Source organism: Lytechinus pictus, chromosome 3, assembly GCF_037042905.1.
Source record: "Lytechinus pictus isolate F3 Inbred chromosome 3, Lp3.0, whole genome shotgun sequence".
Taxonomy (NCBI): domain Eukaryota; kingdom Metazoa; phylum Echinodermata; class Echinoidea; order Temnopleuroida; family Toxopneustidae; genus Lytechinus; species Lytechinus pictus.
Window position 1 is genome coordinate 51,214,270 of NC_087247.1, and position 144,179 is coordinate 51,358,448.

General features: G+C 36.2%; 5 protein-coding genes across 5 annotated transcripts in view; 1 reads left to right on the forward strand and 4 right to left on the reverse strand.

The window, feature by feature from the left end:
* Positions 1-5,035: 5,035 nt before the first annotated feature.
* Positions 5,036-18,073, reverse strand: LOC135153627 (protein UXT homolog). Its single transcript, XM_064097331.1, has 6 exons — positions 17,846-18,073; positions 12,910-12,991; positions 11,614-11,687; positions 10,579-10,686; positions 8,748-8,811; positions 5,036-7,249 (listed from the first exon to the last, which is right to left on the reverse strand). The coding sequence occupies exons 1-6, from the start codon at positions 18,013-18,015 to the stop codon at positions 7,184-7,186; spliced, it is 564 nt and encodes a 187-aa protein (XP_063953401.1). The 5' UTR covers positions 18,016-18,073; the 3' UTR covers positions 5,036-7,183.
* An 11,050-nt stretch (positions 18,074-29,123) lies between these two features.
* Positions 29,124-38,824, forward strand: LOC129257060 (ER membrane protein complex subunit 3-like). Its single transcript, XM_054895291.2, has 6 exons — positions 29,124-29,178; positions 30,712-30,805; positions 31,387-31,491; positions 32,937-33,098; positions 34,383-34,462; positions 37,321-38,824. The coding sequence occupies exons 1-6, from the start codon at positions 29,131-29,133 to the stop codon at positions 37,438-37,440; spliced, it is 609 nt and encodes a 202-aa protein (XP_054751266.1). The 5' UTR covers positions 29,124-29,130; the 3' UTR covers positions 37,441-38,824.
* A 963-nt stretch (positions 38,825-39,787) lies between these two features.
* On the reverse strand, positions 39,788-119,778 carry LOC129257059 (stabilin-2-like). The gene is made up of 48 exons (XM_064097332.1): positions 119,153-119,778; positions 118,332-118,469; positions 109,241-109,440; positions 107,654-107,842; positions 106,511-106,672; positions 105,728-105,886; positions 96,053-96,202; positions 94,114-94,176; positions 93,247-93,381; positions 90,738-90,779; positions 89,937-90,017; positions 88,541-88,690; positions 88,141-88,212; positions 86,187-86,298; positions 85,505-85,685; positions 84,976-85,072; positions 80,700-80,858; positions 80,182-80,274; positions 74,838-74,933; positions 74,249-74,296; positions 73,248-73,387; positions 72,630-72,717; positions 72,075-72,158; positions 71,406-71,522; positions 70,773-70,859; positions 70,459-70,581; positions 69,711-69,884; positions 68,913-69,104; positions 67,831-67,881; positions 65,999-66,091; positions 64,971-65,126; positions 64,514-64,642; positions 63,188-63,931; positions 62,490-62,579; positions 61,639-61,782; positions 60,666-60,722; positions 59,512-59,641; positions 58,876-59,025; positions 51,308-51,511; positions 50,495-50,691; positions 48,129-48,261; positions 46,939-47,048; positions 45,952-46,068; positions 44,964-45,113; positions 44,392-44,532; positions 43,712-43,894; positions 42,064-42,168; positions 39,788-41,772 (listed from the first exon to the last, which is right to left on the reverse strand). The coding sequence occupies exons 1-48, from the start codon at positions 119,619-119,621 to the stop codon at positions 41,707-41,709; spliced, it is 6,951 nt and encodes a 2,316-aa protein (XP_063953402.1). The 5' UTR covers positions 119,622-119,778; the 3' UTR covers positions 39,788-41,706.
* A 22,163-nt stretch (positions 119,779-141,941) lies between these two features.
* On the reverse strand, positions 141,942-142,997 carry LOC135153441 (uncharacterized protein K02A2.6-like). Its single transcript, XM_064096010.1, has one exon. It carries the CDS (start codon positions 142,995-142,997, stop codon positions 141,942-141,944), a length of 1,056 nt encoding a protein of 351 aa, XP_063952080.1.
* A 137-nt stretch (positions 142,998-143,134) lies between these two features.
* The window catches only part of LOC129273976 (uncharacterized protein K02A2.6-like), a 2,346-nt gene continuing 1,301 nt past the window's right edge, over positions 143,135-144,179 (reverse strand). Inside the window, exon 1 of the mRNA XM_054910842.2 lies at positions 143,135-144,179. This exon is cut by the window's right edge and continues 1,301 nt beyond it. Within this exon, the coding sequence (XP_054766817.2) occupies positions 143,135-144,179 (1,045 nt within the window).

Consider the following 144,179-nt stretch of genomic DNA (forward strand, 5'->3'; position numbering starts at 1 on the left):
AAGAGTAAAGGAGAAGTCCACGCAATCAAAAATTCATTTGAATTTAAAGAAAAATAACAAGATATTGCAGGAAATTTCATAAAAACTTTGATTCAAATTTATATAATTACTATTTTAACAGTTCCGTAAATATAACCTATTGTGATCAGATGAAGAGTTTCCTATCGTCAAATCTGCAAAGAATAAAAAACAAAATGCCACAAAAAATAGAAACGAATGTGATGTGAGTGACAACTCTAATTTGCATATCATTGTTTTGTGTATATGACTGTTTTGAGTAAAAACAACAAGGGAAATCACTCTATTCAAATAATTTTTAGTTGATGTGGACTTGACTTTTAACTCTACCCCTCCCATCCCAAATAAGAGTAGAAATAATCTAATCAAGAACTTGAAAATCAAAAGCAGCAATTAAGAAGCAAGATTTGATAAATACAGGTCTGAATAGAATTTCACAAGAAAATAAAAAGAGAAAAAAAAGATGGGTAGGGACGGGGAAGGAATAAAAAAAAAATACCCAGAAAAAAAAAATCCGAGTTTCGAACCAGGGTCCTCGCACATGACAAAACAATGGCCAACGCATTTGGCCACAGACCATCGCCCTAACAGGTCGGCATTTTTAAGATATATGAAAGAAAGTCCGCTCGCCGCTGTTTCCTAATAATGCTTCGGCAATTCAACTGCAATTTCAGTCATTTCGCGATGGATATTGCCGTGTTTTTTTTGTGATTCCTGACTTTGCTACTTAATGAAATTTCATAATTTTTGTTCAGTCATAAAGAAGAATGTCTATGCTTTATATTGACTATAACATTAATGTGACGCAAGTGTGATTTCTACGTGAAAATATGCTTTGTTTATTCACCTATATTTCTTGAAAAAAAAAAAAAAATTCTAAGCTAAATATCGGTCACCAAAATACGTTAAATGTGCACTTTTTTTCACTGTTCAGTAAATTCAAACTTTTATCTATATAACAAGACCAATCTTAAGAGGAATAAACAATTCTAAGAGCAAAAAACGCTGATTGGAAAGATCGTCTCCAATGGGCTGCTGTCAGCTCAGCTGCTCACTGCTCATTGTGTGACGTCACTCAGCTGGAGCTCGCAAGAGGACCGGTGGAAGGCAGAAATATGGCATGAAAATAAATCATTTTTGAGAGCTGATTTCTGCAATCTCTGATCACTATTTTGAAAAGTGAAGTTATATATCTGATTAGTAATACTTCCCCTTTACAATGATGACCACATAAAGTCATTATAAAATACTTTTGATTCTTTGGATGTATACTTTAAATGAAAGTCATATACCCATGGTATATATGTCTACATGGTAACATGAAGACGAGATAATAAAGCACAGTCCTTGTAGGCCTATATAGCGCATATCACATTGTGTTGGACTTGGATATAATATTCCGGCTTTGGCTTTACAATGCACAAGCATTTCAAGGAATAAATTCCTGACAGGTACCTCACCTGGGTTGAGTGCAGTATGATTTGGATCAATAATCATTACAGAAGGAAATTACGCCATGTCTAAGATTTTAAAATCTCTCTGTTCCAAAATCAGGAGGCTGGGCCACAACGCTCCAAAATATTTTTTTCAAATTAGGTGAACATTATACAAAAGGAAGTATTAAAGACTGATTTGCTGAATTAACACTAACATTGTGTTCTTTGAAATGTCAAAACTATTTGTGCTCCCGTGCTTTGACGCCCTTCTTCCTATAAACCATTAATGTTTTATGCGTTCTGAAGTTCAAACTAGTTTCTCTTGGTGCCCCCCCCCCCGCATTTGTTGTTGTCTTTGATCGAACGATATAGTGAATCGATTTCAAGACAAAGAAATAAATCTTTAATAAACCAGCAATGTTAATATGGATGTTTCTTCTACCCCCTTCCTGTTTCCAAGGTCTTTAATCTACAAACCGATTCTAACATAATTTAACTGAAATACCTTGCAATGTATCCCCTTCTTTATTCTTCGTCTATGTAAAGTCAATTATTGATTGCATAAATATACATTTGATTGATCTATTTCGACGTATATATTTGTATTAATGCAGTATATAATTTTGCCTTTATTTCCGTCAACATTTTCGGCCCAAATTTTCACTGTCCTTTGGAAAATTCTTAAACGTGACCATTACTGTGATCCGGCGGCTTATATATCTTATAACTTTGTTGGTCTGTCAGCAACATCTCGTTTTGAAATAATGTATTTTTGCAATCTTTATTTACCCATGAGAATGTAATTAATTTTCTCCTTTTTTAAACTTATTTCAATACCTTACTTTCAGTAATATGGATTTGTTATTTCAGCTATTTCATGTAAAATCTTGCCAAATTAACATTATTGAATTTCATGATATATCCCTACCATCAACGGGTTATATCATTTATATCATTTTGTTTGATTTGTTATGTGTTTACCTGTTTACTTGACTAATGGAAGAACAGTATTGTGTTGTAAAATTGATAAAAAGAATGGGTTATCCATTCCTTTGTGTATGTTTGTTGTTTTCTTTACGGAAAATAAAGTTGTTTTCAGGACACAAGAGTATTTCTATAATCAGATCAGAATGGGTATTTTATCCGACTTATTCGACCGATCATAATTTTAATGCAACTACATGAACATAATTGCATGTCTGTTGCGTCTAGAAATGTCTATTCTCACCCGTATAATGGATCACTAAGTAGGATATAAGTTCCTTTTAATAAATCCTTAATTGACGATTATACCATATCTATGCCCAGATAGCAATTACTGTCAAGGTTAATAACACGTAAGGAATATATATCAAGTAAAACATGAAGGTTAATTCGGATTTGCTCACTGGGCAAGAGCTAGGCCGACTCCATTCGTCTCTTCGTCATTAATGATGTCATTTTTAACACTTTAAATGGAATTCATATCGATGACTCACGCAAAATACTAGTAGTTAAATTTGGTTAAAGATCATACCCTCGATATTTGATATATATTATTATCGGTCCATTGAAACAATATGTCTGCTTGTGCATGGTTTTCATTTAATAGCGGTCGTTTTGTAAGCGAATCCATTTGATACGAGTCAATGTATATATGCCCATTTTCTCATGAGTTTTAAAAATGAATAGATTGCGTATAATTACGAAAATCACAAAGAATCTATATGCTGCAAGCAAGAACGTTTCCTCATTAGGTTTTCAGTCAAGTATCTGTTCTTTGGGTTCAGTTCGTTTACAGCGGTAATTTATTCTCCATTTGAGAGTAATTTCCATTTAATTTCAAGATTGAATTTAAAGGTAAGATCGCATTTAATGATGATGGTCCGTCGGGTTTTGATATCCAAAGAAAAACTTTGTAAACTTTTAACTATTTTCCCAACCCATTATCATGATTGGCATGTTTATGTGAGGCTTGTCATTACTTTCCTACCTTGGTGCATCATAAATCAAACTAAACAACCAACCATTACCGAATAATGTTATTAAGGATTTGCTCTATTCATAAATTATGGAACTATCTTCATAATTATGGACAAATTACCATCTCCTGATGGGGGGGGGGGGTAATAAAGCTATATAGATTGCAAGACACATTTCAAGTGCTCACGAGTTTGAACCGTAATATTACCAAAACAGAAAGTGGAAGATTAATTTGAACCTATATGAATGAATTATAAATAACATATGAATTTTAATAACACTTCATCACATAGTGCCAGCCCTGTATAACAATTTATTTTAGGCCTATAGCTATATAAGCAAATCGCTTGGTATATGTTTTCTGGATTTCTAAAAAAGGCACAACAAATATGTCATTTTCTATACAGGTTGCATCTGCTGAGGAAAAGATCAATGCTACTTTAAACTTCTGTTCCATTTCCCCTCGTCACAAGTGGACGATGAGGGCGAGATAGATTATAAAAGAAGGTCGTCCTCGCTCTGAGCTGAAGAGCGTTCGTTATGCGTTAACTCATCTCAAGTGGATGAGCGAGGGATAATAGGGCATTTATCACCTATGCCAGTCAAGTGCATGTCATTCTGGTCCTATGAAGAAATCTTAATTTTGTTGGACGACACAGTGGATACTTTCACCATTCATAAATTTTACTGTAAAATTGTAAAGCGATTGTAAAAAAAAATATAAATGATGCAACAAATATGTTCAAATTAGATTTTGACCATCATAGACATGTATTTTAACATGTCCCTACCACATTGATCAGGTCCATGATTTTAGTAACAAGGGGCCTGTTGCATTTTAAAAGAAAAATTCTGGCAATTTTTTACAAATTTTTTCAATGTGTTACTTGTAAATGGCATAATTTTGCTTGCCATAGTTTTTGTTTATTTGCCAGAGTTTTTTATGGCAAAAATTCTTTGCACTGAATGGGCTCCTTGTAATGATTGTAATTTGAATATTATCTGTAGAGAGTTAGTGATAGAAATACCCAGCTATAAGATTATATAATGGGCATGGGTACGCCTACATATAACTCTCTTCTGGATTATCATTTTACAATGACGCGGTTTATTCTGTAAGATTTAAATTTTTTGATGAAATAGTGGATTTTTAATAGTTAGCTACCTCGGCAAGTAATAGTGATGTAATATTCCTTATTCAACAGATCATGACCCCATCTGTTTCATCACTTTGAAGGGTGACATTTGATCCGGTCTTGAAATCTCAGAGGTCATAAGGTTAGAGTTAGGATTGTAATTGAGGTTCTTGTTCAGAATATTGTAAAGATTATGATTAGGGTTTATTTAGTTTTGGAGGATGGGTTTTATGTTTGACTTAAAGTGCAGATTTTATTTTCTATTAGAGCAACCGTCGACGGCGCAAATGTCATGCAACCCTTTCAAGAGCCTTATACAACTCACAGACGTTAAAGTAGAAGAGCGCCAACACTTGTTTCAAACACCACAGGCTTGTTCCTTATAGCTGACAATATCCAGCATTTCGTGATCTGCCTATTTGCGTTTTACATGTAGGACTACGTGTAATTCTTCTTCATTTTTCCCCCACTAGTTTTTTTATTGAAGACGAATCTATGGGGCACTATAAAAAAAAAAATGCCTCTCAGAACTTTTTTTCAGAACACTAAAATGTACTCATTCACTTTTATTTGTATTTTACCATAGACTTCTACCCATTAAGTCTGCATATTTCACCTCTTTTTTTTTTCTCCATCACTCCCTCCCCATTTATCTGTCGGATTTCTTTCTCATTTAACTTTTCCTCTCTATTAATCACCTTTATCTATAATTCTTTAGTCATCATATGATACATGATGTAAGCATTTTCTTTTTGTAATTTCATTGTCGTTCCCCTCCCCCAAGGGCGGATCTAGGATTTTCCAAAAGGGGGGGGGGGCAAATTTTTCGGAGGAAAATTTTGACAAGCCCCCCAAGAAAAGGTTTTCAACCACAAATTAAGGATATTTCGTACCCGAAAAAAAATTGACAAGCAAAAAAAAGGTCTTCAATTTCGAAAAGGGGCACATCTCGGTTTCAATGGCATTTTTACATTACAAAAATTAGTGCCCCCCAGGATCAGCGCCTGCCCTCCCCATCCCCCCTCTCCCTCTGATAACCTGCTTACACCCCACATGTATTCAGATCAAATGACTGCCAAAAAATACAAATACATATTTTAGTTTGTTTATAAACCTTTTTTTACATAAATAGTAGATGTTGTACACAATTAGTCACAAAGACTACAAAGGTTTTCTCCCTAATCTAATAATTTGGTATACAAAGCCTTTGTATGTTATAGAATGTCATTATTTTCAATACATATAATGTAACTTCAATCTATCCATCTCAAGGTATCTGTCAAATGCTACCAAAAAAAAACCTGTTATGTAAACAGTACATAATAGGAACTTGGTGCACAAAGAGTTGCATATAAAACTAAATCTGTAAAATTCATTCTATGAAAGTTACTGTCACCACTGACAAGATGTCATTAACTGACAGATACCATAGTAACAGTTAGACATATAGCTACACTTAAAAAAAACAGGCAAGTTTTCAGATCTGACAATTTGTCAGACGAAAAATATTGATCATATGCTTCGAGTGTGAAAACTGACACTTCAAGTTATCAATCAGGTTGCACTCAAATTTTGGATTGTGTTTAACTGGCAAATTTTGAGCAAAGTATCCCATGTGGCATTTAACAGTGTGCCAGGATCCAGAGTGATGAACCTTTTAAAACCGGGACTCTCTGAATTTAACGTCCATAAATAAAAACAAAAATATGTATTTTTAAAGTAGAGCTTGAAGAGTGTTCACCTTGTGAACCTTGTTTTTTTATCAATTTGAATTTGAATAAGAAGAAACCATGAAAACACAACTCACGTACTTCTCATAAATAAGACACCCTTCATGATAGACCACAAATGTATTACCGGTACTTTGTCTTTGTAACATACATTTCCAAAGTTGGGATATTTTTAAACATGTCTGTCTGTTACAAAGTGATCACACTCTTCATACCTAGTATCATCCAAACAATTAAATCAGCCCTCAAAGCAATCTCCTTGACTGCCCTAGGTTAACGCAAGCCCTAAAACAATCAATGTAACTTGAAAAGGTGATGTTCTGTTAAAAACACTTTACTGTGTACAAAATGAACAGGCTATTTATCATATAAGTCAGAGACTGATTTGACTATAGTCACATGCAGTATCTGACACTGCGTCTTTTGCCTTCTAATCCTTAAATTTCTGTAAAAGCTCATGCAAAATCACATGGCCAGTGAAGAAAATGAAAATGGAAAGGAGGTAACAATAGACTACCATGTACAAGTGGGTCTGCTTTAGATATCTTTGGACTAAAGATATATGTTCAATGTAAGCAAAATTTGACTTGGAAGACATAAACAATGCATGCCTTGCATGCTCTGTTCCAGAAAAAAAAAGCTTCCACTTAGCCAAATGTATGACTTTTAGAAAATCAACTTAGGCAGCCGCTTTTGTGTCATGTTTAATGAAGTTCACACTTTGTAGATGGATGTCCAATGGGTAGACCTTTAATCTTGTTAGCCATCACATTTTCTCAATAGAATATCCATCTCAGTGATTTGACAGGACAGTCCTCAACATTGTCTATTCTGCAGTTATAACAGAGTGCATGACAAGTGAAGATTATAAGGTTTGACAGCATTGCCAATTTGAAGCCTGTCATGTCCATAGGGATCTTTGTTCTTTGGGAAGCTCTTGGTTCAGGTTCTGAATTTCTCTTAAACCCTGAAAAAGAGACAAATTGAAAGACAAAAATATGAAACATGATACTGATAAGATTTTATATTTTATTAACTAAATCAAACCCAATAAATTTGTTGATCACTGGGTTGATTGCAATAGAGTACCAAAGTGTGACGTCACGATGTCATGACAACAAACTGGCTGATTCTAAACTGAGTCACAGCTGCACGATCGTCTATACACATTTGTATTTGCCAAAATGGTGATGAGTTTTGCCCCTGGTTGTTACCATCATTCTGAGAGTCATAACAGGGCGCCGTCTCATACAGCTGTTGTAAGTTAAGAGCGACATTAAGAACGACTGGTGATCCTTTCTTGTGGTAAATGGAATAATAAATTGGCAATGGTTTAGCGCGTAAGAAAGGATCACTAGTTGTTCTTAAAGTAGCTCCTAACTTATGAACAGCTTTATGAAACGGGCAACAGATTCATTATTTTGTTTAGAACCAGGCTGCCATGACAACCTGGCAACTAACGTCATCGCTTTGGTACTCTGTAAGCAAAACATAATGGCCCGAATTCACAAAGGTGGTTTTGAAAACCCACACTTGAATCCGTGGTTTATGCTGATTTCCTGTATAAATTACGCTTAATGTAGCGCGTATCGGGCGCATGTATAAAAAATGCCCAATGCTGATGCGCGCTTTTGTCACAGTGCGCCAAATTGACGCCTGTTACCATGGTCAGATACCCTATTTTATTTATATGAGTCCACTGTTTGAAGAGTGGACTCATGAATAAAAACTGTGGACTCATGAATAAAATAGCTTGGATAACCACGGCAACAGGCGTCAATTTGGCGCACTGTGACAAAAGCGCGCATCAGCATTGGACATTTTTTAATATACGCGGTAAAATAAGCGTAATTTATACAGGAAATCTGCATAAACCATGGACTCAAACCGTGGGTTTTCAAAACCAACTTTGTGAATTTGGGCCAATAAATTGTTTGCAATAAGCATAATATGTATATGACTAGAGACCTTTTCTTGTGCTAAATAATACCACAAATTTCCATGTTTTAATCTCATGGGAGGGAATTTCCTGTAAAAAATAATAGAACTTTCAGATGCTTATTAAAATTAGAATTTTAATCTACAAAATCAGATTACAAATGCAGGTGATATGAATGATTGAATCCAATATAGAACCCAATAAAGGGCATCCAGTTATAAATTAAATCATGAGGAACTAACGAATTGCTTAAAACATCATCAGGAACTTAGAAGTTGGGTGTAGTGTCAAAAGCATCATTTTCACCTCATCAACTTGCTATTTCTTTTTTGAAAATTCAGCACATATATTAAACTTTAAAAAAAATGAAATGAAAAGCATTCTCCATTACTTCAGAAATGGGAAGAATACTATAATACAACTACAATACAATGCTATATAATTATAACACATCAGCAAATAATGTGTTGCTAAATGAAGTAAAATGAAGAAATGAAATAAAAGAAAATGAATAAAATCTTCTCACCTCATACACAAGCTTGATGTGGGCTTTTATCTTAGCAGAATCTTGGGTAAGTTTTTCACTGTACCTGAAAGAATAACACATACAGCAAATAGGATGAATTGTGGTCTAACAGTCATGACTTCCAAAGCCTGCTTTAGTGATTGATTAGTTTTTCACATATAGGGGAGGGTTTTTTGCTGCTAGAATCATCTAAAATAAGCAAAATTAATCATAATTTCCATGTTTTGGGGAATTATACTGTCTTTCAGTCAAGGAATGAAGAAAATTCAATATTCTGCTTTTAACCCTAAAAGGCCTGGGGGCGAAATCCGCCCCTCAACATTTTTCATGATGAATCCGCCGCACAAAATTTTTCAACCGCGCCACTTGCTGACATGTTACTTTCAAATCTCGCACAACTTTTGAGACCAAATTTGCGATGCCCAGGTACGAGGTTACAAAATTACACAACATTATGTAAGTGCATGTCAGACCCAAAACTGCTCAAAAACGTGAATTCGTGTACAAATCCAATGCAAATTGTGTATTTACCCAAAATTCATAAATTATGTATCATTATTTTTAATTTTACTGATTAAACTTAATTAATTTTGTCTTGTTTCTGATTAGAATTAAGTCTTTCCATCGAAAAAACAATAAAAAATTTTGAGTAACAAACAAATAAGAAATTAAAAAAACAATAAAATATTAAATACATTAAAAAAAATGGTAATACCAAGTTTCTTTGAAGTAAATTTGATCAGGATCATACAAAGAGTCTGTGAATAAAAAATTAGCAGTTTTGGGGCCGTATGATAGTTGATTAGAGCAAATGTTTTACTTCATGCATAAATTAGCACAATTAATTCATCAAATAAAAAATCTATTTATTTAAAAATAAATTAACCATACAACCTTGTAGATTTTATCGCACACTACCACCGTGCAAATTTTTGCGGCGCTCGCGCGATCGAAGGCTGAGATCTCGAATCCACCCCCCCCCCCCCCGGCTGTTAGAGGGGTCCAGATAACCCAGCTCTTTTAGGGTTAAGTTGAACAGCAATTCATGGTCTGCTCAATCATGACATGCAGTCATATGTCATGTTTAATATGGTACCGATTGTAGTTTGCTCTTCAGGTATGAATCTTCCATTAGCCCAGAATACAGTCATTTTTGGGTAACAGGGCTTTCCTGACTGCTGAACCATGTCTATGAACCAACGTCCTGCTCAGATCCATACATGTAGAATCTCTTTTCTCCTTTAATTCATCAAAAAAAACCTTACGATTCTTAATGCATAAAGTTAGTGAATGTAATGATAACTCTGTAATAATAATAATAATATCATATTTCACCCAGGGTAGCCACTTTAGTTCCAAAAACTGTTCTCCCAGCGGGCCTTGCTAAACGTGATAATGTTATTATCTGTCCCTCCTCTCTTCAGGGGTCTCGGAATAGTTAGACTAGGGGAGCATTTCGTGACTTTCATCAACATTTTCGTCCAACAAGTTTTCAGATCTAACAACTTTCAATGATTTTGCAATAGCTGAGAAGCACTGTTGCTATGGTAACTGTTGGATAAAATGGGATCAGAACAAACATCTGACAAGTCCTTTCATGAAACACTCCCCAGATAGATGGTGAAAAATAAGTGCACTTTAAAGATTATTATTTTTATATATTATTATTATTAGTGACTGATTTCAGGAAAAATGTATAATTCAAAGTATTTGGAAAGCCAAGTTAACATAATTTGTAAAATAAACTGTGGAATGTAAAATGATCAAAAAAAAATTACAGACATATGACTCAGGTGGCCAACGTTGTGTTATAAATAGTTTTAATACTTACTGAGTAAGATGCTTTGTTTTCTTGTCAATAAACTTGAGAGCTTCTTTCAGAGTGAATTCCACAAAGAATCCAAAGCCAACATGAACAAAGATCATAGATGGATCTTGGCTGTGATTTGAAATGATAAACCAATGAGAAGTCGGCATGACTTGATGATAACACATGAAACGTCATCATACTGGTCAGATCTAAACATCAATCAAAATTTTTAAATTGCTATATTTGAGTTTTGTTTGCAGTGGCTTTCAAACAACATGTTCAGTTAAAGTTATCTTGATCGGCCAATGCTTTAAATAATGATTGATTTTAAACCTTCCTTTTACGAGATCTTTGAGGTGTTCCTTCACTGGGGGACCTATTTCTGTTTTCTGTTTAATGGTAACTCCCGTAGGAACTCGGCAGGACAGCATTTTTGCTGGTAAACGCCAAGCTGGTATATAACCAATTACCTAGGAAACATTTTACGTCTAGGTTAATCAGTCATAGTGGCTGACCTAGATATCAAAGTCCTATGGACCTCCTTGAAAGAAATATGATCCATGGTCCAAGACTACTTCCTTACTGATTTTTCTTATCTGATTAATAGTCATCAGCTTTAGAAAATGATATGAACCTTCTGAAAATGTATCTAATTAAGATTATGAAGGACCAAGAGGTCAATTTATTTTCATTGACCTTTTGAAAAGCAACAAGGTGGATGGCTAATACCATTAAGAGCAGATATCTTCTATGTGACATTTGCACATTATGAATTTAGCATTTTTATATCTTTCTTACCGTATATGTCAATAAGAATGAAAAAAAGAATGACAAGATCAATATGGTCATTCATGATAAGGTCAATGTAACAATAACACAAAGGCAAAGCATTTGGTCTTGGTCATAAAGCTAATTTATTACATTCCATTAATCATTTATGTGCAATCAAGTGTACATTTCAACATTGTGTTACACTTACAGGCCCCTGTATATAATAGGAAAGAAACAAAAATATAGAAAAGCTGAAACCAAATACATGTAAAGGGGTCTACTTACACTTTTGCTTGTGCATAGAAGTTACAACCAAGATCTATTTGGGTTTTAAGCTCTTCAGTTTCATATCCTGTCTCCTAGAAGAAAAAAAATCATAATAAAAGAAAATCTTAAAACAGTTCCACTCTCTTTTTAATACACAGGATGACAGAGTGTGCATCATAACAATAGTGATAAAATTAAATAATATTAAGGTTATATCAATTTCAGTGTAGTATGGATGAAGGATCCTTTCTTCCTTTATGTCCAGCTCCTGGTGGAATTAAGGGGCATCTCAAGAGTGGCACAGTCCAGGGAACGGACCATCAGGAGGGATCTTAAATTGCAATCAATGCACAATGAGTTAAATTATACTACTGATTAGGACAAAATTTTCATATATTTTTATTGCTGAATACAAACAATAATTTGGAATTATTTTTAATTGTAACTCTTGTGAGTCTTTCAAAGTTAGTAACTATCTAGGAACAGAATCTTTTAAGGTATATGTAACAGAAATAAACCTACACTTAAATTTTCTGTTGGTTCTGTTTGTGTCTTTCTCTCAGTCCTACATGTACAGGACAAAAAAGCCAACATACACAATTAATATATATGGGCCTTGAACAATAACTTTGATGATGCATGTTGCAACATTGTCATGTGCAATTCAAACAGAATATAAGTCATTCTCAATATAACTGGAAATCAACTGTAGACAGAAAAAAGCAACAAACTCGTTTAAGAGTCAAATGTTTTATTCATAAGTTATAGCTCCTCTCATTGGCTCCAGAATTTTCTCTTTTGTTGAGTGTGTCAATCTACATTTTTATGCATTTTGTCATAAACACCCACAGCCACAAGACCCAACTTGTAGTTCCATAGAAAGCTTTCATCTGTGAAAGAGGGGGGAGACTGAATCTAACAGAACAGGCAGAACATTCAAATTTTCACAGAAATAACAATTTTTTATTTTAGAAAATGTTGGCATTTGTCTACCAACAGCCGAACAACCAATAGTACATTGACTGAAGATTTTGGTGTAACTTAAACTTAGATACCGGTAATTATCATCTTATCATCATGATTATATACATTTCAATTTGAAATAACTATAGTGACAGAGAATGATTAGGCCTAGGCATAGACCAATATTTTCTGTCTAGACTATGTTCCGTTGGTTTCAATCTGGGTAGCTGTCTCAAAAGGAAGTCTTCCCAGATCATGATTCAACAGACCAGAGACAAAAAATTAGTCCAACCTATGGTATGACCTTGCTTAAATACATCAAAGTATTCAGTATAGATTCATTCTACTCACCTGAATCTTCTCAATGGTTGTTCTAAGCTGGAGGTACTCTGCAATTTGTGCAAATATCTCATCTCTTGATGCAAGAACTTTCCTGTAATATAAAAATGACAAGAAAACGGTAAAGTCTAGATCTAGACCTCGAAGATCCACCTAACAATTTACCGAACAATATTTCATTAGATCTATTGTTTACAAGTTACTTGTCATGGCCATTATTTAGGGGACAAAATTATTTGCACCCATAAGTCAATTGGGCATAAGTGACCATTAACTTTACCAAACTTATCTCACATTGCCATTCATTATTGACAGCCCCTCCCCGACCCCACCTCCCTATCCTGAGTCAGGGGGCCAGGAGAGGGAACATGGATGGATGGAGGTGGCAGCACCCATAATAGGCCACTCATTCAATGAACAAGGTTATGAAATAACCTTATATCATAACCTTGTTCATTGAATGAGTGGATATAACCTTGTTCTCTGTTAGTACTCCATGGGTGGCAAAATAAGGTTGGCAATGTTTGGCTTATTTTCTCTTTTTCTTTGGAACAAATGCTTGATTGTTTGACACTGTCAGATTCCATTACAGCTATTACATCATCATCTAACTTGACTCTTAAGTAGATTTGAATCTTTAGTACTTTTTTACATTAAAAATAGAGATTGAAAAATGAAATTTTCTTGCCATATTACTTTCCACCAATAGAAGTCGTGCACAAAAATATGCCCAAAATTCAAGTCTTTGCGCGCTCTGCTCTGGTGAATACGAAAATTATGCAACTGTATGGAAATAATTAATTTTGGTCACAAAAGTGTTATTTTAATGATTTTTTTAAGTGTGTGTTGTGTACTGCATTGGCATACCATAGTCCTACCTGTATAGGGCACATGAGAGTAATTCAACCGCGCGCAAAGCATGCCGGACAGGCGTAAGTAAAGATCACATGACTTTATTGACGAAGATTCTGCTAGGATCGAAAGCTTAGGCCCCTTATGACTTTCGACTTTATTGATTGAAATAATTCATTAAAAATAGACAAAATGTTTGAATATCAAAATATAAATGATAGAAACAATGTCATGTTCATACTCTTTCATAATTAAGGCTTTTGGGGAGGCTAGACTGCATTTTTGTATTTCATTTTAATTATTATTATCCACAATGCAGTTTGGGTTTTCTGGCAATGAACTGACCGAAATTATTGTTAGTCTTATTTCAGGCCATTTAACTTTTGATTGAGCTGGGCAAGTACCCGATTAACAATAACATCTAGTTTTAATGTACTGTTATAAATTGTGACTATAAATGTCAGTGAATTAAAACAAAATCTATCGAGGGATTGATATTTGATGATTTTTTGATGAGCTACGATTTAACCCGTGAGTGAATGGGGGTCTGTAATACTCATGTGAGCCCGAGATTCTCCACAGGCAGGATGGTTGCGGTGAGCAGCCTAAGTCAGTGCGTCTATGTCGCGCTGTAGAATATGGGGGAGGGAGGGCAATGCTGGGATAGAGTCAATGAGAAGTGTTAGTAGAGTTAGTTAGCAAGCACTTTTGACTGTGTGCAAATAATTTAGTCCCTTTAAAACCCATGATTACCTTGACAGACATGCCCCACAGACATGATGTGATAACTGATATTATATTACTTTTAAACATTTTATGGTAGTGTGACTTTAATTCGCGTGTTACCTAATTTTGCGCACGGGCGAATACCTCAATATCTAATTAATATTTTGAACAAGTGGAATGCCTCTGGCCGTCTCACCTGCATCACGCGATTCAATATAGCAGCAGTGCTGATTTTGAAAACTACTATAACTCGCACAAGATGTTCAGTGATACTTGGTTACTCTTATCATTACGTCAAACCCCCGTTTGGAGAAAGACCGCAGTTCAGATTGCAAACTGCGGTTCTATACCCCATTTTGCGTTTGTAAATCCCAAAATCATTTCCAAGCCCAGGGGGCCGTTTCATAAAGCTGCTCGTAAGTTAAGAGCGACTTTAAGAACGACTGGTGATCCTTTCTCGCGCGCTAGATCTTCGCCAATGGTGTGTACCATTTACCGCAAGACAGGATCACCAGTCGCTCTTTATTTACGAACAGCTTTATGAAACACCCGCCTGATCAATCCCGCTAGGCCAGGTAATCCCCGCTGTCTCAATTTTACCTCCACAGGCTAGATTATGAGCGTTGAGCCAAGGACGAAATGATAAACAACAGCTGTGCTATTACGTAAGACTTCTCTGCCTGTAGTAGGACCTTCGGAATGAAATTATTGTATTCGATATTTAATCACGTTTTCAAATGCATATTGTATTCAGAAATCCAATGTTAGTCCATTTTCAAGTTCGAACGAAGAAAATCGACCTCGAAATAAGGAAAGTAAGTGAATTAAAATGACGGCATGCTTTGCTCGGGCTGTTGCGTTATCTTCGGACCGAGGTCAAGAAACAGGTGTTTTGATACTTAAAGTGCTTGCTTGGGGCAGTTATGGTTTGTCGTACTTGGAGAAGAGAATTGATTGAGGGAAACTGGGGTATAGTGTTTTCAAATGAAAGGTTTTCGTCATGTTTCCACGTTTTATGAACTAGACCAATACACTTATAGAGATATGATGGCAATTCAACAAATACCCCCAACGTGGCCAAAGTTCTTTGACCTTACATGACCTTTGACCTTGATCATGTGACCTGAAACTCGCACAGGATGTTCAGTGATACTTGATTACTATTATGTCCAAGTTTTATGAACTAGACCAACACACTTTCAAATTTATGGCTGTAATTCAACAAATACCCCAATTTGGCCAAAGTTCATTGACCCTAAATGACCTTTGACCTTGATCATGTGACCTGAAACTTGCACAGGATGTTCAGTAATACTTGATTACTATTATGTCCAAGTTTCATGAATCAGATCCATAAACTTTCAAAGTTATGATGGTAATTCAACAGATACCCCCAATTCGGCCAAAGTTCATTGACCCTAAATGACCTTTGACCTTGGTCATGTGATGTGAAACTCATGCAGGATGTTCAGTGATACTTGATTAACCTTATGTATAAGTTTCATGAACTAGGTCCATATATTTTCTAAGTTATGATGACATTTCAAAAACTTAACCTTAGGTTAAGATTTTGATGTTGATTCCCCCAACATGGTCTAAGTTCATTGACCCTAAATGACCTTTGACCTTGGTCATGTGACATGAAACTCAGGCAGGATGTTCAGTAATACTTGATTAACCTTATGGCCAAGTTTCATGAACTAGGTCCATATACTTTCTAAGTTATGCTGTCATTTCAAAAACTTAACCTCAGGTTAAGATTTGGTGTTGACGCCGCCGCCGTCGCCGTCACCGTCGGAAAAGCGGCGCCTATAGTCTCACTCTGCTATGCAGGTGAGACAAAAAACTGATATCACCAACAGAAAGAGCGACTTAAAATTACCCAATATAGTAATTTTCTTGAAGGTAAGGTCTATTAATGAAAATATTGGTAAAACATCGGCAAATATTGTTACCTTTTGCGTCTGCTCTGAGAAAATCTGACCTTCTCGACAAGCATCAAGAATTCACCAGTTTGCAAGCGGAAGTCTCCAAATAAGTAAGTAAAATGTGATACCAACCAAAATTATGGCATTTTAACCTCCAGCTCCATCTGATACAATTTTATTATGTTACCTTTGTCTGCTTGATTTCTTTTCTAACGCCTCGTAAAACGATCGTGCGCAAATTAAGGTCACACTTTTTTTATGACACTTTTTTCAGCAGAGCGCGCACTAGTCGATCGCCATGGAACTTTGAGACCGCGATACGAGCGAAACCCTTCATGACGAAAAACCTCCATTTGAGAACACTATACCCCAGTTTCCCTCAATCAATTCTCTTATCCAAGTACGACAAACCATAACTGCCCCAAGCAAGCAATTTAAGTATCAAAACACCCGTTTCTTGACCTCGGTCCGAAGATAACACAACAGCCCTGCAAAGCATGCCGTCATTTTAATTCACTTTCTTTCCTTATTTCGAGGTCGATTTTCTTTGTTCGAAATTGAAAATGGGCTAACATTGGATTTCTAAATACAATATGCCTTTGAAAACGTGATTAAATATCGAATACAATAATTTCATTCCGAAGGTCCTACGACAGGCAGAGAAGTCTTGCGTAATAGCACAGCTGTTGTTTATCATTTCGTCCTTGGCTCAACCAATAGCTCCATGGCTCAACGCTCATAATCTGGCCTGTGGAGGTAAAATTGAGACAGCGGGGATTACCTGGCCTAGCGGGGTTGATCAGGCGGGTGTTTCATAAAGCTGTTCGTAAATAAAGAGCGACTGGTGATCCTGTCTTGCCGTAAATGGTACACACCATTGGCGATGATTTAGCGCGCGAGAAAGGATCACCAGTCGTTCTTAAAGTCGCTCTTAACTTACGAACAGCTTTATGAAACAGCCCCCTGGGCTTGGAAATGATTTTGGGATTTACGAATGCAAAATGGGGTATAGTACCGCAGTTTGCAATCTGAACTGCGGTCTTTCTCCAAACGGTGGTCTGACGTAATGTTGACCTACTTTATAATTCCGTCAAGCGAATTTGACTGATCTTGCCTTCCGTTTGGTATTCATGATCATGATTTTGATTAATTTTGTGTGAGCTGTTAGTGTTAGAAATTTTTGATTGAAAATCAACTTCATGATGATTTTTAAAATGTGTGCAAATTATAATGGTCACCCCATTATACTTATAGACTGATCGTGTCTCATTTTAATTTTATTTAATTCCTTTTTATTATTTTGTGTGAATTTTGAAGTTAAAAAGTCTACATGGTCTAGGGCCTAACTAACTTGTATTTTTTGTAACTTGTTAACGTTATTTCATTTCATTTTCAATCATGATAAAATTTTTAAAAATGAAAGGTTAACTTAAACAACTTACTCTAAATCTTTCCTAAGCACTTCATTGACGAATCTTTCATATTCAATCACCTTTTCTGGTATATCTTCAGACATTTTGAACTTGAAGAAGGAGTTTGATGCTGATCCAGTGGCAGTGGTCAGTGGTCTACAGCACACAGGCCTGATACAGGCATCTCTGACCAGGTGCATCCCTGTCTGCTGTTACTAATTTTAGATCTAATGTACCGGTTTGGGGTCTGTGGACTGAGACTAAAACTGTAAATGTTGTTTAAAAGTGCTTTATAATTTAATTATTTCTGAGTTTTTTTAATCTTATTAATTTTATTCATGTATAAAAATATAAATTAAATAAATTTTTAATATTTTCAAAATAAAAACTGCACGAATTAAAAAAAAAACAGAGTTTAAAAACATAAATAAAAATAATTTTCATTGAGCTGATGATAGACTATAGAGATGGCCGAATTACTCTTGGATCCCAATATCAGAATTTGGGTGGTATTACCCATAGTTTTTATTACCTTTTTCGTTGGTATTATAAGACATTATGTTAGTTTATTGCTTGCCAGTCAGAAAAAAGTTGATTTGCAGAAAGTTGGTGATAGGTAAGTCCATAGATTTTATATTTTACTTTTTTTTAATTTCCTTAGTACAGTCCCATATACTGTAAAACGTGTAAGTTCTATTGCAAGAAGCTCCCCTCGCACACGCCACGGGCACTCCTAGTATACCCAGTTGTTGTGTGTCCGGACAGGTTGTGTGTCCGGACGATCAATTTTAGAAAGTCATTTGGAAAAATTTACAAGCGAAGTTTCATCAATTTTTCGTACAAAATGTAAGGAAATATTATGGAGAACAAAATGGAAGATGATTACAACTATTGAATTCATATTTTTAGTGTAATCCAAAGACAAATAAAGAAGGCTTCAACAATATAAAGTGTCCGGACACCCGATCCCCCATCCTACCAATGAGGTCCAACATTACATGTATGGACCTCATAGGCGACATCAGTAGTATTTTTGGTTAGAAATCTCTGAGAACAGGATATTTATATATTATATCACAAGTACAAGCTATATTCCTTTCTCTTATTTAAATTATAATTTTATAGTGTAAATGCATCGTTAGCAACAACAAAAAAATGAAAGAAATGAAGGGGAACTTACATTTTCACGGCTTTTTCCTGATTTTCTGGGCAGCTGCTCTTCTCTTCTGACTCGCGATCGAAGCTGATATGAAGATCACGTGATTCGCGTTCTCGTCAGCTGATCGGTTGGTTATTCTTTTCGTCAGACGTTAATAATATATATTTTATAATAATGCTAGCATTCATCGCTAATTTAGGTGAAAGAGATTGAAGTTAAACAGCGCCAGGTCGGAATCATAATTATTTTGGAAGAGTGTATTTATACACTCGATCTATTCAACAAATGCACAATCTTCAATATAAAAAATAAAACAGAAAGAACGCCTTGAACACAGGCCAAAATGCCTAACGATTTCTCCGCGGCATTAACAACTATCGTAAAGGGCGCTCCATTTATCAATAAAGATGGATGCTAAGCTGTCTATGGCGACAAAATTTGCCGCAAATATTTACGAAGAATTGTGAGAAATGGTCTGAAAATGCAACAAAAGAACCGGTGAGTACCGATTAAACATTATCAATTTATTTAATAGAACATATTTAATGACTACAATGTAACAATTTCTAGATAATATTGCTTAGTTCTAAGCTAGGGCGGCCCAAATGCGCTTGAGTGGAGTCCCAGTTTATTAGCACGGGTAAGTATTGGGGTGTCGCCTAGAGTGGCCACGGGTAGCCTAGCCAGGCGGCTTCTAGAGAGTAAAAATCATTTACTAACGTAAGGTCACTCTCATGAAGCCAGGGCTTCCGTCATATACTTTTGTGTGTACCACCAAAAAACCTGAAACTTTCGCCCCCGAGATTTCTACTTTCTTTCTAAAAGATCTAGCCCTAAATCATGTAGGCTAGGCCTACATGTCATGGGATAAAACTTCATTTCCGACATTTCTACGCTCTCGTTGTTATTTTTGAACAAGAATTCATCAAAAAAAATGAGAGAAATATTGTGTAAAGACGGAAGAGACTTGCCCGATGTTTACGCCGCCATCTTGTTTTCTATTGTTCTTCCCCAACGTTACCCGACGCACGCGTCTGTAACGTTGGCGAAGAACAATAGGAAACAAGATGCATGGATGAAAGAAGCCACTTTCTTGGGACCTGCCGTCTGACTGAAAGGGCTAATTTTTCATGAGGAATCTCCTTATCACATTTTTATTTGCCGCCAAGGTAATTCTTTTGCAGCAAATGTAAACAAAGGAAATTGGTCTCCAAAACTGAAAATGGATACCCAAATTCTTTACAAAAGTCTCTGATATTGGAGATAATCTCCCACATTGGAGACAGTCTCCAATATTGGCCGTGTGCCTCTACTGAATAGCGCCCCTATTGTCCGGATGCGACCATGCGAACGCAAGCAGCCGACAATAAAGTGTACGATTTCCAGGCTTATTAGGCTTAGTGTATCAAAACTCGAGCGACGCCCGCAGCCAAAATTTTGCTAACTTCCAGTAAACGCCTCGTCATATTTGTTCCGTAGTCTAACATCACTTTTCTTCTTAATTAAAAATATGGGTGGCAGAGATAGATGTGCTAGCTATAGTTGCAAGAATTACCACATATTTTATGAAAACAAGTGCAATTTTGTTTCATCTTCGCGCACTGTCTGTGCGTATTCTGAGCTGTACAACTGAGACCAGGCTGTGGCTGTGCAAAGTGTGCTTGTATGCATGCCGTTTGCACGGACTGTGGGCACTCTCGGCCCAGGGACAGAGTACGTCGGCGAGGCAGTGGAGGAAACTGGTCCCGGAATTCCCAAGGAATTAATAAAATGATGCATGATCAATAATAAACTCTGCAGTAGATTTGATTACTTTATCCTAGTTATATATTTTAGTAATATATCAATCGATTGTCAAGAATACATGTTTCATAAATAATTATCTCAATCATGACTCTATTCAGATATTAACCGAGCTGTGTTTTCTTTTCTCTCCACAGATACATAATTGCATGTAATTCAGGATCATGGCCGGACATTCTGAAGTTTTATTAAAATAATTAATTAAATATAAAAAAAATAATGGATGAGAATAGATGAAAGTATAATGAGAGAAAATAAGTTTTAAAAATAATGAAATTAAGGTACATTATCTGTGAGAGAAGTAATTAGTGACTGAATGTGATGAAATTAATTTAAAATGCAAATTTTTAAAATAATATTAAAGTAATGGAATATATATAATTTATATGAATTAAATATCCATCAGCTGCTTAATTTTCAGACAATGAAATTACAGAGAGGTTAGACTGAGGGAGACCATGGAGAATACTATAGTGCCTGTATATGGCTTATTATATTCACTCGCGTTCGTAATCACTCGCGTCGCGTTGGTATTATTATTTACAAGTAATGAAGTATTACTTGGAATTATATATAAATTATTAGAAATGTTATTTTATATAATAGTAATTATTTACAAATAGAATGTAAATTATATATAAATAATAGTTATTATTTAATGAATAATGATTATATAACAAATAATTGTTCTATATAATATTGGTACAATCGGCGCCTCATATATAACGTGGGATCTAACTCAGCTCGACTCACGTTAGCTTGCTCCATGCTACCGATGCACGTCGTGTCCGACCGCGGCCGGGTCCGGCCGCCTTGGGGCCATTGCATGTAGGCATGTCCGCATATGGGAATGATACGATGTAATATCGATGTGGCAGATATGGCAAGTTCCGACTCGGAGTCCTCGTATAAGACACAGTAGAAGTCCGGATCTATTCTAAGTTAGTTGAGCCACATGGCTGATTTGCTTGTTTGTTATGTTAAAACAGAAGTCGAGTACATCTTATTTAAGGCACTTGCCGGCTTAAAACGAAACTCGAATTTCAATTTCATTTTATTTTCCCAGCGTGTTTGTCCCATTGAAGACACCGTTAGAAAAAAAATCGCACCGAAATGAAAAAAAAAATCGCAAAAAATTCATAACGCGAGTGATTACGAACCCGCACGCGACGCGAGTGATTATAAACTGCCCTGTATATGGCATCATAAAATGTTTTATTTCAGGGATTTATTTAATCTTTATTCTGCATGTCATAGACCTATTTATATGTATTTATTGATATGTATATACACACTAGCTTATTTTAATATACTTTATATTTGGTCTAGAGCTCCGGCCGCTCGATCCTCTAGTCTCACCCCCCCCCCCCTCTATTAGATCCCGGCATTAGATCTTGTAATGATCAAACCCCAAAACTCATTTGCAAAGGACTATATCCCCCCAAAATAACAAAAACTAGCTAAATTCACTAGTTATGGAGATAAAATATATATCATGGTCTACATTATAATTCTCATCAATATTCTTTAATGGAAAAATAGCCTCAGGCTCTCTTCTGATCGCCGACGTGCTCTTTTCTACAGTCGATCGGCACATGCCCGCAATCACCATGTTCACTTTTCCCACAAAATCTTCCCAAATTTAGCCCCAGAAATCTTGGAAAATACGGTGAGCATTGAGTTCATACTTTCACTGTGCAATCATGATGCAAAGATTGTTCTATAAATCTACATTCAAATATCCAAAATAATTTCAATATGAAAAAATCAGACTCTTAAAAAAGCCTGGATTTTGAGTGACACTACACAAAACATGGCGTTGTATGGCTTCCCGAAAACCGATTCCGCGTTTGCTCCCTTTTTATTCCCGTGAGCCTTTGCGGTGAAAAACGCCCTCACGCGACGAATGCTATTTGCGATAAGGTGTATTGCGGTGCGGCAAATGCACATGCTATTAATGCGCTCATTTAGTCTCAAGACTAGCATGACCATGATGACTAGATCTAGGCTCTAGATCTGAGTCTACATTGTAGTTTCCCTCTTCTTCTATGTTGTTCTACATACATGATGTAGATTACTCTTGATGATGCCGAAGAAGGTTGAATCTAGCCTTGAGGTCTCCGTGATGATATTTTAAATATTTTTACATATATACTTTTTCATCACGGAGCCTTGAAACCCTTCCCATATACAGGCATAAGCGAGACCTATACACCCTGATGGGTTTCCCTAGGAAATCCATATTTATTTTAGCGGGTGAAATCGGTTTGTATCTATTTATTTATCTATGAACACACTTTTTACACCTTCATACGCAGTAGGCGTATGAAGGTGTAAAAAGTGTGTTAGTTTAACTAAGTATAAAAAATTAGAGGTTTCTTACCAGACCAATCTGGGGCCCATTTCATAAAGGACTTGCAACTGTTGTAACTTTGCCATTATGGCAACTACCATGGTAACCTTGATTCTGATTGGCTGATGAGCCCTGTTACCATGGTAGTTACCATTATGGCAAAGTTACAACAGTTGCAAGTCCTTTATGAAACGGGCCCCTGGTGTAGATCCCTCGATCCATTTGTAAACAACGCATATAGACTTGACCCTTGAACCGCTTTGTTATGACGTACCTTCGATAAGCGATGTTACAAAATGCCGTTTTGAAGAACAATTTAGAGATGAAAATTATTATTTAACAAATAATAAAAATTAATATGTGATTATAAATTATTATTACTATAATCAGATATTCTTGCGTTAGATTAAACATGTGCGATCTTGGCGGTGATACTTCCAGCCAAAATCACTTCCGGTTCCCCCTTACAACATTTTTTTCTAGTCATTGATCTTTTGGAGTCCATAATTAGCAAGGGTCATGAGGATCTTTGGAAGTCAAAATCATGGATTTTTACTCCTGGATTTAACCACTGAAATATTTTTTTTTGAGCAGCAACCTGGATCTATGTACTGTGTGTGCATTTCAATAGCAGGCATGTTCATGTATCACATGCATGCAATTCCCACCAGTGCGAGTCCCTATAGTTGTAGGTAGGGATATGAAGTAATTTTCATCCAATATTTAGAACCGTCCAATAGAGTTTTTACTCTAAATCTGTTTAGAAGATTCTAAAGTTGGATCTCTAGATCTCTGTTCATACTTCGCCTATCCTTAAAGGACTCTGATGATGTTTTTAATAATTTGTCTTTGTCTTTTCATCACAGAGCCTAGACATGGACCCTATCCGTGTAGAAGCCTGTAAACAATGATGGATTTCCCTAGAAAATACACATCTAAATTACAAATTTTATTGGCGAAAAGCACTGAATTTATCAAATTTTCATATGATGGTGGCCCAATGTCGATCATCTGCACACTTAAAAATTTGAATTACTTAAGACTAAACCTGTTTTTTTTTATTCTTAAGAAAATTTCAGTTGATAATGTTCCTTAGTTATATTTTTATGAGTAAGTGTGCCAAAAATCTGGGAGAAATAAAACATTTTCATAAAAAAACCTTGGCCAATCATTTTCCGATTGAACAAAAAGGTGGTGCCCCATGTCTGGGCATCCATTCACTTTACACATGATTCTGGGATTTTGATGAGAAATGCTGCATTTGTCACATGAAATGCCAGAAATTCAGTGTTTTTCCGTCATTTTGAGTCAGATGTTTTAATGAATACATGTTAGGGCTGTTATCGATAATGTCTTTATCGATAGTCCTGTCGATAATCACTTGTTTTTGCCACTTAGCGAAATAGATAACCTTTCTCTCTTTATCGATAATATCCGCTATTATGTAGGGAAACAGTGATTTTCTACAATTTCACGTAAACGGCCCTTTGAAAGTGGCTTTTCAAACGGAAAATCACGGAAAACATACTTTTCATCAAACTGCACAGAATAGCAACAGAAATTACTCAAACAAAATACTAGCCACAAAACATGATCTCATCTAAGCCTGAGTCATATCGATTATTTTGAAAACCGGTGTTCGACAGCTTTAATTTGATCGAACATCGATGCATCAAATTTTGAAGGCGAGGAAAATCGAGTCAATTTTTTTTTGCTCCGGCTGCGCGGTCACGTCGATGCGCTATGCACGTACTGCACTAGCACTGACGGTATGCGCTGGCCGGGTGAGCGTTGCACAAGCAGATGACAGAACAAAACAAAGTTTGTTTGTTTGTTTCCACCAACAAAACACAAAAAAGGCCGGGGACCAATGCAGAATTCTTCCCAAAATATCTTCAACAATGATGACAGCATATAAGTTTAAAATGAAACAATATTAAAGATATGAATCACGCAGAGTCGATCCAAATGATTTTCGATCAAATAGCATTCGAAGTCCAGACTCGCACACACCTAGCCCCGACTGCAGCCCCGTACACTCACTCTCCCGAAACGACAGGCGTGCTTGCCAGCAAACAAGTGCAACCAGCGGAGAGCACTGTAACTTGAGATAGTGTAGTTGGATCCAAAATGAGCTCCAAATTGATGGGAATAAATTTTATAATATGTAATTTTCTCTGGATGGTCATTTGAATTGGTATTCAATTCTGATATAATGATTGTGGAATATGAGTTATGATGATGTTCGAGAATTAATCCTGATATGATACATGTAATCCATTGTTTATTTTATACACAAGAGCATGCGATCGAAATAAATACGAATGTCTCGGATCGAGCTCTAAATTCATATATATTATTATTGGATGTTAAATAATTAAGATTTAATAAGATTTTATGGCCATACTAAAAATATTGACGATGTCAGAAAATTATGTTATGTTCATATGGAAGTATTCATACTGGCATTATTTTTATTTTTATTCCATCTAGACATCTCCGAGAAAAAAAGAATTGGCCGGCCGACGTATTTTTTTTTCTTTTTTTCGAAGCACCGGCGCTCGATGACATCGATCGATCACCGATTTTAAAATCGATTCGACTCAGGCTTAATCTCATCCCCACTTTGCTATTATACAGTGCGTATCAAAAAAAAGTTTACACTTTGAAAAAATCCTGTAAAATTATACATTTGTAATATCCTGAAGATTTTTCCACATTTTAACATTGGTACAGATCCATTAAAGCAAATGACGATATAATTGTCGAAAAATATTTCCGCTTGAGTGAGCACCACTTACTTTTGAAAATTTAGTGAAAAGTGATTTGCGCAGAACTTTGAAATAGTTATGCAAATAAAAGTAGACCTTAATCATGAAGAAAACGTGGAATTTAGCTAGTAAAATTGATTTGAAGATATCTTTTAGCTTTTCAAACTTGCTTCCTTGCCCAAAACACTTTGAAGAGTGCATTGCGCCCCACCCCACTCCCCCACACACCGAGGCCATCGAGACGATATTTGCTTTACACTGAGCTGTGATTTACATGAAATAACTTAGGCTTGATTTTCATTTTGTTAATCATTGTCAAGCTTGGGGAAAGTGTGGAGAAACAAGTATTAAATGAAAAATGAAATGTAAACCCACTTTAAATGTTAAAAACTCAGTGAAAAATGCTGGAGATGTCTGATATAAACTTTTGTTCAGATTGAGTTATGTCCTCAGATCCAGCTGGCACAAAAAGGGAAAATGTTGTGTTTACTAAATGTTGAAATTTCAATTTGGGTGGCAAAATTGTTACAAAATGCTTGAATGTATCCATTTTATTTCATTTGACTAAAAGTGCAAGGGAAATGTATGAGAAATGTTTCACAGGGTAAGTTTGATTTCGCCCTTTCCCCTTGACACAGCGTGAAAACAAGCATTTCTGCGCAAACAGATTTCTGCGAGCTTTACAAAAATGGACAGTGCTCACTCAAGTGTAATATTCTGTCAAAACTTTTACTTTCATTGGACAGATGAGACCCAAACCCAAGATTATATGTTAAAAAATAACCCACATGTTGTTTATTTTTGAATTTCCAGGGCTTTTTTAAAGTGTAAACTTTTTTTTTATACGCACTGTATAGCGAAGTGGGGGTGAGACCATGACAATCCAAACATTGTGACTGCACTTGACTCCATTCGATCGAATCGAAAACATCACAAGGGCAAGCTCAATTTTAGCAAAGTACCAACTAACGTAGAAGGTAGCTATCACACAGCCTAGCCGTGTGTCGCTGCCCTCTACAAGTGCGTTCGAAGATGTACAGCATGATATCAAAATGGAGATAGGCAAAAGATGTTGACTGCTCAGAACAATGCCCAAAAAGCCCCAAAATTATCAATAAAACTTCATCCAACCCTAAAATAATGTTAATAACGTGAAAGGTGAGGATGTATTTATGCTAAATATGTATGTTAAAAGATGCTATGTACATGTAGTCATTTAAATCCGATGAATGCGGATTTTAAAGCGTTCTTGGTACAATGGCAGATACAAATTTTGACCAACGCGAGTACATGTATGTTTCATCACTGTAATGCATAAAAAATGTTTTTTTTCTTTTTCAAACATGTGCACACCTACTTACCAATAATGCATATAGCATTTCCATTTATTTGAAAGCAGGATTAAGAGCATTGTAGATTAAATGCCTTGCTCACGGGCATAGGTGCCGCTGCCGGGGATTGAACCCCAGACTTTCCATGTATAGCCAGGCGCCTTAGACCACTCAGCCACGGCATCTCCACTGATTATGTTCTTTTGTCAATAGTTATTGATATCGTTAAGATATTTTTAGCATGATATCGATAGAGAATTTTCTCAACGATAACAGCCCTATGGCATTGCAAGTGTAAATTTTGTGGTCGATACGTATCTTTTACCAGAATCACGCAGATACACATGTGCGCAGACTTGGGGGACCTTACCATACCTTTAAGATTATATAATATGTATTAAAGTATGAAACTGTAAATAAGAAAAATGAGAAGTTTCTTACCAAACAGATGACGGAAAATTCTTCCCACGCTGCGTAATACAATGGGCTCAACCCTTGACTCACTTCACAATGACGTATCGGAGCTGAGCTACATGTACGTTATGAGGCGCCATTTGTAGAACAATTTAGAGAAGATTATTATTTAACAAATAATAGTTATATATATAAAATTTACATTTTAGTTCTGAATAATTACAATTATTATTGTTATATTATATAATTGTTTATTTATTTATTACAGCAAGAGTATCTATAGTGGCTGAAAAGTCAAATAGCATAACCCTTTACAAGAATTTACATAAAAATACACGCAACATCACATCAAAAATCTCAATTTACACGAATTCTACATCATATGAAACAGCAAAACAGATAGAAATGTTGTTTATCGTTTTAGGGTTGCATTAAATTATGACATGCATCCACATCATGATAAACCAAAATTGAAAATACATGCGGCCAAATAACATAAAAGCAACGAGTCCTGACTAACCAGAAAACACAGAAGGGAGAGGGAAAAAAGAAATCTGAGACTGAGAAAGTGAAAAAAGGAGAGGAAGAGAGCAGGAGGAGGATTTTTAGTGGTATTTTTCTGGGTTTTTCGTGGTATTTTGAAACTATTTTTGTTCATTTTTGTTAACAAATCACCTGCAACCATTGGTAAGCACAATTGCATACAATGATGTCTGTTTGTGAAGGAGTGAGAGTCTTGATAATAACTCGGGGGGGGGGGGGGGGGTCACTTCCATTGATGAGTAGATACCATGCGTGACCAAGTAAACAAGTATTTTCCATATTCTGAAAATGCACCCCTTAACAAGTACATGTATTGTCGTGTGAAACCCTACCCTTAACAAGTATTGTAAACAAAACAATACTCTTGGCAAGTATTCTCTGAATTGAACCCTTAACAAGTACAGCAATATTTTAATTGTTATATGTCACGGCCGTCGGTTTTACCTTTACCTACTTCATTGGGTTAAGTACGGCCATACCTCCCACAATTACATAGTGTTGACTGTTGGGGCAAAAAGTACATCCTTTATAAAACATTTCAATTTTTTTTACCCTCGCAAATTTGACCCTTAATATGTAGCTTTCCTAGCGAAATAGATATCTATTTTCATTATTTTAGTGTTTTTTACACCTTTATTACGTTATGTACGTAACTTGCCCTATCTTGAAAAAGGCATCCTTTTTACATGTTTTTGTGGTCACGCATGGTATCCACTCGTCAATACGGTCAATGTAAGTGCCCCCCCCCCCCCCCCCGGGATAATAACATACAGACAGAAAATTTCTGTCTAGTTTTGATACGATTGTATTTGTATGCACAATATTGTGGTGGAAATCAACTCTCAATGTCATTATATTTCTAACCTCGTACTTTTCTGAGTTTGACTGCCAATTAACAATATTTTCAATTTTCTTTTTCTTTTTATTGCAGTCAAGCTCTGATGAGAAGTAGATTGCTGAGAGAAAATGGACGCTTTTTGCCAAGAAAGGTGAGAATCAATGTTCATACCCATATTGGTTTCCTTTTTTATGACAATGATATATACTTCAACAGAAAATTGCAATATTATTATTATTATTGTTATTTATTTGACCAAATCATGATAAAAACATAAATGACTTTTTATATACATGTAGTAAATACAAACAATACAGAATGGAGCAGTTCTTCACGCTGGTCAGGGGTGATAAAAGCATAATAAATAGCTGTTGCTCAGAAGCCTATCACCCCTGACATGTAGCACTGTGTACAAATATCAACTTACAAAACATACAAATTACACAAAATAATGTAGCTCTGTGTTTTGTGAAATTTGAATTTTTTATAAAAGAATAATGAAAATGCATAAGCAGATTGATGTTTTAGATTTAAATATAGAAGGATTGAAAAATAATGATTATAATGGTGGTTTACTGGTCATTAATATTACAGACTGGTGAAATAAAAAATGATGTGAGTATTGTATTGTCTGTTCTGATCCAATCTGGCAATATAGAGATAAGCACAGTAAATTAATATAAGCATAAGTGTGGGTGCGTCGTGGTCTAGTTGTTCCGACTCTCGCCTTTCAAAAAGAGGGTCGTGGGTTCAAATCCTAGCCATAGCATGTTTTCCTTCAGCAAGAAATTTATCCACACTGCTGCTCTCGACCCAGGTGAGGTAAATGGGTACCAGCAGGAAGTAATTCCTCAAAAAGGAATTGGTAGACAGGCCGCCCCGTAGACTAGCTTAGCCGGGGTAATATAGGAGCACCTAGCAAGGTGGATACGTGCGCTATACAAATCCTATATAATTATTATTATTAACTAATATCATGGAATATAATTAAGAATATAATAGTTGAAGAAGCCCAACAAAAATGAAATTAAAATTTATCTTCTTATCTTGTGGCAAAGAGGGATTGTTTAAGAGTAAGAAGGAAGGAAGGTAAGGATTTGAGAACAGCAGCTAGCAGCATCCCTTACTTCAGTAGAGAGAGCATTTTATATTCTTGAAAACTGGCGAGAGGGTTAGAGAAAGAGAGCTTGGGTTCGAGATGACAGAATGTAAGGAGCTCTTGATGACGGGAATAGATAAGGACCTTGTGTGAGAGAGATGTCACATGCACATACAATTTTTAAGTCAAATACAACCTGTACATGTAGATTATTTGGTCATAAAAGATTTGATTGAAATGCAGTTACAGGTGTATCTGTAGGAACAGTAACTGATGTTCTGTTTCATTGTACAATATCTAAAGTATGAGTTTATAGCATGTGAGGGATATGATTTGTATTGTTGAATTGGAAGTAATCTTATTAATAACATTTTTCTTATATCCTTACAGAAAATCTTTCTGGCACAGGTGACGCCAAACAAATAATAATAATAATAAAATGTCAAGATCAAATTGGTCTTATCTGGTTACCAAAAAAGTTTATGATTTTATGTTGTTTTGAAAGCAATGAGAAATTAAAGAGAAACTGCATTTCTGTTGAGATTAATGACGCTTTGAATAATTTATTTTAATTTTACTATTTAGTCCTTCATTATGAGGAAACACTACTTCAATGATGAGGAGACTGGATTTTTCAAGACTCAGAAGAGAGAAGGTCCCCCTCAAAACCCAATGACAGGTATGTTTAAAGTGTAGAGAGAGAACAAGAATATTGAGACACATCATCAAATCATCTGCAATTAAAATCTGATAGTGGATGTCACATTTGCATAATCTTCATGGATTAAAGCTGTGGAATATTTTAATTCCTTAAAAAAAATTAGTGTTGAAGTTCAGATTTCTCGAAATGAAATCAAGATGTTTTTCTCTCTCTCCCTCTCATTGCCAACTTGTTATACCGTTCTAAAATCCTCTACCTGTAACTATCAAAATGTGCATTGACTGCCCAGTGAGCCCACTCCCAAATATCTAACCCATCTCTCTTCTAACAACTACTGCAGTCTGTCCATCCAAAGCATCTTCCTTCTTCTCCTTGTTCTCTTTTTCTTCTCCTTGTTATCTTTCAGCTTTTAAGTCTAAGTGTGCCATTGTAAAACAGGATTTTCACAAAGGTTTAGCCAATTTAAACTTTTATATAACATATGACTTTTATGTTTCACTTCAATATATATTTCAAAATAATTTGAATGAAACCAGTTCTATTTTCATTAGTTTGTTATTTGTCATTGATAATGCATGCTTTTTCTTTGTTGTTGTTAGACCCGTCTATGATGACAGACATGTTGAAAGGAAACCTAACCAATATCTTACCAATGATTGTCATTGGTGGATGGATCAACTGGACCTTTTCTGGCTTTGTCATTAGTAAGTTAACTTTATCATCCAGAGCCTTGTTTCATTATACAGTGCGTATAAAAAAAAGTTTACAATTAGAAAATATCCTGTATATTCATCCATTCGTAATATCCTGAAGATTTTTCCACATTTTAACATTGGTACAGATCCATTAAAGCAAATGACGATATAACTGTCAAAAAATATTTGCCTTGAGTGAGCACCACTTACTTTTGAAAAGTTAGTGAAAAATGATTTGCGCAGAACTTTGAAATAGTTATGCGAATAAAAATAGACCTTAATCATGAAGAACATGTGGAATTTAGCTAGCAAAATTGATTTGAAGATATCTTTTACCTTTTTTAACTTGTTTCCTTGCCCAAAACACTTCGAAGAGTACATTGCGCCCTACCCCACTCCCCTACACACCGAGGCCATCATGATTATTTTTGCTTTACACTGAGCTGTGATGTACATGAAATGGCTTAGGCTTGATTTTCATTTTGTTAATCTTTGTCAACTTTGGAAAAAGTGTGGAGAAACAAGTATGAAATGAAAAATGAAATGTAAATCCACCTTAAATAATAAAAACTCAGTGAAAAAATGCTGGAGATGTCTGATATAAACTTTTGTTCAGATTCAGTTATGTCCTCAGATCCAGCTGGCACAAAAAGGGTAAAGATTGTGCTTACTAAGTGTTGAAATTTCAATTTGGGTGGCAAAAATTGATGCAAAATGCTTGAATGTATCCTTTTTTTTCAATTGACTAGTGCAAGGGAAATATATGAGAAATGTTTTGCAGGGTAAGTTTGATTTCGCCCTTTCTCTTGACACAGCGTGAAAACGAGCATTTCTGTGCAAACAGATTTCTGTGAGCTTTACAAAAATGGACAGTGCTCACTCAAGTGTAACATTCTGTCAAAACTTTTACTTCCATTGGATAGATGAGACCCAAACCCAAGATTATATGTGAAAAAATACCCACATGTTGTATATTTTTTAATTCCCAGGGCTTTTTCATTGTGTAAACTTTTTTTTGATACGCACCGTAGTGTCATAAGTGACAGGTTACAAGTCTCCTTGTTATCTATTAGAACTGTTGCTTGATTGGCTTATTGTAAATTAGTCATAGAATCTATGTATTTGCAATTGATAATAGTTTTAATGAATTAGTACCCGGCATTTTTCATTGAACCAGATAGCACTTTTAAGGGTAATGCCCTTGGTCCCATTGGATTTTTTCCTGACTTATTTTATAACACACTGTACACGGTATGGATTTAGGTAGGTGGTAGAGGTAGTGTACTTCATAAAGAGCAGAGTTTACATGTTGCAATTTATGTCGAGAAATAAGTGATCAATTATTTTCTGTTCATTTTCTCAATACATTTAACCAGACTAATTGTTTTTGGTATCATCAGCTCCGTATAACAAGTGTATGTGTTTGATTCATTGATTTATATGACTTTTCGCAGCCAAGGTTCCATTTCCTCTTACATTGCGATTCAAACCAATGTTACAAAGAGGAGTAGAGCTTGCATCCCTTGATGCCTCATGGGTTTCATCAGCCAGCTGGTACTTCTTGAATGTCTTTGGTCTCAGGAGTGTCTATTCTCTTATTTTGGGAGAAAATAATGGTAAATCTTTCTATTTTTGTTGTTTTGATTTTATTCTAACATCTGTGAAAGATAGAAAGTTTGATTTCCCCATTGCAGTTATGACATTTCAAAGTTTTGCTATTTTTAAGGACGTTCCACAGTTAAAATGAAATTTTGAAAATTTTGCGCAGTTACTTTAGCACCTAAACATTCCAATTATGCAGGAATTAACATGGGTTCATGTGCTTTATTTTTTGCTATCTGGCTTTGAATTTAACCCATTTGAAAGGTCTTCAGAAATGTGCAAGAAAAACAATTTTGCATTTTTATACCCAACGAGATCACAATGTTGAGTTTATACCTCTATTACTGTTATTGTTCAGAATTATGTACTTAAGATAAAGAATCTACTCATATTGCCATTCATTTGCTCTTTAAAGAGTAGCAGCACCTTCAATTTTTAGAATAAGGTGTGAAAGATAACAAAAACATATCTAAAAAATTTGAAATTTATACAACAAATTTAAGAAGTACAATTTATTCAAACCCATGTCATTTTCACAAAATTTGCTTGGTTGTAGAGAAGGGTATGCTAAAGAGGTGTGAATATTAAAAATTGGGGGTTCATGTGCTTGTTTTCAAACTATCAGCATTTTTGTTGGAGCAATTGTACTTTCAAAAACACAACATATGTGTCAACAGGCTTGTACCTACATAAAGGAAAATTCTACGCCTCTATCTCATTTAATCAAACTCGAGGTCATGTTCGTCATAATTCGCAGCGTTGCAGAGTAAAGTAGTCTGAAGAGGTAGAGGCTTTTGAAAATTTGGTCAATAGATAATTTTTGGCGAATATCTTCATAAAATAACACATCAAGTTTTGCTGTTAGAGTGCCGATGACTGGAAAAATCAGCTGATACCTATAGCTGATTACTCACCTGTTCACTTATTGTGACATAAATGTGCATGGTATAAAATATGTGCAGATAGGGATGCGCACAAACATAACTGGGGTACGTCCTTAACAAAACACTTATATGTACATGTTTTTGCATTACACAGGTAATATGAGAGAGAGGTTACAATGTCACACTATCTCTTTTGTGTTTTGATATTTAAATCTAAGGACATCAATTTTTGCTGAATTGACCATAAGGAGGCTATTCATAATAGCAGCTTCAATAGCAACTTTCATAGAGGAAGCAAGGTTTGTTTCACATTATAATAAGGAAAAAATGATAATATAGAAATATTGCAATTCCTTAAAATGTGGTGTAAGCTCTTATCAAAGAAGACTTTCTCCCATTGTTTCAATGTTACAGCTGCAGATCAAGCTCGTCTGATGCAGCAGCAGATGAATCAGGGTATGGCTATGGCTCCAGACCCAACCAAAGCATTTAAGGTATCATTATTGTTAAATAGAACCAAGTTACTTACTTGCAAAAAGAAAAAAATCACTCCTTTTGCTCCCACAAATTTCAATATGGATTTATTAGGAATATGTGGTCATTTGTACAGTCCGACCTCTCTTATCCGGCCTCCCCTTATCCGGATCTCTCTATTATCCGGACGCACACTTGCCGATTTTTTTATTTTTTTTTAATTCAATCTAGTACGTGCGGAAATGAGATTTCAATCTAAACTCAATCCTATCCGCAAACTCACTTTGATTACATATATTTTCCAATATAGTCTACCTACAACATTATTTTTCATGAAAATATCTCACCTAAATCACCGAAAGAACTTAGGCAGGATCATTTTCTAGTTAATCAGGGCGCAGCGCAAACATTGCATCACGTTCTCCTTTTGTTTTCCGGTAAAAACAACACATGTCTCGCTAGCTAAAGCTAGGCCTCAATACGGACAGCGCCATCTATCATGTTTGAGTCCACAGTCAGTATAACAATGGCTGACATTGCAAAGCTGCGATACCCGCAACGATGATCTAATTGTAAAACTTAGTTTCAAGTCATTCTCTTTCTTACGAGGTATGCTCGATGTATACCTCAATCATTTTAGCAGGTAAATTATCCAACAGTTTTGGCCATCGATCGATTTCATTTCCGTAAAAATACCGCCTATAATTTGCACTGACACTGCAGTGAATACTGTCTGTATGCCAACTACTTCAATAGATAATGTGTAGCTACCGCGGTTAGCCTGGGGAGGCAGCAGCTGTGTGTATTAAATATTGGGTCTCCCAGATCTGGATAAATCCCTTATCTGGATTGGTGCTGGTCCCAACATGTCCGGATAAGACATGTCGGACTGTATGTCCATCCATGTATTAAGAAAATGATTCAGTTATTTGATGAATTTGAGATTGGGATAAGACAAACAAACTGGTTCTACATTTCATCCCAGCTTGTTGACATGCCTCATTTCTTTATATTTGAGAAACTTTACTCAAGGTAATCTTTATCTTGATTTTTAGCTAGTGAACTGGCAATCATTTTCAAGATCATAATTGTAAGACCAGGCACTACTAAACCCAAAAGAAGTCATCTGAAACTATTTTTTAGATAAAGGTCCCATCTTAAGGAGGAGATTCTCAGCTTTAGAATGATGTAAAACTTGATCAAATTGGATCCTAACCCTCTTTACAAATGAGAATAATCACTACCACAGTGTTACTTTTGATAAATAGAAGATTAAAGTTTTCCAGTCCATTGAAACACAATTGCCCTCCATTTATTGTGGGAAAGTAACAAAAAGATTAGAAATCAATAAAGTGTTCACAGGAGTCATCAGATTATCTCCAAATTGGTAGAGCAATCAAGCACATCCTGTTCATTGTTGTGGACAAGAATCAATGTAAGAGCTTACCCATTTCTTAATTTATGGAAGTTCAAAGTGAGGCAAATCTGTTAGATTTTTATTTAGAAGGAATCGCAGTGTAAAAAAAAAAAATCACAAAAGACAAGTCTAATTCAAACAGTGAAAAATAGCACTTTGGTTTTATTGGTATATCCATTTTATTTAACCTTACAATTTTTACATAGAAAGATGTTTACTTTTGCCAAATAAATGAAAAATGAAATTTGACAATTACCAAAACCACTCTTGATCCCCTCCAAATGTATACATACGCAACATAACTTTTAGTGGGTTTTGTGGTGCATGGTAACAATTACTGAAGATTCAATTAAAAATTGCAAGTCATTCATCTCATAATGATTACTTAACATGGAGGAAAAGTTCACCTGGACAGTAGACATGAGTTTTAAATGCAGAATAACAAAAGAAGTGCATTAGTGAAGGTTTGATGAAAATCCATCAAAGAAAAATTATGAATTTTTAGAGATTTGATTTGTGACGTCACAAATGAGCAGCTCCCCCATATGCCATGTGATAAAAATTCCATGAAATGCAATTTTTTTTAATGTACGTGTACGTTCAATATATCATCAGATGATCAAGTACATCATCTTATTACCCCTTTTATAAGAAAGATATTCTTATACAGTATGAAGCATTTAAAAATGAGAATTTATTTTAATTTGTATGGGACTGCTGCCTGCCTGCAATATCACAAATTAAACACTTCAAAATAATCATCACTCAGTCATTTCTTGAAGGATTTTCACCAAACCTTCACCAATATTTTTCTCAATTATTTTCTGCTTTATTAAAAGCAACTTACCAGGGTGAACTTCCACTTTAACCTTTAAAAGACTTGGCTACTTTGATGCCTTAGAAGACTGCTCCCATTATGATCGCGGTTGTCAACCACGCGATCTTGATGAAAATTAGCATGCGGCCATGCACGTTACTCATGGCTTAATCTACAAAAATGAATTAAAGACCAAATTCTTTTCTAATTTATGCGTAAAATCATAAGTTTGCTCAGATTAATTAAATAGACCCCTGAAAAGTATTTTTCTTATTTTTCAGACTCTTTTTACATACTCTTTATAGGATGATGAAATGTATTTTGAAAAAAAACTTCAATATCACAATTATTTTCTGATGTATTTTATTGTTTTTTAAATTTTCTAGATGTATTTCTTTTTTTTTATCCTCTTTTCGATCGAAATCATAAGGGAATTTTTCGGACCATAAACAAGGTGAAATTGATCAAGTTTAAATCACTAGTGCAAACATTATTTGCATTGGATCTGTAATCGAATTCACACTAGTCTGCATGCACTTACAAAATGTTGCATTATTTCAAAAAACAAATACTATATATCACCAAATATTTGATTTGAAATAACTTTGTGTCATTCTTTAATTCTGTTATTTGCCTTTCTACAGGGGGAGTGGGAAGCTCTTGAAATTGCTGAGCATCGCTGGGCTATGCAGAACGTAGAAGAGGAGTTAATAGGCAGGACACCTATGCCAGAGGATATCTATGTTAAAGATAAATATATTTGACCTGCAAATATGTTCATGTTACTGCACTGTATACCTGCTCAGTGTTAGTGCTTTTTTTTTGGGGGGGGGGGCTGGGCTTTCTGCATGAATAATGATAGATGATTTGTGCAATGACATTGTAATTAGATTAGCTTACAGACCATTTAATCGTATTGTGTTTTTTTTTTTTGGGGGGGAGCTAATATGTTAGGACACTAAACAGGTTTGTGTTATCAATGAATATTCAGTTCAATTCATATGTAATCTTCTACACACCTGGTGGTTGTTTTATAAAGCTTATCATAAGTGACAAGTGGCTTTATGAACGACTAGCGATCCTTTCTTGTGGTAAATGATACACGCAAGATTTCTATTGGCGATGATTTAGTTTCTAAGAACGGATCACCAGTCATTTGTAAAGTTGCTCGTAACTTACAAAATGAAACACGCACATGATTTATAATAGTGTACAGATTGGTCATTATTCCTGTTTAAAGTTGAAAATTTTGTGTTTGCATTATTATGTTGAAACAATCATTTTCATTGGATTCAATATTCTTGAATGATGAAAAAATTCTCATTAGTTGGGATTGACATTTCCCAAGAGTAAATTTGAAGTTTGGCTGCCTATAAGAACTGACCATGCCACACTGGATACTATTGTAGGTGCTTTAGGTATTCCTGTATTTCATTTGATTTCAAGGCATTACTATGCAGTAGAAATATCGCATATGGAATTCATGAGAACTAATTAAAATTCTAATTTTTAGCAGTGAGCTTGTATCGGGGTTACATGAGGTATTAGGAGCTTTGACGAGGTACATTGCCGTGAACCAGGAACATTATTGCTGAAATGTGAGCCTAAAATTGCACAAGACTTAGAATAAACATGTCTGTATTTCAAATGATTTCAACTAAATTCCTGTTAATCATATACTTTGCACTGAGAATATGTGTGATGAATAGGACTGTTGAATAATATCTACATATTTTAGTTTATACACAATTTAAAAAGATTGAAAAACCCCAATGGCCTGCCATATACCAGGTCTATGTGGTGTCATTTCTTAGGTCTCTTCAAAAGAGCCTAATGTTCCATTGCATGTAGTGTAAAAGGTACAATAGACATGTAATGACACTTTGACTCAAAGTATATTTGATGAGATGAAAATCTCTGGACAAGACTGACTGTTTACAGCTCTTTATAAATATTGAAGGATATCTGACTTTAAAATGTGATCTGTCTCGTCTCACGGTGTTGTCTTTAATATTATGTGTGATAAATTTAAAGCACAGTGCATTGGTGTCATCAAAGTAAGTACAGTGTGACAATATTTGATCTGAATTTATTATCCATTGAGATAGGCTCTGTGATTGAATAAATTGCATATTGGATACAATTCAATATTTAATTTTTTTTTCTTTCTTTTCTAGTAATTTGAGAAAAGCCTAAAATGCAACTGTTATAAATTTTACTTTATTAACGCATGAAGACTCTACTGTTAGTCAGTCGATTAGTTCATAGTCCAAAATTTTAAATCTGATTTTGTCTGTGAATGGGTGTGGCCAGATTGGACACATGCAAAGTTTGTTTTGTACAGCTCCCCCCCCCCCCTTGGACCCTCCAAAGCAGAGCTGCCCCAAAATCTCAGTGATGAATAAATGAGCGAATTTTGTTTGTGATGACCAGTCACATTGATACAAGCTATGTGGCAGAGTGTGTGAATGTTGCATGTTAGGCCAAATGCACTGCTCTTCGGTGAATGCTGGTGTATTATCAATACCCTTACTGCCTGCTGGTATCCTACCAGACTCTTGGCAAGGCTTGGCTTTGTTCTGATTGGTTGGGTCTTTCTCTTCCCATTAGATAGCCGCCTGATAAGACCCGTTTCCAAAAAATTGTGTTAAAATATCTGCTATAGCTAAAAAGGTCAACTTGCATTTCAGTTTTGGATGCAACGTTTTTTTGATGGGGCTCTAGATCATGGAAGAATCTGTTTTCATTTGCTGTTAGTTACCATGCCAATATCTAGAAACTCTTTATGATTCATTTCAATTAAAAAATTTTCTTTCATAAAGACTTGCAATTAAGGTAACTATTACATGATAACCTTAGTTTTGATTGGCTGCCAAGTTATTTTACCATTGTAATTACTATGTACAATAATGGCAAATTTACTGTAATTGTACAATCTTTATGGAAACAGCCTGAGCTTACGTCTCAAATCAAATGTAATTATACCCAATCTTGTAGATATTCATTAAATTTATTAAAAAAAGGTAATTAAAAATATTGAAATACTCTCCATCTTGACACTACAGCCCAAATAGTAAGCATGTTTCACCAATAATTTCTTGGAATCAATCATTCATTTCATTCACTTTTATTGTGAAAATATATGATGAAATATACATTTTTAATTAAAATATTCTGTGACACAAAAATACAAATAAGTACACTTTTAAAGTACAAACATACATAATGCAAGTACTTTTCAACTGCGAACAAGTACTGTTAAGTCCATTGGTCTATTTTTCAAATATGTGGATATTTTATGAACATAGTAAGACTGCTATATTTTGTTAATACCCTTTTCTTCTTAAAAATTATGCCACATTAGTAAGTATGTGCACTGTACGCATAACACATACAGTTTCAGTTCAAACCATCATGAAATAAATATTATTAATATGAGTAAAAAGTGCATAAAATGCAATATGGCTTGAAGTCATTTGATGGCTTCTTGCACTGATGGGTCAATAAAATAGCCAGATTTTTTTAACTGTGATCAGTGACAATATCTTGGGTGGATAGTGGCAATAAGCACACAAGAGCCAAAGTATATGCAATTTTCATAAACACATAATTGGACCAAAATGGATATAGTAGTAGAATTGCATAGATTCATATAAAAAATACATATACTACAGATAACTACAAAAGATTCTGGTATAAAATGTTTTTAAAAAAAGGGATGATTAGCTAGCATAAAGACTACTTCTGTTTATTTTGTCTTTGTATGAGTCTAGTATTTCAGTGAATTTATATTTGAAATAATCTTTTGTGTTACTTTGTGCTCATAAAAATAGCATTATTCAGATTCCTAGCAAAAATAATTACCATCAAAATTACAAATGCCTGACAATAAATATAAAATATGTTAAGGGTTTCACATACATATGTAATTTGGGTACACAATTTTTATGATTTATAAGAAAAATGTGGAACTATAAATCCATGAACAGTATAAGGCACAGAATATTATAAATGATATTCTATAAGATATATATCTTTAGGCAAGAAAATAACATAATTTGCAAACAAAGAGCACGTAACAAAATCCCAGCAACGTAATAAACTATACCATTACTGTAAATAATATTGCACAGTGGGGAAAAAAGGCATTCACCTAAAAGTAATCTGATTTCTAATAGGCAAGGAAACATAGGCATATTCTCTTAGAAGTATGATTGGAGATTTCTTTAATGCTGTCATGGATCTAAAGACTACATCACACATCTCAGTAAAAACTAATAATTTAAACAAAAAACACTAGTCTTTAAGAAGCAAGGCACTCTCTGATGAAAAATCATCTTGGAGCTTTTAGATATACTAAGAAAAGTTTTGTAGAACATTTACAAACAAGTAATTCATGAATAAATTGAAGCATTTTTCAATAATAATAATACATATGATTTATATAGCGTCTTTTCCATTTTGATTAAATGCTCAAGGCGCTCTGTTAAAAATTAACAACAGCAAATTCAGCCTTTAAATCTTATTAGTATAATAGATGATTGAAACAATCAAAAATTACATGAGAAAATTGTCTCATTTACAACTACATGAGAGGCCTTCAGTTATTAAAAAGGTAATCAACAACTGTTTTTCATGAAGTGTTTATACATATTACGAAGAAGAGAGTGTCTGCACATAATTACCATGTCATGAATAACTAACAGAGATTGCTTTAAGTAAAAAATAAATATATTGTACCCCGTACATTACAAAAAGACCTACTGTACATTATACCACACAATAGTATGTGCCTGGAATGTCAAGAATTTTGGTTTTCTGGCACAGCAATTAAAGGGACAATTTGAATAATGGATAAATCAATCTTATACTTTAAGTCACTTCAAGGCACCATACAATACTGTGTTTTCATTCTAGAATAATTTGTTCATGATGTGAAGGTTATACTGACAAAGTCGGGGGGAAAAAAACAAAAAAAAACTCACACTACCATAGAGTGTTGTATTCAAAGTAACTTTGTTAATTTCTGTTTAGCACCTAGTCTCCAGATGGGTCGGCAAGTTTTCCCCAGTTTCTTCAGACATCAGTTGGTCAAACTATCAAAATGAGATCATGAAAAAAAAATGTTAAAATGCATCAAAGGGTAGGCAGAACATGCATCTAATTTTATAAGTACTATTTTGATTTTTTTTTTTTTTTTTCATGACACAAATTTGGAAATGAATTAAAAGATATATTAAATCAAAGATGGGATGATGTGAATATTTACATTCAATATCAATATCTCAAACTATTTTACATCCCTATGATTCACAAATACATTTGCTTTTTAACTTCATTTGATTTCCTAAATCTGAAAATGAAACTGTGTACCTGGGAATCCTTACCTCACTATATTGTATATCCCCTTGATCTACACTGGATACAGGAGAGACTGGAGGGGACTGAGAAGCAGAAGGAGGTGTGTTTGGTCTACCTGCTTCTGTTCCTTGCTAATCAAAAAAGAGGTAGAAGTTAAAGAGCTTCAGATATGAAAGAGTCAAGTAGGTAACACTCAAATGGATGTAACATATTTTACATGATCTATATCTTGACCATACCTCAAAGGTTAGCGAGAATAATCATTTTCAAACTTTCTAAGACCTCACTGGAGATCAAATTGAATAAATAACTTAATACCCCAAAAATTTGAATCATTAAAGTTTGAATGTATTTGTATTTGGATGCATATACAGTGCATATCAATAAAAAGTTTATACAGTTTGAAAAAGTCCTGAGAATTGAAAAAGATACAAGAGGATATTTTTGAGGGAGGTATAAAAATTGACAATGACACACTTGAGTGAGCACTGTCCATATTTGTAAAGCTCGCAGAAATTGGTTTACGCAAAAACTGCTCATTTTCACGCTGTGTCTAGAGAAAAAGGTGAAAAGCGAACTGACTGTGCTATGAATCTATCACATTTTACTTTACATTTTTAGTCAATGGAAATAAAACAGCTATATTTTAACATTTCAAAAAATACTTTGCTACCCAAATTAACATTTTAACCCTAGGTAAGCACAACTTTTTTCCTCTCTCTGCCAGCTAAATCTGCGGACATATTACATGAAACAATTTTTTTTTCAATTCAGTCTTGGCATTTAAAGGGGTTCACATTTCATAATTTAAGTTAATTTAATACTTGTTTCACCACACTTTTCCCTGAAATGACAATGAAAATCAGAAGAAAAATCAAGCCCAAGCCATTTCATGCGAATCTGCGCTACCTAGTATGTGGGGAGGGGGGGGGGGGGGGCCTTGGCATTTGAGGGGGTGTTTTGGGCAACAAAACAAGTTTAAAAGGTAAAAGATATATAGGCCCACACATCAATTTTTTATTAGCTAAAGTCCATGTGCTCTTCATGATTTACATCAACTTTTATCCATGTAACTATTTCCAAGTTTTGCACAAATCATTTTTCATGAACTTTTTAAAAGTAGGTCGTGCTCACTCAAACTGAAAGATTTGCGGACAGTCATATCGTCATTCTCTCAAAGAGGCCTATAACAATGCGTACAATCGGAAGAAGCTTCAGGATATTACAAATATATAATTTTACATGATTATTTCAAAGTGTAAACTTTTTTTATACGCACTGCATAATGTACAAATGCAGTGACATTCTACCATGTACACCAAATTAGCAAGGAATAGGACAACATGGTTACAACTTGTTTCATGCATTCTGTATAATAAACAAACTTCAGCTTAGATACCAATTGATTCATGGAATACCAATTTCTTTTATATAAATATCCATGTTCAGTAAAGGTTCAATTTATCACCCCATTTGACACTCAAATAATTTCAAAATTATTTTTCTTTTAACTAGAATAATTTTCTTCACCATTAAAAGCATGATGAAAGAGCATAGTAAACACATGAATCACAAAAAGTAAAACAAATTATGATTTTCTTTTCTTGGGGGGGCTTTCCATGATTTTAGCGCAGAGTTAGACCATGGCCCAATGTAAGTGAATTTACCAATTACCTGAACACTGCATGGTGTGGTTTGGGCTACAACCTGGTTACTCTGGGACAGCTCCCGTATCTTCATACCTCTGATCCAGTAGAGGACAGCCACTGTGATGAAGGCAAGTAGCCCTAGAGGGACGGCTACTGCAGCAAAGATACGACTGGAAGAATTCCAACCCATTCTCATTTCAGACTCATTCTATACATGAAAGGAAAAATGAAGATAGGATATATACATCAATCTACATATAAACATCAATACAATTATGTTAATGGTTATGCTATGGTTTGAATAGTATTCAGAAAATGAAAATGAACCAGAAAATAATTGCGAAGTTTGTAAATACAAATGACATGAATAAGTATACAAACATAATAAACAACCACATTGTCAGATAATTTGTACTAAATAAAACATATAATTGAATTTCTAAGAAGGTAATTGTTTTCGACCTTAAATGCTAGATATAGTTTAAGAACATATAAAATAAGATATCAAAAAAAGATAATTTTTGCTTTGTGATGCATACAAAGAGAAAGGCTCGGAAGAACACAAAGAGATTACTAGGCCTTATGAAGGAAATGTCAAGATAGCACAGCTCCTTGTCATCTCTCAGTAGCTCAGCATAAATACGCTATTTTAGCCAATTTGAGGGGGAATCGATATAAAACCACTATTTTATACACTGGACATACCATTTGATGATCAACCTGTTCATCATCAATATAATCCATCACACTCCATATTGGTAATGGAGCCTCAATCATATGGATTATACCGTTAGTTGCTTCCATCCCATACTTCACAATTGGAACATCCTCAATAGTAACAATAGCCTGCAAACATCAATCAAATAAGAAGGGCAATTATGGGGATGCATTATCACTCAATCCTTTTTTATATATATATTAAATTCATATTGTAGGAAAAAATATAAAGCCAACAAATGGATTAACTAAAGTACATATAATTTCATTACATCAAAAATGTATAAAGGTATAAACTTCACAAAAGATAAAAGCTGCCAATAAACATGGTATATAAAAAATAGTAAAAAGTGTAGTTTTATTGTCAACAGATTAGTAATCTTGAGTATTCATGAGTTTTATTTCTATCAATGAATATTATCAATTTCCATAACTGCTTTCAACACCTACTCAATGCTTTACCCATGACCCTCCCCTTTCCCATTACTCCAAAATATATGAAAATGCAGGGCAGCTCCATACATGTGGCAAAAACACTTATTTCATTTCATACTACAAACCTGATGGTGTTTGTCATAATGGACGTCAACATCGAGTTCGTCTCCAGACCAAGTCTCCAGGTCCTCATCATCCTCCCCTTCATCAAGGAGATCCTCTTTACTCCATCGACCATGAACCACATGGAGCAGGATTTGAGATGGATAGAACGTCTGATGAAAGACAGATCAAAACTTTACTTTCTTGTATTGGTGATTGCAGTATGTAGCTGAAAGCTGAGTCAATTTCATCAAGACTCATCAACTGCAATAATCATTGAGTTGAGTCCCTATTGTAATGTTAAATCTGCGTTGGAGTGTACCTGTCCCCTAACAATTGCATATCTCATGAACTTTGGTTTCCTTTGCTCTTATGAGAGTATATTTGAAGGAAATCTGACAATACAGACCAACAAATTTGAATTCTGGATAAGGTTACACTGAAACATAATACTGATAAAACCTATCACTTATACTGCATCACTTTAATAGCCAGTGCAACTAACCAACATGCATTTAAGAAGGAAGGAACCAATTGTATTGTCACTAGATTTATGGACTGTATGCTTTCCAAAGAATAAAAAATGGCATGGACTCAATGTTTATGGTAACTTATATCTCAAGAATTGCAGTGGTAAAAAACACTGGATTATAACAGAATGAGGTTTCTTCTTCATATACCCATCTACTAACCTAATTGGGAACATTTCTCAAGACATTAATAATGGTGTAAAACCAAGAGATGATAATTTAACCTATCAATGGTAACCTTAAAGACAATTTTGATTCTAATTGGCTTTTTGCAAGGGTTATCATCATGAAAGAAAAAGTATACAACAAACGCTTTAAATGTTTTACACAATCTTTAACACTTCACAAGAGACTTACATGTGTATATGTTACACATAGGCTTCTTATGAACTCCCAAAACAACTACATTCACTTTTAAAATATAGTAAACATTGAATAAACCTTTTATTCATGTTTCCTACTTCATAGTCAGAATACTTACCAACCCTGATGACGCTGGATCAAGAGGAACAAAGATCGTAAGTGGGTCATTCGATTTCAGTAAGTCTTTCACTAAACGTTCCCCAGCTCGAGATTTATTTGCCAACTGCATCACCATCTAAAATACAAATATTCAAATAGTTCACAGGAAACAGCAGTCACGAGCTGCTATACAAAGTGATATAATGTTGAAAATAATTTCAAGATGTGGTGATGATAAAATGTGAGTTTCGTTTACTAATATTTTTCTGTTTACAATAACAACTAAAAATTACACATCATCAGATGTTGTAAAATAAGATTGAACCTCCCAACATATCTTGATAAATGAATAAACCATTAAGTCACAATGGTCAACAAACACCGGTCCAGATCAAGACCATCTATCTATAGAAATTATATTTTTATATTTGCCTCCGTTTTGGTATTTCATTAAAACACTGATTAAGGTAACCTGTCCATAAAAAAACACCTGCAACTTAGACCACATTTCTCCTCCCTTTCGACCAGTCTTAATATGCATGCTATATATCATAGGTTTATTAATTGAAAAGAAAAAAAATCAACCAGTAAAATTGCAAGCTATCATCTCTGGCATCTCTTTCTAATAGTTAAAAGGACCGATAAAAAATCATTACTCTGGGTGTACTTAAATCCGCAACAGGATATTAAAGAAAATGATGGGCATGTGCCTAACTGGTGATTGAGGTACTCTAAACTCTCATTGGGTTCTAACAGGGGTGATATTTTGGGGCACTTTTGCGAAAAATAATCCGAAACCTATACATGCACAGAGGCAGATTTCCAAATCATACCTGATTGTGGTGGTAGTGGGGGGGAAGGGGACTTGGCACATTCATTATACATTATCAGGTGAATATAACACTCCCCCATGCCTACCATCATCAAACAAAATCATAAAATCACAAGCAAACCAATTGATGCCAATTACTGAAATAAACTTGACAATCAAATCAGAAATTACTACCTTAAAGAAGTATTGGAAATCTGGTTGGCTTGCTAAGGTGTCATAAAGGTTTCCATTGCAGACGAGGCCATCACCGACATACCCAGAATAACAAGTGCATTCAATAGGACCTAGGGTGTATTTATGAAGAAAAAAAACAGGGAGAAAAAAATAATAGTAAGTAATTATAATCTCATGGGCACATCAGGACATATCTATGAGTAACAGCATTGAGGCATTTTAAGGAATCGGTGACCATAAAAAACAGTGCCTTTGTCTTTTCTGTAATAAATATGAGTATCAAAAAAAAATGTGCCCCTAAAAATGAAATGTAGTTTGCTGTTGTTGTGGAGTCTGGCAATACTGGAAAAATATTGCAGGAATGGTAAGCATCTTGAAATGTGCCAATGTTGAGTAGATTTAAAAAGTAGATAAGATTTATGTAAGCATTATTTCTTTACAAAGGCTTGATGAAAATGTAGAAGTCATTTTCATTCAAGAAAGGCTAAATAGAGTATTTTCATAATAAATGATATCAAATATATATAGCATTCAGAGGAGCCTGGAAACAAAGGATTTCATTCAGATGTTGGGAATGATTACATTGCAATAATGAGAGTGCAAATTGTGAAGAAAAAAAATGTTGCTAAATTGGACAAACATTCAGCTTTTTGTCTACATGACATTTGCAAATTGCATAACTCTTACTACTTTGGACAAATATTAAGCATATCAAGTCTAGCAACACAAATGCTAAGTACATTCTGACTACTGGAATTTAACCATTTAAAAATGTTAATACAATACAAATATATCTTGGAATTTTTCTCAGCTGGCATCTATCAGCTGGTGTTCTTATTTACACCTACTAGCACAGTTCTCACTATTTCAAGATGTTCACACCACAGCTAGGAATTCATACAAACATTTACATAGTCAAGAAATAAACACCACCATAATATTCCCCAGGGTGTGGATAACATACATGCTGGCAAGTCTGAATCTTATGTTTAAAATTAAAATATATATGTACAACCACACTACTCCCCAAGGAGTGGATGATATGCCTACACTTCTGCTAGCAAACCTAAATCTGATGGCTAAAATTAAAGTCTATGCTCAAGAAAGCATCATTATAAGCTGTATATAAATAGAGATGTACATTATCATTACAATCAAGCTCCTCCTGGATTTAAAGGGATATTACATACCTCCATCTTGTCCTTGTTGACAATGAGCATTATGTGAGCATCCACCATTGTTTGTTAGACAGGATGTAACGGGAGGATGACATTCTAATCCATCACCCCAGTATGGTGGCCTACATATACAGCTTCTCAAATTCTGAGGGAAAAATTTGAACAGATATGGGCCCTGATTCATAGAACTTTAACAACTGCTTGAAACCAATCAATTACCAGATTTCAGTACCGTCATAATGTGTGATGTTGGACACAACTTTGCAGGACACAACTTTGGAGAAATATATGAATGTATTTGTGTATCTCCCTTTCACACAATTATATTCACCTCCTTACTATAACTCAGCATTGCCTCATAATATCACCCAAGAATATCACTGAGAGGATGATTAAGGGTAGGGGAAGGCGGGGTAAGTTGTGACACTTTTTGCATTTTGCATGATAGAATTGATATGACTAATAATATTGTAGAAATAAGTACCTCGCCATTAAATATGATTCTTGGGAAATCTTTTTCACCTATATACAACTTTCTACCCCCACACTGAAAGTCATTGTGACCTTTGAAAAAAACGATGTCAAGTGGCACAACTTGCCCTATCTGTGGGGTAAGTTGTGCCACCTTCTAGGGTAAGTTGAGCCACAAAAATTATGTACAAAATGAATGCGGGAAGAACCAGCATGTCAATGTTTTATTTAAAGTCTTTTCACTTGCTAATTCTCTATAAATACTAACATTCCCTAAAAGTAAAAGAACTGTCATGTGAATTGGCGTTTTTCTGCTTGCATATCGATGGCTTTTTAAGGTTTGATTGTCTTTTTTATTTACATTACTATAAGAATTACCATGGCTCAACTTGCCCCATGTTGGCTGGCTCAACTTACCCCAGTCCGAACTTAATGCGATAATTTCGCATCCACACATTTCTTATGCATCCATCATATAAAAGACTGTGACAAGAATGAAGGTCCGTACCTGGACTGACAATGTTGTTCTTATGTTTTTATTATATGTAAAGACGTGTGTGTGTGTAAAAAACACTTATCTATTTCACACCCTTTTTTACTTTTTTGGCTGAAATTTGTATTTTTCCCTCTAAAAAAGTACTTTTTGTTTCTAAGTTGAAAACAATGTGGTGGGGTTAAGGGTTATGTAATGGGTCATCAATACATGACACCACCATAATGTCTGACTCATTCATTATTGGCCTGGGGGTGGTGGCTCAACTTGCCCCTATGCTCAACTTACCCCGCCTTCCCCTATATCTTTTTACATAGTTGTGTTCAGATTTACCCAGGTTGACAGTAGCTTATAACAGAAGCTCGCCTTGTGAACAAGTTTTATGAACATGCAGGGCTAGGATGTTTCTATCTTGTTTGAATTACATGACTGTTCTTCCACAATTAGTTTAGGAGCAATATGTTGTAATTACCCCCCCCCTTCCACTACACTGAAGATTAAAGAAAGATGTATCTTGAATATCCTTAATCCCAAATATATCTGAAAATTAAATAAATGTGGTACACAAAAAGTAAAATGTAGGAGAAGTTGTCTATTGAGCAACTTTTGCCAAAATTAACATACATAATGTACACAACAAAATTTCAAGATTTGGGTGAGTTTCCAAATTCTGTGTAGAATTCTGAAATTTCTAATTAGTGCTGTAATATAATGCAAATGGAATTGATTTCAGATAAAATAAATAAAAGCATTTTGAAATTATGGACGAGATAAAAATACTATCCCATTGCATGTAGTGCTATCGCAGGCATGTTTTCTTATTTTCTAAAATTGAAACACGTTAGGCCCAAATTCACAAAGGTGGTTTTGAAAACCCACGGTTGAGTCCATGGTTCATGCAGATTTCCTGTATAAATTACGCTTAATTTAGCGCGTATATAAAAAATTCCAATGCTGATGCGCGCTTTGGTCACAGTGTGCTAAATTGATGCCTGTTACCATGGTTAGATACGCTATTTTATTCATCAGTCCACTGTTTGAAAACAGTGGACTGATGAATAAAATAGCGTGGATAACCACAACAACAGGCGTCAATTTAGCGCACTGTGACCAAAGCGCGCATCAGCATGGAATTTTTTATAAACACGCCTGATACATGCTAAATTAAGCGTAATTTATACAGGAAATCTGCATAAACCAGGGACTCAACCGTGGGTTTTCAAAACCACCTTTGTGAATTCGGGCCTTAAGGTTTTGTAACGAATCGTGGTGGCCATCATGGTAACACAAAGGACTAATCGACAGTAGCCAAAGTCAAAACCAAGCAAAGTGCTCAAAAATCTTTTTGAAATGTAAATCAAATATTGTTAAAAACACAATGTTAACTACTTTTCTTATCATGATATACACTTACTGGTCCTCTAAACCTGCACATTGCATTAGGATGACAACCTCCATTATTCTTCTCACACAGGTTGACTGGGAGACAGACTATACCATCACCATAGAAACTATCATGGCATGTGCAATTGACATTAATGGCAAATGCATTGTGGGTACAGCTGGCATGGATACTACAGCCACCATTTTCCATGAAACATTTGTTGACAGCTGCACAAGAAATGAGTAAAATGATAAAATATTACATAATCTAAATACCTTTTTACAAAATCATGTTTTGATACTTGTTAAGGTAAATCACAAAACAAGTTTTAATCTTCAGTAAAAATAACCTTCTTTTGTATGAAATCAAGATATGGAATCAAAAGTGTTTTCAACTTTTCCAATTCACAGCAAACCTTGAGAACAGATCAATTTGATTAAAAAAAATACTAGTTGGTTTATTTTTCAATGTGATCTAGTCATCAGTCAATGTTGTGAAATTCTGGGATTTGATTATATATCATTCAACCTTATCATTAGGCCCCTTTCGACTCTCTAACCTTATCATTAAGAACACATAGGTTCTACATGTATTAATTTTGGGTCCCGGTATTATGAATGAATGAGGAATATCACAACTAAAACTGAATAATGATAGAGGTTGACCTCTTCCATTAGTGTGTCACAAAAAGAGCATTTCATTTGGTGTACAGTCATTGATATAACATTTGAGACAAAGTTACATGATCAATGATGAGGAACCTCCAACTCTACAAAATAAAAAGTACATCAAACACAAAACCCTTACAAAACATTACTAATAAAAATATTCAAAAGGCCTTACTATTGCATGTGTAGCCATCTCCATGGTACTGCGGAGAACACTGGCACCTGTTGCCATAGCGACATACAGCATTCTGATGACATGGAGGATCACATGATGGTATGACAGTCGGGATATTCTCACAATACCGACCATCTTGATCTGCAGCACAGAAGCACTCACCAGACTGGCCGTAACATATGGACGAACGTGAGCATCTGCACTCTGCAACAAAACCCGTCAAATACAATGTTTAACAAGACAAGTTTCTCCTTAAACCCTATCAATCACTATACATCACAGTAAATTTATTCTTGTTAAAACTACACGGTAATAGGGTAATAATTTTTCATGGTTACTTGAACCAAACTGATCATGTACGGGTTCAATAGAATACAAAGGATAAAGATTTAGACAGCTCAATAAAATTCTAGTTTCAGAGCTCCCATATGTCAGCAACAGATCATGCACAGAGTAAGAAGACAATACGAAAATGATATTAGGTAATACAATCATTTCTGTGACAATGTTTGTATTGAGGGAAACCTTTACTTTTTGATTTTTTTCCAGAGTATTTGAATTGAAGACAATCTTAAGCTCTTAGGGGGTTATCCCAAGGGATGTCAGACTTTTTTATGGATTGATTTGGATTACATGCCTAATATTTGGATTCCTGCCATGGGTATGTACAGAACGCAATGAACTATAGGGTTAGGGTTAGAGTGGGAACAGTGAATGCTGAATTTTTGTTTGTTTGTTGTTTTTAAAATAACTCTTCATATGTATTAATTTCTTGAAATATGTTTAAATCAATAGTTTATTATAACAAGGCAAACGCCAAGCGTTGTCTCGCCTGCATATTGCAGTCATGAAGAGACTGCATGTCAAATCTGAAGGGTAACATTTCAGAAACTTTGACAGCTTTTCTATTGTACCATTGGCAAATTTGTGTGAATATTATAAATGGTGCCAAGAGCTATAGCTCATTAAATAAATAACAACAGTTTTTAAAGAATAAACAAGTAAAATACAAAATCTGGCTCAGGTATAGAGAGTACTGAGTTCTGAAGTAAAATGTTAGTGTTAAAAAGTATAAAATTATAAAGTTCATGTCACTAGAGGAACAAAGCAGTGTGAAAGTTCATTGACCTTTGACCTTAATCAAATTCAACTCACATTCGAACCTGACCTGCACCTTCAAGAGATGGACCTCTGTTACAAGTTTGGCGATCCCACCTCGAAGCTATAGAAAGTTATTGTGTGTATAAAATAGCACAGTGCCAGTCATGGAAAGTTCATTGACCTTTGACCTTAATCAAATTCAACTCACATTTGAACTTGACCTGCACCTTCAAGAGATGGACCTCTTGTATGAATTTGGCAATCCTACCTCGAAGATATAAAAAGTTATTATGTGTACAACACAGCACAGTGCCAGTCATGGAAAGTTCATTGACATTTGACCTTAATCAAATTCAACTCACATTCGAACTTGACCTGCACCTTCAAAAGATGGACCTCTTGTATGAATTGGCAATCCTAACTCGAAGATATAGAAAGTTATTGTGTGTACAGCACAGCACAGTGCCAGTCATGGAAAGTTCATTGACCTTTGACCTTATTCAAATTCGGCTCACATTTGAATTTGACCTGCACCTTCAAGAGATGGACCTCTGTTATGAATATGGCGATCTCACCTCGAAGCTATAAAAAGTTATTGTGTGTACAACACAGCACAGCGCCAGTCATGGAAAGTTCATTGACCTTTGACCTTATTCACATTCGACTAATATTCGAACTTGACCTGTGCCTTCAGGAGATGGACCTCTGGTATGAATTTGGCGATCCAAACTCGAAGCTTTAGAAAGTTATTGTGTGTACAACACAGCACAGTGCCAGTCATGGAAAGTTCATTGACCTTTGACCTTATTCACATTCGACTAATATTCGAACTTGACCTGTACCTTCAGGAGATGGACCTCTGGTATGAATTTGGTGATCCCACCTCGAAGCTATAGAAAGTTATTGGGTGTACAACACAATTGTTGACGACGACGACGCCGGAAATAGTGATACCTACATGTATGTCTCGCTCCGCTACGCAGGCGAGACAAAAAACTACCCGTAGACCTGGGTTGAATTTTAGGGAACATCATTTAGAAAATGGGCTCAGATAGCAACAGTGGAAAAAGAAGGAAAAAAAAAATTGATGAAAACAAATTCAAAACAGATGCAGGAAATTTTTGCGTAAACTTTTTGGACTCAAATCCTAGTAGTAAATCAGTTGAAGAGAATTGGTGCAACTTTAGAGACAAAATGCACGACCTTGTCAACCAACACGTACCGTCAAAAACAGTGTCAGGAAAACCTAGAGTACCCTGGCTAACCCCCAAACTCCAGAAACTTTGCCGCAAGGAGAGGTACTATTCAAAGGCGAAGCAACTCGGAGGACAAGATAGATGGGACAAATACAAACAAATAAAGAGAGTAGTCAATAAAGAACTTAGAAAAGCCCAACGGACATTCATAGCTACTCTTTCAGAAGCCGGTAATAAACAGTTCTGGAAATATATTATAACCTGGCGCAAGGACAACGTAGGGATCCAGAGCCTTAAGAAGGGAAACAAAATCATCACTGATGACCAAGGGAAAGCAGATGCACTGGCCGAACAGTTCCAGAGCATCTTCTCTAGGGACGAAACCCAAACCCCCAACCTTCCAACAAGAAACATCCCTGATATGCCAGATATCAACATCACGGTTAGTGGCATCCTCAAGCTATTGAACAAGTTAGATGTCTCAAAGGCCGCAGGACCAGATAGCATACTAAACCGTGTTCTTAAACTTACAGCTGAAGAAAAAGCCCCAGTCCTGCAATTCATATTTAAACAGTCATATGACCAAGGGATCCTTCCCGAGGATTGGGTAAAGTGAACATCGCTACTATCTACAAGAAGGGTCCTAAAAATGAACCAGCTAATTATCGCCCTATATCCTTGACCAGTGTATGCTGCAAACTTATGGAACATATAGTAGACAGCCATCTAATGACACACCTTACTACAAACTCAATCCTTTCTGACTACCAGCATTATTTCAGACGGGGTAGATCATGTGACACACAATTAGTTGCCACAATCCATGATCTTGCTTCTCATCACAACAACAAGGAGACATGTGACATCACAATACTCGACTTCAGCAAAGCATTGGATGTCGTCCCCCACAAGAAATTGTTGCAGAAACTTCACCTGTATGGCATCCATAGCAAGACCCTTGAGTGGATAAGATCCTTCCTGACCCAGAGATATAAAAAAACAGCAGTGAATGGTAAAACATCAAACTGGTTACCAGTCCTAAGCGGTATTCCGCAGGGAACAGTCCTCGGGCCCCACCTCTTCATTTTGTACATAAACGACCTCTCGGAAGCAGTTCACAGCACGGCAAGATTGTTCGCAGATGACTGCATACTCTACCGAGCAATATCCAACCCCTCCGATGAAGAATCACTACAAAAAGACTTGGATAATTTGGTCACATGGGGAAACACATGGGGGATGAAATTCAACGCATCCAAATGCACTGTGATGAGGATCTCCAGAAAGCGAGTACCAGGACATACCAATTACTCACTCCTTGGTCAACAACTTCAGGAAGTAAATAGCCATCAATACCTAGGAATACATATAGAAAACAACCTAAAATGGGATAAGCAGTCACAACAGGCAACCGCCAAAGGTACGAGGGCTTTAAACTTCATCAGAAGGAACTTCTATCACTGCTCTAAAACAGTGAAGGAACGTCTATACCACACACTTGTTAGACCCCACCTGGAATATGCTTCAATAGCATGGCACCCAGGCAGAGTCAAGAACACCAAATTGCTGGAAATGGTTCAGAGACGAGCCGCCCGGTTCGTCACAGGGAACTACACACGGGGATCCAGCGTTACAAACATAATGACAACACTTGGCTGGATGTCTCTCGAAGAAAGGAGGCGAAATCACCGCATCATCAACTTATATAAGATATCATCCATGGAGAAACTCAAATTGACTTAAATAAATATGCCACAAGAAAAATAACAAGATTAAGAAGATCCCATGATGAATTGTACGGCATCACTTCAAAGTTCATCACAACTACCCAACTGGCTAATTCCTTCTTCCCTGAAGCAATCTCCCACTGGAATAGTCTCACAGCCGATACGGTATCCTCCACAAGCACTGACATACTTAAATTAAAACAAAACATGCGAAACCAGCAACAAAACAAAACAGAGTAATAATACTCCCACTCTCGTCAGCCCTGAGTTACCCTTCCTGGTGGAGGACTTCAGGGAATGGAACAAGGTACAAGGTATGTAGATTCCTTGCACCCAAGCCGGGTGGGATTTTTCACTTTGCACATGAGTTTGTTAATCAAATAACTTTCAGACCCCCCCAAATATTTCAAGCTCTTTGGAGGAGACCCAGTGACATCCCTGTAGATGCCACATGAAGAGAACTTTACATGCTTAAAACAAACAAGTGGAATGCCTCTGGCGGTCTCACCTGCATCATGCGATTCAATATAGCAGCAGTGCTGACTTTGAAAACTACTATAACTCGCACAAGATGTTCAGTGATACTTGGTTACTCTTATGTCCACGTTTTATGAACTAGACCAATACACTTACAGAGATATGATGGTAATTTAACAAATACCCCCAACATGGCCAAAGTTCATTGACCTTACATGACCTTTGACCTTGAACATGTGACCTAAAACTCGCACAGGATGTTCAGTGATACTTGATTACTCTTATGTCCAAGTTTCATGAGTCAGATCCATAAACTTTCAAAGTTATGATGGTAATTCAACAGATACCCCCATTATGGCCAAAGTTCATTGACCTTTGACCTTGGTCATGTGACCTGAAATGTGCACAGGATGTTCAGTGGTACTTGATTACTCTTATGTCCAAGTTTTATGAACTAGACCAATATACTTTCAAAGTTATGATGGTAATTCAACAAATACCCCCAATTTGGCAAAAGTTCATTGACCCTAAATGACCTTTGACCTTCATCATGTGACCTGAAACTTGTAACAGGATGTTCAGTGATACTTGATTACTATTATGTCCAAGTTTCATGAATCAGATCCATAAACTTTCCAAGTTATGATGGTAATTCAACAGATACCCCCAAATCGGCCAAAGTTCATTGACCGTAAATGACCTTTGACCTTGGTCATGTGACATGAAACTCATGCAGGATGTTCAGTGATACTTGATTAACCTTATGTCCAAGTTTCATGAACTAGGTCCATATACTTTCTAAGTTATGCTGTCATTTCAAAAACTTAACCTTCGGTTCAGATTTGGTGTTGACGTCGCCGTCGGAAAAGCAGCGCCTATAGTCTCACTCTGCTATGCAGGTGAGACAAAAATCAAACACAAGAAAGATAAAATACAAAAAAAAAACTATGATCACTTCAGGGCAAAGGAGCCTTGCATAGAAAATATGAGGTTATGCTAAAATGAGAACAAAACACATCTGCAGGTGTGCATGAAACACAAAAATAAAGCTAATTTGCAAGTTATCATAAACTTGCAACAAACACTACATAAAACAAGTGGAACGCCTCTGGCAGTCTCGCCTGCATTACGCAATTTAATATAGCAGCAGTGCTAACTTTGAAAACTACTATAAAATAATCATTCACAAAAACACCATTCATATAATGACATAATATCACGTTCATTGACCATAAATGACATTTGAACAGAGACTTAAGACTGTCAACTTCACCCATGTCCACATTTCATTCACTCTATCCATAAACTTTCAAAGTTATGATGGCACTTCAACAATTACCCCAACATGGCCTAAGTTTATTGACCTTAACTGACCTTTGACTTGGTTTTGTGACCTGAAACTCACAGGGGATGTTCAGTGATGCTTGATTACTCTTATATCCAAGTTTTATGAACTAGATCCATAAACTTTCAGAGTTAGGATGGTAATTTAACATATACACCCAACACGGCCAAAGTTCATTGACCTTAAATGACCATTGACCATGGTCATGTGACCTGAAACTAGCACAGGATATTCAGTGGTACTTGATTAACCTAATGTTCAAGTTTTATGAACTAGATCCATAAACCTCCAGAGTTAGGATGGTAATTCAACAAATACCCCCAACACGGCCAAAGTTCATTGACCTTTAATTACCTTTGACCATGGTCATGTGACCTGAAACTCGTACAGGATGTTCAGTGATACTTGATTACTCTTATGTCCAAGTTTTATGAACTAGATCCATAAACTTTCAGAGTTAGGATGGTAATTTAACATATACACCCAACACGGCCAAAGTTCATTGACCTTAAATGACCATTGACCATGGTCATGTGACCTGAAACTAGCACAGGATATTCAGTGGTACTTGATTAACCTAATGTTCAAGTTTCATGAACTAGATCCATAAATTTTCAAAGTTATGATAGTAATTCAACAAATACCCCCAACTTGACCAAAGTTCATTGACCCTAAATGACCTTTGACCTTGGTTAACTCGAGCAGGATGTTCACTAATACTTGATTAACCTTATGCCCAAGTTTCATGAACTAGGTCCATATACTTTCTAAGTTATGATGTCATTTCAAAAACTTAACCTTTGGTTAAGATTTTGAAAATAATTTTCCCAACATGGTCTAAGTTCATTGACCCTAAATGACCTTTGACCTTGGTCATGTGACCTGAAACAGAACTAGGTCCATATACTTTCTAAGTTATGCTGTCATTTCAAAAACTTAACCTTAGGTTAAGATTTGATGTTGACGCCGTCGGAAAAGCGGCGCCTATAGTCTCGCTCTGCTATGCAGGCGAGACAAAAACGCAAAGAGCTGAAATTTGCATGAAATGTTGACAATAAAAGCCTGTCTTTATCTTTGGTAGAGGGTCAATAATTTGACTTATACTCAAGTATCATCTAATATTCCAATCTTGAAATATTGCAGTTACAGTTTGATTTTTTTTAAATTGCCAATTCTCTGTAAAAATTCAAATAATCAAATAAAACATATCTAGCACGTTCTCTCAGCAATACATCATTTTCCTTTAAAAGGTTTCATTCAGCATTTATCTTACAAATTTAGGGATTGGATCTCAAGAAGCTACAAAGATTATATCCTGAAATTTTCAGCTCATTCCATACTTTGGAAAAGGTTTAATATCAAATAGAAAAACCCAAAGATATTTTACTTTGATTGGGCACCCAATAAAAATACAATTTTATGTAAAAATTGCTAAATTTATCCTGTAAAACACATTTTTATCTTACATCCTCCACATCCTGTTTTAGGACATACACTTCATATGATCTAGTAATGGATTGGCATAGCGATATCCATTATTAGGGGGATTTACAAAAGCTATTAAAAAAAAGAAGCTTTAATCCTTAATAGGAGTTACATACATCGGGCAAGAAATCTGTTTGTCATTCATCTCTCAACAGACAATGATTCCACAAGTTAGCAATTCCGAAGAGGAGATAAGAAGATGGAGATGAGACATACAGAACACTAAAGCATGCTTACTTTTACATGATGGACCATAGTACCCTGGTAAGCATCTCTCACATGCAGTTCCTGTAAAACCTTCATTACAGGTGCACATTCCATCATTATCATAGCCTTCATTGCACCGACCATGGTTGTTACAGGGGTAGGTGGAGCCTCCTGGACATTCTTCACATGATGACATAAAATTTATTTAAAAAATGAAAGATAATTATCAGCACAAGTTATCCACAAGGATTCTACTCCTGCAATGGTTTGTGGAGTAAAACCATATTACATTGCAAGATCATCTTTTTTTACAATACAAACAATATGTTGAGAAATATTGCACCTCTCTGATTAAAAAACATATACATTTTTTTAAGGTTGGTGTATTCACCATCAAATAATGTATTTTGTATTTCTTATATAAGACAAGAAGGGAAAGGAAATGGGGAGGAATCATAAATTTTTGAATAGACAGTTTGAAGAAGTTGTTTATAAAAAAGATGGGAGAGAAAGGACTGAAGGAGGTACTAGAGATAGTTGTAGAACAAAATGACAGCAAATGTTAATCAATACTTTTAGAGAAATAATTAGAAGTAAATTTTTAAAGATAAAGAACTATAAACACAATGATATATGGATTGTCACAAAGCTATTGTTCATTGATACCTTGACAGCTAGGGCCATAGTAAGCTGGACAACATGCTCTAGTGACCTCATTAAATTGGCACTCTCTCCGACAACCCGATACACTTGAATACCATCCATCCCGATAGCGGCATCCAGGCTGCTCGGCTCCCTGAAATACATATTAGATCACATCATGAAGACCATATTATAAATTGAAAAACTTTACATCAACTCAATTCAAAGTCATTCTAATGAATTGTTGCAAGAAACTTTCAATTGATTGCAAGTCAATTTCAGGTCCCCAAATCACTCATATAAGTCTTGCAAATTTCCATTTGGTTTACTGGTCTACTTTTTGTATCAACAACTGTAAATTGATTTGCTTTGCCAACATTGTTCTATCCCTTGCATATTTCTGACTGAAATTTTCAACTGATTGCAAACATTGTCTCACAACAGTTCCTTATATGCCTACAATCAAAATATGAGCCCTTTCTTATAACAATAGCAAATTTAAAGGAGAATGAAACTCTTGGAGCAAGTTAGCTTTTGTGAAAGCAGAAAAATCAAAGAATAAGATCAACAAAAGTTTGAGTAAAATAGGACTAGCAATAGAAGAGTTATGAGCATTTGAATGTCGAGATCACTAATGCTATGGAGATCCTCCCATTTGCAATGCGACCAAGATCTATGATGTCACAGATGAACAACTCTCCCCTTTTGGACACTGAAATTATACCCCAAAACATCTCTTTTTGCTCATTCTAATATCATATGACAAACGATTCATCAATGATATAATGGTGTGAAACCTCTGTACTTGTCCTCTCATAAAAAGAACACCTGACCTTGTGATAGACTCTATAAAAGTGAGAATATAAGTGAAATAAGTACTAAAGTAATGAGGGAGTTGTACTTGTGTGACATCACAGATCTTGGTCGCATTGCCAATGGGAGGATCTACATGGCATTAGTGATCTCAATATTCAAATGCTCATAACTTTCTTATTATTCATTCAATCTTCCTCAAACTTTCAACAATATGTTTCTTTGATTTTTTTCTTTGATATGGATTCAGCTGGTTTCAAGGGTTTCATTCTCCTTTAAGCTTTCAAATAGTCATAATATCATTCATGTAATCATTCATGTAATCATCAGCATTTCATATTTGAATAATGATTCTTTGTACTTACCACTGGTTCTGCAAGAGGTGAACACATATTATGTGAACCACATTTCTTGCATCGACCCTGATAAAGAGAAAGATGTGTAAAAAAAGGTATGCAAAATAATGTTTCAAATAAGACAGAAATAAATTTTTCTTTTCTGTTTCAAATCTTCATGCATTTATCAAAAGAAAAAATAATAATTGTGAGGTCCAGTCAAACATCATATTAATCATATTGATAGAAAGTGAAGGAATGTTGGATTATGTTTGTGTTATCTTTTTTTTAACCTCCTACGGGGGGCCACATAATACAAATGAGATTACTTAAAGTTAAAATTGACCTACAATAACCACTACAAGTACTTGATTGAATGCAGAGGAAATTCAGCAAGGAGAAAACAAGGTTTGAAGTTTGGGGTTCACTCAAGCATGAGATGTGCATCTTGTGTAATCTCAGTGAAACTTCCAAGCAATCTGAAAAAGTAGTGTTCAAGAAACTCTTGTATCTTTTCTTTTATTCAACATCACAACTTTAAATTTTCACAGTATGAAGAAGAAGAATTGCTCTTTCAGATAAGCTATTTGTTTTAATTTTTGGTTTTTAGAGATTAAATTACTATTTTGGCTATTGACAGAGAACCATACCTGGCTACTTATTGGTGGTTTTGGGGTGGTAGGTCACATTTTGAAAATAATAATAATATCAATGATAATAAAAGTAATAATAATAATAATAATGATAATAACAACAATAATAATAATAACAATTATAATACACCACTCATATATGGCATAATAAACATTATGTTTCTCTATGCATTTTTCAATAAAGAAAATTAATATCATAATACAACAAAGCGATAAGTCAGTTGGATTTTATACAGTTTGTCTTCAATAATCATTTGATCAGGCAAAAGTAAAGTTTTAATTAGTTGGTTATTACAACTTTACACCATGTCCGATTCATCCTTTACTATAATATAGTAAATAATTCTTACTATTCTGATTTGTGTTTCGATGACATCACATCTACCATCAATCCTTGGCAAGGAGATGACCTCTGACACTGGAAAGAGAACACCGCCCTCAAATTCTAGTCCGGCACCAATCACCCGGCTCCTCTCATTCACAAATAGCTTTCCCTGTAGAATAAGGGATAATTTCATTCATGAAATGTCGGTCAAAAATTTTGTGAGCTAAAGAAACCATTTCATCTAGTTGACTGCGAAGAGAATTGGTCAGTGAAAATCATTGAGTCATTGTATTAGTGTAACACTCCCCGGAGAGTGATCATCATTAACAGCAAACAAGCAAAGTAACTAAAAACAAGCATTATTCCAAGACATGTTTAGAATTATAATTGAATAAACATTCAAGAATATGTATCCAAGCATAAATTGTTCAGAATCTCAAGTGATTCAGAATTCCTTTAAATTCAATAGGATGAATTAATCACAGAATTCATCAAGACATATGGATTCAATATTTAAAAAATTCATTATCATACAAGACTCGTAACTACTTAAATAAACATTTACAAATCTGACCAATTCTGAAATTCAACAATATATTATGACAAATACAATGCAACTGATAAAGCACTCATATCCACTCTGCAGAGCATTCAAGACACTAATTGTTTTTATCATCGGCTGTAACTGACCACTATCCAGGCATACATTAACTAAACATGGGTCAAGTGCAACACAATTTTGATAATACATTAACAAACAAAAGCGATGTCATCTTTTTCTGTCTCTGACTCAGCTCCAAACATGACAAACATTTCATTATCAAAGTTCCTAAAATCTAAGTAGCTCATCTACATAGCAAGTATGTGTTGTCCTACCTGTCCTATGATGCTTAATCTGAGATCAGACCCTTGCAGACTTGGTACAGTATAGGGGTCAAGCCGAGGCCAAAGGTCATTGAAGAATCGCTTTGCAGAGAAAAGAGAAAGAAAGAACACTACTCCGAATAATGTATTAAAATATCAAAAAATAAAAGAGGGAGAAAGTTTGTTTTTTTTACACAAAACAAAATATTAATATTCTCTCAAGGAAATAATAAGAAAGAAAATGGCAATAAAGGGGATTGAACAAAAACACTGATAATCTAATTGATGCTGATAAAGGAAAATACACCTCCAGTAAGATAAAGTTATACACGTATGTCAGAACAGTTAAGTAATATTTATAAACATGAACAAAGGTAAAGAAATCAAAGAAAGTCTATAATACTCTGAAGTGAAGGAATAATTGAAAGCCCTAAAATTTAAGACACAATCAGAGATAGACAAAGGATAGATCAGTTGAGCAACCATATGTTATATGTAACTTGAAATAAATGCGCAACTAGGAAGTATTTCATGCAATAATTAGTCAACGATTTTCAATGAAAATTTTGCTCTCAGCCAATCATATACAATGATTTCAGTAGCTTATAACAAATAGTCAGTGAAATCACTATTAAGCTTCATGAAATGCTCCCCTGGTGATCGGCCATGCAAATATAAATCCTGCAATTGATAAACCTCTAACACCATACCTCATCTGGGATCACATGATGCGCAATGAATTCCTGTAACAGAAGGCGGTTGTCAGGATCAATTAATTCATCTAGCTTTCCTGGAGGTAGCTTCATGAATGCTTCATCTGTGGGAGCAAAGACTGTACTGTCTCTATGAAATCCCCCATGCCTTATACCATGTGGTGAGTGTCTTCTAGGCGGTCCTCTTTGTCCCTCAGGTCGGTCAAGAGATCGTTTCCGTTGAAGACCATGATCGTTGGAGATTCTCTTGCCTTGACCTCTTTCTCTGTCCTCTATGAAATGGCTACCAGCTGCCTCATCACGCCTCTGACGCACAGATGTGACGTCATCTAGTCTGAGAGTGCTACCGTGCTGCATTCTTCCCTTTCTCATCTTATCATTACCTTTAGATTGATATCTTCTTCCATGGTCGTCTTGGTGCATACCTCTTGGTCTTTGCCGACTGTTGACAGACCCCCCAATTCCACTTGATCCTTCTCCAGACATATCACCTGACTGACCACGCTCACCCATCCTGCCAGGATCATGTGATCCAGTTATCCTTGGATGTGGTCTACGGGGTGGACTCCCACCATGACCAGGACGTGGGGGACCATCAGAAAAGAATTCTTGGAACATTGGTGTCAATTGCAGAAGCTGCAGGAAGGTAGAGATGTTGTGACTGGTGCCAAGGATTTCCAGGTCTCCACCAACGTCTGGATGGGGACGACGACCATGGTTATCAGAAGAAAAGGCCATGTCCTTAAGAATAGAACAAGAAGTCAACCAATTTGAAAAATGTCATCAGGAATAGTATGCTTAAAAAAAATCGAACCTGATTTAGTAACAAAAACTAAGTAATGATTAATTACAAACAAAGTAAAATTAAACAAAATGAAATTTCTAATGTGGGCTTGAAGAATTCAGTATATTACCACTCAACTGAATAACAGTTTTTTATAGATTATAATGCAACTACAACACAAGTTATACACACAGAGATGAATATGGCAAGAAAAAGGCTGTATACATGTAGCTATTATGCAATTGTGCCTATTACAAACAAAGTGAATCGCTCAAAATCAATTTCCTGCATTAACAATTCACAACTCAACTTTTGATCCAAAACCAAAGCCTAAATACAAACCAATCAGAATAAGACTCAAACTTAACTTTTATGCAAAAATATCCATATACCTTCATGCACCTATATGATTGATATTAAAATTATACATGTATAGGCCTATAGCAATTGTGCAAGAGCAGCAATCATAATACTGTTGATAAGGAAGATGTTTAAAGTTAAGCAAGAATATAAGATTAGTTAACCCCGCCACTGCCTACCTGTTCTTGAGGCCATTCATAAATTCTGGATGGTATTAGCATGCTGTCAATGATATGAATGATGCCATTAGATGCATTGTGATCTGCTACCATCAATCTCGCATCAGATCCTAGTATGATAGTGTCATTCTGTGAATAAAGCAATGATTCCACATATTACAAAGTGCTTCATTGAAATGACATTCAACATTGACAATAAAATAAGTTTTGTTAAGTTTAATAGAGAGAATTGTGATTTATACAGCACATAGTAATTACTAATGATAATTCCTTTCAATTTTGCAATATTTATAAACAAAATCCCTTAAAATGAAGTCTCTACTATTATAGGATAGCAAACAAAAAATACTTTTATTAGTAGTTAATAATTGCATAAGACACCATGAAATTACAAAACAGATAATTGTAATTTTCAACCCTATCAATGAAAATGCTAATTCATGTGAATGCTATTCACCTGATTGGTTGCTAAACCAAGGTCTTGACCATTCATCATCCCCAAGGTTGTGTGACTATGAAGGTCATTCATGGTCATGTGACTTCCTGCGATCACATGATACAGGACATACTGTGTCAGGAGATAGGTGTATTCATACCACTCCTCAGGAAGTACCTGCGACAAACACATGTGATTACACACTTCTTAGGGTGACATTAGCCATCAAGGTGAGTGTTTTTCCATACTGAAGGAGGTTGTGAAATATCAAACATTTTGTGTTGCATTATGGGATCAATTCATTCTTGGCAGCAATTTATTCCTTGATATGCAAGAGCATCTTCTTGGCAGCTGTGCCTTATAAATATGGTCTCTGTTGTTCACAAATGTTATTTTGTTTCGCTAAATTGATTTTGAAGTTATATTTTCACTGATTTCAAAGATAATATATCACAGATTTCCAGCAACTTTCATTGCTCTGTAAATTCGTATTTAGTTTACAGTTGTATTGTATGATTTATATGCATAAATGAATTCATATTCAATATCATAATAAATGTACACAAAATTAAAATATGTCCTTTGGAAGTGATACAATACAAATGACTTTTCACAGACAAGATATATGCAATAAGAAATATAAAGAAAATCATCATGAACAAAATGGTAAGTGGTTCGCCTCTATCCTTCTCAAGGTTTCAATGATTCCAGCTAAAAATTTAGGATGATGACATGGTTTTATATTAGTTTTTTTTCCTGAATCCTCAATCCATTAACATTTAAAAGATAATACCTCAGACACCCACATTAGTTTGTGAGTATCAACTTATATTGCATTCCACATCATAGAATATAGAAAGTAACACTTCGGGAAGTTATACTCATGCCGGTTAATACAACAATCTTCATGGAAATTAAAGAATTCCCTGAAACACTTAAAAGTCCAAGGTTCTACAAATTAGTACAAAATAATAGAATTTAAAAGAAGTCATATGTGAATACAATACACACTACTAGACCTAATCTAAGGGTGTGGAATTTATTTATACCTGATCTTGGAGGAATGCAGTGATAGCTACATTAGTTGGCACAAACAAGGTGAAATAGCCTCCAGTTCTCATCAGAAAGTTAGGAGAGTCCAACTGAAATGACAGCATAAAGTATATCATATAAGTATATCATGATTCCATCCAAAAATAGTAACAATGATGTATGTATTCTGTAATGCACGATTTCTTAGGGTGTTGGGAACTCACAACTCTAGCAAATCTGACCATGACAAACTCATCAGTAGAGCTCCGTCCAAGAAACATGTGGTGTCAAAAAACATATTTTGCTGAGGAAAGCAATTTTGATTTTGTCACAAGAAGAAAAAATCTGTGAACCAATCAAATACTTAAAAAAAAAAGACTAAATCTTTAAAAAAGTCGACACAAAATCTGTCCAGAGTTGCACAGACAAACTCAAGGGATCATTCACCATGACCCATGGTGTAATAACAAAATCAAATGATGACAAATTACAGAAGTCATGGCATCATAATGAAAAAAAATTTCACTTATAAGTTTGTCCTTGCAATTTTTGACCCCTTTTGAGCCTTGAAGGGGAGGAGGGCTGACCAAACACTGTGTGTGGTCTTTCACTGACTGTGTGTTTTAGTCTTAAAGTATACATTTTGTGATAACTATTAATGATACATAAAAGAAAAAAATAGAATAAAAATAAAAATATATAATTCAACTTGTAAAGAGAAAATAATATGTGAGAGGATCATCATCATGTTTGGCTATATGGAAACATAATTATTGTGGTATGAACGTATTGGCAAGTGTTTTATCGTTTAAGTGGGTACAAGTCTACACTGCTCTGAATGTTGCATTATGGGTAGAGTCCCTGGTCAGATTTAACCCTAATTCTCCCGGGGGGGGGGGGGGGGCCATAATGGCCCCCCCTCGACAATTTTCGCGATATATCTGCTGCGCAAAATTTTTTGACCTCGCCGCTCACTGACTTTTTACTTTCATGTCTCGCGCAAATTTTGAGACCAAATTTGTGACGCCCGGGTACGCGGTTACGACATTACGCAACATTATGTAAGTGCATGTCAGACCCAAAATCGCTCATAAACGTGATTTCATGTACAAATCCAATGCAAATTGTGTATTTGTCCAAAATTCATAAATGTAACATTATTTCTACTTTTGCTGATTAAACTTATTTAATTTTGCCTTGTTTATGATCAGAATTAAGTCTGGAACGATTTCCATCTAAAAACAATAAAAAAACAAAAAGTAAAAAAACAAAGAAATACATAAGAAATTAAAAAAACAATAAAATACATAAGAAATCGGTCTTGGTACCAGAGTTTTTTTCATTCACAATTGTTAGGAATGCTATAAAGAATATTTTCACCAAAAAATAGCATTCTAGGAGCTTTATTTAGTGAATTAGAGCAAAAAGTATGATTTCATGAATAAATTAGCATAATTAATTCATATAAAATAAAAATATATGAATTCAGTGAAATTTACCAATGCAACTGCGTAGATTACGTCATTCTCTACCATCATGCAAAGTTTCATTGTGATCGCGCAATCCACGGCTGAGATCTTAAGGGGGGGCCATAATGGCCCCCCCCCCCCCCCCCCCCCCCCCGGGAATGACAAGAATCAAAATACCCCGGGAGATTGGGGGTTAAGTAGTTGAGGACTTCAGGTGGTGCTACACAAGGCTGCTAGTATTTGCTATGGTGTAATGCATATAATAACTATCATTAGTGGTGCAACTGCCTAATCATGTATAAACAATATAAATAATGTTGTTGAGCTTTTTGTTGCATCACATCTGAATAAGGCTTAATATTTCAAAGCACAATACTTACATACTGTAAAAAATCCACAAAGAGGCTGGCTTCTGGTATGCTCCAAAGCTCCTAATTTCGTGTAAAGAAATAGGAATAATTGTATAATTATAATACATGTATGTGTCCTACATTACAATCACTATCTATAGAATGAGCTTTTGAAAATCACACAAAGCTGTGAAGAGTACCATGGATTTGAATCGAATAAAAATGAATTGAATTCATTAGCATCAGCAATGTAGATATTTGTATTCCATTGGATTAGATATCAATTATGAAAAATATATACATATGTATTCCTACAGTAAAAGTAAGTACAGATAAAGAACAAGGCATAAGCGATGTTGTGTCTCGCCCACTTGTGAAAATAACCAGAAATATCACGATTTGGGACAGCATGCAACAGAATTGTATCAAAACTTCATTGTGAAATAACTGGGCTGGAATAACATTTGTCAGAAGAGTCTTGCATGTAAACTTTAATGTTGACCTCAAAATGAACTTTGACCTTACCATGTGACCTCCGAACACAATAACATGCAGGTCTCCTAAGTACCTCTACAACCCAAGTTTGGGTGAAAAGTGACTTATTGTTGCAGAGTTATGTGTGTCATAAGAGAGTCTTGCACATAAACTTTAATGAGCAAAAAATTAGCAAATTAAATAGGCCTACTTTAGAAAAAACACGGACATGATAGGTGATGAATATAATATATAAATTGTAATACCACTGATTCATCCCCTCTAATCACCCCGACCTTATTATGAAACTATAATTGTACAGATGAATAATGAGTTAGGAATTTATCAATCACAGGATTTCTTTATATTCCACCATATCCTGTTGAGATATAGATTCCCAAAATAGCTTTCACTTTGAAAAGCACTTGCATCTATGAAATGGATGTGGGTGACTTGCAAGATAAATTTTCACAAAAATGAAAAAGAAAATCTGTGCGCATGCATTTCTAAAATTTTCAAATGAGTTTACATATGTACTACTAGTAAAGATCTATTTTTATTGATAAACTTTGTGGGTTAAAATGCAATAACAATGCTTGAAGCTTACTTTCTGTATCCTTTATAAACCATCATGTTACCTCCAATATGCTTCCTATACACACAATTCCATCTCCTAGGTAACCATAGTTACAGCTGCATGTTCTTTCTTCTGAATTTACTGGGGTGCAAGTGGCCCTAAAATGACAACCACCATTGTCATGGTAACAGGGATCATTAAGTTCACAGTAAGTGCCATTACCATGGTAACCATGTACACACTGGCACTGTAGCTATAAGAGAAAAGAATGTTAAAAGGAAAAAGTGAACAATAAAATTACATGTATTATATTAAATGTTATATGAAAGAACACAAGCAAGTAAAATCTAATTCAATTCCAAAGATGGTTAATATGATGACTTTTAAATGTGAAGGCATCACATGAGAAGTAACACAAAAATGGTAAGTACACTTACAAGAATAATAAATATATTCTGGATTATCAATTTTATGGAATAACATACATAAACAAATAAGTATTAAACAATTTTGTAACATATATCAATATCATTACATGTAGAGCACATTTCTTTTTTGTATTTCAATATATCTGTAACACTTTAATAATATGTAAATAAATGGCAATCTATTTGAGCATAACAAGATGGAAAGGAATAGCAGGGGGTGTTCACAAAGAATTAAGTCTGATTAAAATGTCATGTTAAAGTACCATGGTGCATACAACATCGAAAATACAATCTTATATGAAGTAGAGCATGTACCATGAACACAATCGCACCAAACACAATGATGCATTATACACCACATGCTATAGGAAAATTAAGTGTGCTTTTTAGTCAGACTGAAATCTTTGTTGAACCTTCCCAGGAATGATTACCATAGATGATGTTTTCTGTAAGCATGTAGCCCTATGAGAACATCCTCCGTTCCTTCTATCCTCACACATTCCATTTCTTAGAGAAGCAGAAAGAACACCAGTTATACCATGAGCAATACCAGAGGGTAGGAGAAGTATGTCTGGAGCTTCTATGGGACTCATATCTACAGATACCTTCAAGATGAAATGGGATTGTTGTAAACATTGAATTCGGATTATAAGCAATGGCTAAATTATAGTATTGAAAGTTTCCAGCATTGACATGTTATTTTCAGCTACAAGATTTCATTATCCATCTAAGTTCCAAATATATAATTTGAGATATATACACATACATATATTGTATTACAGGTTTGTTATCTTACTTCAATTGTTTATTATAATTGTATTTCTTTAAATTTGGGGCTGTTCTGTTGGAAATGAGAAAAAATATTAAAAGAATTAAAAAAAATTAGAAAACTGAAGTTTAAAAAATATAAAGCTTATTTTGTAAATCTATATGAAAATCTAAGGTTTAATGCTAAAATATTCCTTACATCATTCATTGAATACATAATTAATGATAAACTATACAAAATTAATATTATCATTCATTGAATTTGTTTGGCATTCTCAAACTTCCTTTCAGATTCACAGATCAATCCAACACTACTTAATCAATTAATTGTCACACAATTTCTTACTTTAATCAAACTTCTCCTCTATTAATCTACACAAATGATTTATGGAACATGAAATTCATACTTACTTGTTCACTGGATGCAAAGAAATGAATGTGTTGTCCAGAGGCCGAGGTCACATCAAGCTCTTCTGCTAGGTTTTGATAATACAGTGTCTTCCCTGTCACCAAGTGATGCTCCAAAAACTCATTCTAGTTCATAAAATTGAAATAAGAATAATGATTTATTATAAAACAAGAGACAAGTCTTATGTGGACCAATGTAAGAAGCTGATAAAGTGTAACATTATGATATGATTCAAACATTATTCATACACTCACCAACTCCACTTATTTATCAATTCATTAAATTCAACAACTGCTTTGTTTACAGAATATCTTACCTCAGAAGACCAATCAACAGATGACATGGCATCATTATCTGGGAGAAAGATTGTGTATTTGGTCATATTAGGTAACAATCTGGAAGACTAGATGAAGAAAAATTATCAAAGAAACAAAGTGTAATATTCAAACTATATACGAAATCATGATAGAAAATTATTTCATATCAACTTAATTTGCATATCAATTTTGGAATGTCACTATGGAGTACAAATGTGACAATGACTTTTACTTCACTCCAACCCCCTCCCCAAATATATATATATATATATGTATATATAGATATATGTCTCTCTCTCATTCTTTCTTTCTCTCTGGCATAGATTCAAGCAGGGAACTTACTGTTGATCTATTGTGCCACCCCCCCCCCCTTTGATAGCCTGACACTACGCATCTATGCTCATGCATGCTTTCTCTCTCTCTCTAACACAATTTGATCTTCATCTACTGTCCTTACTGAAGAACAGTTTCTATTGAAAAGCATAATTCCAAAACAGTTTCCCAATTATTTTTTTTATCATTCATGATTGACAATCTAAATATCTTTCTGCTCAATCATTTACTGATTTCATTGATGGAAGAAATAAAATCAAATTGAATTGGAATGAAATAGAATGACTGAAGCAACAAACCTGTATCACTTGCCAAGCCAATGAATAATCTTGAACATCACCAGAGGATGGAGTAAGATGATCAAGCTTTCTTTGTACCTCCAAAAATCTCTTGATCCAATAGTCACTGGTAAAACTCTGCAGGATGTAATAACAATACAGGTACAAACTAAATTACCAGCAACATCCATTAATAATATCAGATCATTATTCCCATATGCATTCATCAAACAAGTTTAATTCTAATTATCTATGGGATATAAAATCTATTGTGACAAGGAGCAAATGAACAGTGTTTTCACCAGGGACTTTTCAGTGGTGGCTGGAAAATCGCCAGACACTTTTTACCATAGGGGTTCATCAGGGGAGTGTTTCATCAACATTTTCATCCGACAAGTTGTCAGATCTGACATCTTTCTCTGATGTTGATTGGCTGGGAGGTACTGTTACTATGGTAACTGTCGGATAAAATGGGACTTGTCGGATAAAACGTCTGACAAGTCCTTTCATGAAACGCCCCCCTGGAGGACAATTTTTTTTTTCCATCATTTTAAAATTATCTTCTTTCTAAGTGCGGGTCATGCAGGCGTAATATTAAACTTTCTGAGTTGGATAGTTCCAACCGGCGACGACCTCTGCTGTAACAACACTGGCTAAGACATCTAAAATCAATCTAGTCTCTTTACTTACAGAAGGAAGGAATATCAATCCATTAGTTGCATTCTCAACTCGTGAAACATGACCACTGATGATAGATAGGTTCCCATATGGTCCCTTGGATTTAAAAAAATTGGTAAATCAATATATGAGATTATTTTGAATTATCGTTACAATGCATTACCAAATATAACAAATCTATTGAAGTTCAGCTCACATGAAACTTGTGAAAAATTGGTAACAGTGAATTTTCAGGAAAATTTAGATTTTTTCAAGGAATTTTGGAGTCAGTCATGAAACATGTCTACATCTGAATCATGTATTCTATTTTAGCGTAACAATGGCCAAACTAAAAGTTATCTGCTATGAAATTATATTAAATATAAGCAGATGTATGGTATGAGGAAGATGACTCATGTGATACATCAATTTCATTTCATTTCTTTTCACATGTAATGATATTAACTACAGTTTATTTACAACTCACTTTATATTTATAAAACATCAGAATATGAGATTTACTTCATAAATCCTAAATGTTAAACCCTTCCTTCAATACAACTAAAACCATGTATTAAATGAACTTACATCTATCTCAATATCCTCTCCAGGTTGTAGGCTGGGTAATGTCTGATTTAAGTACCTCTGTGATGAATTCATCAAAAACATATGAGACCTACGAGGGCATGATCACATATTCATAAATCATCAATACATGTTTGTCAAATATGGAATATAACAACCTTTACTGCACATAGACTTGTAAAATATTTTGTTTTTCTTGACTGAAAAAAAAACAACTCCAAAAACTATTTATTTGAGAGCAAATTTCTTCAACACCACACATATTACAATTATCATTTCATATACTGCCATCCACGGTAGTTTCCATGAAAGATTATGGTAGAAAACTATTGGCAAATTAATTGCTCCTATATTCTACCTTAAACAATGGTCTACAATTTGTATCTGAAGATGTAGAAAATAATGTTAAAAAATTGATTTACATATCAATTTCATCTTATGACTATGTTGCTATTTAATATTTCTTGCTATCTAGAACTGGAAACATACATGTACATCTAGTCAAAATGTTTATAGATATTTACCAAGACATTATTTTGGTAAAAGTTTCAAATCAATTCTTGAAAGGAAATAAAAATTGCTAAGATATTTACTAATCCATGATTAATACTATATAATTACCTGACAAAGTATGCCTTAATCCGCTGGATTCTGAGTGCTCCCCCTGTGGTAGTATTGATGTATTGTAATGCATGACGTGGTGGTACAAACACTCCAAGAGATCGGTCAGTATGACTGAGATACCCATCTAAAGAAACAGACTTTAAATACAACATAAAACTGATTTCCTCAAAATCATCAAATATGTGCAACTAATTAATACCATCCAATTTTAAAAACAGATTTGACAAGCGAGAGTAAATCCTAATATTTGGTAGGATAAATATTCTATGTGATGACTGGAGAGAAAAAAGGACTATGAGTGGTCAACATCACTTTGGATGGAAGCTACAGAATATTTTTGAGTATTTTTCTAGGACAAACACACTGAAAAAGTTATATGCATGCATTGCTAATACCTACATGTAATCATTTAGAATATACAAAGATAGTAAACAGGATTTTGACCATAAAAAGAGAGGCCATTTCACAAAAAGCTAAAATCAATACTGGAAATTCCACTGAAATTAAATAAAAAAATAAGAAAGTTATGACACTTTATAGGTTTTACTAATTTGAACAAAACATTATTGTGTACATCATGGGCAGTATGTAAATGAGGGAACTGATGACATGACTTGCTCACTTTTCTTTTTTATTTTAGTGAGAACATAAATCAATATTCAATTCTTTCCTCTGATAAAAGTGATAATGTAAAACTTGGCTGATTCTTCTTGAAAAATTCAAAATTCATTTTCATAATGATTTACACATGTGTTATGATTTCATGGAGATTCTCTATATCATCACATTTATTAACAAAAAAATGTCTCAATTTACTTGGGTTTTTGTTTTAATCTTCTTTGATATATTTCTCAGAATTTCCTCAACTTATTCAATAAATGAACTTTTTTAGGGTGAGCTTGACTTAAAATCACTAATAAATATGTATACATTGGAAAATGGCCACAAAAACAGTTCAGTACAAAACCATGTTATTCCTGAGATAGGAAGGAACGAACCTGAATCAACTTCCAAAATAATCGAGCATCTGAGATGGCTGACAGCTCCTGAAAAGGGAAAATTATTGTACAATAAAACTCTCAGGTTATTAATAATTTATGAAAGATGAAAATTACTCACAAAACTGACTTCATAAACTGCCATGAAGATAAACTATTGATAAGATAATGCGAATGGCAATACATAATACAAATAAATTTCATAGCATGAAAGTCATTTGGCCTGATATTGGGATATAATCATTTTGAATTTTTCAGTAATAAACACCATTTTAAATGAGATTAGACCAGAAAGGCAAAAAGAAATTATACCCCAAATAAATCATGGAAAAACACATTAATTCAATCTCTGAGAGAAGGAAGTTTCATCATATTGAAATTTATGCATAATCTAAGTTAATAAATATACCCCCTGGAATAAATAACACATATTATCAATTTCATCAAGTCCATATATTATATTTATTTTTCGTTTCAAATAATTTAAACAGGTTTGGTTCCTTCTAGGGATATTTCATCAATTTTTAAATAATTTTTTTTTTTTGGTTGCTGACATATCTCTTGATGTCTGAGACAATATCTTTCTTACCAGTGCTAAGTTTGAATAGCAATTTCTCTTGTCCACTTCCCATCCAGGAGGACATATGCATTCATATGTACCAGGCCCAGTAGATTCACATTCAGCCTAGAAGTAATAAAATAGATAAAGGATCAATTCACACAACCTCCCACATCAAATTCAATCAATAAATCTATATCATTGGTTAATATTGCCAAAATTGGATGGACGGACGGACAGAAAGACTGACAGACGGACGGGAATATATATATATACACATGACTCCACGCCCAAACATAACAGACACAAGAACAACAGCAAGAATAACAACATCAAAGGCTTTCACAATTGCAAGTAAAAAAAGATGCATCTTACACAATTACACAACAGAGGGTCAAACATATATCAGCACAATCATCACTGGCCACACATACCCTATCAACTCACAACTCAATTGCAAATCTGAAAGGATCATATACCTCATCACATGCAAGAAATTTCATAAACAATACATGGGTAAAACAGAAAACACACTCTACACCAGATTCAGCAACACTAGATCAGTAATTCGCAATTACAACTTCACCACCAATCACAATACTAAGATCATGCCCTATGTCGTCCACTTCAACCTCCCTGACCATTCAATTAACGATGTCTCAATCATGGCAATAGAATAGATAGACAACAAATACCGCTCAATTATCTTACACCGAGAATCATACTGGATCACCACTCTACGTACCCTCGCCCCCAATGGAATCAATGTTGACAATAAGAACCAATGATCCATAACATACCCCCCCCCCCGGCCACCTTCACATAAATTTACTACATGCATTACCATCATCGACATGCACTTTCACTAGAATACAAATTAGGTACTGTAAGTATTTCTGATTCTCAATTATCTAATCATTTCCAAATGCTTTTCGTATACTCGATAGAACGCATACTTGGTATTTATTGAACTGCTAATATATTTCTCTTCGATCATTTTCGTTGTTTTATATTCACTGTATTGCAGGTCTCAACTGGCGTTGTATGTCACAGTAAAGACCGTTCTTTAATTACGTACTTTAAGAACTGTATTTTAATCACACATTTTGGAATGTTGCAGTGATATTTTGGGATTATATGTGATTTCATTGCTGTTATGATTGCTATGTTTATTATGGTGTAAATTGCACAAATACTGATATAGATTATACAAATTTATTTTTCTGCGCATGAACTAAATATATTTACATACAAAATAGAACATTGAATGTTATTTTGTTAAACTGTATTTTTTTAATGACCCCATATCATGATTATTTGCTTTAGTGCCCGATGTGAACCATTTGAATATATATGTATATGTATATGAAACAGATAAAACTACATAGACTGGATGCTATGAATAATACCGAGATTCAATGTCTGCTGACATGAATTATGACCTTTTATTTCAATTACAGTGCATACCACAAAGACTACACACCCCGATGTCCCAAACTTTCAGATAATCTCCTTGCCGGTAAATACCTTGTCTCCCTCTTTCTCTCTTCACATTTTAAGTTACCAAAATTGTTTCCAATTATACCCAACAATTCTGTTAAGTTCACTACCCCTTCTTTTGTTACCTTTCAGTTACTTTTTTGTGATTACAACTTTATTAGCATGGTTTTTGTTCTGTTTTGTTTGTTTCAATTATATAGGCCTGATGAAGGCCCGATGATGAGCGGCTGAAAGCTACGTCTTGCATCTATGTCTCCATTTTTACGTCTCTGAAAACTTTGAAAACTGATGTTTACTTGACAAAAATGATGCATTGGTATGTGATTTCCATCATACACTTGGGATATGTCATTCAGCCCTGTCACATGCTGTTTGCAGGGTTGTTGATTTTTTTGATTTTTTTTTAAAAATAAAAAAAATCTGATTTTTTTTATTTAAATCGGATTTTTATGATTTGAATCAGATTTTTTTTATTTTTTTCCAACGAAAAATAATGGTCACACTTAACAAGTTTTAAACTATATTTAAACTGTTTTACACCAATAATAGTGGTCAAGTAGTCTTTTGAACATTGTGTATTGTACTATTTGACACAATAATCCACTTACATACAGGTAATTTTTTTTTTTTTTTTTTATTTATTTGCATTATAGAGAGGGACATTTTATGGAAGCCCAAGTAATGTTATGTATTATGTATACATTTAAACTCTTGAAATTTTCATATCAGTCAGTTCAAAACATCCGAAGCCTTACTCCAATGCATGAAGTACTCAAAGAACTTGAGAATTTCCAACAAAATTGACATTATTAAAGGCCTGTTAGGGTTCCTATACTGCCCTTGGGAATTCTAGCTGGGAATATTTCCTAGAATTATCACATGGGGGATTTTAGCTAGGAATATTTCCTAGAACTATCACATGGGGGACTTCCCAACTAACAGCTGGTAATAGCTAATAAACAAAGGGTTTTGCAGCTTTTGTGATGCATGAATAAGCATCATGTCTGGAAGAAAATCAGACCCCATTTGGTACTTTTTTGAGAAACTGCCATCAAAATCTGCAACTGGATGCAGAGCAAAGTGCAAACTATGTGGTTTTGAGTTGATGGGGATTGTGAAGCGGATGAAAACACACATACAGAGAATTATTTATCATTACTTCATTAGAAACTTGTTGTTTTCATCAGTTTTGCTTGTTTTACAATTTGAAAATAAAACAGTGGTGTTAAATCAGACTCCACGAGGGTGTATCATTCTTTTAAAGTATCTCTAAAGCATGTGGAACAGAAATGAAAATGATTACATTGAAAGTATCTGTTAAGAAGAAGAGAAAATAGAGAAAACCATTTTTTTTCATAAAAGTTGATTTAAATCAGTGATTTTTTTGAAAAAAATCAAGTGATTTAAATCGCGATTTAAATCATGATTTAAATCGACATGATTTAAATCAAACAACTCTGGCTGTTTGTCTACAAAAGTATCTAATGAAAGGGGATCACATGATACTACTGGAATTCTTCAATTTGTTCTCAATCTCATTACAATTTCCTGTTATTAGATGTATACCTGAAATTTCCATCTGTTTATGTTTAAGATTTGCATTTTCCATTTGTATTGCATATATGCTCTTTTTTTGTTTTGTTTTATGTTATACAGGGCCCCCAAGTACAACCATATTTGACTTATGACGGGAATACCCTGCTTAAATGATATGTAATAAATGGATCTTTTACTGCCGCTGGCTTGGCAAAAATATATCTGACTCTGCAATGTGCCATTTGATAACCTTGGAGACATTTCATTGTCATTTTCATCAATACTTTCCTTGGTATTGGTCAGCTGAGGGGCACAGATGACTGATTGCTACTATGGTAACTGCCAAATAATTACAACTTGCCAGTGCAGAAAACTGTCACAAAATCCCTTGATATTTTTTTAAATCTTCGTTGTGATCTAGTGGTTATGACTCTCCTCTTTCAATCTGGAGGGGCGTGGGTCTAATCCCACCCATGGTGTGTTTTCCTTCCGCAAGAAATTCACCCAGATTGTGCTACACTCAACCTAGGTGAGGTGAATGGGTACCCCGTAGGAAGATATTCCTTGAATGCTTGAGCGCCTATATGGCAGCTCCAATACAGCCGGGTAATAATATGATACCAAGTGTTAAGCGCTGTACAGTATATTAATATAGTAAATGTGCTATATAAATGGTTCTTAGTATTGTTATTAATCTTTATTTCTATCACAATCATCATGGTCTGCTGATCATGATTGGTGTACCCCATTTGAATATTTCAGTTTCAATTTTGGGAGTAATTGGGAGTTTTTCACTACAAGTGGTCTGTGGTTACATTGGTCTTCTTCTTATGTGACATACATGTGACTGACTGGATTAAGGCGAATAAACTATCACTTAACCTGCAAAAGACGATTTATATGTTTTTCAGCAACAAAATACATACATTACCAGACAATCTCATTTTTGATAACACTGTTCTTAAAAAACGTTTCAGAGACAAGATTCTTAGGTGTTATTACTGACAATAGACTATCATGGAAACCACACATCGATAATATATGCAAAACAATTTCAAGAAACATAGGAATCATCAACAAACTCAAATATTTTCTTCCAGCTCGCACTTTACTTACACTATATCATACATTAATATTACCATACATTAATTATGGCATTTTGGCGTGGGGTTGTGCAATCCAAACACAATTACAAAGGATATTGTTGTTGCAGAAGAAGGCCCTTAGAATAATTTTTCAAACTCAATTTAGAGCACACACGGATATTCTATTTTTCGAAAATAACATTCTTAAAGTGAACGATTTCTACCTTTTCCAACTCGCCCAATTCATGTATAAACTAAGTAAAGATGATCTCCCCACAATTTTTTCAAATATGTTCCGTAAAAATTCCTCCATACACGATTACCCAACGAGACAACGTAACTGTTATCACCTACCCCAAATCGTACTATACTAGCAAAAAACTCTTTCGTCTTTTTTTGGACCAGTGTACCGGAATTCTCTGCCCAACGACTTTAAAGAATCTCCAAGTATTAATGTTTTCAAACGTAAACTTAAAAAGAATTTGATTTGTCAATACTTCACAACAACAAGTCAAGCCAACATATAACTTGAATTAAAAGTATTAAAACCTTTAACTAACTATCAATAAATTTCTCCAATACTATAACATATTCTAAATAATGACACTACAAAGCTCAATGACCTGTGCACCTGTCATGTTCCTCTTTGTATTTTCAGCTTCATTTGCACCATCCTTCTCTCCATCCCTCTTTCCTTTGCTTTTTATCCTTATTATAATTTTATAATTCGAATTTATTATTATTATTATCTTTAAAATCACTTTCTCTTATTTTTTGTAGTCGCTTTATTTTGATTTGTTTTTGTAAATTACTTGCTTTTACCGTTTCCATTATTGTATATAGCTTTGTTACTTAGTATTGAAACTAAGTTTAGGGACTTGCCTTTTATACCAAGCATTGCTTTTCTTGGCAAGTCCCTCTGTTCAGTTAATTTATCTTCTATATTTGTTATAAAATGTAATTGAACTGTCTATATTGTTTTAAATATATGTACTATTACTTCGATTATATTTGTTGATTTTGTTGAACGGAAAATAAATAAATAAATCTAAATCTATGTTCCTTTTTGGAAGCTCCAGGATATATTGCATCTTGTTTTAGCTGAATGATTTTAATAATATCACTTGCATTTCAATTATTCGACTGAAATATACCTTACACTTTTTCCAAACAGAACCTAAAAACTAACTTAATCTAAATCTCAGACGAGGTATAACCTAAATGATGAATTATTGGCGCTATGTCAAACTTACCTCAACATCACAGTCATGTGGTCTCAAGCATGCATTGATTGGTTCACATTGATATCCATTGCCCTCAAATCCAAAATTACAGGTGCATTCAGTCTTTGAATAAAATATGAGAGATTTCATTGTCATACACTTATATATCGGTAGCAATAAACTGTGATAATATCAAAGAAGTAATCTAAATGAGAACATAAGTCTATAGGTAGATAAAAGAAAGCCCCTGCATTCTGATTAAATGCACATGCTTCATTTCCACTGTCATCCATTCTGTAGGTATTCTGTTGTCATTACTATCATGAATATTGTCAAATCTATATTGTAAACAATTTTTTGAATAGTTAATATCATTGCAAATTTGTAATTTGATTATCAAGAACTGCAGAATGTAAAGCACAATGGAAAGTTTCACCTTTCAGTCATTTAGTACACAAAGCGAAACAATCAAGTGCATGGCTGTTTTCATCAATTCATTATGTACCAGTTTCATAAATGTTTAAGTGCAGCAAAATCTCATTTTTTACCAAATCTAGGGTGAATTCATGCAAACACATTGCATGCTGATGGCATCCTCCATTATCTACAAGGCAACGATCTCTTGGGGTACAGGACCTATTCCTTCCTGTAAAGCCTTCTTTACATGCACATTGATGTGCTCCAGGCCCAGTGAAGATACAATCTGCCTATCAAATGATGAAAGAAATATGTCTCAGTATTATGTTATATGGAATTGACAGGCTAATGTATCCAGGGGAGTTTTAACAATGGGCTTCAAGAGATACACTAAAGCCTAAATGACATAGTTTGCCTACATTTTCCCTAAATTGAACACTCCCTTGTTGTGTATTCTAGGTCACATGGCCATGAACTTATGAATAAATTACCAAGGTAATGCTATCACATCATGGTAGTGTAATGTAAAGAGATATGTATAATATTTTCTACATGATTTACTATAGACTTAGAGTTATGCTCATTTGTATAATTGATTGTATATTTTATGTTACAGGGCCTAGGTCCCAGATATCTAGCAGGATGCCACACTGTAATATCCAATCTGCATCTGTACCAAATTAATATTCTTGCAACCAAATATGAAGTACTATGTCATGAATAAAAGTTTCATGTAAATTCATGGTAGTGTTTCAGATAGCGTTGCCAAATCAACCGCACACTCGCATCTGTATGGTCTGCTCCCATGTAAAAAATGGTCTCAAAAACTTCTTGTCCACTCTTTACTTGGAAAGCGTTTTGAAACCTGCCTGGTTAAACGATACGCGCTGGCATTTTGAATCGCAGGCTAAACAAAAAAGTAAAACTACTGCTCCTCACAAAATCATGTGACACACAAGATTTCGACTTTACCTGGCTTTGCGGCATTTTAGATTGTAAGGTGAGTACTTTCATTCTAAAATTATATCTAACATTAGGAAGTAATGCATGATGATCTTATCACAAGAGCACCTGGCAGCAGAACTATCTACATGTATGAAGCAGAACACAACTCTTTATTCTGATGAAACCAGTATGGTACAGGGAAAAGGTGATGGGGTTCCATTGTTCAGATGACGATAAGAGGTTCTATGTCTTGGGGTTGCAAGAAATGGCAACATAGAGTGCGGATGGTACCACAGAAACATTCAATGAACTCATTGAAAACATAAATTACATCAGCAGGGAAGGAGGTCTAGGAAGCAACAATCTGATGAACATAACGAACACAACATCAGATGGGGCAGCAACAGAAATGAAATGGCACCTGCTGTATCGCCAGGATATGCACCAACCATTCCAACACAACTGGGTATCAATGGACCCAAAAGAACAGAGACCCTTGGAAGAACTCAATTATTTGTTTCGGTGGACTAAATAGACTCATGCAGTATAAAGAAGTGACTGAAGCTGCTCTTCAGGAGACAGAGAAGGCTCTGTATGAGGAGGGGAAATAAGGAGCTGCTAGTAAGGAAAAACGCTTCAATAATAAAAGCAAAATCAGTGTCCTACGTCTCATCAAAAATGGCAGCAAAGCCTTTGCAAGAGGTGGGAATGAGCAATCAGGCGTGCATGGTCAATTCAGAATTGACATTCAAGGTTACCTTGACAAGCACAATCTAAGGAGATTACCGTTGAAGCCATTTCATGGGAACGGTTTTAACATCATCTTCTTCAAAGCAGGGCATATGTACTTCCTACATAACAGGATGACAAGCTTTCTTGAGAAGTATGGTGCAATGAACAAACACGCAGGTTGTTCAGTGCAACCTACAAGAGGATTTCATACTTGCAGGGTTGCGTAGCCTTGGACTTATTAGTGAGTTTGTGACAGGGCCTCTATGGAGAAAACTAGAAGACAGGAACATCCATATTTTGGATATTTCCAGGATGTATGTGACCTCTACAATGTTCTTCAACAGGCAACAGATGATCCTGGAAGATTCATGATGGGAGAGCTGAGCCTGTCTGAAAGAGTAAATGGAAACTGATGCAACCTACTAAATTTGATGGACTTGTTGAAGTCATTCTACAAAAACGTGCTCCTTGCCATGACTAAATTTGTCAAAAGCTATGCATCTGAATTCCTTCTAGAAGATTCACAACATGTTGATATTCCACACAAGTGAACTAAGTGTGGAGAAACACAATAAATTTGCAGAGAGGGTATTTGCTTACTTTGACCAGCTCATAAAGTGGTGCCCAAATACCATGCTGATGGCCCATGAAGCAATGTTCATGTATAGCCTAGATACGATGTCATTATGGATTTTGTCAACGTCAGGTAATGAAGCAGCATCTGTAATTGCTGATGCATGAAGAAAGACATGAGACATCAAGAAAAATTACAAAGAAAGAACAGCAAATATCACAGAACAGAAGAGACAGATACAGGAAAGAGTAGTAAAAAGAAATCAAGGGAAATGAAACGCATCCATGACTTGCATAGATATACAGAAGGTATCCAGTATTATGGGTTTGGGCGACATTAGAGGCAGGTAGATGAAATGTTGAAGTCCTTAGCTAGTAAGTCACAGAAAGTTGCTGCCCAACACATAAATTCAGGCAATGCATATTGAGGTAGCCCCCCACAGACCAAATATTTGCATATGTGCATTAAGAGGATAGAAGGCACTACAGTACAGCTAACATGGGAAGAGATGGCATCAAACCTCAAGAATTTAGTACAAGAATCCTTTGGTGTGCCAACAGAGAGTGAAGATTATACAGCTACTCTGATAGTTAGTTAACAGGTATGTCTGGTATTCTTCATTCCACACATGGATTTGAGTTTCAATTTCTTCTTCAATTTTTCTTTTACTTTATTCACTGTTCGTGTTGAAGATGTAAAACTGTTCGAGTTATATGTGCATCAATGCATTGGAGACCAACGATAGGCATTGCTTAATACAAATCAGGGCAAGTACTTGCACAATTATTCAATGACTCTCATTTACATATTCATCTTATTTGCATATTTGTAATTCTAGTGTAGAAAATAAGACTTAATGAATAATTTGTCCTTGTGCAATGGAAACATCATATCATGGATATTTTATATCCAGTTTGCTTGTGATGAAATGTCTCATGCAAATGAATGGAAATCTTTGTATAAACATATACATGTTATATGCACTTTATTGCATCACAATCTCATCGCATATGCATTTAAATTTGCATATGTGGAGCATTGTGGCCCAGTGGATTAGTCTTCTGACTTTGAAACAGAGGGTCGTGGGTTTGAATCCCAGCCATGGCGTAATTTCCTTCAACAGAAATTTATCCACATTGTGCTGCACTCAACCCAGGTGAGGTGAATGGGTACTTGGCAGGATTAATTCCTTGAATGCATGAGCGCTGAAAGGCAGCTCGAACTAAAGCCGGGGTAATAATAATAACAACGTGCCTTGGAATAGAATATTTCTAGATAGATGGCGCTATATAAATGCCTATTATTATTATTATTATATTCAGTCAAATATTTGCTTAATTTGCATAAATAAAAAAAAAAAAACATAGTCTTATCGAGCAGGTCACAGGCTTCAAAGTGAATGGTCACAATGTATGGATTCAATAGATTTCTAATAATGGTGTGGCATCACCATCACAGAGAACTTTGTTTGAAAGGATTTGTTGAAAATCCTTGAATCTGACTGGCAAAAGGCAAGCATGTCTTTGGAAATCCCTGACAAGACATTTCATGAAAAACTTCTCTTTAATACTAAATTCGGGAAGAAGCTTAGTACCACCTTAGCTCAGCAATTTAATATATGATTTATGTATCTGTTTTTTTATATCATATGTTGTATTCTTAAATTCTTAATGTGTACTGGACCCCCAGAAGAACAGCCTGTGTCTGAAGAGGGCCATCCAGTAAAAGAACAAATAAATAAAATAATTAAACCTTTCCCAGATGCAGCGCCTTAATATATATTCATATTAATGAACTCCCCAATATTTTCACTGGAGTTTTGATTAATTTGTGATCTATGAATCAGATGATACAAAAGAAGCAAGCCTGCCAATTTAAAACTGCTCACTCAAATTTGAGTCAACTCAACCCATGCACTGCTACCCGCTTTACACCAAAATTCATTATGATGTGAACATACAGAGCTAACCATCTACTTTAAGAGACCTTAGACAAATTTGTCTACCTTGAGTTACACATACCTCTCAATCAAATATGGTTTAACTTTGTAAACATTTGTGAATGTGGCTAGAACATTGAAATAAATCTCAATAAAGGTATTTTGCTTGATTGGTATGATGATGTAAAGGAAGGGGATGAGGGATGTACCAACTCACCACATCAGAGTCACATGGGCCATCAGAGGATTGCGTGCAAGGATTGATAGGCACACAGTCTGTTCCATTACCTGTATAGTTTCTATTGCACACACACCTGTATAGACATTGAGATTATAATTCAACAAAATGGGCACTAGCAAAAGAAATTGGTTCTGAATGCAGGAGGGCATGTCATGAAACCACTTCTCTACTTAGAGAGCTTTTGTACCTGTAACATGCAGTAATCAGTGCAAGCACCGACTGAAATTATGGTTTACTAACAGATACCAACAAATCAAAATTATAGCTTAATCATCCTTTGAACTGGGCTCTGTCAAATTGATTGTTTAATAAGGAAGGAGAGGTGCCCCTGTAAAACTCCCGAATAAATGTTACTTCCTGAGGAGAGACAAAACGTGCAGTGAACCCTTGTTTGATTTTGATAAACTTGATACCCAATGAAAACATGTTTTGAAGACCTGTCATGACATGGTGCAATGCAGGGGGTACTGCCAGCCCCACCCCAGAGTTGGTTGAGTTTATTTACCTTGATAAACCTTCCTCAATGACACACATGGAATGAGCATGACACTGGATTTCTTCAGGTCCACATGGGGTAGTCTGGAGATGACAGTCCTCTCCCATGAACCCTGATAAACAGGTGTCAAATTTGCAATGACCTGTACCCCAAGGACCATTGCTGCACTCTCCATGAATGCATGAACATGCTGGAACATAGATATTACAATATAAATCAAAAGAGAGGGGAAAGTTGGGAAAAGAGAGTGAAGAAAGAGACAGAGATAGAGAGATAGGGAGGGAGGGATTAAGAGAGAGTAAGAGTATGATTCATAAGGTCATAAAGACAGAAACTGGCTAAAAGACAAGTACAAAGATACTTTACATTTATGGTTATAGAGGAAATCAAATCTAGGTGGAAAAAAAACTGTCCAATCTGTGTAGAAATTGTTAATAATATAACTGTTGCTGAGTCCTGAGTTATAAATCAAAAGTGATTTGGAAAAGTCCTTAAAAATCATTCAGAAAAAGAACAATTAATATTCACACAAAGCAAAATTTTTATAGCTGAACAATCCACGTCATTTTCCGTAATAGACCCCTGACAGGCACCTGATAAAATTTTGAAGCATTTTTTTCTCTCTTTAAATAAATTCCTTTTAAGATCTAAACCCCTTGCCTTTATAATTCCAGATGTGCCTAAGACTTACATTGATTGCAATGCCATCCAAACATTGTGTTGTCTTTGCAGAGATCACAGTCTACACCATCATAAGCAGATTCACAAATACAACTTCCAGAACCATGGATGCCATCATCACACTACAACAGAAAGAAAAATAGAATACAACATACAGTCATCCAGAAACAAGTCTTTAAAGGAGAATGAAACCCTTGAAACCAGCTGAATCCATATCAAAGAGAAAAATCAAAGAAACATATTGTTGAAAGTTTGAGGAAGATTTAATGAATAATAAGAAAGTTATGAGCATTTGAATATTGAGATCACTAATGCCATGTAGATCCTCCCATTGGCAATGCGACCAAGATCTGTGATGTCACACACGTACAACTCCCTCATTTCTTTAGTACTTATTTCACTTATATTCTCATTTTTATAGAGTCTATCACAAGGTGAGGTGTTCTCTTTATGAGAGGACAAGTACAGAGGTTTCACAACATTATATCATTGATGAATCGTTTGTCATATTAGAATGGGCAAAAAGAGAGGTTTTGGGGTATATTTTCAGTGTCCAAAAGGGGAGAGTTGTTCATCTGTGACATCATAGATCTTGGTCGCATTGCCAATGGGAGGATCTCCATAGTATTAGTGATCTCGACATTCAAATGCTCATAACTCTTCTATTGCAAGTCCTATTTTACTCAAACTTTTGTTGATCTTATTCTTTGATTTTTCTGCTTTCACAAAAGCTAACTTGCTCCAAGAGTTTCATTCTCCTTTAAGTATCCAAATGGTTCCTTCTCAATGTCTTACCCAGAATGCAATATTTTTATAATGTAAAAGAAGTATTAACTAATTTTATAATATGGTATAATATGGTATATGCTATCATTTCTGCCATGCTTTACAAATTCATACAATATTATGCCAAAGAACAATAGGATTTCCAGTATGCTGCCAAATATTCCTGTTTTCCAATCAAGAACAAATGGCCAAATAATAATGCACATTGTACTTCATAATGTGTGTAAGAAATGATGTCATGAAACATGTCATGAGACTATCAATAAAGTGTATGGTCTCATCACCACAGATACCAAAATGTGTGGCTGACATCAACGGAGGACAGGTTTATTAGAGGTCAAGTCCACCCCAGAAAAATGTTGATGTGAATAAATAGAGAAATATCAAACTAGCAGAACGCTGAAAATTTCATCAAAATCGGATGTAGAATAAGAAAGTTATGGCATTTTGAAGTTTCCCTTATTTTTTTCACAAAACAGTGATATGCACAACTCAATGACATGCAGATGAGTCAGTCGATGATGTCCATCACTCACTATTTCTTTTGTTTTTTATTATTTGAATTATACAATATTTCATTTTTTGCAGATTTGACAATAAGGACCAACTTGACTGAACCATATAGTATTAAACAATGCTAAGTCCACATGTTCAGGGAGAAATTAATCGTTGTTTCATTTGACAATGAGGGGAAAATTAGAATATTTCATATAATAAAATACAAAAGAAATAGTGAGTGGGTGACGTCATCAGTCTCCTCATTTGCATACCGACCAGGATGTGCATATAACTGTTTTGTGAAATTAAGCGAAACTTTAAAATGTCATAACTTTCTTATCTTACATCCGATTTTGATGAAATGTTCAGTGTTATGCTTGTTGGATTTTTCTCTTTTTATTCAAATCAACTTTATGTTGGGTTGGACTTGTCCTTCAAAAATCATATAGATGAAATATCACTTCAACAAATTATATAATGATTTAATAAATTGTAACAGTTATGATAATCAATTTTGTTTTTATTTAGTTCAGTTTTCATATTAATAAGCAACATTTCATCAATATTCATATCAATATACAACATTTCATAAATTGTAAATTAAATGAATACAGCAGATTAATGAGAGAAATGCATTTATAATACAAAAAAATACCAGTAAATGCATGTTTTATACTCACTTGGCCACCCCAATAACATCCACTACATCTTAAGCATGCAGGACTATAGAAACCATCACAACATTCCTGTATCTGTAAGAAAAACAAAAAACAAAGAATTAATCATATCCTTTGGAGAGTACAAAGACTATGTCATATTTACACATCTATTCCATCTCTGATCTATTTTTGTCTACCCATTCCTTCCCCTCCTCTGTTCATCAATTTTTGCCCCCCCCCCCCTCCTCCACTTTCTCTCTCTCTACTCGCACAAATATGCAAATGTTTTGCACATAAAAATAATTCATGTTTTCTCAAGAAAGTACTAAAATATTAACAGAACTCAAAAGTTGTTGCAATTTTAATTACATCGATATCTTCTCTTTTTTTAGTTTTAATAACATGATATTCTAATAGTTACCATTTCTTCTGTTTGGTTTTTGAAACATATCTCTGGAGATTGGAAGAATAAACTGGAGTCAAATATTGAATGAACAATGTGAATGACACCATTAGTTGCTGCTATATCAGGAGATGTAATGTTGCCAATCCCTGGAACACTGATACAACCCTGGAAGAAATAGAAACAAATGAGATGTTTCAAAGTGAGAAAACACACTCAATAAAGTACAATAAAAAATAATCTATAGCATTACGTCTTACCCCCGTTTGGGAACGGACCGCAGTTCGGATTGCAAACTGCGGTATTTCACCCCATTTTGCGTTTGAAAATCTAAAACATCATTTCCAAGCCCTGGGGGTCGTTTCATAAAGCTGTTCGTAAGTTAAGAGCGACTTTAACAACGACTGGTGATCATCGCCAATTGTACCATTTACCGCAAGACATGATCACCAGTCGCTCTTAACTTACGAACAGCTTTATGAAACACCCGCCTGATCAACCCCGCTTGGCCAGGTAATCCCCACAGGCCAGATTATGAGCGTTGAGCCAAGGACGAAATGATAACAACAGCTGTGTTATTACGTAAGTCTTCTCTGCCTGTAGAAGGACCTTCGGAATTAAATTATTGTATTCGATATTTAATCACGTTTTCAAAGGCATATTGTATTCAGAAATTCAATGCTAGCCCATTTTCAATTTCGAACAAAGAAAATCAACCTCGAAATAAGGAAAGTAAGTGAATAAAAAATGGCGACATGTTTTCCCGGACCGCACTCGGGCTGTTGTGTTATCTTCGGACCGAGGTCAAGAAACAGGTGTTTTGATACTTACATTGCATGCCTGGGGCAGTAGGGTTTTCGTACTTGGAGAAGAGGGGTATAGTGATATCAAACGGAGCTCTTTCGTCATGGTGATTTTGGCATGTACAAATGCTTTTTCTATTTTTCATTCCCTCTACAGTTTTCCCAAAAATTGCCCTTTAACACCTGTCTGAAACTGTGGCCCACAAAAAATTAACCATGGCCTGCCAACATTTTCAAGTGAAAAATAATAAACATTCAAACATTCCCCAGCTTTCCAGAAATGCCTAACAGTTGATCGGTCTGCTGTGAAATCATATTGAAGTCAATTTGCAGTATGTAACACATATGTAAATCAGAATGCATAAAAACAACTGTGAAAAGTCCTTAATTGGCAATTTTTAATGTTTAGAGAGAAGTTCAGCTGTGATATAACATACCCCTGACTTTTCACTTGAGCATATCAAGAAAAACATTTGAGCCCCATTTTCAATATTAATTCCATATCATTTATTGAGAGCTTAAGCAGCATGATCACTTTGATGAAAATGCGGCTTACTTTTTCAACAAATGAAACCTCGTCTAAAGCTGTACAACCAATGTTTTTCACTTACATTCTCAGATACTCTTATTTCAAAGCTCTCCTGGCGATAATTACGGAAAACACCAGCCTTTATCAAGTCATTGGTGGACAGCTGAAAAAAAAGTTTTAAAAAAATCATGAGATCATTTATTTAACTTGAAAGTTCTCAAAAATCTTCCAATAATCCACTGATTAAAACTAAGTGTCAGGAAACTTAATAATCTACAATTTAATGCAATCTATATAATTATCAAATTGGATGCTAAGTAGCACATGGAAAAACATTTGCAAAACTCTAGTGTACCATCCCAAATTAAATCCTATTTGTCAGTTAGAAATACTGAATAGCAGAGGAAATCTGTGAAGCTTTTTGAAAAACAATATTTTCACTGAAACAATCTAGTTTGCTCAAAATGTATTTTTATTCAATGGAAAACTTTAAGCAAAGGTTACTCTTTTAGCTTACTATCTGGCTTGCTAGGCAGAGCTATCAATTCATGTAAACATACCAAACTATCATCATTGTACCTTAATAAATATAGATTCATGGAATAGGACAAGGTCCTAAAGAAAGCATAATCTACAAGATGCGTTCTAAAAAAATTGTTGACTGCCATTTTCAACTAGTTTTATCCAGAAATGAAGAGTGGCACATAAAGCAAGAGACATAATATTATTCTAAATATTCTTTGTTTTATTGATATCGAACAAACAATAAAGATTAATTAAAAAATTACAGCTAAATTCTCTAAAAATATAAACATTACAACTTCAAGGTATTAGGTATTAGATCATAACATAATATTATCTGACTCAATTATACTTAACTTACTTTTTCTGGAGCCAAATGTTCATAGATGAAATATCTCACAAACTAGAATAGGGTAAAAGTACAAGAATGGATGTTGAGTTGGAAATGATTATGCTAAAAAGTTCAATCATAAATGCTTTAATCTTTGGTTTACAATTTACAAAATACATAAATAGATAAAATACCCCCCAAAATCCTTCGAACACACAAGAATTTGTTTGTAAATCTTTGCACTTCTGGCCATTCAAAATCTATTTTTGTATTAATATTCTATATTAATTTACAGATACCTTTTTTTTTTCAATCAAATTACTATTTTAGAGCATTTGAGGGGTAAATCATCCACAGTCCCTTACTGTTGAGGGCTTTGCAGATAAGAATTGATCTAAATTTGGAAACATGATGATAAATCAGTACAAGGAGTGACAGGAGAAAAAAAATGCAGCAAATACAAGGAAGTTCACAAACAGTACTAGTCTCGTCTGATTTCGCGATCAATAAAATATGTAATATGATCTTTTGGCCTCTAAATGACCCTTGAATTTATCATCCTCATGAACACACATGTGGTATAACCCAATGATTATTAGAACCAAGTGTGAACACAATTGATGCAGAAATAAAGAAATAAAAGCAAATTGAACAAAAACTTGACCTTTTGACCCCATCATCTTCAACAACACATATGTGGTATTACCTAAGGATCATTTAAACCAAGTGTGATAAAAATAAATAAAGAAATAAGAGCAAATTGCAAAAAAAATAAAAAAAGGATGGACCTGACCTCATAAGTTGACCTTTGACCCCCTAGATGAACTTTGACCCCATCATCCTCATTGACACACAAAGCATGTGATATTACCAAAGGATCATATGTAACAAGTGTAAACATAATTAATGCAGAAATAAAGAAATGAGAGAAAGTTAAACGAAAACCTAGCATTTTTACCCATAGATGACCCTTGACCTCACCATCCTCAACTACACACATTTGGTATTACGCAAGAATCATATTTACGAAGTATGAACATAACTAATGCAGAAATAAAAAAATGACAGGTGTCTTCTGCATTGATCTTCCTTACTGAACTTGTCATAATAATCAACTTGCATGATTGTGGGCAACATCGGGAAGACAAGAGAACACAATAAAAATGAGAACAAGTTGAACAAAAACTTAAAAAAAGGATGGACATGACATCATATCATTTGACATTTTGACCCGTAGATGACCTTTGACCCTATCAAGTATCATTCTCATTGGCTCACATGAGGTATTACCTAAGGATCATATGTACGAAAAATGTACATAAATAAATGAGGACAAGTTGAACAAAACTTTAACATTTTTGTAATAGACCAACAGACTAACATAAAAAGTGATCACTAGGTCTCTGCCGAACTTTGTTCAGGCAAGGCAAAAAAATGAAGAGCACAGGAAGGCAGTATCAAATATTATAAACAATAATGGGCTGTTTAGTGATGCATTTATGATCCTCTTGAACTACCTGTGCAATATGAGAGCGCATTGAACAATGCACCAAAATCTGGTGAATTCTCAATGCTTGAGTAATATCGTGCTGTCTTGCTCAGCCTTACGAAAATTAATAATTGAAGATAATAAATGATAATTGTAGATGATTTTCTTCATAGGATACCAGATTTCAGGCTTGAGTTGAACCAGGCAGTCAACCTCGCCCGCCCGACGATGGCGATCACCGGTGCAAGTTTTCAAGACCGGTGTGCCGCTAAAATCAAGAAATACATAAGAAATTCAATGTCACCAGACTATGAATAATTAACCAAGTTTAGGCATACATTTCCTTATCTAGATCTATATATATATAATACTTTTCACATGATACTTCTATTTCCAAACCTTGGTCGACCACGTATAGTTATGAAAATAATAGTAACAAGCAGGATTTCTCAATGGTCTTGCTTGAATTTATTGGCCCGAAACATTCTAATCCAGTTGCATATGCACAGCTATATTGTTTTATTTGCGACCAACAAAAGTAGAGGTAGTTACCACTAAACAAACAGAACAACATGGGTGTACACACACACCAGGAATACATTTCTGGCCGATAAATTCAAGCAAGAAAATCCTGCTTCATAACATTATCATCTCTACTTGGTTGGTCAAGGTTTGGAAATAATAGCATCATGTAAAAAATTTGATATATGGCTCTCGATAAGGAAATATAAGCCTAAACCTGGTTGATAATTCATAGTCTTTGGTGACACTGAATTTATAATGTTAATGTATTTCTTTATTTGAGCGGGCAACCAGTCTCCATAAAAAATCCCCAGTGGTCACCGGTCAAAATAAAAAAGGGATGACTCAGCCTACCACAAATATTTCAGTCTCTTGGGTCAATATTGCACTCATCTAAATTCATCTAATATTGGAGCTTACTCGTAAATTATTTCTGGTATCCTATTCTGAACCATCCAGTAAAATATAATTATTTTCAATGCAATGATTCAGGCACTTTCTATCTCTCTTCATCCCTGTATACATTACCGATTGCCATTTGCCTGATAAGAGTAACAAAGAAGCCTTATCAGGGGTAAATTGTAGCAAGGCATCATCTGGGATGGCAAAGACAGTGTAAGAAACTTCCGGAGAATCTAGGGCTAATCGGAGCGAAGGGGAACTCTGGAAGATACAAGTCAATACATTGCACATGTTTACTAACAGCCAAAAGAACAGATGAAGAAGAAGAAGCAAATATAAGAAGACACAACGAAGAAGAAGAAGAAGAGGAAGAAGAACAACAACAACACATTGTGCTGCACTCGACCCAGGTGAGGTGAATGGGTACCCGGTAGGATTTATTCCTTGAATGCTTTAGCGCCTATATGGCCGCTCAGCTACAGCCGGGGTAATAATAATATACCAAGTATATTTCAGCGCCTTGAGCACATAATCAATGTGGATTTGGCGATTTATAAATACTCTATATTATTATTATTTAACAAAAAGATAATAACGACAAAGAAGAAAAAGATGAAAAAGAAAAAGAAGAGGAATAGGAAAAATAGGTAGAAGAGAAGATGAAGAAAAAAAGTCAATGAAGAATAAGAAGTAGATGATGATGGCAACATCAAAGAAAAAGATGAAGAAAATGAAGATGAAAAGGAAGACGAACAAAAAGAATAAGATGATTACGACAACAATGATTATGATGATGATGAAGAAAAAAAAAGACAAAGAATAAATGGACAATGACGACGAACAAGAAGAAGATAAAGAAGCTCAGAAGAATTTGGAACTTGATTGATATTTATAATGTGCATAAGCAGTAGGAATATTGCAATTTTGAAATGACAGATAAGTTAATGAGCAGCTGTCAGCTCAAAGTCAAGTGATATCATATTCACTTCTTACCTTAATCATTCCTGTGAAAATCCCAAGATTGGTGTAACTTGAAAGAACATCTAACATGGAACCCTGTTAAATGACATATCAAAACACTGTTACAAAAAATATTTGCTTTAAACAGTAAACCTTAATTACCAAGTTAAAGGTATAAAAAATAATATTAATTAAAGTGGACATTATGCATACGCCTATGTTTGTTAACTAAACTTCTGAATATTAAACTTTGATCAAAGTTTAATGTTTAATTTTTCAATTTCAAGTATGAGATGCTGTCACTATTCAGGCTAGGGATACTTCTCAGAATACTGCAATATTGCGGAAAATTGTTGTATTCTGACTGAGGCATAAATTATATATAAACTGGAGTAAGTCAGAAAGCTGTAATCTACAGTCAATAATCAATATCTTCAAAAGGCAGAGCATCGATCATTTATGTCACAAAGGAAATGATTGCACAATAATAAAATTACTATTAAGAACATAATGTGACAGCCAGTTTGTTCATCTGCAAAAAAAGCAAATGAAAAGTCATTGTTATAATTAAGTCATATTTCTGTTGGCATAAGACAGTCTGATCCAGAGTTGTAGTAAAAACTATTTACTGCAATATTATCATCTTGAATAAAAGTAAGATACTGCAGTGCATAGAATAGGCTCTTACACTTTGGATTTCTGCAGAATAACCCTAATGTACAATTAAATCTACAATAAGCCAGACTGCAACAGCAAAGATGTGTGATTTTTACACCCCAAATATTATGTTGTATCTTGCAATTAATTGAACACATGAAATATGAACTCTGGCCATCAAAATGAGTTAGACTTATCAAGCTGGAGTTCTTTTAAAATATAGACAGAGAAGCTATTTCAGTATAGCATTCATTATAATATGTCATTTTCCATTTTCTTCATTGTAAAACCAAATATTGGAAAATCAAGAATAAAAAAATTATTGAATCATTTATTTTATGATACATGTACTAAAATAAAAATAATTATTTTGACACTGCTTAACATAACAAATTTATAAAGGTCTAAATATACAAAGAGATTATAGAGTCACATATAGACTAATCAAGTTACCTCCAATGTTCCCCACTACCCAAATCTCATGCACTAACCCTTAATATAAGATGGGTTATATTAGAGAAGGCTTCTGTTTGGTCAATTGCCTTTTTTTTTGCAATTACGTAATCCAGTATATGGCCACAATCATGGCATATACCAGCAATTTCTGCACAGTAGCTTGTGTACTAAACCTAATAGGGTGATGTATCGATCGATACCTTGAAGAAAACGATTCTGCGATATTTTTTCATTACAATAAATAAATAATCGCTATTTGTGTTGTCCAACATCTCAGAAAAATATTTAAAAAATCTACTTTTTCCCTGCATTAATCTATGAAAAAGGAGCAAAAAATATTGAAAGCGAAAATCAAAATCCCACAAGCGCACATGATATCTAGGGCAGCTGCAGTGTGCAGCTAGGCAGCAGGCCACACACCTTAATTTTTTACCGAGCGCAATGATTTGAATCATATTGTGACATCACCTCCTAAAGCCGTGCAACAGTACATTTTGTAGTTCAGGTAAGTTCAGATATATTTTGATACAATTTCAAGTCAGAAGAGTTCCCATCTTATATAACACATAATACATGCTAATTGTCGTTCAATATACAATATCATTCGTGTGCATAAATTTCAAGTAATTTGAAATCTATGGACACTCATATTATAGTATATTGAACTCCTTAGCATGCACTATTTATATAATATGCCACTTAGTCTATATATTGCACTGGGTAGTATTACAATACAATAATGGTAAATTCTTCCTTTATCACCAAGTGAAAGTAAAATTATCAACTAAATCACAATTCTAAAGGATATTCTGGAATCAAATCTTTAAAACTCAAATCAAATTTTGTATTTATAACTGACCTGAGCCCTTGTGCTGATATCATCAGGAGGAAGAAGAACTCTATCTATAATGTGGATTACTCCATTTGATGCTACTAGATCAGTGTGTATCACCCTTGCCATCTCTCCATTGCCTTCCTCACCTAGACCTATGGTAAGTTTGGCAGAACCCTAATAAAGGATTATAATAGAATACTTGTACATATTGTATGCTTCAAGATTATAAATATTGTATGCTTCAAGGTTTGAAGGAGAATATGCAAATTTTCTGCCAGACACACAAACAAATGTGACCTTTTTAGGAGACTGCCACCTTTAAAACCTATACACATGTATGGATGGCCCTTTGGCAATGTAAAAGAAGAACACAAGAATGTACATGTAGGTTAAAAAAGGGATAGTCTCAGCCTGATGTATTGGTAATGGTTCAACCTAAGTCTGAAATTGGATATTGCTTATTGTGAAAGATTTTTTTTCTACTTTTAGGTTATGAAAATAACTAAATTGTAATAGAATACAATGATGTTGGCGTGACACAGGCGGATGGCAGGCCCTTTGTAAAATGTTGTTGATGTCAATAGCAGTATGTTTTCCAGCTGGTTGCCACATATAAATTGCAAGCACATTTCTTTGTAATCTACATTGTGGTCAAATCCAAAACTTTCTCACGCGTAGTTTCGAAGCAGCAATAAGCAGTACGAGTATGTAATACTAAAGCAGGGTTTGAAACCCCACTTGTTTCAGTACAAACAAGTGGAACGCCTCTGGCAGTCTCACCTGCATTACGCAATTTAATATAGCAGCAGTGCTAACTTTGAAAACTACTATAAAATAATCATTCACAAAAACACCATTCATATAATGACATAATACCACGTTCATTGACCATAGATGACATTTGAACGGTGACTTAAGACTTGTCAAATACACCCATGTCCACATTTCATTCACTCTATCCATTAACTTTCAAAGTTATGATGGCAATTCAACAATTACCCCAACATGGCCTAAGTTTATTGACCTTAACTGACCTTTGACCTTGGTTTTGTGACCTGAAACTCACAGGGGATGTTTATAGTGATACTTGATTACTCTTATATCTAAAGTTTTATGAAATAGATCCATAAACTTCAAAGTTATGATAGTAATTCAACAAATACCCCCAACTTGACCAAAGTTCATTGACCCTAAATGACCTTTGACCTTGGTCATGTGACCTGAAACTGAAGCAGGATGTTCACTAATACTTGATTAACCTTATGCCCAAGTTTCATGAACTAGGTCCATATACTTTCTAAGTTATGATGTCATTTCAAAAACTTAACCTTCGGTTAAGATTTTGAAAATAATTCTCCCAACATGGTCTAAGTTCATTGACCCTAAATGACCTTTGACCTTAGTCATGTGACCTGAAACTCAAGCAGGATGTTCAGTAATACTTGATTAACCTTATTTTCAAGTTTCATGAACTAGGTCCATATACTTTTTAAGTTATGATGTCATTTCAAAAACTTAACGTTGGGTTAAGATTTGATGTTGACGCCGCCGTCGCCGTCGGAAAAGCGGCGCCTATAGTCTCGCTCTGCTATGCAGGCGAGACAATAAAATCATTCTCAGCTACTCCAATGAGTTTGGTGTCACCCTTCAAAGGGGTATTAAATTTGTTTCAACAGTTCAGGTCATCACATGGCATGGATACCGTATGGCCTCTGACTACTCAATAGGTAATGGCATTTGTAGCTCGCTTGTCCTTTGACGGTAGAGCAACATCAACAGTTACTTTGTTGCATCTTCATAAGATGTACGGATGGCAAGACCCTACAAATTATTTTGTAATCCAAAAGATGCAATAAGAGTGTAGGCGAGATAAAATAAAACAGAAGGATGCGCGTCTTCCAATCACATGAGAACTCCTTTATAGGCCCAAGCTACAAACCCATCTCTTTTTGTCTAACGGTTAAGGAACCGGCGTTCAAAGCTGAGGGCCAGATTTCAATTCCTGGTGGAGAAATTTTTTAGACCTCACCTCCCAAGCATCTTCAAAAGTGATGATAGCCCTCTGAGAATTTGATTTAAGCTACATGTACATCTACCATTGTTCACAATAAATATATGTATGTATGTGTATATATATATATATATTACATGCTATGGTTAACACTTTTAGATGAATGCAAAATCATTTTTGTTTAGTATTCTAAATATGTTCAGTAAAAACATTTGAATGCAAAATTCATATGTAATTTTGTTAGGGGTCATTTTAAAAGGAAGCAATACTCTCAATACCATCAATAGGTGTCCTGGCTCGCCATGTTTGTGTGTGGTGATAGTTTTGTAAAGCGAGCTGGTGAATGGGCCCTCTAGACCTGGGAATCATGGGTTGTGAGGTTGCATGGCTCAGACGGGGAGGACCATCGCTACACAACTTCCAACAACAATTACAAAGTCTACTGAGGTCGCCATTTTTTTCCAGGAATACTGATCACCCATGCCAGCTCTAATGACTAGGGGCAGTATGCTGCTTAGGACAGTTGCCAAGCAGTGGATAAGACTCTAAATGACTTATGTGTTTGATGATTATGATAATGATATTGATCTCTATGTAAATGATAACTGTTAAATGGTAATGATTATAATAATATAGCGTAATACATGTAGTGATAATAATGATAGTGCTTTATGCCTTATTTTCCGTATGTCAGATGTCCTACATTAGCCTTAAAATTATATTTTAAAAACATAATTCCATATTTATTTCTCAATGTGAACCTTCCACTTTGCGATTTAATTTTATATCCCAATATCAACCTTCTTCACAACTTATAGATTTGTTTATTGAACTTAGTGATGTATTTCAGTTATCATTACCATATTTAGCTTTTATTTATAAATATCTTTGGAATATATTTTGTAACATGCTCTCATCTATAATTTCCTTGTAAGTGCAATATACCAACATCAATTAATTAATTGTTTATATTATTTGACTATTTCATTTCACTTATGTAACTATGAAATTTATGTTTACATTGTAATCTTTGATTGTATCAGTCTCCCGACTGTTTTTAACAAGGAAGTATTTTGTACAATAAACCGAAATGAATGAATGAATGAATGAATAAATACAGAAAGACCATTGTTACCCCAGTGTTACGTATCATTTTCAAGCATATCATCTCGCCTATTTTATTATAGTCAAGATACAATCATTACATCCCAAATCGCAATTAATAATGTGCGAAAAGATGTCAACAAGTATGCAAGATGGAGGTCCAGCGGACAGGAAGTACACGTACATAAGTCACTGCCAACATTGGTATTTTAGCACAGATGGAGTGCATCTCTCGGACGGGGGAATTAAGTAAACTGCTAATGGAGAACATAGCATCAGCGATACGTGTGGCCTTTCATTAACACTTTTTTATTTGCATGTGCTCTGTGATTTTTTTTTCAAGATTTTCTCATTCTATGTAGACACTTATCTTGTTCTATTTCACAAATTTCTTCATTTTTGTATACATAAATTCATACAAAAACAGTTTGTCTTTAAGAAATTTAAATATATACACCCTTGTAGTTTGAACCCAGATCACTAATGGCACTCCGGTGGTCTAGTGGTTATGACACTGGTCTAGTGATCCAGATATTGTGGTTTGAATCCCGCTTGGTCTGCCTGTGATTTTTTTTTTCGCAGCAGCCGAGCTCTTACTTCACACAGCAGTAGTGTGTGTTTATACCCTTGTGGTATTGTTGGAGACAAAATGATTTTTTATTTTTTTTATTTCTTGTCTTTATCACCAAGCAATAAATTATTCCATGTTGATTTGATATACTAGTTATGTTTACATAGGAAGGCAAAAGTCCCTAGAGAAGGAAATGCTTGTGGCTAGATTCACCTGTAGATATATATATATAAATATACAGTACAAACAAATACAATTTCCTGTCTGTCATCTTTTACCCAGTTCACAACAACAACCACATTCTTAAGGAGTGCATTAATTGGGGTAATTAAAGTTTGAATGTAAAAGGCAGTATCGTTGGTTTTGGGCGCCGCTCGGTTTTGGATGAGCGCCGCTTATGTTATCCAGTGCTTAATGCTTAAGTATTTTTTTTCTGAAATGACTATTCATCAATTTCCCGCGTGTTTTCAAGAATGTCATCATTGATGTACCATCACCTATTTATCGATATATTGCCTTGTTTGCATGCTTTGTTGTTGTTCATACTTAAAATGGCAACAATGACCACTTTCTCTATAAGCATGCATGCATTTGGGCACTTTTTTTTATAAGAGAACTCCAGACCCTAATTGGTATGGGTAATGAAAATTGCATGCTTGGTTCTGGTCGAGCGATCGTTGCATAATTATGCTTATTTGTACGCTTATACCTCATTCATATTAAAAAAGCAACAATAATGCCCTTTCTAATAAGCATTAAAGTACCTTGTTCAAATGTGAATACCAGACCCTGGTTAGTATGGACATTGCTCGACTTTTTTTTATCTCCAGGTTTTTGTTTCATTATTATTCAATGTTCAATGCTTTGATGCATGTTTCTAACCGTATTTTGTTGCATGCCTTTACCCGGTTATGCCATATAATGCATTCTCTAAACATACTCTGACTCTATTGAGATTGCTTTATTAAAATGTGAATGTCCGACCCTGGCTGGTTTAAGTATAGCTTGACTTTGGCTGAGCGACACTCTTGTATTTTCACTGCTTTCATGCAAGCTTTTAAAATGCTCATTGACAATTTTATCTTGTGTTTTCAAGAATTTTATTTAAACTGGCTGATTGGTATTGGTCGGCCTGGTCTAGCGATTATCCTTTGTTATGTATTTTTTGCTCTGATGTATATTTTTTCAGAGGAAATTGCCTGTTTGCATGTCCAAAATTAGAAACAGCGACAATTTGATCTATTTTCAATTGTACTGGCAAAAAAATTATTGCCGCCTCTTTTCATGCTTTGTTTTCATGTCCACAATATGGATTTTGCTTTTATCGATATACTTAATCTTGTTATTTGCCCACCTTTATGGAGTATCGTTATTTTTCATCATTTGCATTTTTTATTATATCGATTTTTCTTTGGGCATCTCTCTCTCCAGTAATTATCTTTGATGTATGTTTACTGTCTTTGCTCTCTGACGCGTTCGTCCGCTCTGCCTACGAAGATTTCTGCTAAATGCTGCCCTCTCTCGAACCTTTATGAATTCGTTATTTGTTTTTATGTGTTTTTGTTTCTCTGTATCACTGTTACTTATTTGTTCCCACACAGGACCTTTTATTTTGGTTACTCTTCTGTTACTAACTCAATGCCGAAAGTAGTAGTGAATGTTGAGACGCTAACCGTACTTCCGTGAATACTTTAACTAATATGCCGTTTTATTCTTTGAGTAATGATGACCTCTCCATTAGTTTAAATACACATAATTCAAATGGCAACCCTCAGGTTAATTTGGCGTACAACCACTTTGTAGCCAACAACATTAACGCATCATCAGAACTTCTTGATTTTCACTCTGATCATGACTTAATTCGCAATCCATCATCAGAATACATCACTGAACTTCAATTCAAAAACACTAGTAAACAATTCTCCAAAGATATTTTTTCTTTATTACATTTAAACATAAGAAGCATAAATAAACATTTCGAAGAGTTCCAACTGCTATTAGACAATAATTCATCTAGACATTCGTTTTCCATTATTGGACTTACAGAAACTTGGTTAACTGACGAATCCAATATTCCATTTGCATTAGATCAATATGATTTTGTTTTCAATAATAGGAAAGATAGGCATGGCGGTGGTGTTGCGTTATATGTTTCCCACAATTACGAATACAAAATTCATGACGAAATCACTAATATGAATGAATATATAGAGTCACTTTTTATCGAAATCAATGTCCCAAATTCCAAAAATATAATTGTAGGTGTTATATATAGACCACCAAATTCTAACCATAATGATTTTTTACTTCACCTTTCTAACTTAGTTAGAAATCCATTGTTGGTGAACAAAGATGTTTTTATATTAGGGGATTTTAATATCGATATATTGAAGCATGACAGCAACAATACTGCCCATGAATTTCTTGAAACATTTTTGACTTCTTCATATTTGCCATTAATATCAAAACCCACTCGCATTGCAGATCGCTCTGCAACCCTTATTGATAACATATTTTGTAACATCATGCCGTCTCCTGATTCTGAAATTATATTATCCGATCTGACAGATCATTTTCCCATTATGTCACATTTTCCCCTCAAACACTCGTGTATTAATCCTTCCAAGCCATCAAGGCGGAGACCTACTCCCGAGAATCTTGCAAGACTGGGTGTTTCGTTAGAGTCTGTTGACTGGTCGCCTATTTATAACAATAATGATGCAAACATATGCTTCAATAACTTTCTGAATATTTTTAACAGTGAATTAGATAAGCATATTCCAAAAGTAAAAGATAGACAAACTAACTACAAAAAATCACCAAGACTTCCTTGGATATCTAAAGCACTTTTGCGTTCAATTAACAGAAAAAATAATTTATATTATAATTCAAAACTTAAAGGTACTCTTCAGGCAAAAACTAAATACACCACATATAAGAATACTCTAACTATGACAATACGTTTGGCAAAGAAAAGATATTTCACTGATCAAATAATTCTGTATAAGCACGACATTCAAAATACATGGAAAGTTCTTAAACAAGCAATGAATTTATCCAATAATAAGTCCGATATAACTGAAATTAGGTCTAACGGTGATATCATTGGAGATCCTGAAAATATAGCTAATGTTTTTAATGATTATTTTTCATCTATAGGAATTAACCTTGCTAGAGACATCCCCCCTTCAACAAAACATTTTTATGATTATCTAGGTACACCTAATTCTAGTTCAATATTTTTCACTCCCGTAGTCAAACAAGATATTACTGATATTGTATCTAATTTGAATAATAAAAAAAGTCCTGGTTATGATGATGTCAATAACTTCATTTTAAAAGGTATAATATCTGAAATTGTTGATCCTTTGACATATATTTTTAACCTTTCTCTAACCTCTGGTCAAGTCCCTGATCACATGAAAATTGCCAAGGTCATTCCATTGTACAAAAAAGGTGACAAGTTAAGTATCAGTAACTATCGCCCAATTTCTTTATTATCGTCCTTGTCCAAAATTTTAGAAAAAGTGGTTTATAGCAAAACAATTGATTTTTTAAAATCTCACAATATTTTTTCTAACTTTCAGTTTGGATTTAGAGAAAAACATAACACAGAACATGCATTATTGAATTTCGTTGATAAAGTGGCCCACGCTTTTGATAATTGCTCACATCTAGTCGGTATTTTTCTGGACTTCTCCAAGGCCTTCGACACCATTAACCATGATATTTTATTACATAAACTTTCTCATTATGGGGTGCGCGGGAAGGCCTTGGAGTGGTTCAGAAGCTACTTGTCTGATAGACGCCAATTTGTATCTTTGAATGGTCAGGCATCCAACATGCAATCTATTAATTGTGGAGTCCCGCAAGGCAGTTTGTTAGGCCCGTTATTATTTATCATCTATATTAATGACTTTTGTAAATCATCTGATGTCCTTTCGTTTATACTCTTTGCAGACGATTCCAATATGTTTTATTCCCATAAAAATCCATATACCTTAGTAAATACTATTAATAATGAACTTTTAAAAGTCACAGAATGGATAAGATCCAACAAATTGTCTCTTAATCTACTTAAAACTAAATATATGCTATTTAGCAATTCCATTGATACACTTCCGATGGACATTGTTTTAGATGACACTAATTTAGAAAGTGTCACATTCATAAAATTTCTCGGTGTTACCGTTGATAATAAGCTTTCCTGGAAATACCACATAGATTGTACTTGTAAGATTATTTCGCGAAATATTGGCATTATCAATAAATTGAAATATCATTTTTCGTCGTCGTCACTTTTAATGCTATATTCTTCTTTGATCCTACCTTACTTGAATTATGGGATACTTGCCTGGGGCAGCACACACCAAACCATTTTAGATAGACTGTTGTTACTGCAAAAGAAGTCCCTTCGTATTATTCATAATTCAGCTTTTCGTTCACACACTGACCCACTATTTTTTGACAGCAAATTGCTGAAGATAAGCGACCTATACTTATTTCATTTAGGGCAATTTATGTTTAAATTTAACAAAAATATCCTTCCACGTGTATTTGATTCTATGTTTCCTCTTAATCGGTCTTTTCATAATTACCCTACGAGGCAATCTAACGAATTTCATTTACCCCGTTTTAGAACTTTATTGGCAAAGAGTACATTTATGTTCGATGGCCCTAGTTTTTGGAACTCCCTCGACAATAACATAAAAAACAGCCCTTCCATACATTCTTTTAAAAGAAAACTGAAAAACTTTTTACTTAAATCCTACCGAGGTCTTCATTACTAATTCCCGCTCGTTACCACCCCCTCTCAGACATCTAGTTATTTTTATTAGTCTTTATCATCTTGTTTTATTCTCTAATTTCGGTCGCAATTCGTCCTGTTTCTATTTAAGTTTACTTCTCCTTTTGTCGTCCTGTTCTTGTTCTTGTTTTTTTTTTTTTTCTTCGTGGTATTTTACTCTTTATTAGTTTTGTCTTGTTCTGTGTGTTATCTTGTTCTTTTTAATCTATTCAGTAAGTCTCCGTAGGCAAATAGCAACCATTGCGTCTCCCCCCCCCCCTCTTTCTTTCTCTCTCTCCTCTTTTCTCTTCTTTGAGGGAGGTTCACATTATACAAGCTTTGCTTTTGAGTGAATCTCCTATTTCCACAGATACCTTTTTTTTTCTATTTGAATTATATTTTATAATTTGTCTACGAAATGCACCACATTTTGTATATATCTTTATATGTTAATTATCATGAATGTTTTTTTTACTATGATTATAAAGACAATGATTTGTATCGCAAATATTTGTTACAATGTATGAAAATGATTTGTATCAATATTTATGTTATTTCTGTTGGAAATAAATCTGAATCTGAATCTGAATCTGAATCTGAATCTTATTTGGCCAGGCCAAAATATAATAAAATATATATATAAATAAAGAAGAAATGTTGTTGAGGTTTTGGGGATTGTTCTTTTTTGTTACTTTTTTCCATTTCTGAATTAGATATATAATATATCATATGTAAATAAGTGTGAGAGTCACACCAAATACTTGGGAATATGTATTTTTTTGTACAAAAGCCTTTTTTTTACTTGTAAAATTCGACGCCGGACAAATGACCTTAATTTTGGAGTAAAAACTTTTTTCTTCCTTGTCAAATTTTCCTTGGGAAAATGTTCCCCCCAGTTGGCCTGGATTTCAGTGCCATCTACCTTCACACACCAATAATTTTGTTAATCTGTTGATTATTGCCTAAGTTACTATTCAGAAACCAACTTGCATATATAACGAGCTGTGACCTTTGACCTGCGGCCTTCACAATCAAACTTAGCCTGTATTTTGCTGTCATCTACATACACACACCAAAATTCTTTGAAATCTGTTGATTATTCCCTAAATTACTATGCAGAAACCAACTTGCATATCTATAATGAGCTGTGACCTTTGACCTGTGGGCTCAGATTTCAAAGTTGAATTTCCTATTTACAATTCAGAAAAATATACAAGCATATCCCACCTGAGTGACAAAAATGTTCTGGCCAGCTATGTTATAAACAGTGTTGATCCTCTTCAGGATGTGACTGTCCACATAGCCAGGTACAATATGTATTCTAGATACAGCCTCCAGGAAAACCTCAGCATTGTCGTCACTTCCTCTTGATAGGCCAGCCACTAGCTGTGTTGCAAATTTTAGGGTATTAAGTTACAAAATGTAATCAAGAAAATGACTTCACTACAGTGTATATATCAAACTGAAATAAAATATGTGAACGAATTGCAGGATAAACTTACACGCAGCTATGACAAAATTTTCATTTCAGAATATTTTCTTTTTACCCAATAGTATGCATTCAATCAAGTGATTTAAAAGGCTACACATTCACAGTAGCATACATGCAAAGTACAATATAAAAGTAATTATAATTCTAGAGTGAATATTTCAAAATCTGCAAAAAAATCAAAACTGCGAAAAGGTATACAAAAAGAAACTATGCATAGATCTGGTTTTGACAATAGAACCTAAAAATAATTCATTCAAGAGCTACCAATTAATACCGGTACATATTGCAGGCTTCAGATCACCTACAAGCTTTTTTTAACATGAAAACCGAAAGTAAGCAGTAAATTCCTTCCCATTAGTCTCAAGCAACCAGATATCTACTATACAATCTTTATGCATTGTATATTGACATCTAATCAACAGCATTTGCTGGCCTACTCAAATATGTTTTGTATGCTCACAAAATTATGATTTAAACCCTTACAGAATCTTGGAATCTAACAACATAGTATTTGTTACCTCTGGGTTAGCAAACTCGGGAGCTTCATCAAGAGGTATGAAGACAGTGTAGAAGACACCTCTATCCCTCAGCCATTGATATACAGATGAAGCCTCTAGGAGCAGCAGGGCTTGATTCAGCCTTCCTTCTAGGTCACCTTCTCCATTCAGGTGTTCTAATCTCTGAAAACAATTCATGCAAACATGTATAGAACAGAAATATTGAATCTTACTTAAGAAAATAGCCAAATTTGCTACTTATAATGATGCAATTTGCTCAGACATCAAAACATAGTAATAGTGAAGAATACAATTGTACAAAAATTACATGTAGGAGAGATAAATACTCATAGTGGTAGAGTAGTCAAACAGCCAGAAAAGCCAGGCTTGTGAAGATTTAAGCTGTTATGTATAAAACCATTGTAAATATATCATTTTTTACTCTCAAACACCAAGAGGGGGTCAGTAGAGTTAATAAATCTCTCTCTCCCACACTGTGGTCTAGAACAGTTTTAGAAATAATTTTGTCAAATGAAGTATTACATAGGATTTGATTCCAAAGACTTAGGTTATGAAACAAGGTTAATTCCCCAGCATCAATATCTATTTGTTCAAATGACTTTGAAAATCCAAAATACAAACACTGTATTAAACAAAATTTAAAAAGAATAAATCCAGTTCAAATAAAAATCTTATTGTTGGTCTAAGGGCCATACCATGTCCATGTTAATACAAAAACGATTTATATAAACAAAAAATGCCATCTTAATATGTTACACAAACAAATAGATGTTACATATACAGGACTTCAAGAAGCTCTCCATCATGGTGAAGGTTCACAGAGATTCCAGGGGTTACTAACTACTTATAACCCTCCATCATAAAACTCTCCAAATTGTGAAATCTTTACTTTATGATTCTGAAAATATATATTCTGTGAATCACATCAAGATAATACTAGCCCAATGTTCTGGGGTTTTTTTTCTCATAATAAACCTGATCAATGGAAATCATGGCATTATTGAGGAAAATCAGAAATAGATTGTAATTTTATCACTTAGATCATATGAGTCTGTTTGCCATGCATTGTTTTGGCCACCAGATTACATTCTTATTGTTAACCTAGGATATAGAGATAGTGACTATAAAGACTTTAAATCTCACCTCAATCACATTTCCAAAGCATACCAAGCCATTGCCAACATAACCTGATGTACACTGGCAAAGAACTTCTCCAGTGCTTATTGTTGCGCACTCTGCACCAGTCACACATGATATATTATTGTCCTGGCACTCATCTTGGAAACATCCTACTTGAAATTCTGAGTATCCAGGCTTGCATTCACAATGATACTATTGTGTGAGTCAAGACAAAAAAAATGACACCTCAAGAATTGCTGATTATTAAGAAAATAATTTTGAACAATGAATTGTTATAAATCACATGAAAGCGTTTAAGTCAGTTTCTTTTAGAAACTGAATTAAATTGTAAGTTTCTAGTTCATATTGAATAGGAGAAGACACTGTTTGAGTGCAAAAAATGATATGCACCAAAGTAATCCTTATAAATGGAAAGCTTCCATCCTCTGAGGATAAAATGGGAAATCACTGATCATCCTTCCCATACATATATGTCATGTATTGGGGAATTATTCATGATGATTTTATGACTACATCATTTTTGTAGTTACCCATATAAAAATTAACATTATATAGCGAATAATTCTGTAAAATTACAATTTTTCCTTGAATATAAAAATAGTATCTACCATGCACATTAAATGAGCCCATAGGTAGAAACAATCCATTTATGCATTATGTCATTGTGTTTTAGATCAGTGGGAAATAAGTTGCTTGGCACAAATAACTTGAGTGTGAATGGACACAAAAATATTTGAGTTATAAGGTCTCAACAGCAAACACAACAGGGAGGGATATAAATATACAACATATGAATAGGATACCCCAAAATTTGCAATAAAATGCTCTTTCTATCCTATTCTTTATCTGATAATGCTTAGTCTTTCTCTAGGTGCCATTGTTTGAGTACAAGTAAATAGAAAAGAGAAATGTTGAAGTTCACAAAGCAATCATTCATTTGACATGTGTGTAACAATCAAAGGTACTATGTTATTAAACTTATTAGATGGAGTTATTGTGATAAGAAAGCATTTAAAAGAGAAATTTTGCATTCCAATAAATGTTTGTTTAATTGTATAGAATAAAAATAACTCCAAGAAGAATTAATTTCAAAGTGACCAATCTTTTTCTCTAAGTGGGCCAAAAACCATAAAAAATTGTTATCCCCATAGGAGATCAAAATATTTATAAACAACTAGTGAAATACTTCAACACTTTAAGGAAAATTGAACAAAGATTTATGAAACAATAATTCCAAAAAAATGTCTGATTATAATTAATTAATTTATTTTTTATTTATTTTATTTATTGATATATTCATATTCCACAAATCATCAAAGTACATTTCATAATAAATCATTTTTACAATGAAAAGATGCATAACATATGCAGGATTGAAATGTACCAATGAAATGGGGAAAAAAGTGGAGGGGCCTACTAAAAAAGCCTTGTAAAATGTAGACCCCTATCAAAATTTTATACAAGGGTAATATGATATAAGTAGAGTAAAAATAATCTGCAAAATTCTATAAATTTATATAGATATAAACACTGTAACACAAATGTATATACAAAATTAAATGTAATGTAAGAATTAATGTAAGAAATTACTTTGTTTGGACCATCATAAACACAGAGCGATGTACTGGAGGGACAGTGATTAGAGTTTTCCATGCAAGGGTTGATTGGATAGCAGTTCACACCATCACCATGGTATCCATCCAAACACTGACAATACGAATCTTCCCCTGAACGGAACTCACAATATGCACCAATACGACAGTCGTAATTATAGATGCACATTTGTTTTTCTATCAAATACAACAGATAAAGACATGACATTCAGCAGGTATCGACATCACACTCTTTTCATTGATATCACAGTATACTGAGTAGGAATTTGTCTTGTATAAATGGAAAATGTGGTATTGGTAGAAACTTGTTAGCCTAGTAGTTACAGTAAACTATTGGTTGCAGTAGAGTGGTAGTGGAAGTAGTATTATAGGAGTAATAAGAGAACAGGGGTAAGAGTAGTTGTAGGATGAGTGGCTGTTGTAGTAGAAATAGTGGTGGTTGTGGTGGTGGAAGTGGTACTATTACTGTGCGTAGTAGTAGTAATGGTGGTTGTGGTAGTAGTAGTAGTAGTTGTAGTACTAGTAGTAGTGGTAGTAGTAGTAGTAGTAGTAGTAGTAGTAATAGTAGTAGTAGTAGTAGCAGTAGTAGTAGTAGTAGTAATAGTAGTAGTAGTAGTAGTAGTAGTAGTAGTAGTAGTAGTAGTAGTAGTAGTAGTAGTAGTAGTAGTAGTAGTAGTGGTAGTGGTAGTGGTAGTGGTAGTAGTAGTAGTAGTAGTAGTAGTAGTAGTAGTAGTTGAAGCATTATGTCCTCATATTGTAGGGATGATCCAGACTCATTAAGAGCTCGAAGACATAATAAATAGTCAGAGTACAATCAGTCTTAGGAACTAGTAGCCATGACGTTTATTGCTCTAATGTTATTCGTTCGCGCCGCATCACATCTTGCTTGTAGTCACAATATAGATCTTGGACATATCACAACATCCCCCTCCTTTTAACACAAGTAGGCCTATGACCAACATTATTTCTATAACACAAACAAGGAGCATCCATGAAATGAAACTCCTGTATCAATAATAATGCCTAAAACCATTGAACAGTTTTGATAAACATTAAAGGAGAATGAAACCCTTGAAACCAGCTGAATCTATATCAAAGAGAAAAATCAAAGAAACATATTGTTGAAAGTTTGAGGAAGATTGAATGAATAATAAGAAAGTTATGAGCATTTGAATATTGAGATCACTAGTGCCATGTAGATCCTCCCATCGGCAATGCGACCAAGATCTGTGATATCACACACGTACAACTCCCTCATTACTTTAGTACTTATTTCACGTATATTCTCACTTTTATAGAGTCTATCACAAGGTGAGGTGTTCTCTTTATGAGATGACAAGTACAGAGGTTTCACAACATTATATCATTGATGAATCGTTTGTCATATGATTAGAATGAGCAAAAAGATATGTTTTGGGGTATATTTTCAGTGTCCAAATGGGAGAGTTGTACGTGTGTGACATCACAGATCTTGGTCGCATTGCCGATGGGAGGATCTCCATAGCATTAGTGATCTCGACATTCAAATGCTCACAACTCTTTTATTGCTAGTCCTATTTTACTCAAAGTTTTGTTGATCTTATTCTTTGATTTTTTTGCTTTCACAAAAGCTAACTTGCTCCAAGAGTTTCATTCTCCTTTAACAAAGCGAAGTATTTCCTAACAACTTTTGCTGTTGGTTTGTAACAAGTTTGAACGTATAGTATCATCTATATATTACATATCAATTTCTAAGATTGAACTATCTATCCAATATAAAATTGAAAGTTTTGAATAACACTTTATACATTATTAAAATGCATCTATGTAAACATACTATGATGATTGTAGTGTGCAATAATCATTTTGAGTTCCATGCTATCGCAAATGCCTTTGCTCTGTTGAAATTAAAATAAATAATCAAAAATGACTTTTGTTTTTCTTGTACATTTGTCCATTTCTCTCAAATGCTAATCAAGTATCGAATATTAACTTCAACTGCATATATTAAAAAAAAAAAACATTAGAACCATGCACTTAGCAATTTCAACCTGCAGCTTTCTCATCACAAACTTAATCAATTCTTAAAGAAATTATTTGATCTAAATTAACTTCCATCAAAAGCTTTCATAAAATTTACTGAATTTTCTAAGTAAACTTCCTTTGCTTTGAATTGAGGTGGGTTTAAACACATACTTAACAAATTGTATGATACATCTCTCCTTATTGGAAGTTAACACTTTTCTCAAAACCAATGAGTATTTTTCCTTAAAAGGTTGAATTCAACATATATACATATCAAAATGTGATTCTACTCTATATCTAATTATGTTTTAACTGTTCGTGTGTTTTGTTTGATTTGATTTTGATCCTTGTTTTTTTTATTATTTATTTATTTTAGTGTGTGTGATTTCTGTAGCGAACTGGTCGATGGATTTGGCGACCATACTGTGTGGTGTATGTATGTCTATCAGATTGAGAGTTTGGAGTTCTGTCTGAAGTGTGCATGTGTGGTGTTTGGTTATTGGTCTCTTTTGCCTCTTCATCCTCAAGGTCTAGTCTCCGTGGATTAAGACTAGCTGACGAGGTGTCACTTTTTGGCTGGCTTGTGAACATCTCTCTGAGGTGTGACCGGTTTCGTCTTAGTGTCCTTCCATTGGGAGTGGTGACTTCGTATGATCTTGGTGCTTCACACACTCGAGACACTCTGGCTGGAATCCATGTGTTATCATCTGTATCCAGCATCCTTACTCTCTGACCAACGGTTAACTTGGGTAGTTCTTTACCAGCATGTTTGTCATGGTCATGCTTCATTTTCTCCCTTCTTTGTTGGATTTGGTCGTGCATATCATTGTGTGGATATCCGTAGCTGCGACTTGGGAGCGTTGTTTTTACTTTTCGTCCGTACATTAGTTCAGCAGGAGATGGTAAGTCTGCTTGTGGCGTTGCACGAAGATGCAAGAGTGCTTCCAGGAGATCCTGTCCTGTTTGTCTGCATTTCTTGATCATTGATTTCACCGTGCATATCATTCTCTCCGCAAGACCATTCGAGCGAGGATATCGTGGCGATGAAGTTGTATGCTTAATGTTCCATTTTGCACACATCTCTTGGAATGGTTTGCCACTGAACTGAGGGCCATTGTCCAAGACAACCTCTGCAGGTACTCCAAACATGCTGAACGCTTCTTTCATCACTGTAGTGACTGCAGTGCTAGTCGTATTGTGCATCCTCCTGATGACTGGGAATTTGGAGTAGTAGTCGGTGATGAGGAGAAAGTCTGTACCATCTAGGTGAAACAGATCTGCAGCAAGCTTTGTCCATGGAGTTGGAGGAACCTCATGTGGTTCGAGTGGCTCTTTCTGCTGTTGATCCTGATTCTCTTGACATGCTTGGCATGTTTTGACAATGTTTTCTATGTCCTTGTTAATTCCTGGCCAATACACACAGTCCCTGGCGAGCCGCCTGGTCTTCTCAATGCCCATGTGGCTGGTATGTAGTTGTCTCAAGATGTCTTCTTGGAGTGCCTTGGGTACAACTACTTGTCGACCCTTGAAGACTATACCGTTGACAGTGCCTAGTTCGTCTCTGTATGACCAAAAGGTTCTCAGGCAGTTTGGTACCTTTCCGAATTCATTGGGCCAACCGTCTTTGATGATCTGGGCCAACATGATCATGACTGGATCAACTGCGGTCTCTCTTCCCAGCTGTGTTCGCTTGTCTTCAGAGAACACAGACAAATCATCTTCGCTATCAGGGATTGTTAGCATTTCATCGACATGTAGATTGATTTGTACGTCTTCTGTCTTCTTTGGGTTGGGAAGTCTGCTAAGCGTATCTGGGAAGACTAACTGACTACCTGGACGATACACCACGTTAGTCATATCTTTGGATCTTGACTAATAGTCTCTGGAGCCTCGGTGGGGCACTCCTCAGGGGCTTGCGGCAAATGATTTCCAACGGTTTATGATCTGTGTGGACAGTGAAACTGCTGCCGAACAAGTAAGTGTGGAAACGTGTGATGCCAAATACCAGAGCGAGCGTCTCCCGTTCAATGTTTGAGTAGTTTGATTGTGCTTCCGAGAGGCTCTTAGATGCAAAAGCTACAGGCTTCCCATCTTGAAGTAGGCATGCTCCAAGTCCCTTGCCTGATGCATCCACCTCCAATACTGTCGGGCATTAGATTTGTAGTACTGGAGACAAGCTCCCTTTGATACCTCAGCCTTGAGGGACTGGAACACCTCTTCGTGGTCATATTGCCACAGGAATGGGACATCTTTCTTGAGAAGTTCTCGGAGGTTTGCTGCTTTCTCTGAGTAGTTGGGTATGTACAGTGAAAGATACGTCATCATGCCAAGGACCCTCTGCAGCTCATCCTTGCTTCGTGGAGAAGGCATGTCCTTGACGTCTTCCAGCTTACTCGGATCAGGTAGAATACCTTGGTTTGTGTACAACGATCCGAAGAAGTTGATGCTCTGTGTCTTTATTACACACTTTGCACTGTTGAACACAAGGCCTTCTTTCTGTGCAACCTCTAGTAGTTTCCATAGATTGGCATCGTGCTCTTGTTCTGTTTTGCCAAAGACTGCAACATCGTCTGCAATTCCAACACAGCCTGGCACCTGTGCGATGATTGATTCCATCCTCTGCTGAAAGATGTCTTGACTCACTGAAAGTCCGAATGGCAGTCTGTGAAAACAGTGTCTCCCGAAAGGTGATCTGAATGTTGTAAGCTCTTGAGATGCTTCATCCAGATGCACAGACCAATATCCTGCCTTGGCGTCGAGCTTTGAGAAATACTTGGCTTCAGAAAACGCAGGATTGAGTTCCTCAAGTGTCGGCACTTTGTGAGGGCACCGCTTCAGACTTTGGTTCAGCTTTCAGGGATCCAAGCAAATTCTAAGTGAACCATCTTTCTTTAAGGCGGTGGTGAGTGAGCTACACCAATCTGAGTGGTGATCCACTCTTCTGATGATGCCGTTGCTTTCCATCTGATCCAATTCTTGTTTGAGTTTCTTTTGCATGTGCACACTGCACTTTCTCGGCGGGTCGATTGATGGAGTAGCATCATCCTTAAGGTGAAGCGTTGCTGTCCCCTTGAAATTTCCAATCTTGTCAAACTGCTCAGGGAACACTTCCTGTAAGTCCCGCACTGACTGTATATGGGGTCGTTCAGTCTTCTCCCTCACAGATTCTCGTATCTCATTGATGGTGACAATACCAAGCTTTGTGCATGTTGGGAGTCCAACAATGATTGGTCCATTCGAAGACCATTCACGTCTACGACATACCAAGTCTGCTTTTCCCAACGTGAGTCTTTGATTTGACTTGAGATGACTATGGTACCCAGACAAGGAAGTTGAGCTTTGCCATACGCTATCAACTGCGCATGAGTGGGAGAGAGCATTTCTTTCCATCGGCTTCCATAAAGCTCCTTCAATGTCCTCAGTGGGAGTATGTTCCCGCCGACTCCTGTGTCTATCTTTGCTCGAAGACGTGCTTGTCCTCTGCGACGTGGACATTCAACCTTTAGGCTAGCAAATGCTTCTGTCTGCTTGGAGTCTATCGAGTTGATCAGAATCTCTATCGTGTGCAACTCTTTTTCCTCAGTTTTTTCTTGTGCGATCTCTAAGTCCAGTTCATCAACTCGCTGTCTGCTTGTCTTGTTTGGCAGAGTGTACCTTGAGTGCTGAAACTTGGACTTTCCTTGCCGGTCTTGAAAATGACCATTTGGCTTTGACTGGGGATATCTGGACTGCCTTTCTTGACGACCCCGGAAATTATCCTGTCTGTCTGGCGGTGGTCGTCCCTGTTCAGGCTTCCTCTGTTGAGGCTTTGTACTCCTCGCCTTTGTCTATGAACACATCTTTGACCAGTGTCCTAGTTTCCCACAAGCATGACATGTATCTCTGTAGGCTGGACATTGTCTTGGGGGGTGGCTGAGTCCACAATTTCTGCAATGCCCATAATCCTTCCGGATGGCATCAACCTGGGTGCTCTGTAATGTCTGTAAGCACTGCTTGCCTGCCAAGATCGCTTCGTACTTGCGTCCTGTATCGACTAGATCCTCGACCTTGAAGCCTTTTGGTCTGTCTAACAAGTCCTTCTGAAATGCTTCAATAGGTGTGGAGGCTATGACAAGCTCTACGAGGCGTTCGCATAACTCTTCCGAGCCGAATTCACATTCCCTGGCCTTGGTGCGACACCTGTTCACGAAATCATCTATGCTTTCATCTGACCTCTGCTTGTATCTCATAAGTTCCAAGCGATGTATTCTGAAGTTCACCTTGACCTTCAGCTGATCCTCAAATAAGCTCCATAACTTGTCAGGCTTATCTTGCTCCTCTGGAGATAGACCCGAGGCATTTATCTTTCTGATTCCTTCGTTACCTAGAGCTATCTTGATTTTAGTTGCTTGTTTCCTAGGATCTTCTATGTTATTATCTAACAAACACAGCTCGGTTCTCTGTTTAAACTCTTCAGCTACATTGCTGACACTCCAGTTCATTTCGGGAAATCTGGCCATGATTGCTTTGTATCAAGGCCAACAAAATATGAAGATGTATTGTGTAGTTTGACTGTTAACACTGGCAAAATGCAATGTAATGTCATCTGTAACCATGAATGTTTTACATCAATATAAATTCACTCAAAATTCACATTTGCACATAATCAATTGAATGTACAATTAAAACGATCATGTAGTTGCAAAAATATCACAATAACACCTATTCATATACAATATAACTTGGACCCAACTCTCTGGTCCTGGAACCGAAATATACCAAGGGAACAAAATTTATACAAAATGTGCTTTTAGACGACGTATACTTGTAAGATGAATCAAAATCATCAACTAGTTTGCATGAATATCAACCTGGATATATGGATTCACACTTTAGACCTCATCTGGGCCTGGACTACACATCGACTAGCATTTGGCTTTAGATTCGCCTTGCTGGACCTGGTCTTGTCGACATATACCTTAGACCTATTTGCCAATGGTCCTGGACTATCAACCACATTCAGTATCAGACTAAACTGAATCACTATCTGGACCTGTTTACACTTGGTCCTGGACTGGTCTAGACTATTTAGACCTAATAAAATCTGAATTACTCTTTGGACCTATTTAGACCTGGTCCTGGATCAGTAGCTTTACCTTGCTTTAGGCCTGTTTGGTCCTGGAATCCTATAAAGACTACCGTAGATCTAGACTAACTGCACCTTGGACCTGCAGATTGGTCCTATTACTTAGCCCTATTCTGGCTTGGACTAGTCTAGATTAAATCTAGGCTAGGTCTAGTTTCTCCCTAGCTGACAACACTTGGCCTAGTTCTTGCCAAGAAACATGCTTCAAAACATTGAAACATTAAATCGGTCCTGATTTATAAATCTAGACTAGATCTACACATTCTAGGCTTAGAATCAACTTTGACTGGTTCTGCAGTCTCACTCTTAACCTTCTAACCTAATTACCTAGTGGTCACGCTTAGATAAAGCGCTGAACAGCTATAACATACTTAACGTTGTTCTAGTCTAGAACTGGTCCTGGTCCTGTTCAATTTTGGACCTTATCATCCTTTTATCAAGGGTTCTAACTAAGTAACTAGTAACGTTAGACTAGATTCTAATCTAGGTCATTTAGATATCTAGAAATCTGGTTAGATCAGACTGATTGACAATAATTGAATTAACATATCACAAATTGGATATTGACACACATCAATCATAACAAAAATGTCAACAGCTAGTATCAAGAATTGGTATCGATTGAACAATGCAAAGTCAACGATATTGATACATAAAATGACATGAAAATGAGATTGAGTCCAATGTAGAACTGAGTTCAGTATTTAAAATTCAAATGATTTTCCATCTGATCTGTTCGTCAATGTCGTTTGAATGATCTAAGTTCTCATCTCTTTCTCTCTCTGACGATAGGTTCTGCATTCATTTCAACATCAAGTTCGGGTTCAGTGTATAAATCATTCATCACGATCACGTTGACAACCTTGCACTATCGCGATGACGATGATCGATCGTTGATCGGCGCTGTCACCCGTTCTGATCCTTCCGGCCAGCAACTCAACAGTTCTGTTTTGTCCGAGCTAAGTAACATTTCTGAACTCCTGGTCCCGGTCCTGGTCCAGTCGACACTCGACAACATTATCAATGACAGTGGTGATCTAATGTGTGCCCGTAAGCGTCCATACTCACACATATCCACCCATTCAGTAGCAAAATAAAAACGACCCAGCAATTAATGTGTGCCGCTCGAGCGTTCATATAACTCACACATATTGCCATACCGGTACTCCTATCGTCTGCAGCGCAGGTTTCGAGCGTTGATCGTTCAACCAAACTTAACGTCGAGAGCAAACGACCGTAGCAAGGTATGCTCCTTAGCTTCCATAAAACGTTACACATTGCTCACTTTCCCGTTCCAAGGATTGATCAAAATATCAACTGCATCACCGCTGCCACCATGAAGCATTATGTCCTCATATTGTAGGGATGATCCAGACTCATTAAGAGCTCGAAGACATAATAAATAGTCAGAGTACAATCAGTCTTAGGAACTAGTAGCCATGATGTTTATTGCTCTAATGTTATTCGTTCGCGCCGCATCACATCTTGCGCGTAGTCACAATATAGATCTTGGACATATCACATGTAGTAGTCGTAGTAGTAGTAGTAGTAGTCGTAGTAGTAGTAGTAGTAGTAGTAGTAGTAGTAGTAGTAGTAGTAGTAGTAGTAGTAGTAGTAGTAGTAGTAGTAGTAGTAGTAGTAGTAGTAGAAGTAGTAGTAGTAGAAGTAGTAGAAGTAGTAGTAATATAGGGGTAGAAGAATTTACGAAATGATGGTGGGTGGAAGAATATACTCAATATTTGTGAGAGTAGGAAAACAAGAGCATATTTCTTTTCCTATTTTGAAACTTTTTAAGTATAAATTCTAAAGTATAAACTTTGAAAAAAATCAAGAAAGTAAAAAGAAGGATTATATCAGCAACATTCTAAAATATTACTGCCCATGCAACCTTTTTTATTACATCATAATGCAGCCATAATTGCAGGAGCTGCCAGCTTACCTGAACAAGAATTTCCAGTACATATGTCACAAGCTGTGCCAGTATAACCATCATCACAGAAACATTCTCCTGTTCCATTCCTGCCATCATCACACTTCCCATGAGAAGAGCAAGGATATAATGGTCCTCCAAGACATTCTATAACATTCATTAGAAATGAAGAAATGTTGAAAAGGAGCCAATAGAAAGATTGAATCTACTTTTAGAGTTAAGATTGTGAGTTTTAAGCTTTATCATTTCCTTTCTCCTCCTTTTTTTCTTAGAACTGCATCATCATTCTTCTCCTCCATCTCCTTATACTCTTTATTATTCTTAAAATATAAAATTATAGGCTTACATTTGAATTCAATCAAAATATTTTTGTTTCTCTTCCTCTTCCATTGTCTTCTCCCTTCACAATTTTCTTCTTTTTTTCCTCCACCTCTCCCTCCATTTTCTTACTTAGCAAGCCAATTCAAGTTTTGTTAGGGTACCTTGCCAAAATTCAGAGCCATGTCTTTCCCGCAGGAATCATGTAGATCTAAATGATACAAATATATATAAACCTCAAATTTCTGCATTTACAAATAATTGGAAACATGGGAAAGTTGCTTTATAATTATAGTGGGATTTACTCTTAAAAGAGAATGTTGACAGGCTTTTTTAGTTTTGGTAACTGGCATGCTAAACATTATATGAACAGCACATTAATTCAAGGTCAAGCACAAGTTCAACTGCAGTCAATAAGCCACAACAACCTGGTAGATGAGCACATCTGTAATTAATCATATGAATATTAAATTTAGTAGGCCTAGTATAGGCTTGAAATAAAATGAAGATACCTGAGCAGTGAGGTCCCCAATAACCTGGACAGCATTCTGTAAAGTCTGAGTCACTATCAACACACTCAAAGTTACATCCTTCAAAACTGAAGACTGGTAAATACCCGGCAATACATCCTCGAGTGGCTTTACCAGTTGGTCGTTTATGAAGAGGACACACGTTTCCCACAGAGTCTTCTTGAACTTGAAGGTTACTTACTGCACACATCATGCATGTCGTATATTCAACGCTATCTGTGAGTTTTGCACAGTATTTTGAATTTGGCGCAGTCAACAGAGACTCATCACGAGTTGAGGCAGTTGCTGATCGTGTGTCGCGAGGAAGCACGGGGTGGTGAGCGTCCAGTTCCCGCTGCCTGCGTAAGATCGGTTCTTCACTAGATGTTTGTTGAGTGGTAAACAACAAGAGTATAAGAATGATTGAACGGTCAATATTTAATCTCATTAGACCTATATCACCTTTATCCATCGTAGCAATATATCATGGCATCTCAAAATCATAAAAAATCTTGTGGTCAGAAGTTATTGGTGCCCGGTATTGATGTATCCTCATCTAGCTCAGCGGGCCCAAACAGTTAACATGTCGACTCGCTCGTCGCTAGTGCTAGCAGACGTCGCTAGCGCTCGGGACGCGATCGCGGTGAAAGCTCGTTAGGCAGCATGGCATGCAGCGGGCCGCGGTACCGCCCGGGTACACAACCCCCCCCCCCCCCCCCCCGATATTTTTTTTTACTTTTATCTTACTCAATCCGGTATTCAATTCAAATTCAATTTATTCTTGATAATAATTAAAACATCATCAAATTGTACATTCGTCGTATATAGAAATATCATTACAAGAAAAGGAGGGAAACAAAAAGTTTACACTTAAAAATAGAAGCCTCCATTAAAGCATAGAGCTATTAGAATGTTATATTCGTATGGGGGTCCCGGGGGCCACTTCCATTGACGAGTGGATACCATGCGCGACCATGTGGTCTCAAAAAGCACCCTAAACACGTATTTTCCATTTTCTGAAAATGCACCCCTTAACAAGTATATGACGTGTGAAACCCTACCCTTAACAAGTATTGGAAACAAAACGATACTCTTGGCAAGTATTCCCTGAAATGAACCCCTAAGCACAGCGATATTTTATTGTTATGTCACGGGTCCGTCGGTCGTCGGTTTTACCTTAATTACACATAAGTTTGGTTTAGCACGGCCCCATGCACCTTCCACACCTCGCGCAAATCGGACTCTAAACACGTAGTATTGGGGCAAAAAATAACATTTTAATTTTGTTTTATCATCCCCGCAAATTTGACCCTAAACACGTACGTAGCTTTCCTAGCGAAATAGATACCCTTTTTTCATTAATTTTGTATTTTTGACACCCTTATCACGTTACGTACGTTAAAGTTGTCTAAAATCTTTACCACAATTTAGTTTAGCTATTAAAAAAGTACACTGTCAATTTCATAAAGTAAATATTGTAGGCCTACTATTAGTGCTGAATACATTTTTAAAGCGTATTTTGTTCTGTATAAGACAAAGTATATATTTACTTCACATGCATCAAAATGTAGGACTATTGATATAATAAATCTGAAGAGGAGGTTTGCAATATTTCATGTAGAGTATTCTTGGCGAATAAAACTATCAAATCCTTAAAAAAAAACAAGCTTTAATTTACCTTAACCGTTGATACTATTACGATACTTCACACACACAAAAAATAGAATTTAAAGTATGGTCCCTATTGCACTAAAAATCTTTTGGTTTATGATACTGCACAAAGAGAAAGAAAAAGATATATATATAATATGTGCAACATATTTAAGCGACAATAATAAGCCATACTGAGTTGTATAACATGTAAACACACAAAATATATGACATAAAATGTAGTGTGAAAAGTAATTTGTAAACTCTATTACAGCTGTTCCGTTCATACTTGATTTCAAAATACTCGGCTGTATACATAGGCGGATCCAGGGGGGGGGGGTCCCGAGGGGACCGCCTCCCCCCAATGCCGGAGCAAAGGAAAAAGAAAAAAGGGGGGAGAAAAAAAGGAAAGAGAGGAGAAAAAAGAAGGGGAAAAATAAGAGGAGGAAGACGAGTGAAAAAAATCAGATGAGGGGAAGACTTGGAAAAAAAAATATGTCACTTCATAACATTTACGCACGCGCTTCGCATTGTATATCTCAATAATTATATATGGAGCTTAGAATATCAAGTTTTGAAATCAATATACAAAACATATTTCAGCTCGGAAATCGAACTTTCATTATTTGTTTGATTTACAAATTGATTTTTAAAAAGTGCTTTGTAAAAATGTCAGTTTTATGGTCTGAATATTAATTTTTCTGCTCGCCTGCGCGCTCGGAAAATTTTGATTTGTCAGATACCTATTACTTTCGTGTATTCCATAAAGTTCTCAAAATATCCCTATTCGGGTCTGATCGTAAAAAACAGTTAGCTAGCGTTGCACGCTCGCATTTTGATTAGTGAGTTATCTATGAAAAATATCAATTCTTTAATAAACTTAAAATCCCCATTTCATGACAGTCTATCAAAACTTTCGGCTCGAGATTTACGCTCGCATTAATCGTTAATAGTGGCGTAACAGGCGGGGGGGCAGGGGGGGCAAGCTGCCCCCCCTGGCGGATTTCACCGGGAAAATAAAAGAAAAACGGGAAAAAGAAAAAAAGGAGGGAGAAAGAAAGGGAAAGGGGGAGAAAAGGGGAAAGGGGAAGGAGGAAAACGAAAGGGAAAAGCGAAAAGAAAACGACGAAAAAACATTTTTTTGTAATGGAAAAAGAAGGAAAGCGGGAAAATGTACGAAAGAAGAACATTTGAGAAAGTAAATCATTCCGAAATAGGCCTATGTAATGCAATAGCACGATGGGAAATAAATCAAAAGATGACAAATTGGCAAACAATAGCGGGAAACGAAGGTAGAATGGAATTAGTCAAAAGCTAAATTGGAAAACAAAGAAAAGGGACAAGAACAAAAATAACACAACCGGGCTGCCGATGATTGAAATTAAAGAGCGGGAAGAAAGATGGACATGCATACAACATTGTGCTACAAGCTTGCTAAATTTTATGTAAATAAGCTACCGGGGCTTTGCCCCAGACCCCACGCAGTAGGGGCTCTTCATTTATAACCTTCAAATGGCTCTATAAAGCCCCCCGTTTAATCACTGGCATACAGGCGGGGGGGGGGGGTATTGGTTCCACACCCAAGAGGAATTAGAGACAACGTATAATGAAATGAATGGAAACAATGAAATGTGTTATTTGTTGCATATAATGGGTAAATCTATCACATGATTAAAATCTAATTTCAATTGGCAATTTTTTTTCCAGCTCGCTTTGCACTCTGGCGACTTTTTACAAATTTTCCCACATTGCTATGTTTTGCCCCCTCAAAATATTTGGTTCATTACGCAACTGGGTTGAATAAATGTGTTGTGTAAAAGTTATATTCTCTATATGCCCGCGATTTGATTAAAATAGCGGCAATCTGCAACGTTTAAATGCCTATTTGATATCAAGAAGTTCCGTGGGCTCCGCCCCGGACCCCACCCGTACAGCACTGCGTATGGAAGGGTTGGGCCATGGCCCCCAAAAGTTTTACAAACAAAAGCAAAAAAAAGGAGGAAAGAAACGCAAAGAAAAAGTGTAGGATATGATTTTATTTACTGAATATAATGTCAAAAAATAGTTAGATTCTCATGAAAAGGTGATTTTTTTCTCGCTCGCTTCGCTCGCTCAGGACTTATATATAGCAGCTTTTTAGCACATGTACTATACTGTGCCCCTCGTATTTTTTTTAACTCTTTATGCTACTGCCGCAAAGAATCCTTTTCACAGTGGTGTACAGACCACAAAAAGGGAATCTAAGGAGAGAAGAGTGAAATATATTATTTTTTGGATATCATGTCAAAATCTATCACAAAATTTGATTTTTGTATTAAAAAGGTCAAAATTTTTGCTCGCTTGCTTCGCTCGCTCGCTCCTTTTTTTTAAAGATAAATTTTGTCCGATACGCAATATCTGGCCTTCTAAAAATAGTCGCCTCATTACACCATTGCGCCTGTTTATACCATGATATGACCGGGAAATTTTTTACTCTTGCCCCCCCTGGCCATCGACCCCTGTTACGCCGCTGATCGTTAAAAATATATCAACTCATGCATCCTACTCATAATTACAAAAGACAGTGTTTAGAATGTCCAGTTTTCAGGCCATAACAGATTTCGCGCTCTAATGGGCTTGTTAAATTAATCAACAAGATATTAATTCAATAATTAAATTGTCCCTTTTCAGAATGAAATATTGACAAGTTTCATCTCGCGCTTAGAAAGAGGAATAGGAGGAGAGTCATCATTTTCATATAAAAAAGTGCTTGGAATTTCCATTCTTTCGGTAGAAATGTAAAAAAATTTCAGGTCGCGCTTTGCGCTCGCATTATTTATGTAGGAAGATCCCCAATTACTCATCCTTTTCATGATTTACAAAACTTGAATATAATCGAGTGTCCCGTTTTTAGGTCTAAATCTCGAATTTTCCGCTCGCGATTTGCGCCCGCATCAATTGTTTAGTTTTATAAAACCTACCTATCCTGTTCGCGATTACAAAAAGTGCTTGGAATTTCCATTCTTTTGGTAGAAATGTCAAAAATCTTCAGCTCGCGCTTTGCACTCGCATTATATGTAACTTCTTCATTTTTAACTGCAAGCAGTCCTTAACTGGTCACTTTTCGATCAGATCAAAACGTAAATTAAAAATTTCTGCTCGCGCTTCGCGCTCGCAGTAATTATTTAGTAGCATACACATGTCAGGATCACACACGCTGCCCAGAATCTTAGGACAAAATAGATGAATTTCAAGACAAAAATTAGCTCGCGCTTTGCGCTCGCACTATTTAAATAAGGCTTATGAGATTATAATATATTCACGTTCATTTATAAGAATAAAGCTAAGAAGCGACTATTACGACTACCCTTCAAGGAAAAAAAAAAAATCAACTTCGAGCAGCCGATCGGGGAAAACATGGCTGAAAAAAAAATTCGCCCACCCCACCCCCCCCCCTATTGGCGAAGGCTGGATCCGCCCAATGTCTGTATATACCACATATTATATATTTTAAATATTTCAAATTATTTAAAAAGTTAACCCTGTAACTTGTATTTAGGAAAATACGAAGACAGAATAACAAGTTGCTGGAAATCCCGATGAGCCAAATAGAAATTAAAGTATCTCAAATGATATCCCCCATCGGTTAAAACGTTAAAAAACATCAGCGATGAGGAAAGGACATGCAAAGGGGAGGAAATGTGGGCCGGGCATTTTTCGGTGGGGGTGCTGAAATGGGCTGAAATCTCTCCTCAAGTGCTGGGGAGGCACAATTGAGTTTTCCATTGTTTATACACACACACACATGCAAGGGCATCCCCACAAACACACCCATACACCCAGTCTCTCCTAGCTATATTCTTATAAAAGAAGATATAATTAAAGCTTTATTCTTATAAAAGAACATATATATAATTAAATAGTACGAGCGCGAAGCGCGAGCAAATTTTTTTTTTACATTTCAATGTATTTTGTCCTTGAAATTGAACACTGTGCAATGTCCGTGATCCTGAACAAGATGCGTATCTATCGCGCTCCGCGCGAGCAGAAATTTTAAGACGTTCTGGTCAGATCGAAATGGGACTGTTATTAGGACCATAGGCGGATCCAGGGGGCCGAGCCCCCCATATTGGCGGAGCAAAAAAATGGGGGAAAAAGGGGGAAAGAAAGAAAAAAAAGAAGGGGAAAGAAAGGAGGAAAAAGAAGAGGAATAATAAGAGGCGGGAGACGAGTGAATAAAATAAGGTCAGGGGAAGTCATGGAAAAATGATTTTAAGAAATATTTCATGTCACTATATTAAATTTTCGGTCGCGCTTCGCGCTCACATTGCCTGTTCGATGAGATACACATCTTGCTCAATAGGCCGATATGTAGCTTAAAATATCAAGTTTTGAAGTCAATATACAAAGCATATTTCAGCTCGGACATCGAGCTTTCATTATTTCGTTTGATTTACAAATTGATTTTTTTTAAGTGCTCTATAAAATGTCCGTTTTATGTTGTGAATATCATTTGCAGCTTTTTGCGCTGTGTGCTTGCATTATTTGATTTTCCAAGAAGGCCTACATATTGTCTTTGTTTATTCCACAAGATTCTTCATATATTAATTCTATGACAAACTAGTTAAAATCCCCCTTTTATGACAGTTTATCAAAAAATTTCATCTCGCGATTTGCGCTCGCATTAATTTTTACAAATATATCAACTCATGAATCCTATTCATGATTACAAAAGTGCGTAATATATCCAGTTTTCAGGCCTCAATATCAACAAATTTTACTCACTCATTAGGCTTATTACATTAATAAATATGATAATAAATTTTCATGAATTCCTAATAACTAAATCCCTTTTTCAGAAAGGAATATCGACAAGTTTCATATCGCGCTTAGGAAGAGGAATAGGAAGATAGGCATCATTTTAATATGATGACAAAATGCCCTTAGGCCTAGAATGTTCCAGGTCCTAGGTCAAAATAATAATAAAATATAATAAATAATCAGCTCGCGCTTCGCACTCGCATCATTTATTAAGTGCTATCCACATCCACTTCACAATTCCCCTACAAAGTGCTTAAGATAGTGCTTAAATTCACCCTTTTCATACCGGATAAAATATTTTCCGCTCGGACTTCGCGCTCGCATTATTGATTTTCATGAGAAAAAATGGAATGTATTCAGAATGCCCAGATTCTGTCTAACTCTAAAACATGCGCACACATGTTTATTGAAATACGCAGCTTGATCTTTATTCAAAACGTGCTAAAATTATCCAGTTTCAGATCAGAACATCAATTTTTTTTTGTGCTAGCGCTTTGTGCTCGTATTATTAACGTAGGAAGATACCAAATTACCCATCCTTTTCATGATTTACAAAACATGAAAAGGGTGTCCCATTTTTAGGTCTGAAATCTCGTTTTTTTTTCCGCTCGCGCTCAGATCATAAATTGTTTGGTTATTTACCTATACTATTAATGATTACAAAAAGTGCTTAGAATGTCAATTTTTTAGGTCGGAATGTCAAAAATTTTCAGCTTGCGCTTCTCGCTCGCATTATTCAGTAGTTGAAACATGCATCGTCTTATGGCTAACTGCAAAACTTCCTAAACATGTTGCTTTTAGATCAAGCCAGAACCCGGCCATATTAAAAATTTCTGCTCGCGCTTCGCGCTCGCAGTAATTATCTAGTTACACACGCACCTTGTTCAGGTTTACAAACATTGCCCAGAATGTTCAATTTTCAGGATAAAATACATGAAACTTTCAAGATGTTTAGCTCGCGCTTCGCATTATTTAAATAGGGCTTATGAGATGATTACACTTTTATGTTTTTTTATAAGAATAAAGCTAAGAAATGACTGTTAGGAGATGTGCGTGTTGCCCCCCCCCCCCCCATTTTTCACGACCAAGAAAAAAAAAGAGAAAAAGGAAAGGGATAAGGATGAAATATAGCCATAGGCCTATTTTTCCAAGTGTTATGTAAAAATCTATCACAAACTGTGATTTTTGTAATAAAAATGTCAAAATTTTAGCTAGCTCGCTTCGCTCACTCACAACTTCTTATTAATTTTGCGCAATACGCCGTATCGAGCCCCCTCAAAATTTTTGGCTCATTACGCCACTGGGGCAACCCCTTTAAAGAAACAATCAAAAATCACCTTTGAGCGGCCTATCAGGGAAAATATGGGTGAAAAATATTTGCCCCCCCCCCCCATTGGCGGAAGCTGGATCCGCCCCTGATAAGGACTATTTGCAGTTACCCTTGAATACGATACATATGTCAACAATAATGCGAGCGCGAAGCGCAAGCTAAAATATTGGGAATTTTCATGTATTTTTGTCCTGGAAATTGAACATTTTAAGCAATGTTTGTGATCCTGAACAAGATGCGTATTAAGCCCCTTTCACAATTGACGTACGACCTGTTTACGACCACCTGCAACAGTTTTTTCTTGTTGTTGCACGATCGATCCCTTGGTGTCTTGCGAGCACTCGCAGTCGTTGTAGACGATCGCACAAACTCGAGGTGGTCGGAGGTGATCGTGACTGGTCGCATCTGAACTTTGAACATGTTCAAAATCCAAACGCGATCAAATACGATTGATTCACTCGCAACAGGTCGTACCATCGGTCGGGCGATCATCGTGTGAGTGTTGTTCAACGTTGTACGACTTGGTGCGAGAGGTGGCACAACTAAGTATAGTCGCATTTAGTAGACTAGAGGTCGTACAACACTTGCACATGTGCTGGAGACCTACAGAGACCAGTCTTGCGACTGGGTGCGATAATATGAGACTGTTGCAGGACCGATCGAAATTACGGCTTACTACATTCCACTACCGTTGCATTCGCATGTATGCGACCGTTCAGCCCCTTTCACAATTGACGTCCGACCAGTTTACGACCGCCTGCAACAGTTTTTTCTTGTTGTTGCACGATCGATCTCTTGGTGTCTTGCGAGCACTCGCAGTCGTTGTAGACGGTCGCACGAACTCGAGGTGGTCGTGACTGGTCACATCTGAACTTTGAACATGTTCAAAATCCGAACGCGATCAAATACGATCGATTCACTCGCATCAGGCCGTACCCGGGGTCGTACCATCGGTCGGGCGATCATCGTGCGAGTGTTGTAGAACGTTGTACGACTTGGTGCGAGAGGTGGCACAACTAAGTAGTCGCATTTACTTGACTGGAGGTCGTACAACACTTGCACATGTGCAAGCGACCTACATGTACAGAGACCTGTCTTGCGACTGGTTGCGATAATAATATGGGCCATAAGACTGTTGCAAGACCGATCGCAACGGCTTACAACATTGCACTACCGTTTCATTCGCATGTATGCGACCGTTCCACTCGCAATCCCTCGTGCAACACTCGCATGTGATCGCACGAGCACAATAAGAGCATATGCGACTTACTCGTGCAACGGGGTTTACTGGTTGTTTTTGTTGTACGACAGCTGTTGCAACTGTGAAAGCCTCTGTGCGATCTTATGAGATGACTAGCGATTGATGCCTGTTGCAGCCTGTCGCACGACCAAAAGGTCGCAAATGGTCGTACGTCAATTGTGAAAGGGGCTTAACAAAATACTGCGAGCGTGATTAGCACGAGCAGAAAGTTACAAAATACGTCCTGGCCTGATCGAAAAGGGACCTATTATAAGGACTGTTTGTAATATATACCCATGAAGACAATACACTGATATTTCAACAATTGAATAAAGCAAGCGCAAAGCGCGAGCTGAAAATTGTTGACGTTCCGTCCAAAAAACTGGACATTCTAATCCTTTTTTTTTTTATCATGAACAGGATATAGGTATAAAATAACTATGCAATAATTGATGCGAGCGGGAGGTGCGATCGGAAACAAGTTTCAGACATAAAACAACGGGACACTCGATTCATGTTTTGTAAATCAGGAAAAGGATGGGTAATTGGGTATCTCCCTCAGCGCGGAGCATGCACGAGCAGAAAATTGTGATATTCTATGATCTAAAATCTATATAATTTAAGCACGTTTTGAATAATAAAAAAAAAACAAGCTGCGTATCTGAAACATGCCTGCACGTGTTTAGATTTAGATAGAATCTGGGCATTATAAATATTTTTTTTTTCATTATGAAAATCAATAATGCAAGCGCGGAACGTGAGCTGAAAATATTTGTTATTCCTATGTGAAAAGGGGCGAATTTAAGCACTATTTCAAGCACTGTAGATATATTCTCAAGTTGGGGGGGGGGGGGTCCTACAAAACGTCGTTAATTTTTGTTAAATTCCCGTCATTTATCATACCTACCAGATCTCCAGGGGGGCTGCCTATAACACACGGCCCCCAAGGAAAATTTTGGGTATGATTCAGCACGTACCCCGCTTCCCAGGGCCATGAAAAAACGGAAGGAAGGGAGAAACCGAATGTGAGGGGTGGAAGAAAGGAAAGAAGATAGGAAAAGAATTAAGAAAAATTGGAAAGATATCGAGGAAAGAAAAAAAACTTCAAAGGCAGTGATGAGAAGCCGATAGAAAAGGGAGATCAAGGAAGAAACATAAAATTAGGAACAAAAGCAATGGAAGGAAGGAAACGTAAAGAAAAAAAAATGGAGATGGAAAGGGGAACAAGTAGAATAATGATAAAAAGAAGAGTTTTTTAAAGCTCATATCAAATTCATACGATCCAACCTCTTGGCATCAATGCCAGGAGTTTCCGTTCACCCCCACCTCCCTAACCCTCTTCTAAATCAAGTGCCCTTTCTCAAATCCGTGCCCCTTTTTACCAAAGAAAAGTGGCCCTCACTAATGTGTCCCTTTCATATCTGAGAAGGACCCGTTTTATGCCGTTAGCAAGTGTCCCTTTGCTAAGCTTCTTATTAATGCCCTTTCTCGTATCAGTGCCCCTTTTTACTCAAGAAAATTAAGTGCCCCTCATGAGCTTGTTCTGTGCTCCTTTTACCTGAGGACCCGTTTTATGTGTTAACAAGTGCCCCTTGCCTTCTTGTAAGTGCATGCCCTTTCTCGAATCAGTGCCCCTAATATGTTCCTACTTGTGAAGGAAAAAACTGTTTTCCTTTGTTTTCATATAGTGTCCTTTTCGAAAGAAAAGGTGCCCTTTTTCCCTGTACCCAACCCCCCCCCCACTTCGCTCCACCGCCCCTGATTTCATTTATTGTAAGTCAAAAGGCCAATAAATTGAAGCCAATCACTCGAGTGTTAATCAGGCTTACACCAATACAGCAACTCGGATTGACCACCCTCTATCACGCCACATTATTTGATCAGGAAATGAAAGCTTTGAAAGAAAAATAAGTTACTTCCGTCATACTTAACGTCGTACCAGCTATCACCAAGTACCAAAGGAAATAGCACATGAGAGAAAGAGAGTAAGGGAAGTTGAAAGTCAAGACGAGGAGAGATGTCATTTAAAAACAAGTGGAATGCCTCTGGCGGTCTCACCTGCATCACGCGATTCAATATAGCAGCAGTGCTGACTTTGAAAAACACCATTTAAATAATTATTCACAAAAAACACCATTTATATAATGATACAATACTACGTTCATTGACATTGGACCTTGATCATGTGACCTAAAACTTGTCAGTGATACTTGATTACCCCTATATCCACATTTTATACACTATATCTATAAACTTTGAAAGTTATGACAGCAATCTAATAATTACCTCTAAAATGGCCAAAGTTCAATGACCTTAAATGACCTTTGACTTTGGTCATGTGACCTGAAACTCGCATGAGATTTTCAGTGATACTTGACGACTCTTATGTCCAAGTTTTATGAACTAGACCAATATACTTACAGAGTTATGATGGTAATTCAACAAATACCCCCAACATGGCCAATATCCATTGACCTTTGACCTTGGTCATGTAACCTGAAACTCGCACAGGATGTTCAGTGATACTTGATTACTCTTATGTCCAAGTTTCATGAGTCAGATCCATAAACTTTCAAAGTTATGATGGTAATTCAACATATACCCCCATTATGGCCAAAGTTCATTGACCTTTGACCTTGGTCATGTGACCTGAAATGCACACAGGATGTTCAGTGATACTTGATTACTCTTATGTCCAAGTTTTACGAACTAGACCAATATACTTTCAAAGTTATGATGGTAATTCAACAAATACCCCCAATTTGGCCAAAGTTCATTGACCCGAAATGACCGTTGACCTTAATAATGTGACCTGAAACTTGCACAGGATGTTCAGTGATACTTGATTACTATTATGTCCAAGTTTCATGAATCAAATTCATAAACTTTCAAAGTTATGATGGTAAATCAAAAGATACCCCCAATTTGGCCAAAGTTCATTGACCCTAAATGACCTTTGACCTTGGTCATGTGACGTGAAACTGATGCAGGATGTTCAGTAATACTTGGTTAACCTTATGTCCAAGTTTCATGAACTAGGTCCATATATTTTCTAAGTTATGATGACATTTCAAAAACTTAACCTTCGGTTAAGATTTTGATGTTGATTCCCCCAACATGGTCTAAGTTCATTGACCCTAAATGACCTTTGACCTTGGTCATGTGAAATGAAAATCAGGCAGGATGTTCGGTAATAGTTGATTAACCTTATGGCCAAGTGTCATGAACTAGGTCCATATACGTTCTAAGTTATGCTGTCATTTCAAAAACTTAACCTTCGGTTAAGAATTTGTGTTGACGCCGCCGCCGTCGGAAAAGCGGCGCCTATATAGTCTCACTCTGCTATGCAGGCGAGACAAAAATGAAACGTAATTATAGTTGTTAATAAACGACTCAGTATCATCTGATTTGCTGAGCATAATCTGGCGCCCCAAGAGTCGAACCTGGATGGCGTGCCCCCCGGTCGAACATAAATTAGATGCTTCCAGGTCAACGTCAAATTGCCCCCCCCCCCATCAAATATTAGTATCATATTCATACCCACCTCTGTCGAATATCAAAATTTTCATATTTGATATTCGACTTTCAAAAATTTGATATTCAACAGTGGAGGGTGCCAAATTAAATTTAAATTGAATTTGAGGGGTAGCCAAATGAATGCTTGACCTTTTGGGCACCAATTTGATACATTGTTCATGGATGGAGTGATATTAGACTAAATGAAGGTAGACCATGTAATGAGTGGTTGTGTTGGCAATAGACGAATTAGGAATTTACCCAATCATCAGAGCTGTGTATGTACACTCCTATTGTGTCTGAGTGGAAGAATGACTACATATATATATGAAAATCAGGGGACCTACATAGGCGGATCCAGCTTTTTGCGAAAGGGGGGGCGCACTGCCGAGCGGCGCACAAATTTTTGCACTTCACCGGCGCCATAAAAGAAAATGTTGAAAAAGGTGTATATACATACATATATATATATATATATATATATATATGACTCATGAGATAGAGACACATATCTCACCAACAAATTAATGCGAGCGCGAAGCGCGAGCTGAAATTTTTATAGTATACTGACCTGAAAAAGGGAAAAAGGTGCCTGTTTAGGACTGTTTGTGGTAACTCATGAGGAGGATACATATCTCACTACACAGATAATGCGAGTGCCGAGGGCGAGCTAAAAAAAATTTTATATTCTGACCAAAAAGGTTTATATTCTAAGCATTTTGGTACCAATAATTAAGATGGGTATCTAAAAAAACAATAAATGCGAGCGCGAAGCGCGAGCTTAAAATTTTGATATTTCGATCTGAAAAAATGACAGTTTAATGGACGTTTTTAATAGAGAACAAGATTATATCCAACAAAAGATTATTGCAAATCGAAGCGGGAGTTCTTTTGATTAGAACTGAAAACATTCTATTCACATATATTTAATCATGAAAAGTATGGGGTTTTGCTACAGAAATGATGCGAGCGCGAAACGCGAGCTGACAATTTTCATATTCCAATCTGAAAAGCGGACAATTTGCACGATTTTAAATAAAGAACGAGTTGTGTAGCTTTATCTTAGTTGATGATTTCTGTGTAACATTACCATCTTATTTAATTTTTGCACATGCGGAACTATTGGGGGAGGGCAAAACGATATGTTTGCCCCCCAAACCCATTGTTTTCATTGGTGGGGCGATCGCCCCCTGCCCCCCCCCCGATCGACGCCACTGCATATACAATGATACTACAAGTCATCATGAATCATTTGTAATACATCACCAATCCAGGTTTATATATTATCATTCAATTTTCATGTACATGATGTTTAAGCCTATATACAGAATTATATAATGCAATTTGTAATGATGAGTAATTTTTATCTAATTACTTTGATGAAACTGGATATAATGCTTATGAGCTGAATTCAGAAAGAGATCTTTCAAGACAGAGCTTTGGAAAAAGTTCTCCAGTTTTATAGGTATCGTTGTCTTTGTTTTAAACTTCTACCTGAGTGATCAAATGAATAATATTTAACTTAATGGAAGATGAAAATGAATCAAATTTTGTGTCGTAAACATTTAAACGTTAAAACAAAGGTATTGACAAACTGTATTTATACATTGAAAATGATATTTAGTGGTTTAAGGTCTAACGAATATACGTCTGCATGGTTGCGTAATTATACACTCCCGGTATATATATAAGCAACGTTTTGGACTAAAATATCGAATCATCTTCATAAAACACTAGAGTAGCTGTCTTACACTAAAGGCCATAGAGGTGGCACAATGTGGAATGTGTAAAGAAGAAAAGTGACTGACCTTTTTTTACTAAAGCATTGGAAAATAAGATCAAAATTAAAGGGTTTGCTCTACACTTTTGTATGATTCTGGGATTTCTTAAAATAACAAGTTAAAGATTTCATGACATCTGTGGGCAACTGTCCCGCCCCAGTCCACTGTGTAAGGGCATGCGATAAGCTTTGTTATTCGTTATGACCATTCAACAATAAAATGTATAACCAGCTAGGTGCCGCTGATCATTCTTTACCGGCGCCGATTTAAACAAGTAGTGCTGATTATTTTTACAGACGTCACGTAAGATTCAGGCAGCGGCAATTCATAATCGACTGGCGCCGATTTAGAACCAGGAGGCGCCGATTATTCTTGACTGGCGCCGATTTGGATTTAGGTGGAGCTGATTATTCTTGATCGGCGCCGGTTAAGAACTCAGGCAGCGTCGATTTTTCTTTACCGGCGCCGATTTATAACCAGATGGCGCCGATTTAGATTTAGGTGGCGCTAATAATCCTTGGTTAAGACTCTGGCAGTGCCGATTTTTCTTGACTGGCGCCGATTTATAACCAAACAGCGCTGATTATTCTTGCCCGGCGCCGATTTAGATTTAGGTGGCGCTGATTATTCTGAATTGGCACCAGTTATATGCAGGCAGCACACTGCTACCGGCGAAGTTGTTGGGGAAAAGGTAGTTTTCTTTTCTTTCCTTTATTTTTATTTTTTCAAGCGGCGCCTTTTCTTTCTTTTACTTTTTTTTTTTTGAGCGGCGCCGCTCAAATATTAGGGGGGGCGCGCGCCCCCTGCGCCACCCCCCTGGATCCGCCGATGACCTATTTTCATGAAAGTTGTCAGCTCTGAAAAGTTAACCGTTCTCTGACAATTACCATAGTAACAGTAGTACAGGCACTCAGCCGATCAAAACTAAGAACTTCACTGAAATTGTCAGCACTAACAACTTTCATGAAACATCCCCTGAATATCTCTATCACTACAATAAGCCAACTCTTGCTCCCGTAATTCTGACTACTATAGATTTACCTCAAACAGTCCCCCCCCCCCTCTCATGCAAGCCTAAATCACTAACCAATTATCAGGAATTTCTCGCTTTCATCTCCCATCTCCTGTCAGCTTCATCTGCTTTATGATACACCTGGCATGAATAAAGACACAAGTCAGAGTTTATAAGGGGCACAATAATATGTATTAATAATCAAATATAGCCCCTATATAAGAAATGCAATCATTGCAATATAATATAACAAATAACAAAATCTACAACACAATAGGGCAAATAATATAAATAACATATGATATAGTGTAATAACAAGATAAGGATGGCTCTTTATTACATTGTTACCACTCCTATCTGATTGCTTGTGTATAGACAAGTCATGGAGTGATTATATCTCCAAGCAAAAGATGACGCAGGAACGCCCAGTCTAGGTCGCAATCAGCCTCTGTCACTTGCCTGTAAACTGACAAATGACAGAGACTAAAAAGTATCCCAAACCAGACGCCTCCCATATTTCTGTGTCATCGATTGCTTGAAGATAAATCACAACCATGACTGCTCTACACACAGGCAATCAGATATGAGTGGTAACAATGTCACAAAATCATCATTTTGCCCCCTGAAAAATGATATGAGGACAATTTACCTCAATCACAATGCCGAACAAAATAATATACCATGATACTGGCAATATAACAGTACTTGTAATTAACAAAATATATGCCAATAAAAATGGCACTTCAAACAAATTTTGCAATAACAATAACAGAAGTAAAAAAGGAATACATATGAATTGTTACCACTTCTGTCTGATTGCTTGTGTATTGACAAGTCATGGAGTGATTATATGTCTAAGCAAAAGATGACGCAAAAGCGCCTGGTCTGAGTCCAAATCAGCCTCTGTCACTTGCCAGTAAACTGACAAATAACAGAGGCTAAAAAGTTTCTCAAACCGGGCGCCTCCCATATTCCTGCATCATCGATTGCTTGAAGATAAATCACCACCATGACTGCTCTACACACAGGCAATCAGATATGAGTGGTAACAATGTCACAGAATCATCCTTTTGCCCCCTGAAAAAATGATATAATGGAGACAATATTATGAATATATATCAATCACAATGCCTAACAATATAATATAACATGATAATGGCAATTTAACAATATAACAAAATTAATGGCAAATAAATGGCAATTTAAAAAAATAAAAAAATTAAAGTAATATACTACCCATGTGAGCAACTGTTTCTGGAGTAAGAACACACCGAGATAGAGGATGAATTTCATCACATTATCACCACTGCCATCTGACTGCTTGTGTATAGAGACAATTCATGGAGTGATTATATCTCCAAGCAAGAGATGACGCAAAAACGCCCGGTCCGAGTCCAAATCAACCTCTGTCACTTGCCAGTAAACTGACAAATGACAGAGACTAAAAAGTTTCCCAAACCGGATGCCTCCCATATTCCTGCATCATGGATTGCTTGAAGATAAATCACAACCAACACTGCTCTACACACAGGCAATAGGACGGGAGTGGAAATGTCATAAAATCATCCTTTATTCATCAGAAAAAATGAAATAACAATAAATACACACAATAATATGTGGATTGATATTGCAATACAATTTATGGCTTTCAACCCAGTAAACAAGATCGCATTGATCGATCTGATAAGTGAGAAAAAAACTGAGAACCAGCAGGATTTGAACCTCTCATCTACTGGATGCCGTATTTATAACGCTTTCAGCAGTGCTGCAGTGTTGGAATGAAATAACCCTGCCATGCAGATCCCCATTCATTTATCATGGGTGGAGTGCAGCACAGTGTGCTTGCTAAAAAAAACATGCCATGGCTAAGATTCTAACCCATGACCCACTATTTGAAAGCCAAGAGTCAGAACCACCACACCACGACGCACCCATCAAGGGAAAAAAAATAACATGATTTACCATTTCAAAGGCAATCAGACAGGAGTGGTAAACAATACCACAAAATCATCCACTTATTGCAAAAATAATGCAAATAATATCTGAATAACATTGCCACATATAACATGTAAATATAACAATGCCACTATAAAAAAAAAATAGTAATGCCACTATAAACAATCTGTACCGTAATGATAATAGGTAATTAATCGGGCACCTCCCATATGCCTGCGTCTATCAATTGCTTGGAGATAAATTATCACCATGACTGCTCGACAGTCAAGCACTAAACATAGTTAATTTTGATGTGCTTTTGAGACAAGGGTGTTGATATCCAAACTTTCTACTTTGAGTTTGACTACCCCGGTACTCCTATGTCTTTGGAGTTTTTAACATCCTCACTGTAAAGGTTCCATTCTGGAAAGGCCTTGGGAGTAAAAATGATTGAATTTGAATTGTTACTACTCCTTTCTGATTGCTTGTGTATAGACAAGTCATGGAGTGATTATATCTCCAAGCAAAAGATGACGCAAAAGCGCCCGGTCTGAGTCCCAATCAGCCTCTGTCATTTGCCAGTAAACTGACAAATAACAGAGGCTAAAAAGTTTCCCAAAACCGGGCGCCTAGCATATTCCTGCATCATCAATTGCTTGAAGATAAATCACCACCATGACTGCTCTACACACAGGCAACCAGACAGCAGTGGTAACAATATCATTTAAAATCCTCTTAAAACAATAATGATAAAAACAGTCACCATAAATACAACATTTTCCATGGGCTCTGCTAGTCCTAAACACCAAAATAATCAGTAAACAACAAAAACATAAACAATAGACAGACAAACAATAGACAGACAATAGACTATATTGTGGGCTTAATCTTAATGCAACCTTTTCCAGCTTTATCTTCAGAAAAGAAGGATAACAACTTTGTTTTTGAATACAATTATGAAAATATTTACCTGATTTTCTGATTTACGAGATAACTGATACATCTACTTGATTTATGCTAGTTCAGCCCTTGAACAAACCATACCCGAATAGTACTCCCAAAGATTTTTGCGCGATAGCGCCATCTCCCGTTAGTGCTTACTACCCATAGAACATCGCGCGATGTGCAACCATCTTCCTCGTACTGCAAGCCTATACGTTGAAACATGTTGCTACCCAAGGCGGAGGGTTGGTGGGTGGGGATCAAGTAGATGTATCAGTTATCTCGTAAATCAGAAAATCAGGTAAGTATTTTCATAATTTACTTCAATAACTGCATACATCTACTTGATCTATGCTAGACCAACACGGAATCACCCGTGGGGAGGCATGTTTTCAAAAGGTAAGCACAAGAAAATTAAGATAATTTAGGGAGATGAAGATACAGCCGTCGCTGCTTTTAGCGCTAAAGAGGCAAACCTTTCCTCGCTGAACGGGATGTCCTTCAAATAAAGCTGTAAAAGAATTGGCAGAGCGCCACAAGGCGGCTCTCAAGATCTCTTCGACTGGGATCTCTTGGAAGAGGGCCCACGAAGTACTAATACTTCTCGTATCATGGGCCTCTGGCCTGGCTGTATCTGCAAGCAACGCGTGGGCGCTCGCTGAGCTGATGGCTTCAACGATCCATCTAGAGATTGTATCGCGAGACGCTGCAGAAAACGGCTCGCGAGAAATTACAATAAACTTATCTGATTTCCTGATCGACTTTGTACAGTCGATATACCACTTTAACGCTCTCACGGGACACCAAAATTTATCCTCAAGAACAGAGGAAAAATTTGACAATGGTGCAAGGAAGACTTCGACTGAACCAGAAGACATCGTCTGATTCTTGGCAATAAAAGAGGTCGGAATTAACCTAACACCCCGTCTTTCCCAACGAATATGTCCCGGAGAGATACATAGAGCGTGAAGAGAACTCCGCCTCTGCCCCGAGGCGATAGCTATTAAAAATGCTGTCTTAATAGCTAAATTATGGAGAGAAGCCTCCGCTAGAGGCTCAAACGGTGGCTTCGCAAGGGCCCTAAGTACCGCAGACAAGCTCCACGATGGAGCTAAGGATTTGACTGGCGGACGCTTAAAAAAGAAGGACTTCAGTAAACTCGAAATGACTGACGAGTTGGATACCAAAGAGCCGTCCGAGAAACCGCGATGCGTCGCCGCAATCGCGGACCGATAACCCCTGATAGTTGCAATCGCTTTGCCTTTATCAAAAAGGCCAACGAGAAACTCTGCAACCGAAGCAGTGCGAGGATTGAGTGAGCGTTGATTGCACCGCTCCGAAAAAACACCAAGTCTGGAGTTGTATAAATCCAGCGTAGAGTTTCGCCTGCTTTCCGAAACAAACTTAGCTGCCCGATCGGAAAGGCCTAGGGCCCGAGCATCCTCCCCGAGAGCGGCCATGCTGTCAAGTGAAGCGACTCCGGCCGTGGATGCATGATCCGCCACCCTTCTCTAGCGCACGAATCTGCCCGGTAGAGAAGCAGCCCCCAGCCTCGCCCCGATGCGGTCGAGTTCGGGGGAGAAGGACTTGGGCGTAAAAAACGCCTCCGTGTCCTCCGCGGCAAATTTGAATTTCTTGCCGAAGGTTTTATGCCTCTTGTTCTTAGCCGTTGGGGCACTGGCTAAGGCGGCGGCATTATCGAATGCTGCCTTAAAGTCCTTGGTTAGTTTTATGCCACCCGAGCTCTGCGCTGTCACGGCAAAAGCAAGGACTCATCTGCCTCCTTATCATGCTCACTAGGAGGATAGATATGAGACAGGTATTTCTCCAGTAGCGCCTGAGCGCTCACCGAAGGGTCGGCGGAGGATTGGGGATCATCCTCGTACTGATCGTCTCCATAAGACTCTTCGCATGACGAGTCTTGCTCCGGGAGGTTGTCCATCTACAAGTCTCCTCTCCCGGTGGAGCTCCGAGAGCCGCAGGTGACACGCTGCCTCTCGGAGAGACGAGGGGGCCCGTCAACAGCGCGTTTTGGCTGGATCACGCGTGTCGGATTCAGAGCGCGTGTCGAATCGAACACGCGTTCCTGAGGTACCTGGCTAGCCGGTACTCGAACCAGCGATTCGGATGAATTGCTGGAGGATCCCCGGGGTGCTTGGCGGCTGTCAGCTTGCCTCGCTAGGTGCCCAGGGACACCAGCGGAGGAAACTGACGGCGAGCGTGGGGTGTAACCACACTGCTCGAAAGCAGATTGGAGCAACGTGAATAGTTGAGCCATCTTGCCACCGGCACAAGCATCAGAAAGAGGATTGCCCGGGGCACGGGGGCTTACCGCCTTCTCTTTCGACCGCTTCTCCTTTTTTGCGTGCTCCGCCGGCGTGGCCCGAGCAGAAGAAGGTACAAGAGGCGCGGGTGATCTTTTACGACCTGCCGACCCTGGCGTGAAGGTGACCAACGAGGATGCCTCACCCGAATCTGACGGGGTCAGATTGTGTTTCCTCTCACGGTCAGGGGCTGGCAGTCCTTTGCTGAAACTCCCAGTTAAGGAAGATTCTGACGGCATCGAGCCTGACCTGTGCCGGGCGGAGAGCACCGCACTCTCCTCCCAGACTTTTGGTGACCCGGTAGCCGGTGGATCGATCAGCCCTATGGGTAATGATGAGGTCATAGCTTCTTTTTCGAACGGGACCGTGGCGCCACGGTCACTGCCTGCAGTATCTGACCGCAAATTCAGATTACTATCCATCGAGACCTCATACGCTGGAGACTGCCGGAATAAAGGCGCTTGGTATTGGATCGATCCCAGCGGCCAGCACAAGGTCCTTCGGGGCTGGTTCCGCCCCACTGATCAGGCAACTCTCGTAAACCCTGAAAAAACAAGAAAACAAGTTTTTTCTTTGGGGGGGGGGGAACAGAGAAGAAAATTTCTTGTAACCGCCACCAGTCTAGGAGACACCTAAAAAGGCGTAAGCTAGAAAACCTGTAAAAACAATTCCTGTGAAGGAAAGGAACAACAGGGAAAAACAAACTGGAAAGACCGGTCCGGCCTAACATCCTCCTATAAGAAAAAAGTTGACAGACTTGTTGTTATGTTCTCGTGTTGTGGTTCTTAAAGGGATACATAATAATGAGATAATAGCACAGCGATGTAGAGTAGTGTCTGCCATTTAATGTTACGCCATGTTGCTCTCTCTCGCGCATGCGTACAAGGCTGCACATGAAGCTTGCGTCGTTAGTCTTTAGTTCATACATCACATTCCTCCCCTTTTAATTGGGAGCATATCCTTCATTTCAACTGGCTAATGTAATACATTCACTACCCATGTATAACACTAGATACAACAAGTAACACTGTATAACTTGTAACCAGATAACAGTAATACTAAACTAGGCATGCTAGGCTAAACTTCGCCATAATACTTTGCTTACTCAACAATTAACCATAATCAATTAAACATACATGGCTATTTCAAACTAACCTCTTTGAATATACTTCATCCTAAATCTCAATTTAAAAAGAAATAGCTACAGGTGGCATTTTACTTCATTGGGTTATCTGTTAATTGTTCACTAGCATAAACTGTGTGACTCTTATCACATGAATCAGGATATAATAATAATGTAATCCTTAAGACTGTATCATATACTAAACCTTATCAATAAGTTTGCATAATTGTGTTTGCATCAATGAATAATATCTTGTGAATGACTCCAAATACAATTTTCACGACTCATATAACGGCTAAAATCTAAATCACAGACTAGGTTACTATATACAATGCGAGTTATGTGCTTTTCATATTTCTCCAATAAACAAACTTTCAAGATTACAACACTTATGTGCTATCGTGTATAGCTTTAATGATATACAATGAAATCTCTTAACTTTGAGGGTGTCTTTGACTTCCGGTTGGACATTCGTCTTTCTGACATAACTTTAGAATTTGGCATGTTTGGCATGACAGCTCCATCAGAATCACTTAGTGACTCTGTTTGGACCTGCTGTGACATGGCTGTAGTATCAGCGATACTCTGTTCAGTGTTTGAAATTAAGGATTCGCTAGTACTAGGTGCCATATTGGGATTTTCTGTTGTCTGGCTTGGATACTGCGTCTGTTGAATCAGAATCTCTGGTTGTAGATTGGTGTTCTGGTCAGGCATTTCTTCCTTGTCATGATCATTTCCATGCGATATAGTGTAAAGTCTAATGTGATCCACATGGCGGCGTACCTCTCTACCATCCTGTAACTCTATCACGTACATGACTTCATTGAGTGTTTCGGTTACTATTCCTCTGAGCCAAGTTGGTCCGGCTGCAAAGTTCTTCACCAGGACAGTATCATTCAACTTGAACTGTCTCATCTTTGAGCGCTTGTCTGCCGCCTGTTTCATTGCAGTTTGCTGCTTCTGAACCGACTTGTGCAGGTTCGGACGGACATGATCCATTCTACTTCTAATCCTCCTTTTGAACATTAGTTCACTTGGTGTTTTCATGGTAGTTCCTTGTGGAGTTATCCGATAGGTCATCAGGAATACTTGGATGCGCATCTCCAATGATATTCCACTGGTTTTCTTCACTCCACTTTTCAAGGTTTGCACAGCCCTTTCCGCAAGGCCATTGCTGGAGGGTGTTTTGGGGCTGTTTGCACATGTTCTACATTGTTGTTAAACAGGAAGTTCGAAAAGTCTTCAGAGACAAACTGGGTGCCGTTGTCACTTACGACTGTTTCTGGAATACCATACGTTGCAAACAGGCGTCGCATGGCAGTGACTGTAGCAGCTGCAGTGGCGTGTGCTACTCTAATAGCTTCAATCCACTTGGTGTATGCGTCAACAACAATCAGCACGTTCTGGTTATCGATGTAGGCGTAATCGATGTGGATCCTACTCCAGGGACGTTCTGGGAACTCCCATGGGTGGATAGGGGCAGGTGGTGGGCTTCGCTGGTGCTCCTGACAAGTTGTACAGGTCTTCACCTTCTCTTCCAACATTTTGTCGATGCCTGGCCACCATACAAAGGATCGTGCAAGTGCTTTCATCTTGACTATGCCTGGATGAGTCCCATGAAGTTCATCAAGGATCCTTTGTCTCATCTGCTTGTTGTCTGGAATGACCACTCTATGCCCCCATAATATGATGTCATCCTCAATCGAGAGTTCCTCCTTCTTCTGCGCAAAGGCTTTGAGCTCTGGTGGAACGTTCTTGGGGTTTGGCCATCCATTCATCACATAGGCTGTTACTCTTGCGAGAACAGGATCCCTTTTGGTGATTCTTCTGACTTCATCGGCTTCAACTGGCCTTGTGTCAATATCCAGCATGTTGATTTGAACTGGAGGCTGCTCATCCAGCTCTGCAAGACTCTGATGCGACCACACTGTTTGATCATCTGTCAAGGGTAGGCGTGAAAGGGCGTCTGCATTCTGGTGCTGTTTACCTTCCTTGTATATGATGTCATAGTCGTAGGCTGAGAGGATCATGTGCCACCTGGCTAACCGTGCAGAGGCCATGGGGCTTGCAGGTTTGGTGTCACCGAATATGCCTAACAGCGGCTTGTGGTCTGTGACGATTGTAAATCGTCTTCCGTACAGGTACTTGTGAAATTTCTTTAAAACCGAAAATGACAGAGAGTCCTTCTTTTTCATATTGGGCGTAATTTGCTTCACTTCTGGTGAGCGTGCGTGATGCAAATGAAATGGGCTGCTCTAGACCGTATGTTCCTACATGGCTGAGGACTACACCTAGACCATAGGGGCTTGCATCACATTGCAACAACAAAGGCTTACTGGGGTCGTACTGTGTCACTCTGAACCAGTTCCTTTGACTTCTGGAAGGCTCTTTCTTGGTCTCCTCCCCACTTCAGGTTTGGATCTGCTTTGTTCCGGTCTCCCTGCTTCTTTGGCACTGAAGCATACTCTGCCTTCAACAGTGTTATTAGTGGGGCGATCTCTTTGGTCAAATTTGGTATAAACTTCCGATAGTAGCCAAGGAGTCCTAGGTATGCCTGCAGTTGACTCTGGTTCTGTGGTCTTGGGGTCTTCTTTATGGCTTCTATCTTGTCTGGGAGTGGGCTAACTCCATGTTGATCCAGCTTGTGGCCAAGGAACTCCACCGAGTCCATCATGAACTCACACTTTTCCCTTTTCAGTCGAAGTCCATTACTCTCTAGGCAATGCAGTACAGCTTGCAAGTTGGCAATGTGTTCTTCATCTGTCTTCCCGCTAACTATAATATCATCTAGGTACGGGCGACACATTGGTATGTCAGCTAAGAGTGACTCCATTGCTCTTTGGAAGAGCGCAGGGGCTGTGGCTATACCAAAGGGTAACCTAGTGTACTGAAAAAGTCCTCTGTGTGTATTTACTGTGGTGTACTTCCTTGCTTGTTCATCAAGTTCTATCTGGTGGTATGCATGTGAAAGGTCAAGCTTGCTGAACTGTTGACCTCCACCTAAGTCCTGGAGCATATCCTGGAGCGAAGGAATTGGGTACCGTTCCACCCTTAGAACTTTATTTGCTGTCAACTTATAGTTGCCACATATGCGGACTTTACCATTTGGTTTCTTCACCACTACGATAGGACATGCGTAATCAGCAAACTTCACCGGCTCAATCACGCCTTGGTCCTGTAGCTCATCGATGGCTTCGTCAATTTTCTGGCGCATTGCATATGGGACTGGTGCAGCTTTGTAGAACCTGGCTTTATCTCCATCATCTTGAGGATGCACCTTTGCCTGGTAGCCTTCAAGTTTACCAACTTTTGAACAGTCAAACACTTGCTTGTGCTTCACTAACATGTCTTGTAAGGTAGTTTGTATCTTATGCACG

Bases quoted from the DNA above. Each gene is read 5' to 3' on its own strand.
- LOC135153627 (XM_064097331.1), bottom strand. From the start codon at position 18,015: ATGCACCTGGTCAGAGATGCCTGTATCAGGCCTGTGTGCTGTAGACCA. The intron at 8,812-10,578 runs GTAAGTATTAAA...TTATTCTTTCAG, and splicing joins AAAACAAAGCATCTTACTCA to GTACAGTGAAAAACTTACCC. The intron at 7,250-8,747 runs GTGAGAAGATTT...TCTCTTTTTCAG, and splicing joins ACATCAAGCTTGTGTATGAG to GGTTTAAGAGAAATTCAGAA.
- LOC129257060 (XM_054895291.2), top strand. From the start codon at position 29,131: ATGAGAAGTAGATTGCTGAGAGAAAATGGACGCTTTTTGCCAAGAAAG. The intron at 30,806-31,386 runs GTATGTTTAAAG...TGTTGTTGTTAG, and splicing joins CCCTCAAAACCCAATGACAG to ACCCGTCTATGATGACAGAC. The intron at 31,492-32,936 runs GTAAGTTAACTT...GACTTTTCGCAG, and splicing joins CTTTTCTGGCTTTGTCATTA to CCAAGGTTCCATTTCCTCTT.
- LOC129257059 (XM_064097332.1), bottom strand. From the start codon at position 119,621: ATGGATAAAGGTGATATAGGTCTAATGAGATTAAATATTGACCGTTCA. The intron at 69,105-69,710 runs GTAATCATTCCT...TTTCTCTTATAG, and splicing joins TACAGAAAACATCATCTATG to CTACAGTGCCAGTGTGTACA. The intron at 59,026-59,511 runs GTATCAATGAAC...CATCATGTGAAG, and splicing joins CTATGGCCCTAGCTGTCAAG to AATGTCCAGGAGGCTCCACC.
- LOC135153441 (XM_064096010.1), bottom strand. From the start codon at position 142,997: ATGAAAAAGAAGGACTCTCTGTCATTTTCGGTTTTAAAGAAATTTCAC.